Genomic DNA, 144,179 nt, shown 5'->3' on the forward strand with positions numbered 1-144,179 from the left:
GATATGGAACCACTCAACATCATACATATTTCATTTGGAAGCAGCGAGTGTATTGTCTCTTCAAGATATGCTCATTTTCAACTCCTAAGAAACTTAGACTGCCAAAGCTTGAAATCGTCATGTATGTATTTCACAAGCTCTGAATGCGGTTTCTGGCAAATGGGCATACCCCTGATAGATTATCGGCCCACCATCAAACCTTTTCCTTTTGGATGAAATTTGACTGTTGACTTTCAAGAAATGCACAGTTTGAAAAACTTTGTTTCTGAATGCGGGAAAGGGTAAAGGTTTTATAAAGCCTATATCTAAAGCTCCTAATGGAGAAGATGGCTACCTTTTGAATGTATGATATGGAACCACTCAACATCATACATATTTCATTTGGAAGCAGCTAGTGTATTCTCTTTTCAAGATATGCTCATTTTCAACTCCTAAGAAATTAAGAGTGCCAAAGCTTGAAATCGACATGTATGTATTTCACAAGCTCTGAATGCGGTTTCTGGCAAATGGGCATACCCCCGATAGATTATCGGCCCACCATCAAACCTTTTCCTTTTGGATGAAATTTGAGTGTTGACTTTCAAGAAATGCACAGTTTGAAAAACTTTGTTTCTGAATGCGGGAAAAGGTAAAGGTTTTATAATGCCTATATCTAAAGCTCCTAAAAGAGCAGATGGCTACCTTTTGAAAAAATGATATTGAACCACTCACCATCATACATATTTCATTTGGAAGCAGCTAGTGTATTCTCTCTTCAAGATATGCTCATTTTCAACTCCTAAGAAACTTGGACTGCCAAAGCTTGAAATCGTCATGTATGTATTTCACAAGCTCTGAATGCGGTTTCTGGCAAATAGGCATACCCCTGATAGAGTATCGGCCCACCATCAAACCTTTTCCTTTTGGATGAAATTTGAGTGTTGACTTTCAAGAAATGCACAGTTTGAAAAACTTCGTTTCTGAATGCGGGAACAGTTAAAGGTTTTATAAAGCCTATATCTAAAGATCCTAAAGGAGCAGATGGCTACCTTTGGAAGATATGATATGGAACCACTCAACATCATACATATTTCATTTGGAAGCAGCGAGTGTATTCTCTCTTCAAGATATGCTCATTTTCAACTCCTAAGAAACTTAGACTGCCAAAGCTTGAAATCGTCATGCATGTATTTCACAAGCTCTGAATGCGGTTTCTGGCAAATGGGCATACCCCTGATAGAGTATCGGCCCACCATCAAACCTTTTCCTTTTGGATGAAATTTGAGTGTTGACTTTCAAGAAATGCACAGTTTGAAAAACTTTGTTTCTGAATGCGGGAAAGGGTAAAGGTTTTATAAAGCCTATATCTAAAGCTCCTAAAGGAGAAGATGGCTACCTTTTGAATGTATGATATGGAACCACTCACCATCATACATATTTCATTTGGAAGCAGCTAGTGTATTCTCTTTTCAAGATATGCTCATTTTCAACTCCTAAGAAATTAAGAGTGCCAAAGCTTGAAATCGACATGTATGTATTTCACAAGCTCTGAATGCGGTTTCTGGCAAATGGGCATACCCCCGATAGATTATCGGCCCACCATCAAACCTTTTCCTTTTGGATGAAATTTGAGTGTTGACTTTCAAGAAATGCACAGTTTGAAAAACTTCGTTTCTGAATGCGGGAAAAGGTAAAGGTTTTATAATGCCTATATCTAAAGCTCCTAAAAGAGCAGATGGCTACCTTTTGAAAAAATGATATGGAACCACTCACCATCATACATATTTCATTTGGAAGCAGCGAGTGTATTCTCTCTTCAAGATATGCTCATTTTCAACTCCTAAGAAACTTAGACTGCCAAAGCTTGAAATCGTCATGTATGTATTTGACAAGCTCTGAATGCGGTTTCTGGCAAATGGGCATACCCCTGATAGATTATCGGCCCACCATCAAACCTTTTCCTTTTGGATGAAATTTGAGTGTTGACTTTCAAGAAATGCACAGTTTGAAAAACTTTGTTTCTGAATGCGGGAAAGGGTAAAGGTTTTATAAAGCCTATATCTAAAGCTCCTAAAGAAGAAGATGGCTACCTTTTGAATGTATGATATGGAACCACTCACCATCATACATATTTCATTTGGAAGCAGCTAGTGTATTCTCTCTTCAAGATAGGCTCATTTTCAACTCCTAAGAAATTAAGAGTGCCAAAGCTTGAAATCGACATGTATGTATTTCACAAGCTCTGAATGCGGTTTCTGGCAAATGGGCATACCCCCGATAGATTATCGGCCCACCATCAAACCTTTTCCTTTTGGATGAAATTTGAGTGTTGACTTTCAAGAAATGCACAGTTTGAAAAACTTTGTTTCTGAATGCGGGAAAAGGTAAAGGTTTTATAATGCCTATATCTAACGATCCTTAAGGAGGAGATGGCTATGTTTGGAATATATGATATGGAACCACTCACCATCATACATATTTCATTTGGAAGCAGCTAGTGTATTCTCTCTTCAAGATATGCTCATTTTCAACTCCTAAGAAACTTAGACTGCCAAAGCTTGAAATCGTCGTGTATGTATTTAACAAGCTCTGAATGCGGTTTCTGGCAAATGGGCATACCCCTGAAAGATTATCGGCCCACCATCAAACCTTTTCCTTTTGGATGAAATTTGAGTGTTGACTTTCAAGAAATGCACAGTTTGAAAAACTTTGTTTCTGAATGCGGGAAAAGGTAAAGGTTTTATAATGCCTATATCTAAAGCTCCTAAAAGAGCAGATGGCTACCTTTTGAAAAAATGATATGGAACCACTCACCATCATACATATTTCATTTGGAAGCAGCTAGTGTATTCTCTCTTCAAGATATGCTCATTTTCAACTCCTAAGAAACTTAGACTGCCAAAGCTTGAAATCGTCGTGTATGTATTTAACAAGCTCTGGAAGCGGTTTCTGGCAAATAGGCATACCCCTGATAGAGTATCGGCCCACCATCAAACCTTTTCCTTTTGGATGATATTTGAGTGTTGACTTTCAAGAAATGCACAGTTTGAAAAACTTCGTTTCTGAATGCGGGAACAGTTAAAGGTTTTATAAAGCCTATATCTAAAGATCCTAAAGGAGCAGATGGCTACCTTTGGAAGATATGATATGGAACCACTCACCATCATACATATTTCATTTGGAAGCAGCTAGTGTGTTCTCTCTTCAAGATATGCTCATTTTCAACTATTAAGAAACTTAGAGTGCCAAAGCTTGAAATCGTCATATATGTATTTCACAAGCTCTGAATGCGGTTTCTGGCAAATAGGCATACCCCTGATAGAGTATTGGCCCACCATCAAACCTTTTCCTTTTGGATGAAATTTGAGTGTTGACTTTCACGAAATGCACAGTTTGAAAAACTTTGTTTCTGAATGCGCGAAAAGTTAAAGGTTTTATAAAGCTCCTAAAGGAGCAGATGGCTACCTTTTGAATATATGATCTGGAACCACTCACCATCATACATATTTCATTTGGAAGCAGCTAGTGTATTCTCTCTTCAAGATATGCTCTTTTTCAACTCCTAAAAAATTAGATTGCCAAAGCTTGAAATCGTCATATATGTATTTCACAAGCTCTGAATGCGGTCTCTGGCAAATGGGCATACCCCTGATAGATTATCGGCCCACCATCAAACCATTTCCTTTTGGATGAAATTTGAGTGTTGACTTTCAAGAAATGCACATTTTGAAAAACTTTGTTTCTGAATGCGGGAAAAGTTAAAGTTTTTATAAGGCCTATATCTAAAGCTCCTAAAGGAGCACATGGCTACCTTTGGGATATATGATATGGAACCACTCACCATCATACATATTTCATTTGGAAGCAGCTAGTGTATTCTCTTTTCAAGATATGCTCATTTTCAACTCCTAAGAAATTTAGAGTGCCAAAGCTTGAAATCGACATGTATGTATTTCAGAAGCTCTGAATGCGGTTTCTGGCAAATGGGCATACCCCTGATAGATTATCGGCCCACCATCAAACCTTTTCCTTTTGGATGAAATTTGAGTGTTGACTTTCAAGAAATGCACAGTTTGAAAAACTTTGTTTCTGAATGCGGGAAAAGGTAAAGGTTTTATAATGCCTATATCTAACGATCCTTAAGGAGGAGATGGCTACCTTTGGAATATATGATATGGAACCGCTCACCATCATACATATTTCATTTGGAAGCAGCTAGTGTATTCTCTCTTCAAGATATGCTAATTTTCAACTCCTAAGAAACTTAGACTGCCAAAGCTTGAAATCGTCGTGTATGTATTTAACAAGCTCTGAATGCGGTTTCTGGCAAATGGGCATACCCCTGATAGATTATCGGCCCACCACCAAACATTTTCCTTTTGGATGAAATTTGAGTGTTGACTTTCAAGAAATGCACAGTTTGAAAAACTTTGTTTCTGAATGCGGGAAAAGGTAAAGGTTTTATAATGCCTATATCTAAAGCTCCTAAAAGAGCAGATGGCTACCTTTTGAAAAAATGATATGGAACCACTCACCATCATACATATTTCATTTGGAAGCAGCTAGTGTATTCTCTCTTCAAGATATGCTAATTTTCAACTCCTAAGAAACTTAGAGTGCCAAAGCTTGAAATCGACATATATGTATTTCACAAGCTCTGAATGCGGTTTCTGGCAAATGGGCATACCCCTGATAGATTATCGGCCCACCCTCAAACCTTTTCATTTTGAATGAAATTTGAGAATTGACTTTCAAGAAATGCACAGTTAGAAAATCTTTGTTTCTGAATGCGGGAAAAGTTAAAGGTTTTATAAAGCTCCTAAAGGAGCAGATGGCTACCTTTTGAATATATGATATGGAACCACTCACCATCATACATATTTCATTTGGAAGCAGCTAGTGTATTCTCTCTTCAAGATATGCTCATTTTCAACTCCTAAAAAATTAGACTGCCAAAGCTTGAAATCGTCATATATGTATTTCACAAGCTCTGAATGCGGTCTCTGGCAAATGGGCATACCCCTGATAGATTATCGGCCCACCATCAAACCATTTCCTTTTGGATGAAATTTGAGTGTTGACTTTCAAGAAATGCACAGTTTGAAACACTTTGTTTCTGAATGCGGGAAAAGTTAAAGTTTTTATAAGGCCTATATCTAAAGCTCCTAAAGGAGCACATGGCTACCTTTGGGATATATGATATGGAACCACTCACCATCATACATATTTCATTTGGAAGCAGCTAGTGTATTCTCTTTTCAAGATATGCTCATTTTCAACTCCTAAGAAATTTAGAGTGCCAAAGCTTGAAATCGACATGCATGTATTTCAGAAGCTCTGAATGCGGTTTCTGGCAAATGGGCATACCCCTGATAGATTATCGGCCCACCATCAAACCTTTTCCTTTTGGATGAAATTTGAGTGTTGACTTTCAAGAAATGCACAGTTTGAAAAACTTTGTTTCTGAATGCGGGAAAAGGTAAAGGTTTTATAATGCCTATATCTAACGATCCTTAAGGAGGAGATGGCTACCTTTGGAATATATGATATGGAACCGCTCACCATCATACATATTTCATTTGGAAGCAGCTAGTGTATTCTCTCTTCAAGATATGCTAATTTTCAACTCCTAAGAAACTTAGACTGCCAAAGCTTGAAATCGTCGTGTATGTATTTAACAAGCTCTGAATGCGGTTTCTGGCAAATGGGCATACCCCTGATAGATTATCGGCCCACCACCAAACATTTTCCTTTTGGATGAAATTTGAGTGTTGACTTTCAAGAAATGCACAGTTTGAAAAACTTTGTTTCTGAATGCGGGAAAAGGTAAAGGTTTTATAATGCCTATATCTAAAGCTCCTAAAAGAGCAGATGGCTACCTTTTGAAAAAATGATATGGAACCACTCACCATCATACATATTTCATTTGGAAGCAGCTAGTGTATTCTCTCTTCAAGATATGCTCTTTTTCACCAACTATGAAACTTAGAGTGCCAATGCTTGAAATCGTCATTTTGGGGATTTCACAAGCTCTGAATGCGGTTTCTGGCAAATGGGCATACACCTGATAGATTTTCGCCCCACCATCAAACCTTTTGGTTTTGGATGAAATGTGAGTTTTGACTTTCAAGAAATGCACAGTTTGAAAAACTTTGTTTCTGAATGCGGGAAAAGGTAAAGGTTTTATAATGCCTATATCTAACGATCCTTAAGGAGGAGATGGCTACCTTTGGAATATATGATATGGAACCGCTCACCATCATACATATTTCATTTGGAAGCAGCTAGTGTATTCTCTCTTCAAGATATGCTAATTTTCACCAACTATGAAATTTAGAGTGCCAAAGCTTGAAATCGTCATTTTGGGGATTTCACAAGCTCTGAATGCGGTTTCTGGCAAATGGGCATACACCTGATAGATTTTCTCCCCACCATCAAACCTTTTGGTTTTGGATGAAATGTGAGTTTTGACTTTCAAGAAATGCGCACTCTGAAAAACTTTGTTTCTGAATTCGGGAAAAGTTAAAGTTTTTATAAGGCCTATATCTAAAGCTCCTAAAGGAGCACAGGGCTACCTTTGGGATATATGATATGGAACCACTCACCATCATACATATTTCATTTGGAAGCAGCTAGTGTATTCTCTCTTCAAGATATGCTCTTTTTCACCAACTATGAAACTTAGAGTGCCAAAGCTTGAAATCGTCATTTTGGGGATTTCACAAGCTCTGAATGCGGTTTCTGGCAAATGGGCATACACCTGATAGATTTTCGCCCCACCATCAAAACTTTTGGTTTTGGATGAAATGTGAGTTTTGACTTTCAAGAAATGCGCGCTCTGAAAAACTTTGTTTCTGAATGCGGGAAAAGGTAAAGTTTTTATAAGGCCTATATCTAAAGATCCTAAAGGAGCAGATGGCTACCTTTGGAATATATGATATGGAACCGCTCACCATCATACATATTTCATTTGGAAGCAGCTAGTGTATTCTCTCTTCAAGATATGCTAATTTTCAACTCCTAAGAAACTTAGAGTGCCAAAGCTTGAAATCGACATATATGTATTTCAGAAGCTCTGAATGCGGTTTCTGGCAAATGGGCATACCCCTGATAGATTATCGGCCCACCCTCAAACCTTTTCATTTTGAATGAAATTTGAGAATTGACTTTCAAGAAATGCACAGTTAGAAAATCTTTGTTTCTGAATGCGGGAAAAGTTAAAGGTTTTATAAAGCTCCTAAAGGAGCAGATGGCTACCTTTTGAATATATGATTTGGAACCACTCACCATCATACATATTTCATTTGGAAGCAGCTAGTGTATTCTCTCTTCAAGATATGCTCATTTTCAACTCCTAAAAAATTAGACTGCCAAAGCTTGAAATCGTCATATATGTATTTCACAAGCTCTGAATGCGGTCTCTGGCAAATGGGCATACCCCTGATAGATTATCGGCCCACCATCAAACCTTTTCATTTTGAATGAAATTTGAGAATTGACTTTCAAGAAATGCACAGTTTGAACAACTTTGTTTCTGAATGCGGGAAAAGTTAAAGGTTTTATAAAGCTCCTAAAGGAGCAGATGGCTACCTTTTGAATATATGATATGGAACCACTCACCATCATACATATTTCATTTGGAAGCAGCTAGTGTATTCTCTCTTCAAGATATGCTCATTTTCAACTCCTAAAAAATTAGACTGCCAAAGCTTGAAATCGTCATATATGTATTTCACAAGCTCTGAATGCGGTCTCTGGCAAATGGGCATACCCCTGATAGATTATCGGCCCACCATCAAACCATTTCCTTTTGGATGAAATTTGAGTGTTGACTTTCAAGAAATGCACAGTTTGAAAAACGTTGTTTCTGAATGCGGGAAAAGTTAAAGTTTTTATAAGGCCTATATCTAAAGCTCCTAAAGGAGCACATGGCTACCTTTGGGATATATGATATGGAACCACTCACCATCATACATATTTCATTTGGAAGCAGCTAGTGTATTCTCTTTTCAAGATATGCTCATTTTCAACTCCTAAGAAATTTAGAGTGCCAAAGCTTGAAATCGACATGTATGTATTTCAGAAGCTCTGAATGCGGTTTCTGGCAAATGGGCATACCCCTGATAGATTATCGGCCCACCATCAAACCTTTTCCTTTTGGATGAAATTTGAGTGTTGACTTTCAAGAAATGCACAGTTTGAAAAACTTTGTTTCTGAATGCGGGAAAAGGTAAAGGTTTTATAATGCCTATATCTAACGATCCTTAAGGAGGAGATGGCTACCTTTGGAATATATGATATGGAACCGCTCACCATCATACATATTTCATTTGGAAGCAGCTAGTGTATTCTCTCTTCAAGATATGCTAATTTTCAACTCCTAAGAAACTTAGACTGCCAAAGCTTGAAATCGTCGTGTATGTATTTAACAAGCTCTGAATGCGGTTTCTGGCAAATGGGCATACCCCTGATAGATTATCGGCCCACCACCAAACATTTTCCTTTTGGATGAAATTTGAGTGTTGACTTTCAAGAAATGCACAGTTTGAAAAACTTTGTTTCTGAATGCGGGAAAAGGTAAAGCTTTTATAATGCCTATATCTAAAGCTCCTAAAAGAGCAGATGGCTACCTTTTGAAAAAATGATATGGAACCACTCACCATCATACATATTTCATTTGGAAGCAGCTAGTGTATTCTCTCTTCAAGATATGCTCTTTTTCACCAACTATGAAACTTAGAGTGCCAATGCTTGAAATCGTCATTTTGGGGATTTCACAAGCTCTGAATGCGGTTTCTGGCAAATGGGCATACACCTGATAGATTTTCGCCCCACCATCAAACCTTTTGGTTTTGGATGAAATGTGAGTTTTGACTTTCAAGAAATGCACAGTTTGAAAAACTTTGTTTCTGAATGCGGGAAAAGGTAAAGGTTTTATAATGCCTATATCTAACGATCCTTAAGGAGGAGATGGCTACCTTTGGAATATATGATATGGAACCGCTCACCATCATACATATTTCATTTGGAAGCAGCTAGTGTATTCTCTCTTCAAGATATGCTAATTTTCACCAACTATGAAACTTAGAGTGCCAAAGCTTGAAATCGTCATTTTGGGGATTTCACAAGCTCTGAATGCGGTTTCTGGCAAATGGGCATACACCTGATAGATTTTCGCCCCACCATCAAACCTTTTGGTTTTGGATGAAATGTGAGTTTTGACTTTCAAGAAATGCGCACTCTGAAAAACTTTGTTTCTGAATGCGGGAAAAGTTAAAGTTTTTATAAGGCCTATATCTAAAGCTCTTAAAGGAGCACATGGCTACCTTTGGGTTATATGATATGGAACCTCTCACCATCATACATATTTCATTTGGAAGCAGCTAGTGTATTCTCTCTTCAAGATATGCTCTTTTTCACCAACTATGAAACTTAGAGTGCCAATGCTTGAAATCGTCATTTTGGGGATTTCACAAGCTCTGAATGCGGTTTCTGGCAAATGGGCATACACCTGATAGATTTTCGCCCCACCATCAAACCTTTTGGTTTTGGATGAAATGTGAGTTTTGACTTTCAAGAAATGCACAGTTTGAAAAACTTTGTTTCTGAATGCGGGAAAAGGTAAAGGTTTTATAATGCCTATATCTAACGATCCTTAAGGAGGAGATGGCTACCTTTGGAATATATGATATGGAACCGCTCACCATCATACATATTTCATTTGGAAGCAGCTAGTGTATTCTCTCTTCAAGATATGCTCTTTTTCACCAACTATGAAACTTAGAGTGCCAAAGCTTGAAATCGTCTTTTTGGGGATTTCACAAGCTCTGAATGCGGTTTCTGGCAAATGGGCATACACCTGATAGATTTTCGCCCCACCATCAAACCTTTTGGTTTTGGATGAAATGTGAGTTTTGACTTTCAAGAAATGTGCACTCTGAAAAACTTTGTTTCTGAATGCGGGAAAAGTTAAAGTTTTTATAAGGCCTATATCTAAAGCTCCTAAAGGAGCACATGGCTACCTTTGGGATATATGATATGGAACCACTCACCATCATACATATTTCATTTGGAAGCAGCTAGTGTATTCTCTCTTCAAGATATGCTCTTTTTCACCAACTATCAAACTTAGAGTGCCAAAGCTTGAAATCGTCATTTTGGGGATTTCACAAGCTCTGAATGCGGTTTCTGGCAAATGGGCATACACCTGATAGATTTTCGCCCCACCATCAAATCTTTTGGTTTTGGATGAAATGTGAGTTTTGACTTTCAAGAAATGCGCACTCTGAAAAACATTGTTTCTGAATGCGGGAAAAGTTAAAGTTTTTATAAGGCCTATATCTAAAGCTCCTAAAGGAGCACATGGCTACCTTTGGGATATATGATATGGAACCACTCACCATCATACATATTTCATTTGGAAGCAGCTAGTGTATTCTCTCTTCAAGATATGCTCTTTTTCACCAACTATGAAACTTAGAGTGCCAAAGCTTGAAATCGTCATTTTGGGGATTTCACAAGCTCTGAATGCGGTTTCTGGCAAATGGGCATACACCTGATAGATTTTCGCCGCACCATCAAACCTTTTGGTTTTGGATGAAATGTGAGTTTTGACTTTCAAGAAATGCGCACTCTGAAAAACTTTGTTTCTGAATCCGTGAAAAGTTAAAGTTTTTATAAGGCCTATATCTAAAGCTCCTAAAGGAGCAAATGGCTACCTTTGGGATATATGATATGGAACCACTCACCATCATACATATTTCATTTGGAAGCAGCTAGTGTATTCTCTCTTCAAGATATGCTCTTTTTCACCAACTATGAAACTTAGAGTGCCAAAGCTTGAAATCGTCATTTTGGGGATTTCACAAGCTCTGAATGCGGTTTCTGGCAAATGGGCATACACCTGATAGATTTTCGCCCCACCATCAAACCTTTTGGTTTTGGATGAAATGTGAGTTTTGACTTTCAAGAAATGCGCGCTCTGAAAAACTTTGTTTCTGAATGCGGGAAAAGTTAAAGTTTTTATGAGGCCTATATCTATAGCTCCTAAAGGAGCACATGGCTACCTTTGGGATATATGATATGGAACCACTCACCATCATACATATTTCATTTGGAAGCAGCTAGTGTATTCTCTCTTCAAGATATGCTCTTTTTCACCAACTATGAAACTTAGAGTGCCAAAGCTTGAAATCGTCATTTTGGGGATTTCACAAGCTCTGAATGCGGTTTCTGGCAAATGGGCATACACCTGATAGATTTTCGCCCCACCATCAAACCTTTTGGTTTTGGATGAAATGTGAGTTTTGACTTTCAAGAAATGCGCACTCTGAAAAACTTTGTTTCTGAATGCGGGAAAAGTTAAAGTTTTTATAAGGCCTATATCTAAAGCTCCTAAAGGAGAACATGGCTACCTTTGGGATATATGATATGGAACCACTCACCATCATACATATTTCATTTGGAAGCAGCTAGTGTATTCTCTCTTCAAGATATGCTCTTTTTCACCAACTATGAAACTTAGAGCGCCAAAGCTTGAAATCGTCATTTTGGGGATTTCACAAGCTCTGAATGCGGTTTCTGGCAAATGGGCATACACCTGATAGATTTTCGCCCCACCATCAAACCTTTTGGTTTTGCATGAAATGTGAGTTTTGACTTTCAAGAAATGTGCACTCTGAAAAACTTTGTTTCTGAATGCGGGAAAAGTTAAAGTTTTTATAAGGCCTATATCTAAAGCTCCTAAAGGAGCACATGGCTACCTTTGGGATATATGATATGGAACCACTCACCATCATACATATTTCATTTGGAAGCAGCTAGTGTATTCTCTCTTCAAGATATGCTCTTTTTCACCAACTATGAAACTTAGAGTGCCAAAGCTTGAAATCGTCATTTTGGGGATTTCACAAGCTCTGAATGCGGTTTCTGGCAAATGGGCATACACCTGATAGATTTTCGCCCCACCATCAAACCTTTTGGTTTTGGATGAAATGTGAGTTTTGACTTTCAAGAAATGCGCACTCTGAAAAACTTTGTTTCTGAATGCGGTAAAAGTTAAAGTTTTTATAAGGCCTATATCGAAAGCTCCTAAAGGAGCACATGGCTACCTTTGGGATATATGATATGGAACCACTCACCATCATACATATTTCATTTGGAAGCAGCTAGTGTATTCTCTCTTCAAGATATGCTCTTTTTCACCAACTATGAAACTTAGAGTGCCAAAGCTTGAAATCGTCATTTTGGGGATTTCACAAGCTCTGAATGCGGTTTCTGGCAAATGGGCATACACCTGATAGATTTTCGCCCCACCATCAAACCTTTTGGTTTTGGATGAAATGTGAGTTTTGACTTTCAAGAAATGCGCACTCTGAAAAACGTTGTTTCTGAATGCGGGAAAAGTTAAAGTTTTTATAAGGCCTATATCTAAAGCTCCTAAAGGAGAACATGGCTACCTTTGGGATTTATGATATGGAACCACTCACCATCATACATATTTCATTTGGAAGAAGCTAGTGTATTCTCTCTTCAAGATATGCTCTTTTTCACCAACTATGAAACTTAGCGTGCCAAAGCTTGAAATCGTCATTTTGGGGATTTCACAAGCTCTGAATGCGGTTTCTGGCAAATGGGCATACACCTGATAGATTTTCGCCCCACCATCAAACCTTTTGGTTTTGGATGAAATGTGAGTTTTGACTTTCAAGAAATGCGCACTCTGAAAAACTTTGTTTCTGAATGCGGGAAAAGTTAAAGTTTTTATGAGGCCTATATCTATAGCTCCTAAAGGAGCACATGGCTACCTTTGGGATATATGATATGGAACCAGTCACCATCATACATATTTCATTTGGAAGCAGCTAGTGTATTCTCTCTTCAAGATATGCTCTTTTTCACCAACTATGAAACTTAGAGTGCCAAAGCTTGAAATCGTCATTTTGGGGATTTCACAAGCTCTGAATGCGGTTTCTGGCAAATGGGCATACACCTGATAGATTTTCGCCCCACCATCAAACCTTTTGGTTTTGGATGAAATGTGAGTTTTGACTTTCAAGAAATGCGCACTCTGAAAAACTTTGTTTCTGAATGCGGGAAAAGTTAAAGTTTTTATAAGGCCTATATCTAAAGCTCCTAAAGGAGAACATGGCTACCTTTGGGATATATGATATGGAACCACTCACCATCATACATATTTCATTTGGAAGCAGCTAGTGTATTCTCTCTTCAAGATATGCTCTTTTTCACCAACTATGAAACTTAGAGTGCCAAAGCTTGAAATCGTCATTTTGGGGATTTCACAAGCTCTGAATGCGGTTTCTGGCAAATGGGCATACACCTGATAGATTTTCGCCCCACCATCAAACCTTTTGGTTTTGGATGAAATGTGAGTTTTGACTTTCAAGAAATGCACAGTTTGAAAAACTTTGTTTCTGAATGCGGGAAAAGGTAAAGGTTTTATAATGCCTATATCTAACGATCCTTAAGGAGGAGATGGCTACCTTTGGAATATATGATATGGAACCGCTCACCATCATACATATTTCATTTGGAAGCAGCTAGTGTATTCTCTCTTCAAGATATGCTAATTTTCACCAACTATGAAACTTAGAGTGCCAAAGCTTGAAATCGTCATTTTGGGGATTTCACAAGCTCTGAATGCGGTTTCTGGCAAATGGGCATACACCTGATAGATTTTCGCCCCACCATCAAACCTTTTGGTTTTGGATGAAATGTGAGTTTTGACTTTCAAGAAATGCGCACTCTGAAAAACTTTGTTTCTGAATGCGGGAAAAGTTAAAGTTTTTATAAGGCCTATATCTAAAGCTCTTAAAGGAGCACATGGCTACCTTTGGGTTATATGATATGGAACCTCTCACCATCATACATATTTCATTTGGAAGCAGCTAGTGTATTCTCTCTTCAAGATATGCTCTTTTTCACCAACTATGAAACTTAGAGTGCCAATGCTTGAAATCATCATTTTGGGGATTTCACAAGCTCTGAATGCGGTTTCTGGCAAATGGGCATACACCTGATAGATTTTCGCCCCACCATCAAACCTTTTGGTTTTGGATGAAATGTGAGTTTTGACTTTCAAGAAATGCACAGTTTGAAAAACTTTGTTTCTGAATGCGGGAAAAGGTAAAGGTTTTATAATGCCTATATCTAACGATCCTTAAGGAGGAGATGGCTACCTTTGGAATATATGATATGGAACCGCTCACCATCATACATATTTCATTTGGAAGCAGCTAGTGTATTCTCTCTTCAAGATATGCTAATTTTCACCAACTATGAAACTTAGAGTGCCAAAGCTTGAAATCGTCATTTTGGGGATTTCACAAGCTCTGAATGCGGTTTCTGGCAAATGGGCATACACCTGATAGATTTTCGCCCCACCATCAAACCTTTTGGTTTTGGATGAAATGTGAGTTTTGACTTTCAAGAAATGCGCACTCTGAAAAACTTTGTTTCTGAATGCGGGAAAAGTTAACGTTTTTATAAGGCCTATATCTAAAGCTCTTAAAGGAGCACATGGCTACCTTTGGGTTATATGATATGGAACCTCTCACCATCATACATATTTCATTTGGAAGCAGCTAGTGTATTCTCTCTTCAAGATATGCTCTTTTTCACCAACTATGAAACTTAGAGTGCCAAAGCTTGAAATCGTCTTTTTGGGGATTTCACAAGCTCTGAATGCGGTTTCTGGCAAATGGGCATACACCTGATAGATTTTCGCCCCACCATCAAACCTTTTGGTTTTGGATGAAATGTGAGTTTTGACTTTCAAGAAATGTGCACTCTGAAAAACTTTGTTTCTGAATGCGGGAAAAGTTAAAGTTTTTATAAGGCCTATATCTAAAGCTCCTAAAGGAGCACATGGCTACCTTTGGGATATATGATATGGAACCACTCACCATCATACATATTTCATTTGGAAGCAGCTAGTGTATTCTCTCTTCAAGATATGCTCTTTTTCACCAACTATGAAACTTAGAGTGCCAAAGCTTGAAATCGTCATTTTGGGGATTTCACAAGCTCTGAATGCGGTTTCTGGCAAATGGGCATACACCTGATAGATTTTCGCCCCACCATCAAATCTTTTGGTTTTGGATGAAATGTGAGTTTTGACTTTCAAGAAATGCGCACTCTGAAAAACATTGTTTCTGAATGCGGGAAAAGTTAAAGTTTTTATAAGGCCTATATCTAAAGCTCCTAAAGGAGCACATGGCTACCTTTGGGATATATGATATGGAACCACTCACCATCATACATATTTCATTTGGAAGCAGCTAGTGTATTCTCTCTTCAAGATATGCTCTTTTTCACCAACTATGAAACTTAGAGTGCCAAAGCTTGAAATCGTCATTTTGGGGATTTCACAAGCTCTGAATGCGGTTTCTGGCAAATGGGCATACACCTGATAGATTTTCGCCCCACCATCAAACCTTTTGGTTTTGGATGAAATGTGAGTTTTGACTTTCAAGAAATGCGCACTCTGAAAAACTTTGTTTCTGAATCCGTGAAAAGTTAAAGTTTTTATAAGGCCTATATCTAAAGCTCCTAAAGGAGCAAATGGCTACCTTTGGGATATATGATATGGAACCACTCACCATCATACATATTTCATTTGGAAGCAGCTAGTGTATTCTCTCTTCAAGATATGCTCTTTTTCACCAACTATGAAACTTAGAGTGCCAAAGCTTGAAATCGTCATTTTGGGGATTTCACAAGCTCTGAATGCGGTTTCTGGCAAATGGGCATACACCTGATAGATTTTCGCCCCACCATCAAACCTTTTGGTTTTGGATGAAATGTGAGTTTTGACTTTCAAGAAATGCGCGCTCTGAAAAACTTTGTTTCTGAATGCGGGAAAAGTTAAAGTTTTTATAAGGCCTATATCTAAAGCTCCTAAAGGAGAACATGGCTACCTTTGGGATATATGATATGGAACAACTCACCATCATACATATTTCATTTGGAAGCAGCTAGTGTATTCTCTCTTCAAGATATGCTCTTTTTCACCAACTATGAAACTTAGAGCGCCAAAGCTTGAAATCGTCATTTTGGGGATTTCACAAGCTCTGAATGCGGTTTCTGGCAAATGGGCATACACCTGATAGATTTTCGCCCCACCATCAAACCTTTTGGTTTTGCATGAAATGTGAGTTTTGACTTTCAAGAAATGTGCACTCTGAAAAACTTTGTTTCTGAATGCGGGAAAAGTTAAAGTTTTTATAAGGCCTATATCTAAAGCTCCTAAAGGAGCACATGGCTACCTTTGGGATATATGATATGGAACCACTCACCATCATACATATTTCATTTGGAAGCAGCTAGTGTATTCTCTCTTCAAGATATGCTCTTTTTCACCAACTATGAAACTTAGAGTGCCAAAGCTTGAAATCGTCATTTTGGGGATTTCACAAGCTCTGAATGCGGTTTCTGGCAAATGGGCATACACCTGATAGATTTTCGCCCCACCATCAAACCTTTTGGTTTTGGATGAAATGTGAGTTTTGACTTTCAAGAAATGCGCACTCTGAAAAACTTTGTTTCTGAATGCGGGAAAAGTTAAAGTTTTTATAAGGCCTATATCTAAAGCTCCTAAAGGAGCACATGGCTACCTTTGGGATATATGATATGGAACCACTCACCATCATACATATTTCATTTGGAAGCAGCTAGTGTATTCTCTCTTCAAGATATGCTCTTTTTCACCAACTATGAAACTTAGAGTGCCAAAGCTTGAAATCGTCATTTTGGGGATTTCACAAGCTCTGAATGCGGTTTCTGGCAAATGGGCATACACCTGATAGATTTTCGCCCCACCATCAAACCTTTTGGTTTTGGATGAAATGTGAGTTTTGACTTTCAAGAAATGCGCACTCTGAAAAACTTTGTTTCTGAATGCGGGAAAAGTTAAAGTTTTTATAAGGCCTATATCTAAAGCTCCTAAAGGAGCAAATGGCTACCTTTGGGATATATGATATGGAACCACTCACCATCATACATATTTCATTTGGAAGCAGCTAGTGTATTCTCTCTTCAAGATATGCTCTTTTTCACCAACTATGAAACTTAGAGTGCCAAAGCTTGAAATCGTCATTTTGGGGATTTCACAAGCTCTGAATGCGGTTTCTGGCAAATGGGCATACACCTGATAGATTTTCGCCCCACCATCAAACCTTTTGGTTTTGGATGAAATGTGAGTTTTGACTTTCAAGAAATGCGCACTCTGAAAAACTTTGTTTCTGAATGCGGGAAAAGTTAAAGTTTTTATAAGGCCTATATCTAAAGCTCCTAAAGGAGCAAATGGCTACCTTTGGGATATATGATATGGAACCACTCACCATCATACATATTTCATTTGGAAGCAGCTAGTGTATTCTCTCTTCAAGATATGCTCTTTTTCACCAACTATGAAACTTAGAGTGCCAAAGCTTGAAATCGTCATTTTGGGGATTTCACAAGCTCTGAATGCGGTTTCTGGCAAATGGGCATACACCTGATAGATTTTCGCCCCACCATCAAACCTTTTGGTTTTGGATGAAATGTGAGTTTTGACTTTCAAGAAATGCGCACTCTGAAAAACTTTGTTTCTGAATGCGGGAAAAGTTAAAGTTTTTATAAGGCCTATATCTAAAGCTCCTAAAGGAGCAAATGGCTACCTTTGGGATATATGATATGGAACCACTCACCATCATACATATTTCATTTGGAAGCAGCTAGTGTATTCTCTCTTCAAGATATGCTCTTTTTCACCAACTATGAAACTTAGAGTGCCAAAGCTTGAAATCGTCATTTTGGGGATTTCACAAGCTCTGAATGCGGTTTCTGGCAAATGGGCATACACCTGATAGATTTTCGCCCCACCATCAAACCTTTTGGTTTTGGATGAAATGTGAGTTTTGACTTTCAAGAAATGCGCACTCTGAAAAACGTTGTTTCTGAATGCGGGAAAAGTTAAAGTTTTTATAAGGCCTATATCTAAAGCTCCTAAAGGAGAACATGGCTACCTTTGGGATATATGATATGGAACCACTCACCATCATACATATTTCATTTGGAAGAAGCTAGTGTATTCTCTCTTCAAGATATGCTCTTTTTCACCAACTATGAAACTTAGCGTGCCAAAGCTTGAAATCGTCATTTTGGGGATTTCACAAGCTCTGAATGCGGTTTCTGGCAAATGGGCATACACCTGATAGATTTTCGCCCCACCATCAAACCTTTTGGTTTTGGATGAAATGTGAGTTTTGACTTTCAAGAAATGCGCGCTCTGAAAAACTTTGTTTCTGAATGCGGGAAAAGTTAAAGTTTTTATGAGGCCTATATCTATAGCTCCTAAAGGAGCACATGGCTACCTTTGGGATATATGATATGGAACCAGTCACCATCATACATATTTCATTTGGAAGCAGCTAGTGTATTCTCTCTTCAAGATATGCTCTTTTTCACCAACTATGAAACTTAGAGTGCCAAAGCTTGAAATCGTCATTTTGGGGATTTCACAAGCTCTGAATGCGGTTTCTGGCAAATGGGCATACACCTGATAGATTTTCGCCCCACCATCAAACCTTTTGGTTTTGGATGAAATGTGAGTTTTGACTTTCAAGAAATGCGCACTCTGAAAAACTTTGTTTCTGAATGCGGGAAAAGTTAAAGTTTTTATAAGGCCTATATCTAAAGCTCCTAAAGGAGAACATGGCTACCTTTGGGATATATGATATGGAACCACTCACCATCATACATATTTCATTTGGAAGCAGCTAGTGTATTCTCTCTTCAAGATATGCTCTTTTTCACCAACTATGAAACTTAGCGTGCCAAAGCTTGAAATCGTCATTTTGGGGATTTCACAAGCTCTGAATGCGGTTTCTGGCAAATGGGCATACACCTGATAGGTTTTCGCCCCACCATCAAACCTTTTGTTTTTGGATGAAATTTGAGTTTTGACTTTCAAGAAATGCGCGCTCTGAAAAACTTTGTTTCTGAATGCGGGAAAAGTTAAAGTTTTTATAAGGCCTATATCTAAAGCTCCTAAAGGAGCACATGGCTACCTTTGGGATATATGATATGGAACCACTCACCATCATACATATTTCATTTGGAAGCAGCTAGTGTATTCTCTCTTCAAGATATGCTCTTTTTCACCAACTATGAAACTTAGAGCGCCAAAGCTTGAAATCGTCATTTTGGGGATTTCACAAGCTCTGAATGCGGTTTCTGGCAAATGGGCATACACCTGATAGATTTTCGCCCCACCATCAAACCTTTTGGTTTTGCATGAAATGTGAGTTTTGACTTTCAAGAAATGTGCACTCTGAAAAACTTTGTTTCTGAATGCGGGAAAAGTTAAAGTTTTTATAAGGCCTATATCTAAAGCTCCTTAAGGAGCACATGGCTACCTTTGGGATATATGATATGGAACCACTCACCATCATACATATTTCATTTGGAAGCAGCTAGTGTATTCTCTCTTCAAGATATGCTCTTTTTCACCAACTATGAAACTTAGAGTGCCAAAGCTTGAAATCGTCATTTTGGGGATTTCACAAGCTCTGAATGCGGTTTCTGGCAAATGGGCATACACCTGATAGATTTTCGCCCCACCATCAAACCTTTTGGTTTTGGATGAAATGTGAGTTTTGACTTTCAAGAAATGCGCACTCTGAAAAACTTTGTTTCTGAATGCGGGAAAAGTTAAAGTTTTTATAAGGCCTATATCTAAAGCTCCTAAAGGAGCAAATGGCTACCTTTGGGATATATGATATGGAACCACTCACCATCATACATATTTCATTTGGAAGCAGCTAGTGTATTCTCTCTTCAAGATATACTCTTTTTCACCAACTATGAAACTTAGAGTGCCAAAGCTTGAAATCGTCATTTTGGGGATTTCACAAGCTCTGAATGCGGTTTCTGGCAAATGGGCATACACCTGATAGATTTTCGCCCCACCATCAAACCTTTTGGTTTTGGATGAAATGTGAGTTTTGACTTTCAAGAAATGCGCACTCTGAAAAACGTTGTTTCTGAATGCGGGAAAAGTTAAAGTTTTTATAAGGCCTATATCTAAAGCTCCTAAAGGAGAACATGGCTACCTTTGGGATATATGATATGGAACCACTCACCATCATACATATTTCATTTGGAAGAAGCTAGTGTATTCTCTCTTCAAGATATGCTCTTTTTCACCAACTATGAAACTTAGAGTGCCAAAGCTTGAAATCGTCATTTTGGGGATTTCACAAGCTCTGAATGCGGTTTCTGGCAAATGGGCATACACCTGATAGATTTTCGCCCCACCATCAAACCTTTTGGTTTTGGATGAAATGTGAGTTTTGACTTTCAAGAAATGCGCGCTCTGAAAAACTTTGTTTCTGAATGCGGGAAAAGTTAAAGTTTTTATGAGGCCTATATCTATAGCTCCTAAAGGAGCACATGGCTACCTTTGGGATATATGATATGGAACCAGTCACCATCATACATATTTCATTTGGAAGCAGCTAGTGTATTCTCTCTTCAAGATATGCTCTTTTTCACCAACTATGAAACTTAGAGTGCCAAAGCTTGAAATCGTCATTTTGGGGATTTCACAAGCTCTGAATGCAGTTTCTGGCAAATGGGCATACACCTGATAGATTTTCGCCCCACCATCAAACCTTTTGGTTTTGGATGAAATGTGAGTTTTGACTTTCAAGAAATGCGCACTCTGAAAAACTTTGTTTCTGATTGCGGGAAAAGTTAAAGTTTTTATAAGGCCTATATCTAAAGCTCCTAAAGGAGAACATGGCTACCTTTGGGATATATGATATGGAACCACTCACCATCATACATATTTCATTTGGAAGCAGCTAGTGTATTCTCTCTTCAAGATATGCTCTTTTTCACCAACTATGAAACTTAGCGTGCCAAAGCTTGAAATCGTCATTTTGGGGATTTCACAAGCTCTGAATGCGGTTTCTGGCAAATGGGCATACACCTGATAGGTTTTCGCCCCACCATCAAACCTTTTGTTTTTGGATGAAATTTGAGTTTTGACTTTCAAGAAATGCGCGCTCTGAAAAACTTTGTTTCTGAATGCGGGAAAAGTTAAAGTTTTTATAAGGCCTATATCTAAAGCTCCTAAAGGAGCACATGGCTACCTTTGGGATATATGATATGGAACCACTCACCATCATACATATTTCATTTGGAAGCAGCTAGTGTATTCTCTCTTCAAGATATGCTCTTTTTCACCAACTATGAAACTTAGAGCGCCAAAGCTTGAAATCGTCATTTTGGGGATTTCACAAGCTCTGAATGCGGTTTCTGGCAAATGGGCATACACCTGATAGATTTTCGCCCCACCATCAAACCTTTTGGTTTTGGATGAAATGTGAGTTTTGACTTTCAAGAAATGCGCGCTCTGAAAAACTTTGTTTCTGAATGCGGGAAAAGTTAAAGTTTTTATGAGGCCTATATCTATAGCTCCTAAAGGAGCACATGGCTACCTTTGGGATATATGATATGGAACCAGTCACCATCATACATATTTCATTTGGAAGCAGCTAGTGTATTCTCTCTTCAAGATATGCTCTTTTTCACCAACTATGAAACTTAGAGTGCCAAAGCTTGAAATCGTCATTTTGGGGATTTCACAAGCTCTGAATGCAGTTTCTGGCAAATGGGCATACACCTGATAGATTTTCGCCCCACCATCAAACCTTTTGGTTTTGGATGAAATGTGAGTTTTGACTTTCAAGAAATGCGCACTCTGAAAAACTTTGTTTCTGATTGCGGGAAAAGTTAAAGTTTTTATAAGGCCTATATCTAAAGCTCCTAAAGGAGAACATGGCTACCTTTGGGATATATGATATGGAACCACTCACCATCATACATATTTCATTTGGAAGCAGCTAGTGTATTCTCTCTTCAAGATATGCTCTTTTTCACCAACTATGAAACTTAGCGTGCCAAAGCTTGAAATCGTCATTTTGGGGATTTCACAAGCTCTGAATGCGGTTTCTGGCAAATGGGCATACACCTGATAGGTTTTCGCCCCACCATCAAACCTTTTGTTTTTGGATGAAATTTGAGTTTTGACTTTCAAGAAATGCGCGCTCTGAAAAACTTTGTTTCTGAATGCGGGAAAAGTTAAAGTTTTTATAAGGCCTATATCTAAAGCTCCTAAAGGAGCACATGGCTACCTTTGGGATATATGATATGGAACCACTCACCATCATACATATTTCATTTGGAAGCAGCTAGTGTATTCTCTCTTCAAGATAAGCTCTTTTTCACCAACTATGAAACTTAGAGCGGCAAAGCTTGAAATCGTCATTTTGGGGATTTCACAAGCTCTGAATGCGGTTTCTGGCAAATGGGCATACACCTGATAGATTTTCGCCCCACCATCAAATCTTTTGGTTTTGGATGAAATGTGAGTTTTGACTTTCAAGAAATGCGCACTCTGAAAAACATTGTTTCTGAATGCGGGAAAAGTTAAAGTTTTTATAAGGCCTATATCTAAAGCTCCTAAAGGAGCACATGGCTACCTTTGGGATATATGATATGGAACCACTCACCATCATACATATTTCATTTGGAAGCAGCTAGTGTATTCTCTCTTCAAGATATGCTCTTTTTCACCAACTATGAAACTTAGAGTGCCAAAGCTTGAAATCGTCATTTTGGGGATTTCACAAGCTCTGAATGCGGTTTCTGGCAAATGGGCATACACCTGATAGATTTTCGCCCCACCATCAAACCTTTTGGTTTTGGATGAAATGTGAGTTTTGACTTTCAAGAAATGCGCACTCTGAAAAACTTTGTTTCTGAATCCGTGAAAAGTTAAAGTTTTCATAAGGCCTATATCTAAAGCTCCTAAAGGAGAACATGGCTACCTTTGGGATATATGATATGGAACCACTCACCATCATACATATTTCATTTGGAAGCAGCTAGTGTATTCTCTCTTCAAGATATGCTCTTTTTCACCAACTATGAAACTTAGAGCGCCAAAGCTTGAAATCGTCATTTTGGGGATTTCACAAGCTCTGAATGCGGTTTCTGGCAAATGGGCATACACCTGATAGATTTTCGCCCCACCATCAAACCTTTTGGTTTTGCATGAAATGTGAGTTTTGACTTTCAAGAAATGTGCACTCTGAAAAACTTTGTTTCTCAATGCGGGAAAAGTTAAAGTTTTTATAAGGCCTATATCTAAAGCTCCTTAAGGAGCACATGGCTACCTTTGGGATATATGATATGGAACCACTCACCATCATACATATTTCATTTGGAAGCAGCTAGTGTATTCTCTCTTCAAGATATGCTCTTTTTCACCAACTATGAAACTTAGAGTGCCAAAGCTTGAAATCGTCATTTTGGGGATTTCACAAGCTCTGAATGCGGTTTCTGGCAAATGGGCATACACCTGATAGATTTTCGCCCCACCATCAAACCTTTTGGTTTTGGATGAAATGTGAGTTTTGACTTTCAAGAAATGCGCACTCTGAAAAACTTTGTTTCTGAATCCGTGAAAAGTTAAAGTTTTCATAAGGCCTATATCTAAAGCTCCTAAAGGAGAACATGGCTACCTTTGGGATATATGATATGGAACCACTCACCATCATACATATTTCATTTGGAAGCAGCTAGTGTATTCTCTCTTCAAGATATGCTCTTTTTCACCAACTATGAAACTTAGAGCGCCAAAGCTTGAAATCGTCATTTTGGGGATTTCACAAGCTCTGAATGCGGTTTCTGGCAAATGGGCATACACCTGATAGATTTTCGCCCCACCATCAAACCTTTTGGTTTTGCATGAAATGTGAGTTTTGACTTTCAAGAAATGTGCACTCTGAAAAACTTTGTTTCTGAATGCGGGAAAAGTTAAAGTTTTTATAAGGCCTATATCTAAAGCTCCTAAAGGAGCACATGGCTACCTTTGGGATATATGATATGGAACCACTCACCATCATACATATTTCATTTGGAAGCAGCTAGTGTATTCTCTCTTCAAGATATGCTCTTTTTCACCAACTATGAAACTTAGAGTGCCAAAGCTTGAAATCGTCATTTTGGGGATTTCACAAGCTCTGAATGCGGTTTCTGGCAAATGGGCATACACCTGATAGATTTTCGCCCCACCATCAAACCTTTTGGTTTTGGATGAAATGTGAGTTTTGACTTTCAAGAAATGCGCACTCTGAAAAACTTTGTTTCTGAATGCGGGAAAAGTTAAAGTTTTTATAAGGCCTATATCTAAAGCTCCTAAAGGAGCAAATGGCTACCTTTGGAATATATGATATGGAACCACTCACCATCATACATATTTCATCTGGAAGCAGCTAGTGTATTCTCTCTTCAAGATATGCTCTTTTTCACCAACTATGAAACTTAGAGTGCCAAAGCTTGAAATCGTCATTTTGGGGATTTCACAAGCTCTGAATGCGGTTTCTGGCAAATGGGCATACACCTGATAGATTTTCGCCCCACCATCAAACCTTTTGGTTTTGGATGAAATGTGAGTTTTGACTTTCAAGAAATGCGCACTCTGAAAAACTTTGTTTCTGAATGCGGGAAAAGTTAAAGTTTTTATAAGGCCTATATCTAAAGCTCCTAAAGGAGCAAATGGCTACCTTTGGGATATATGATATGGAACCACTCACCATCATACATATTTCATTTGGAAGCAGCTAGTGTATTCTCTCTTCAAGATATGATCTTTTTCACCAACTATGAAACTTAGAGCGCCAAAGCTTGAAATCGTCATTTTGGGGATTTCACAAGCTCTGAATGCGGTTTCTGGCAAATGGGCATACACCTGATAGATTTTCGCCCCACCATCAAACCTTTTGGTTTTGCATGAAATGTGAGTTTTGACTTTCAAGAAATGTGCACTCTGAAAAACTTTGTTTCTGAATGCGGGAAAAGTAAAAGTTTTTATAAGGCCTATATCTAAAGCTCCTAAAGGAGCACATGGCTACCTTTGGGATATATGATATGGAACCACTCACCATCATACATATTTCATTTGGAAGCAGCTAGTGTATTCTCTCTTCAAGATATGCTCTTTTTCACCAACTATGAAACTTAGAGTGCCAAAGCTTGAAATCGTCATTTTGGGGATTTCACAAGCTCTGAATGCGGTTTCTGGCAAATGGGCATACACCTGATAGATTTTCGCCCCACCATCAAACCTTTTGGTTTTGGATGAAATGTGAGTTTTGACTTTCAAGAAATGCGCACTCTGAAAAACTTTGTTTCTGAATGCGGGAAAAGTTAAAGTTTTTATAAGGCCTATATCTAAAGCTCCTAAAGGAGCAAATGGCTACCTTTGGAATATATGATATGGAACCACTCACCATCATACATATTTCATTTGGAAGCAGCTAGTGTATTCTCTCTTCAAGATATGCTCTTTTTCACCAACTATGAAACTTAGAGTGCCAAAGCTTGAAATCGTCATTTTGGGGATTTCACAAGCTCTGAATGCGGTTTCTGGCAAATGGGCATACACCTGATAGATTTTCGCCCCACCATCAAACCTTTTGGTTTTGGATGAAATGTGAGTTTTGACTTTCAAGAAATGCGCACTCTGAAAAACTTTGTTTCTGAATGCGGGAAAAGTTAAAGTTTTTATAAGGCCTATATCTAAAGCTCCTAAAGGAGCAAATGGCTACCTTTGGGATATATGATATGGAACCACTCACCATCATACATATTTCATTTGGAAGCAGCTAGTGTATTCTCTCTTCAAGATATGCTCTTTTTCACCAACTATGAAACTTAGAGTGCCAAAGCTTGAAATCGTCATTTTGGGGATTTCACAAGCTCTGAATGCGGTTTCTGGCAAATGGGCATACACCTGATAGATTTTCGCCCCACCATCAAACCTTTTGGTTTTGGATGAAATGTGAGTTTTGACTTTCAAGAAATGCGCACTCTGAAAAACGTTGTTTCTGAATGCCGGAAAAGTTTAAGTTTTTATAAGGCCTATATCTAAAGCTCCTAAAGGAGAACATGGCTACCTTTGGGATATATGATATGGAACCACTCACCATCATACATATTTCATTTGGAAGAAGCTAGTGTATTCTCTCTTCAAGATATGCTCTTTTTCACCAACTATGAAACTTAGCGTGCCAAAGCTTGAAATCGTCATTTTGGGGATTTCACAAGCTCTGAATGCGGTTTCTGGCAAATGGGCATACACCTGATAGATTTTCGCCCCACCATCAAACCTTTTGGTTTTGGATGAAATGTGAGTTTTGACTTTCAAGAAATGCGCGCTCTGAAAAACTTTGTTTCTGAATGCGGGAAAAGTTAAAGTTTTTATGAGGCCTATATCTATAGCTCCTAAAGGAGCACATGGCTACCTTTGGGATATATGATATGGAACCAGTCACCATCATACATATTTCATTTGGAAGCAGGTAGTGTATTCTCTCTTCAAGATATGCTCTTTTTCACCAACTATGAAACTTAGAGTGCCAAAGCTTGAAATCGTCATTTTGGGGATTTCACAAGCTCTGAATGCGGTTTCTGGCAAATGGGCATACACCTGATAGATTTTCGCCCCACCATCAAACCTTTTGGTTTTGGATGAAATGTGAGTTTTGACTTTCAAGAAATGCGCACTCTGAAAAACTTTGTTTCTGAATGCGGGAAAAGTTAAAGTTTTTATAAGGCCTATATCTAAAGCTCCTAAAGGAGAACATGGCTACCTTTGGGATATATGATATGGAACCACTCACCATCATACATATTTCATTTGGAAGCAGCTAGTGTATTCTCTCTTCAAGATATGCTCTTTTTCACCAACTATGAAACTTAGAGTGCCAAAGCTTGAAATCGTCATTTTGGGTATTTCACAAGCTCTGAATGCGGTTTCTGGCAAATGGGCATACACCTGATAGATTTTCGCCCCACCATCAAACCTTTTGGTTTTGGATGAAATGTGAGTTTTGACTTTCAAGAAATGCACAGTTTGAAAAACTTTGTTTCTGAATGCGGGAAAAGGTAAAGGTTTTATAATGCCTATATCTAACGATCCTTAAGGAGGAGATGGCTACCTTTGGAATATATGATATGGAACCGCTCACCATCATACATATTTCATTTTGAAGCAGCTAGTGTATTCTCTCTTCAAGATATGCAAATTTTCACCAACTATGAAACTTAGAGTGCCAAAGCTTGAAATCGTCATTTTGGGGATTTCACAAGCTCTGAATGCGGTTTCTGGCAAATGGGCATACACCTGATAGATTTTCGCCCCACCATGAAACCTTTTGGTTTCGGATGAAATGTGAGTTTTGACTTTCAAGAAATGCACAGTTTGAAAAACTTTGTTTCTGAATGCGGGAAAAGGTAAAGGTTTTATAATGCCTATATCTAACGATCCTTAAGGAGGAGATGGCTACCTTTGGAATATATGATATGGAACCGCTCACCATCATACATATTTCATTTGGAAGCAGCTAGTGTATTCTCTCTTCAAGATATGCTAATTTTCACCAACTATGAAACTTAGAGTGCCAAAGCTTGAAATCGTCATTTTGGGGATTTCACAAGCTCTGAATGCGGTTTCTGGCAAATGGGCATACACCTGATAGATTTTCGCCCCACCATCAAACCTTTTGGTTTTGGATGAAATGTGAGTTTTGACTTTCAAGAAATGCGCACTCTGAAAAACTTTGTTTCTGAATGCGGGAAAAGTTAAAGTTTTTATAAGGCCTATATCTAAAGCTCTTAAAGGAGCACATGGCTACCTTTGGGTTATATGATATGGAACCTCTCACCATCATACATATTTCATTTGGAAGCAGCTAGTGTATTCTCTCTTCAAGATATGCTCTTTTTCACCAACTATGAAACTTAGATGCCAAAGCTTGAAATCGTCATTTTGGGGATTTCACAAGCTCTGAATGCGGTTTCTGGCAAATGGGCATACACCTGATAGATTTTCGCCCCACCATCAAACCTTTTGGTTTTGGATGAAATGTGAGTTTTGACTTTCAAGAAATGCACAGTTTGAAAAACTTTGTTTCTGAATGCGGGAAAAGGTAAAGGTTTTATAATGCCTATATCTAACGATCCTTAAGGAGGAGATGGCTACCTTTGGAATATATGATATGGAACCACTCACCATCATACATATTTCATTTGGAAGCAGCTAGTGTATTCTCTCTTCAGGATATGCTAATTTTCACCAACTATGAAACTTAGAGTGCCAAAGCTTGAAATCGTCATTTTGGGGATTTCACAAGCTCTGAATGCGGTTTCTGGCAAATGGGCATACACCTGATAGATTTTCGCCCCACCATCAAACCTTTTGGTTTTGGATGAAATGTGAGTTTTGACTTTCAAGAAATGCGCACTCTGAAAAACTTTGTTTCTGAATGCGGGAAAAGTTAAAGTTTTTATAAGGCCTATATCTAAAGCTCCTAAAGGAGCACATGGCTACCTTTGGGATATATGATATGGAACCACTCACCATCATACATATTTCATTTGGAAGCAGCTAGTGTATTCTCTCTTCAAGATATGCTCTTTTTCACCAACTATGAAACTTAGAGTGCCAAAGCTTGAAATCGTCATTTTGGGGATTTCACAAGCTCTGAATGCGGTTTCTGGCAAATGGGCATACACCTGATAGATTTTCGCCCCACCATCAAACCTTTTGGTTTTGGATGAAATGTGAGTTTTGACTTTCAAGAAATGCGCACTCTGAAAAACTTTGTTTCTGAATCCGTGAAAAGTTAAAGTTTTTATAAGGCCTATATCTAAAGCTCCTAAAGGAGCAAATGGCTACCTTTGGGATATATGATATGGAACCACTCACCATCATACATATTTCATTTGGAAGCAGCTAGTGTATTCTCTCTTCAAGATATGCTCTTTTTCACCAACTATGAAACTTAGAGTGCCAAAGCTTGAAATCGTCATTTTGGGGATTTCACAAGCTCTGAATGCGGTTTCTGGCAAATGGGCATACACCTGATAGATTTTCGCCCCACCATCAAACCTTTTGGTTTTGGATGAAATGTGAGTTTTGACTTTCAAGAAATGCGCACTCTGAAAAACTTTGTTTCTGAATGCGGGAAAAGTTAAAGTTTTCATAAGGCCTATATCTAAAGCTCCTAAAGGAGAACATGGCTACCTTTGGGATATATGATATGGAACCACTCACCATCATACATATTTCATTTGGAAGCAGCTAGTGTATTCTCTCTTCAAGATATGCTCTTTTTCACCAACTATGAAACTTAGAGCGCCAAAGCTTGAAATCGTCATTTTGGGGATTTCACAAGCTCTGAATGCGGTTTCTGGCAAATGGGCATACACCTGATAGATTTTCGCCCCACCATCAAACCTTTTGGTTTTGCATGAAATGTGAGTTTTGACTTTCAAGAAATGTGCACTCTGAAAAACTTTGTTTCTGAATGCGGGAAAAGTTAAAGTTTTTATAAGGCCTATATCTAAAGCTCCTAAAGGAGCACATGGCTACCTTTGGGATATATGATATGGAACCACTCACCATCATACATATTTCATTTGGAAGCAGCGAGTGTATTCTCTCTTCAAGATATGCTCTTTTTCACCAACTATGAAACTTAGAGTGCCAAAGCTTGAAATCGTCATTTTGGGGATTTCACAAGCTCTGAATGCGGTTTCTGGCAAATGGGCATACACCTGATAGATTTTCGCCCCACCATCAAACCTTTTGGTTTTGGATGAAATGTGAGTTTTGACTTTCAAGAAATGCGCACTCTGAAAAACTTTGTTTCTGAATGCGGGAAAAGTTAAAGTTTTTATAAGGCCTATATCTAAAGCTCCTAAAGGAGCACATGGCTACCTTTGGGATATATGATATGGAACCACTCACCATCATACATATTTCATTTGGAAGCAGCTAGTGTATTCTCTCTTCAAGATATGCTAATTTTCACCAACTATGAAACTTAGAGTGCCAAAGCTTGAAATCGTCATTTTGGGGATTTCACAAGCTCTGAATGCGGTTTCTGGCAAATGGGCATACACCTGATAGATTTTCGCCCCACCATCAAACCTTTTGGTTTTGGATGAAATGTGAGTTTTGACTTTCAAGAAATGCGCACTCTGAAAAACTTTGTTTCTGAATGCGGGAAAAGTTAAAGTTTTTATAAGGCCTATATCTAAAGCTCCTAAAGGAGCACATGGCTACCTTTGGGATATATGATATGGAACCACTCACCATCATACATATTTCATTTGGAAGCAGCTAGTGTATTCTCTCTTCAAGATATGCTCTTTTTCACCAACTATGAAACTTAGAGTGCCAAAGCTTGAAATCGTCATTTTGGGGATTTCACAAGCTCTGAATGCGGTTTCTGGCAAATGGGCATACACCTGATAGATTTTCGCCCCACCATCAAACCTTTTGGTTTTGGATGAAATGTGAGTTTTGACTTTCAAGAAATGCGCACTCTGAAAAACTTTGTTTCTGAATCCGTGAAAAGTTAAAGTTTTTATAAGGCCTATATCTAAAGCTCCTAAAGGAGCAAATGGCTACCTTTGGGATATATGATATGGAACCACTCACCATCATACATATTTCATTTGGAAGCAGCTAGTGTATTCTCTCTTCAAGATATGCTCTTTTTCACCAACTATGAAACTTAGAGTGCCAAAGCTTGAAATCGTCATTTTGGGGATTTCACAAGCTCTGAATGCGGTTTCTGGCAAATGGGCATACACCTGATAGATTTTCGCCCCACCATCAAACCTTTTGGTTTTGGATGAAATGTGAGTTTTGACTTTCAAGAAATGCGCACTCTGAAAAACTTTGTTTCTGAATGCGGGAAAAGTTAAAGTTTTCATAAGGCCTATATCTAAAGCTCCTAAAGGAGAACATGGCTACCTTTGGGATATATGATATGGAACCACTCACCATCATACATATTTCATTTGGAAGCAGCTAGTGTATTCTCTCTTCAAGATATGCTCTTTTTCACCAACTATGAAACTTAGAGCGCCAAAGCTTGAAATCGTCATTTTGGGGATTTCACAAGCTCTGAATGCGGTTTCTGGCAAATGGGCATACACCTGATAGATTTTCGCCCCACCATCAAACCTTTTGGTTTTGCATGAAATGTGAGTTTTGACTTTCAAGAAATGTGCACTCTGAAAAACTTTGTTTCTGAATGCGGGAAAAGTTAAAGTTTTTATAAGGCCTATATCTAAAGCTCCTAAAGGAGCACATGGCTACCTTTGGGATATATGATATGGAACCACTCACCATCATACATATTTCATTTGGAAGCAGCGAGTGTATTCTCTCTTCAAGATATGCTCTTTTTCACCAACTATGAAACTTAGAGTGCCAAAGCTTGAAATCGTCATTTTGGGGATTTCACAAGCTCTGAATGCGGTTTCTGGCAAATGGGCATACACCTGATAGATTTTCGCCCCACCATCAAACCTTTTGGTTTTGGATGAAATGTGAGTTTTGACTTTCAAGAAATGCGCACTCTGAAAAACTTTGTTTCTGAATGCGGGAAAAGTTAAAGTTTTTATAAGGCCTATATCTAAAGCTCCTAAAGGAGCACATGGCTACCTTTGGGATATATGATATGGAACCACTCACCATCATACATATTTCATTTGGAAGCAGCTAGTGTATTCTCTCTTCAAGATATGCTCTTTTTCACCAACTATGAAACTTAGAGTGCCAAAGCTTGAAATCGTCATTTTGGGGATTTCACAAGCTCTGAATGCGGTTTCTGGCAAATGGGCATACACCTGATAGATTTTCGCCCCACCATCAAATCTTTTGGTTTTGGATGAAATGTGAGTTTTGACTTTCAAGAAATGCGCACTCTGAAAAACATTGTTTCTGAATGCGGGAAAAGTTAAAGTTTTTATAAGGCCTATATCTAAAGCTCCTAAAGGAGCACATGGCTACCTTTGGGATATATGATATGGAACCACTCACCATCATACATATTTCATTTGGAAGCAGCTAGTGTATTCTCTCTTCAAGATATGCTCTTTTTCACCAACTATGAAACTTAGAGTGCCAAAGCTTGAAATCGTCATTTTGGGGATTTCACAAGCTCTGAATGCGGTTTCTGGCAAATGGGCATACACCTGATAGATTTTCGCCCCACCATCAAACCTTTTGGTTTTGGATGAAATGTGAGTTTTGACTTTCAAGAAATGCGCACTCTGAAAAACTTTGTTTCTGAATCCGTGAAAAGTTAAAGTTTTTATAAGGCCTATATCTAAAGCTCCTAAAGGAGCAAATGGCTACCTTTGGGATATATGATATGGAACCACTCACCATCATACATATTTCATTTGGAAGCAGCTAGTGTATTCTCTCTTCAAGATATGCTCTTTTTCACCAACTATGAAACTTAGAGTGCCAAAGCTTGAAATCGTCATTTTGGGGATTTCACAAGCTCTGAATGCGGTTTCTGGCAAATGGGCATACACCTGATAGATTTTCGCCCCACCATCAAACCTTTTGGTTTTGGATGAAATGTGAGTTTTGACTTTCAAGAAATGCGCACTCTGAAAAACTTTGTTTCTGAATGCGGGAAAAGTTAAAGTTTTTATAAGATCTATATCTAAAGCTCCTAAAGGAGAACATGGCTACCTTTGGGATATATGATATGGAACCACTCACCATCATACATATTTCATTTGGAAGCAGCTAGTGTATTCTCTCTTCAAGATATGCTCTTTTTCACCAACTATGAAACTTAGAGCGCCAAAGCTTGAAATCGTCATTTTGGGGATTTCACAAGCTCTGAATGCGGTTTCTGGCAAATGGGCATACACCTGATAGATTTTCGCCCCACCATCAAACCTTTTGGTTTTGCATGAAATGTGAGTTTTGACTTTCAAGAAATGTGCACTCTGAAAAACTTTGTTTCTGAATGCGGGAAAAGTTAAAGTTTTTATAAGGCCTATATCTAAAGCTCCTAAAGGAGCACATGGCTACCTTTGGGATATATGATATGGAACCACTCACCATCATACATATTTCATTTGGAAGCAGCTAGTGTATTCTCTCTTCAAGATATGCTCTTTTTCACCAACTATGAAACTTAGAGTGCCAAAGCTTGAAATCGTCATTTTGGGGATTTCACAAGCTCTGAATGCGGTTTCTGGCAAATGGGCATACACCTGATAGATTTTCGCCCCACCATCAAACCTTTTGGTTTTGGATGAAATGTGAGTTTTGACTTTCAAGAAATGCGCACTCTGAAAAACTTTGTTTCTGAATGCGGGAAAAGTTAAAGTTTTTATAAGGCCTATATCTAAAGCTCCTAAAGGAGCACATGGCTACCTTTGGGATATATGATATGGAACCACTCACCATCATACATATTTCATTTGGAAGCAGCTAGTGTATTCTCTCTTCAAGATATGCTCTTTTTCACCAACTATGAAACTTTGATGCCAAAGCTTGAAATCGTCATTTTGGGGATTTCACAAGCTCTGAATGCGGTTTCTGGCAAATGGGCATACACCTGATAGATTTTCGCCCCACCATCAAACCTTTTGGTTTTGGATGAAATGTGAGTTTTGACTTTCAAGAAATGCGCACTCTGAAAAACTTTGTTTCTGAATGCGGGAAAAGTTAAAGTTTTTATAAGGCCTATATCTAAAGCTCCTAAAGGAGCAAATGGCTACCTTTGGGATATATGATATGGAACCACTCACCATCATACATATTTCATTTGGAAGCAGCTAGTGTATTCTCTCTTCAAGATATGCTCTTTTTCACCAACTATGAAACTTAGAGTGCCAAAGCTTGAAATCGTCATTTTGGGGATTTCACAAGCTCTGAATGCGGTTTCTGGCAAATGGGCATACACCTGATAGATTTTCGCCCCACCATCAAACCTTTTGGTTTTGGATGAAATGTGAGTTTTGACTTTCAAGAAATGTGCACTCTGAAAAACGTTGTTTCTGAATGCGGGAAAAGTTAAAGTTTTTATAAGGCCTATATCTAAAGCTCCTAAAGGAGAACATGGCTACCTTTGGGATATATGATATGGAACCACTCACCATCATACATATTTCATTTGGAAGAAGCTAGTGTATTCTCTCTTCAAGATATGCTCTTTTTCACCAACTATGAAACTTAGCGTGCCAAAGCTTGAAATCGTCATTTTGGGGATTTCACAAGCTCTGAATGCGGTTTCTGGCAAATGGGCATACACCTGATAGATTTTCGCCCCACCATCAAACCTTTTGGTTTTGGATGAAATGTGAGTTTTGACTTTCAAGAAATGCGCGCTCTGAAAAACTTTGTTTCTGAATGCGGGAAAAGTTAAAGTTTTTATGAGGCCTATATCTATAGCTCCTAAAGGAGCACATGGCTACCTTTGGGATATATGATATGGAACCAGTCACCATCATACATATTTCATTTGGAAGCAGCTAGTGTATTCTCTCTTCAAGATATGCTCTTTTTCACCAACTATGAAACTTAGCGTGCCAAAGCTTGAAATCGTCATTTTGGGGATTTCACAAGCTCTGAATGCGGTTTCTGGCAAATGGGCATACACCTGATAGATTTTCGCCCCACCATCAAACCTTTTGGTTTTGGATGAAATGTGAGTTTTGACTTTCAAGAAATGTGCACTCTGAAAAACTTTGTTTCTGAATGCGGGAAAAGTTAAAGTTTTTATAAGGCCTATATCTAAAGCTCCTAAAGGAGCACATGGCTACCTTTGGGATATATGATATGGAACCACTCACCATCATACATATTTCATTTGGAAGAAGCTAGTGTATTCTCTCTTCAAGATATGCTCTTTTTCACCAACTATGAAACTTAGCGTGCCAAAGCTTGAAATCGTCATTTTGGGGATTTCACAAGCTCTGAATGCGGTTTCTGGCAAATGGGCATACACCTGATAGATTTTCGCCCCACCATCAAACCTTTTGGTTTTGGATGAAATGTGAGTTTTGACTTTCAAGAAATGCGCGCTCTGAAAAACTTTGTTTCTGAATGCGGGAAAAGTTAAAGTTTTTATGAGGCCTATATCTATAGCTCCTAAAGGAGCACATGGCTACCTTTGGGATATATGATATGGAACCAGTCACCATCATACATATTTCATTTGGAAGCAGCTAGTGTATTCTCTCTTCAAGATATGCTCTTTTTCACCAACTATGAAACTTAGCGTGCCAAAGCTTGAAATCGTCATTTTGGGGATTTCACAAGCTCTGAATGCGGTTTCTGGCAAATGGGCATACACCTGATAGGTTTTCGCCCCACCATCAAACCTTTTGTTTTTGGATGAAATTTGAGTTTTGACTTTCAAGAAATGCGCGCTCTGAAAAACTTTGTTTCTGAATGCGGGAAAAGTTAAAGTTTTTATAAGGCCTATATCTAAAGCTCCTAAAGGAGCACATGGCTACCTTTGGGATATATGATATGGAACCACTCACCATCATACATATTTCATTTGGAAGCAGCTAGTGTATTCTCTCTTCAAGATATGCTCTTTTTCACCAACTATGAAACTTAGATGCCAAAGCTTGAAATCGTCATTTTGGGGATTTCACAAGCTCTGAATGCGGTTTCTGGCAAATGGGCATACACCTGATAGATTTTCGCCCCACCATCAAACCTTTTGGTTTTGGATGAAATGTGAGTTTTGACTTTCAAGAAATGCGCACTCTGAAAAACTTTGTTTCTGAATGCGGGAAAAGTTAAAGTTTTTATAAGGCCTATATCTAAAGCTCCTAAAGGAGCAAATGGCTACCTTTGGGATATATGATATGGAACCACTCACCATCATACATATTTCATTTGGAAGCAGCTAGTGTATTCTCTCTTCAAGATATGCTCTTTTTCACCAACTATGAAACTTAGAGTGCCAAAGCTTGAAATCGTCATTTTGGGGATTTCACAAGCTCTGAATGCGGTTTCTGGCAAATGGGCATACACCTGATAGATTTTCGCCCCACCATCAAACCTTTTGGTTTTGGATGAAATGTGAGTTTTGACTTTCAAGAAATGCGCACTCTGAAAAACGTTGTTTCTGAATGCGGGAAAAGTTAAAGTTTTTATAAGGCCTATATCTAAAGCTCCTAAAGGAGAACATGGCTACCTTTGGGATATATGATATGGAACCACTCACCATCATACATATTTCATTTGGAAGAAGCTAGTGTATTCTCTCTTCAAGATATGCTCTTTTTCACCAACTATGAAACTTAGCGTGCCAAAGCTTGAAATCGTCATTTTGGGGATTTCACAAGCTCTGAATGCGGTTTCTGGCAAATGGGCATACACCTGATAGATTTTCGCCCCACCATCAAACCTTTTGGTTTTGGATGAAATGTGAGTTTTGACTTTCAAGAAATGCGCGCTCTGAAAAACTTTGTTTCTGAATGCGGGAAAAGTTAAAGTTTTTATGAGGCCTATATCTATAGCTCCTAAAGGAGCCCATGGCTACCTTTGGGATATATGATATGGAACCACTCACCATCATACATATTTCATTTGGAAGCAGCTAGTGTATTCTCTCTTCAAGATATGCTCTTTTTCACCAACTATGAAACTTAGCGTGCCAAAGCTTGAAATCGTCATTTTGGGGATTTCACAAGCTCTGAATGCGGTTTCTGGCAAATGGGCATACACCTGATAGGTTTTCGCCCCACCATCAAACCTTTTGTTTTTGGATGAAATTTGAGTTTTGACTTTCAAGAAATGCGCGCTCTGAAAAACTTTGTTTCTGAATGCGGGAAAAGTTAAAGTTTTTATAAGGCCTATATCTAAAGCTCCTAAAGGAGCACATGGCTACCTTTGGGATATATGATATGGAACCACTCACCATCATACATATTTCATTTGGAAGCAGCTAGTGTATTCTCTCTTCAAGATATGCTCTTTTTCACCAACTATGAAACTTAGAGCGCCAAAGCTTGAAATCGTCATTTTGGGGATTTCACAAGCTCTGAATGCGGTTTCTGGCAAATGGGCATACACCTGATAGATTTTCGCCCCACCATCAAACCTTTTGGTTTTGCATGAAATGTGAGTTTTGACTTTCAAGAAATGTGCACTCTGAAAAACTTTGTTTCTGAATGCGGGAAAAGTTAAAGTTTTTATAAGGCCTATATCTAAAGCTCCTAAAGGAGCACATGGCTACCTTTGGGATATATGATATGGAACCACTCACCATCATACATATTTCATTTGGGAGCAGCTAGTGTATTCTCTCTTCAAGATATGCTCTTTTTCACCAACTATGAAACTTAGAGTGCCAAAGCTTGAAATCGTCATTTTGGGGATTTCACAAGCTCTGAATGCGGTTTCTGGCAAATGGGCATACACCTGATAGATTTTCGCCCCACCATCAAACCTTTTGGTTTTGGATGAAATGTGAGTTTTGACTTTCAAGAAATGCGCACTCTGAAAAACTTTGTTTCTGAATGCGGGAAAAGTTAAAGTTTTTATAAGGCCTATATCTAAAGCTCTTAAAGGAGCACATGGCTACCTTTGGGTTATATGATATGGAACCTCTCACCATCATACATATTTCATTTGGAAGCAGCTAGTGTATTCTCTCTTCAAGATATGCTCTTTTTCACCAACTATGAAACTTAGAGTGCCAAAGCTTGAAATCGTCTTTTTGGGGATTTCACAAGCTCTGAATGCGGTTTCTGGCAAATGGGCATACACCTGATAGATTTTCGCCCCACCATCAAACCTTTTGGTTTTGGATGAAATGTGAGTTTTGACTTTCAAGAAATGTGCACTCTGAAAAACTTTGTTTCTGAATGCGGGAAAAGTTAAAGTTTTTATAAGGCCTATATCTAAAGCTCCTAAAGGAGCACATGGCTACCTTTGGGATATATGATATGGAACCACTCACCATCATACATATTTCATTTGGAAGCAGCTAGTGTATTCTCTCTTCAAGATATGCTCTTTTTCACCAACTATGAAACTTAGAGTGCCAAAGCTTGAAATCGTCATTTTGGGGATTTCACAAGCTCTGAATGCGGTTTCTGGCAAATGGGCATACACCTGATAGATTTTCGCCCCACCATCAAACCTTTTGGTTTTGGATGAAATGTGAGTTTTGACTTTCAAGAAATGCGCACTCTGAAAAACTTTGTTTCTGAATGCGGGAAAAGTTAAAGTTTTTATAAGATCTATATCTAAAGCTCCTAAAGGAGAACATGGCTACCTTTGGGATATATGATATGGAACCACTCACCATCATACATATTTCATTTGGAAGCAGCTAGTGTATTCTCTCTTCAAGATATGCTCTTTTTCACCAACTATGAAACTTAGAGCGCCAAAGCTTGAAATCGTCATTTTGGGGATTTCACAAGCTCTGAATGCGGTTTCTGGCAAATGGGCATACACCTGATAGATTTTCGCCCCACCATCAAACCTTTTGGTTTTGCATGAAATGTGAGTTTTGACTTTCAAGAAATGTGCACTCTGAAAAACTTTGTTTCTGAATGCGGGAAAAGTTAAAGTTTTTATAAGGCCTATATCTAAAGCTCCTAAAGGAGCACATGGCTACCTTTGGGATATATGATATGGAACCACTCACCATCATACATATTTCATTTGGAAGCAGCTAGTGTATTCTCTCTTCAAGATATGCTCTTTTTCACCAACTATGAAACTTAGAGTGCCAAAGCTTGAAATCGTCATTTTGGGGATTTCACAAGCTCTGAATGCGGTTTCTGGCAAATGGGCATACACCTGATAGATTTTCGCCCCACCATCAAACCTTTTGGTTTTGGATGAAATGTGAGTTTTGACTTTCAAGAAATGCGCACTCTGAAAAACTTTGTTTCTGAATGCGGGAAAAGTTAAAGTTTTTATAAGGCCTATATCTAAAGCTCCTAAAGGAGCACATGGCTACCTTTGGGATATATGATATGGAACCACTCACCATCATACATATTTCATTTGGAAGCAGCTAGTGTATTCTCTCTTCAAGATATGCTCTTTTTCACCAACTATGAAACTTTGATGCCAAAGCTTGAAATCGTCATTTTGGGGATTTCACAAGCTCTGAATGCGGTTTCTGGCAAATGGGCATACACCTGATAGATTTTCGCCCCACCATCAAACCTTTTGGTTTTGGATGAAATGTGAGTTTTGACTTTCAAGAAATGCGCACTCTGAAAAACTTTGTTTCTGAATGCGGGAAAAGTTAAAGTTTTTATAAGGCCTATATCTAAAGCTCCTAAAGGAGCAAATGGCTACCTTTGGGATATATGATATGGAACCACTCACCATCATACATATTTCATTTGGAAGCAGCTAGTGTATTCTCTCTTCAAGATATGCTCTTTTTCACCAACTATGAAACTTAGAGTGCCAAAGCTTGAAATCGTCATTTTGGGGATTTCACAAGCTCTGAATGCGGTTTCTGGCAAATGGGCATACACCTGATAGATTTTCGCCCCACCATCAAACCTTTTGGTTTTGGATGAAATGTGAGTTTTGACTTTCAAGAAATGCGCACTCTGAAAAACGTTGTTTCTGAATGCGGGAAAAGTTAAAGTTTTTATAAGGCCTATATCTAAAGCTCCTAAAGGAGAACATGGCTACCTTTGGGATATATGATATGGAACCACTCACCATCATACATATTTCATTTGGAAGAAGCTAGTGTATTCTCTCTTCAAGATATGCTCTTTTTCACCAACTATGAAACTTAGCGTGCCAAAGCTTGAAATCGTCATTTTGGGGATTTCACAAGCTCTGAATGCGGTTTCTGGCAAATGGGCATACACCTGATAGATTTTCGCCCCACCATCAAACCTTTTGGTTTTGGATGAAATGTGAGTTTTGACTTTCAAGAAATGCGCGCTCTGAAAAACTTTGTTTCTGAATGCGGGAAAAGTTAAAGTTTTTATGAGGCCTATATCTATAGCTCCTAAAGGAGCACATGGCTACCTTTGGGATATATGATATGGAACCAGTCACCATCATACATATTTCATTTGGAAGCAGCTAGTGTATTCTCTCTTCAAGATATGCTCTTTTTCACCAACTATGAAACTTAGCGTGCCAAAGCTTGAAATCGTCATTTTGGGGATTTCACAAGCTCTGAATGCGGTTTCTGGCAAATGGGCATACACCTGATAGGTTTTCGCCCCACCATCAAACCTTTTGTTTTTGGATGAAATTTGAGTTTTGACTTTCAAGAAATGCGCGCTCTGAAAAACTTTGTTTCTGAATGCGGGAAAAGTTAAAGTTTTTATAAGGCCTATATCTAAAGCTCCTAAAGGAGCACATGGCTACCTTTGGGATATATGATATGGAACCACTCACCATCATACATATTTCATTTGGAAGCAGCTAGTGTATTCTCTCTTCAAGATATGCTCTTTTTCACCAACTATGAAACTTAGATGCCAAAGCTTGAAATCGTCATTTTGGGGATTTCACAAGCTCTGAATGCGGTTTCTGGCAAATGGGCATACACCTGATAGATTTTCGCCCCACCATCAAACCTTTTGGTTTTGGATGAAATGTGAGTTTTGACTTTCAAGAAATGCGCACTCTGAAAAACTTTGTTTCTGAATGCGGGAAAAGTTAAAGTTTTTATAAGGCCTATATCTAAAGCTCCTAAAGGAGCAAATGGCTACCTTTGGGATATATGATATGGAACCACTCACCATCATACATATTTCATTTGGAAGCAGCTAGTGTATTCTCTCTTCAAGATATGCTCTTTTTCACCAACTATGAAACTTAGAGTGCCAAAGCTTGAAATCGTCATTTTGGGGATTTCACAAGCTCTGAATGCGGTTTCTGGCAAATGGGCATACACCTGATAGATTTTCGCCCCACCATCAAACCTTTTGGTTTTGGATGAAATGTGAGTTTTGACTTTCAAGAAATGCGCACTCTGAAAAACGTTGTTTCTGAATGCGGGAAAAGTTAAAGTTTTTATAAGGCCTATATCTAAAGCTCCTAAAGGAGAACATGGCTACCTTTGGGATATATGATATGGAACCACTCACCATCATACATATTTCATTTGGAAGAAGCTAGTGTATTCTCTCTTCAAGATATGCTCTTTTTCACCAACTATGAAACTTAGCGTGCCAAAGCTTGAAATCGTCATTTTGGGGATTTCACAAGCTCTGAATGCGGTTTCTGGCAAATGGGCATACACCTGATAGATTTTCGCCCCACCATCAAACCTTTTGGTTTTGGATGAAATGTGAGTTTTGACTTTCAAGAAATGCGCGCTCTGAAAAACTTTGTTTCTGAATGCGGGAAAAGTTAAAGTTTTTATGAGGCCTATATCTATAGCTCCTAAAGGAGCACATGGCTACCTTTGGGATATATGATATGGAACCACTCACCATCATACATATTTCATTTGGAAGCAGCTAGTGTATTCTCTCTTCAAGATATGCTCTTTTTCACCAACTATGAAACTTAGCGTGCCAAAGCTTGAAATCGTCATTTTGGGGATTTCACAAGCTCTGAATGCGGTTTCTGGCAAATGGGCATACACCTGATAGGTTTTCGCCCCACCATCAAACCTTTTGTTTTTGGATGAAATTTGAGTTTTGACTTTCAAGAAATGCGCGCTCTGAAAAACTTTGTTTCTGAATGCGGGAAAAGTTAAAGTTTTTATAAGGCCTATATCTAAAGCTCCTAAAGGAGCACATGGCTACCTTTGGGATATATGATATGGAACCACTCACCATCATACATATTTCATTTGGAAGCAGCTAGTGTATTCTCTCTTCAAGATATGCTCTTTTTCACCAACTATGAAACTTAGAGCGCCAAAGCTTGAAATCGTCATTTTGGGGATTTCACAAGCTCTGAATGCGGTTTCTGGCAAATGGGCATACACCTGATAGATTTTCGCCCCACCATCAAACCTTTTGGTTTTGCATGAAATGTGAGTTTTGACTTTCAAGAAATGTGCACTCTGAAAAACTTTGTTTCTGAATGCGGGAAAAGTTAAAGTTTTTATAAGGCCTATATCTAAAGCTCCTAAAGGAGCACATGGCTACCTTTGGGATATATGATATGGAACCACTCACCATCATACATATTTCATTTGGGAGCAGCTAGTGTATTCTCTCTTCAAGATATGCTCTTTTTCACCAACTATGAAACTTAGAGTGCCAAAGCTTGAAATCGTCATTTTGGGGATTTCACAAGCTCTGAATGCGGTTTCTGGCAAATGGGCATACACCTGATAGATTTTCGCCCCACCATCAAACCTTTTGGTTTTGGATGAAATGTGAGTTTTGACTTTCAAGAAATGCGCACTCTGAAAAACTTTGTTTCTGAATGCGGGAAAAGTTAAAGTTTTTATAAGGCCTATATCTAAAGCTCTTAAAGGAGCACATGGCTACCTTTGGGTTATATGATATGGAACCTCTCACCATCATACATATTTCATTTGGAAGCAGCTAGTGTATTCTCTCTTCAAGATATGCTCTTTTTCACCAACTATGAAACTTAGAGTGCCAAAGCTTGAAATCGTCTTTTTGGGGATTTCACAAGCTCTGAATGCGGTTTCTGGCAAATGGGCATACACCTGATAGATTTTCGCCCCACCATCAAACCTTTTGGTTTTGGATGAAATGTGAGTTTTGACTTTCAAGAAATGTGCACTCTGAAAAACTTTGTTTCTGAATGCGGGAAAAGTTAAAGTTTTTATAAGGCCTATATCTAAAGCTCCTAAAGGAGCACATGGCTACCTTTGGGATATATGATATGGAACCACTCACCATCATACATATTTCATTTGGAAGCAGCTAGTGTATTCTCTCTTCAAGATATGCTCTTTTTCACCAACTATGAAACTTAGAGTGCCAAAGCTTGAAATCGTCATTTTGGGGATTTCACAAGCTCTGAATGCGGTTTCTGGCAAATGGGCATACACCTGATAGATTTTCGCCCCACCATCAAACCTTTTGGTTTTGGATGAAATGTGAGTTTTGACTTTCAAGAAATGCGCACTCTGAAAAACTTTGTTTCTGAATCCGTGAAAAGTTAAAGTTTTTATAAGGCCTATATCTAAAGCTCCTAAAGGAGCAAATGGCTACCTTTGGGATATATGATATGGAACCACTCACCATCATACATATTTCATTTGGAAGCAGCTAGTGTATTCTCTCTTCAAGATATGCTCTTTTTCACCAACTATGAAACTTAGCGTGCCAAAGCTTGAAATCGTCATTTTGGGGATTTCACAAGCTCTGAATGCGGTTTCTGGCAAATGGGCATACACCTGATAGATTTTCGCCCCACCATCAAACCTTTTGGTTTTGGATGAAATGTGAGTTATGACTTTCAAGAAATGCGCACTCTGAAAAACTTTGTTTCTGAATGCGGGAAAAGTTAAAGTTTTCATAAGGCCTATATCTAAAGCTCCTAAAGGAGAACATGGCTACCTTTGGGATATATGATATGGAACCACTCACCATCATACATATTTCATTTGGAAGCAGCTAGTGTATTCTCTCTTCAAGATATGCTCTTTTTCACCAACTATGAAACTTAGAGCGCCAAAGCTTGAAATCGTCATTTTGGGGATTTCACAAGCTCTGAATGCGGTTTCTGGCAAATGGGCATACACCTGATAGATTTTCGCCCCACCATCAAACCTTTTGGTTTTGCATGAAATGTGAGTTTTGACTTTCAAGAAATGTGCACTCTGAAAAACTTTGTTTCTGAATGCGGGAAAAGTTAAAGTTTTTATAAGGCCTATATCTAAAGCTCCTAAAGGAGCACATGGCTACCTTTGGGATATATGATATGGAACCACTCACCATCATACATATTTCATTTGGAAGCAGCTAGTGTATTCTCTCTTCAAGATATGCTCTTTTTCACCAACTATGAAACTTAGAGTGCCAAAGCTTGAAATCGTCATTTTGGGGATTTCACAAGCTCTGAATGCGGTTTCTGGCAAATGGGCATACACCTGATTGATTTTCGCCCCACCATCAAACCTTTTGGTTTTGGATGAAATGTGAGTTTTGACTTTCAAGAAATGCGCACTCTGAAAAACTTTGTTTCTGAATGCGGGAAAAGTTAAAGTTTTTATAAGGCCTATATCTAAAGCTCCTAAAGGAGCAAATGGCTACCTTTGGGATATATGATATGGAACCACTCACCATCATACATATTTCATTTGGAAGCAGCTAGTGTATTCTCTCTTCAAGATATGCTCTTTTTCACCAACTATGAAACTTAGAGTGCCAAAGCTTGAAATCGTCATTTTGGGGATTTCACAAGCTCTGAATGCGGTTTCTGGCAAATGGGCATACACCTGATAGATTTTCGCCCCACCATCAAACCTTTTGGTTTTGGATGAAATGTGAGTTTTACTTTCAAGAAATGCGCACTCTGAAAAACTTTGTTTCTGAATGCGGGAAAAGTTAAAGTTTTTATAAGGCCTATATCTAAAGCTCCTAAAGGAGCAAATGGCTACCTTTGGGATATATGATATGGAACCACTCACCATCATACATATTTCATTTGGAAGCAGCTAGTGTATTCTCTCTTCAAGATATGCTCTTTTTCACCAACTATGAAACTTAGCGTGCCAAAGCTTGAAATCGTCATTTTGGGGATTTCACAAGCTCTGAATGCGGTTTCTGGCAAATGGGCATACACCTGATAGATTTTCGCCCCACCATCAAACCTTTTGGTTTTGGATGAAATGTGAGTTTTGACTTTCAAGAAATGCGCGCTCTGAAAAACTTTGTTTCTGAATGCGGGAAAAGTTAAAGTTTTTATGAGGCCTATATCTATAGCTCCTAAAGGAGCACATGGCTACCTTTGGGATATATGATATGGAACCAGTCACCATCATACATATTTCATTTGGAAGCAGCTAGTGTATTCTCTCTTCAAGATATGCTCTTTTTCACCAACTATGAAACTTAGAGTGCCAAAGCTTGAAATCGTCATTTTGGGGATTTCACAAGCTCTGAATGCGGTTTCTGGCAAATGGGCATACACCTGATAGATTTTCGCCCGACCATCAAACCTTTTGGTTTTGGATGAAATGTGAGTTTTGACTTTCAAGAAATGCGCACTCTGAAAAACTTTGTTTCTGAATGCGGGAAAAGTTAAAGTTTTTATAAGGCCTATATCTAAAGCTCCTAAAGGAGAACATGGCTACCTTTGGGATATATGATATGGAACCACTCACCATCATACATATTTCATTTGGAAGCAGCTAGTGTATTCTCTCTTCAAGATATGCTCTTTTTCACCAACTATGAAACTTAGCGTGCCAAAGCTTGAAATCGTCATTTTGGGGATTTCACAAGCTCTGAATGCGGTTTCTGGCAAATGGGCATACACCTGATAGGTTTTCGCCCCACCATCAAACCTTTTGTTTTTGGATGAAATGTGAGTTTTGACTTTCAAGAAATGCGCGCTCTGAAAAACTTTGTTTCTGAATGCGGGAAAAGTTAAAGTTTTTATAAGGCCTATATCTAAAGCTCCTAAAGGAGCACATGGCTACCTTTGGGATATATGATATGGAACCACTCACCATCATACATATTTCATTTGGAAGCAGCTAGTGTATTCTCTCTTCAAGATATGCTCTTTTTCACCAACTATGAAACTTAGAGCGCCAAAGCTTGAAATCGTCATTTTGGGGATTTCACAAGCTCTGAATGCGGTTTCTGGCAAATGGGCATACACCTGATAGATTTTCGCCCCACCATCAAACCTTTTGGTTTTGCATGAAATGTGAGTTTTGACTTTCAAGAAATGTGCACTCTGAAAAACTTTGTTTCTGAATGCGGGAAAAGTTAAAGTTTTTATAAGGCCTATATCTAAAGCTCCTAAAGGAGCACATGGCTACCTTTGGGATATATGATATGGAACCACTCACCATCATACATATTTCATTTGGAAGCAGCTAGTGTATTCTCTCTTCAAGATATGCTCTTTTTCACCAACTATGAAACTTAGAGTGCCAAAGCTTGAAATCGTCATTTTGGGGATTTCACAAGCTCTGAATGCGGTTTCTGGCAAATGGGCATACACCTGATAGATTTTCGCCCCACCATCAAACCTTTTGGTTTTGGATGAAATGTGAGTTTTGACTTTCAAGAAATGCGCACTCTGAAAAACTTTGTTTCTGAATGCGGGAAAAGTTAAAGTTTTTATAAGGCCTATATCTAAAGCTCCTAAAGGAGCACATGGCTACCTTTGGGATATATGATATGGAACCACTCACCATCATACATATTTCATTTGAAAGCAGCTAGTGTATTCTCTCTTCAAGATATGCTCTTTTTCACCAACTATGAAACTTAGAGTGCCAAAGCTTGAAATCGTCATTTTGGGGATTTCACAAGCTCTGAATGCGGTTTCTGGCAAATGGGCATACACCTGATAGATTTTCGCCCCACCATCAAACCTTTTGGTTTTGGATGAAATGTGAGTTTTGACTTTCAAGAAATGCGCACTCTGAAAAACGTTGTTTCTGACTGCGGGAAAAGTTAAAGTTTTTATAAGGCCTATATCTAAAGCTCCTAAAGGAGAACATGGCTACCTTTGGGATATATGATATGGAACCACTCACCATCATACATATTTCATTTGGAAGAAGCTAGTGTATTCTCTCTTCAAGATATGCTCTTTTTCACCAACTATGAAACTTAGCGTGCCAAAGCTTGAAATCGTCATTTTGGGGATTTCACAAGCTCTGAATGCGGTTTCTGGCAAATGGGCATACACCTGATAGATTTTCGCCCCACCATCAAACCTTTTGTTTTTGGATGAAATTTGAGTTTTGACTTTCAAGAAATGCGCACTCTGAAAAACTTTGTTTCTGAATGCGGGAAAAGTTTAAGTTTTTATAAGGCCTATATCTAAAGCTCCTAAAGGAGCACATGGCTGCCTTTGGGATATATGATATGGAACCACTCACCATCATACATATTTCATTTGGAAGCAGCTAGTGTATTCTCTCTTCAAGATATGCTCTTTTTCACCAACTATGAAACTTAGAGTGCCAAAGCTTGAAATCGTCATTTTGGGGATTTCACAAGCTCTGAATGCGGTTTCTGGCAAATGGGCATACACCTGATAGATTTTCGCCCCACCATCAAATCTTTTGGTTTTGGATGAAATGTGAGTTTTGACTTTCAAGAAATGCGCACTCTGAAAAACATTGTTTCTGAATGCGGGAAAAGTTAAAGTTTTTATAAGGCCTATATCTAAAGCTCCTAAAGGAGCACATGGCTACCTTTGGGATATATGATATGGAACCACTCACCATCATACATATTTCATTTGGAAGCAGCTAGTGTATTCTCTCTTCAAGATATGCTCTTTTTCACCAACTATGAAACTTAGAGTGCCAAAGCTTGAAATCGTCATTTTGGGGATTTCACAAGCTCTGAATGCAGTTTCTGGCAAATGGGCATACACCTGATAGATTTTCGCCCCACCATCAAACCTTTTGGTTTTGGATGAAATGTGAGTTTTGACTTTCAAGAAATGCGCACTCTGAAAAACTTTGTTTCTGAATCCGTGAAAAGTTAAAGTTTTTATAAGGCCTATATCTAAAGCTCCTAAAGGAGCAAATGGCTACCTTTGGGATATATGATATGGAACCACTCACCATCATACATATTTCATTTGGAAGCAGCTAGTGTATTCTCTCTTCAAGATATGCTCTTTTTCACCAACTATGAAACTTAGAGTGCCAAAGCTTGAAATCGTCATTTTGGGGATTTCACAAGCTCTGAATGCGGTTTCTGGCAAATGGGCATACACCTGATAGATTTTCGCCCCACCATCAAACCTTTTGGTTTTGGATGAAATGTGAGTTTTGACTTTCAAGAAATGCGCGCTCTGAAAAACTTTGTTTCTGAATGCGGGAAAAGTTAAAGTTTTTATGAGGCCTATATCTATAGCTCCTAAAGGAGCACATGGCAACCTTTGGGATATATGATATGGAACCAGTCACCATCATACATATTTCATTTGGAAGCAGCTAGTGTATTCTCTCTTCAAGATATGCTCTTTTTCACCAACTATGAAACTTAGAGTGCCAAAGCTTGAAATCGTCATTTTGGGGATTTCACAAGCTCTGAATGCGGTTTCTGGCAAATGGGCATACACCTGATAGATTTTCGCCCCACCATCAAACCTTTTGGTTTTGGATGAAATGTGAGTTTTGACTTTCAAGAAATGCGCACTCTGAAAAACTTTGTTTCTGAATGCGGGAAAAGTTAAAGTTTTTATGAGGCCTATATCTAAAGCTCCTAAAGGAGAACATGGCTACCTTTGGGATATATGATATGGAACCACTCACCATCATACATATTTCATTTGGAAGCAGCTAGTGTATTCTCTCTTCAAGATATGCTCTTTTTCACCAACTATGAAACTTAGCGTGCCAAAGCTTGAAATCGTCATTTTGGGGATTTCACAAGCTCTGAATGCGGTTTCTGGCAAATGGGCATACCCCTGATAGATTATCGGCCCAACATCAAACCTTTTCCTTTTGGATGAAATTTGAGTGTTGACTTTCAAGAAATGCACAGTTTGAAAAACTTTGTTTCTGAATGCGGGAAAAGGTAAAGGTTTTATAATGCCTATATCTAACGATCCTTAAGGAGGAGATGGCTACCTTTTGAATATATGATATGGAACCACTCACCATCATACATATTTCATTTGGAAGCAGCTAGTGTATTCTCTCTTCAAGATATGCTAATTTTCAACTCCTAAGAAACTTAGACTGCCAAAGCTTGAAATCGTCATGTATGTATTTCACAAGCTCTGAATGCGGTTTCTGGCAAATGGGCATACACCTGATAGATTTTCGCCCCACCATCAAACCTTTTGGTTTTGGATGAAATGTGAGTTTTGACTTTCAAGAAATGCGCACTCTGAAAAACTTTGTTTCTGAATGCGGGAAAAGTTAAAGTTTTTATAAGGCCTATATCTAAAGCTCCTAAAGGAGCACATGGCTACCTTTGGGATATATGATATGGAACCACTCACCATCATACATATTTCATTTGAAAGCAGCTAGTGTATTCTCTCTTCAAGATATGCTCTTTTTCACCAACTATGAAACTTAGAGTGCCAAAGCTTGAAATCGTCATTTTGGGGATTTCACAAGCTCTGAATGCGGTTTCTGGCAAATGGGCATACACCTGATAGATTTTCGCCCCACCATCAAACCTTTTGGTTTTGGATGAAATGTGAGTTTTGACTTTCAAGAAATGCGCACTCTGAAAAACGTTGTTTCTGACTGCGGGAAAAGTTAAAGTTTTTATAAGGCCTATATCTAAAGCTCCTAAAGGAGAACATGGCTACCTTTGGGATATATGATATGGAACCACTCACCATCATACATATTTCATTTGGAAGAAGCTAGTGTATTCTCTCTTCAAGATATGCTCTTTTTCACCAACTATGAAACTTAGCGTGCCAAAGCTTGAAATCGTCATTTTGGGGATTTCACAAGCTCTGAATGCGGTTTCTGGCAAATGGGCATACACCTGATAGATTTTCGCCCCACCATCAAACCTTTTGTTTTTGGATGAAATTTGAGTTTTGACTTTCAAGAAATGCGCACTCTGAAAAACTTTGTTTCTGAATGCGGGAAAAGTTTAAGTTTTTATAAGGCCTATATCTAAAGCTCCTAAAGGAGCACATGGCTGCCTTTGGGATATATGATATGGAACCACTCACCATCATACATATTTCATTTGGAAGCAGCTAGTGTATTCTCTCTTCAAGATATGCTCTTTTTCACCAACTATGAAACTTAGAGTGCCAAAGCTTGAAATCGTCATTTTGGGGATTTCACAAGCTCTGAATGCGGTTTCTGGCAAATGGGCATACACCTGATAGATTTTCGCCCCACCATCAAATCTTTTGGTTTTGGATGAAATGTGAGTTTTGACTTTCAAGAAATGCGCACTCTGAAAAACATTGTTTCTGAATGCGGGAAAAGTTAAAGTTTTTATAAGGCCTATATCTAAAGCTCCTAAAGGAGCACATGGCTACCTTTGGGATATATGATATGGAACCACTCACCATCATACATATTTCATTTGGAAGCAGCTAGTGTATTCTCTCTTCAAGATATGCTCTTTTTCACCAACTATGAAACTTAGAGTGCCAAAGCTTGAAATCGTCATTTTGGGGATTTCACAAGCTCTGAATGCAGTTTCTGGCAAATGGGCATACACCTGATAGATTTTCGCCCCACCATCAAACCTTTTGGTTTTGGATGAAATGTGAGTTTTGACTTTCAAGAAATGCGCACTCTGAAAAACTTTGTTTCTGAATCCGTGAAAAGTTAAAGTTTTTATAAGGCCTATATCTAAAGCTCCTAAAGGAGCAAATGGCTACCTTTGGGATATATGATATGGAACCACTCACCATCATACATATTTCATTTGGAAGCAGCTAGTGTATTCTCTCTTCAAGATATGCTCTTTTTCACCAACTATGAAACTTAGAGTGCCAAAGCTTGAAATCGTCATTTTGGGGATTTCACAAGCTCTGAATGCGGTTTCTGGCAAATGGGCATACACCTGATAGATTTTCGCCCCACCATCAAACCTTTTGGTTTTGGATGAAATGTGAGTTTTGACTTTCAAGAAATGCGCGCTCTGAAAAACTTTGTTTCTGAATGCGGGAAAAGTTAAAGTTTTTATGAGGCCTATATCTATAGCTCCTAAAGGAGCACATGGCAACCTTTGGGATATATGATATGGAACCAGTCACCATCATACATATTTCATTTGGAAGCAGCTAGTGTATTCTCTCTTCAAGATATGCTCTTTTTCACCAACTATGAAACTTAGAGTGCCAAAGCTTGAAATCGTCATTTTGGGGATTTCACAAGCTCTGAATGCGGTTTCTGGCAAATGGGCATACACCTGATAGATTTTCGCCCCACCATCAAACCTTTTGGTTTTGGATGAAATGTGAGTTTTGACTTTCAAGAAATGCGCACTCTGAAAAACTTTGTTTCTGAATGCGGGAAAAGTTAAAGTTTTTATGAGGCCTATATCTAAAGCTCCTAAAGGAGAACATGGCTACCTTTGGGATATATGATATGGAACCACTCACCATCATACATATTTCATTTGGAAGCAGCTAGTGTATTCTCTCTTCAAGATATGCTCTTTTTCACCAACTATGAAACTTAGCGTGCCAAAGCTTGAAATCGTCATTTTGGGGATTTCACAAGCTCTGAATGCGGTTTCTGGCAAATGGGCATACCCCTGATAGATTATCGGCCCAACATCAAACCTTTTCCTTTTGGATGAAATTTGAGTGTTGACTTTCAAGAAATGCACAGTTTGAAAAACTTTGTTTCTGAATGCGGGAAAAGGTAAAGGTTTTATAATGCCTATATCTAACGATCCTTAAGGAGGAGATGGCTACCTTTTGAATATATGATATGGAACCACTCACCATCATACATATTTCATTTGGAAGCAGCTAGTGTATTCTCTCTTCAAGATATGCTAATTTTCAACTCCTAAGAAACTTAGACTGCCAAAGCTTGAAATCGTCATGTATGTATTTCACAAGCTCTGAATGCGGTTTCTGGCAAATGGGCATACCCCTGATAGATTATCGGCCCACCATCAAACCTTTTCCTTTTGGATGAAATTTGAGTGTTGACTTTCAAGAAATGCACAGTTTGAAAAACTTTGTTTCTGAATGCGGGAAAAGTTAAAGGTTTTATAAAGCCTATATCTAAAGCTCCTAAAGGAGAAGATGTCTACCTTTTGAATATATGATATGGAACCACTCACCATCATACATATTTCATTTGGAAGCAGCTAGTGTGTTCTCTCTTCAAGATATGCTCATTTTCAACTATTAAGAAACTTAGAGTGCCAAAGCTTGAAATCGTCATATATGTATTTCACAAGCTCTGAATGTGGTTTCTGGCAAATAGGCATACCCCTGATAGAGCATCGGCCCACCATCAAACCTTTTCCTTTTAGATGGAATTTGAGTGTTGACTTTCACGAAATGCACAGTTTGAAAAACTTTGTTTCTGAATGCGGGAAAAGTTAAAGGTTTTTTAAAGCCTATATCTAAAGCTCCTAAAGGAGCAGATGGCTACCTTTGGGATATATGATATGGAACCACTCACCATCATACATATTTCATTTGGAAGCAGCTAGTGTATTCTCTCTTCAAGATATGCTCTTTTTCACCAACTATGAACTTAGAGTGCCAAAGCTTGAAATCGTCATTTTGGGGATTTCACAAGCTCTGAATGCGGTTTCTGGCAAATGGGCATACAACTGATAGATTTTCGCCCCACCATCAAACCTTTTGGTTTTGGATGAAATGTGAGTTTTGACTTTCAAGAAATGCGCACTCTGAAAAACTTTGTTTCTGAATGCGGGAAAAGTTAAAGTTTTTATAAGGCCTATATCTAAAGCTCCTAAAGGAGCACATGGCTACCTTTGGGATATATGATATGGAACCACTCACCATCATACATATTTCATTTGGAAGAGCTAGTGTATTCTCTCTTCAAGATATGCTCTTTTTCACCAACTATGAAACTTAGAGTGCCAAAGCTTGAAATCGTCATTTTGGGGATTTCACAAGCTCTGAATGCGGTTTCTGGCAAATGGGCATACACCTGATAGATTTTCGCCCCACCATCAAACCTTTTGGTTTTGAATGAAATGTGAGTTTTGACTTTCAAGAAATGCGCACTCTGAAAAACTTTGTTTCTGAATGCGGGAAAAGTTAAAGTTTTTATAAGGCCTATATCTAAAGCTCCTAAAGGAGCACATGGCTACCTTTGGGATATATGATATGGAACCACTCACCATCATACATATTTCATTTGGGAGCAGCTAGTGTATTCTCTCTTCAAGATATGCTCTTTTTCACCAACTATGAAACTTAGAGTGCCAAAGCTTGAAATCGTCATTTTGGGGATTTCACAAGCTCTGAATGCGGTTTCTGGCAAATGGGCATACACCTGATAGATTTTCGCCCCACCATCAAACCTTTTGGTTTTGGCTGAAATGTGAGTTTTGACTTTCAAGAAATGCGCACTCTGAAAAACTTTGTTTCAGAATGCGGTAAAAGTTCAAGTTTTTATAAGGCCTATATCTAAAGCTCCTAAAGGAGCACATGGCTACCTTTGGGATATATGATATGGAACCAATCACCGTCATACATATTTAATTTGGAAGCAGCTAGTGTATTCTCTCTTCAAGATATGCTCTTTTTCACCAACTATGAAACTTAGAGTGCCAAAGCTTGAAATCGTCATTTTGGGGATTTCACAAGCTCTGAATGTGGTTTCTGGCAAATGGGCATACACCTGATAGATTTTCGCCCCACCATCAAACCTTTTGGTTTTGGATGAAATTTGAGTTTTGACTTTCAAGAAATGCGCACTCTGAAAAACTTTGTTTCTGAATGCGGGAATAGTTAAAGTTTTTATAAGGCCTATATCTAAAGCTCCTAAAGGAGCACATGGCTACCTTTGGTATATGTGATATGGAACCACTCACCATCATACATATTTCATTTGGGAGCAGCTAGTGTATTCTCTCTTCAAGATATGCTCTTTTTCACCAACTATGAAACTTAGAGCGCCAAAGCTTGAAATCGTCATTTTGGGGATTTCACAAGCTCTGAATGCGGTTTCTGGCAAATGGGCATACACCTGATAGATTTTCGCCCCACCATCAAACCTTTTGGTTTTGGATGAAATGTGAGTTTTGACTTTCAAGAAATGCGCACTCTGAAAAACTTTGTTTCTGAATGCGGGAAAAGTTAAAGTTTTTATAAGGCCTATATCTAAAGCTCCTAAAGGAGCACATGGCTACCTTTGGTATATGTGATATGGAACCACTCACCATCATACATATTTCATTTGGGAGCAGCTAGTGTATTCTCTCTTCAAGATATGCTCTTTTTCACCAACTATGAAACTTAGCGTGCCAAAGCTTGAAATCGTCATTTTGGGGATTTCACAAGCTCTGAATGCGGTTTCTGGCAAATGGGCATACCCCTGATAGATTATCGGCCCAACATCAAACCTTTTCCTTTTGGATGAAATTTGAGTGTTGACTTTCAAGAAATGCACAGTTTGAAAAACTTTGTTTCTGAATGCGGGAAAAGGTAAAGGTTTTATAATGCCTATATCTAACGATCCTTAAGGAGGAGATGGCTACCTTTTGAATATATGATATGGAACCACTCACCATCATACATATTTCATTTGGGAGCAGCTAGTGTATTCTCTCTTCAAGATATGCTAATTTTCAACTCCTAAGAAACTTAGACTGCCAAAGCTTGAAATCGTCATGTATGTATTTCACAAGCTCTGAATGCGGTTTCTGGCAAATGGGCATACACCTGATAGATTTTCGCCCCACCATCAAACCTTTTGGTTTTGGATGAAATGTGAGTTTTGACTTTCAAGAAATGCGCACTCTGAAAAACTTTGTTTCTGAATGCGGGAAAAGTTAAAGTTTTTATAAGGCCTATATCTAAAGCTCCTAAAGGAGCACATGGCTACCTTTGGTATATGTGATATGGAACCACTCACCATCATACATATTTCATTTGGGAGCAGCTAGTGTATTCTCTCTTCAAGATATGCTCTTTTTCACCAACTATGAAACTTAGAGTGCCAAAGCTTGAAATCGTCATTTTGGGGATTTCAAAAGCTCTGAATGCGGTTTCTGGCAAATGGGCATACACCTGATAGATTTTCGCCCCACCATCAAACCTTTTGGTTTTGGCTGAAATGTGAGTTTTGACTTTCAAGAAATGCGCACTCTGAAAAACTTTGTTTCAGAATGCGGTAAAAGTTCAAGTTTTTATAAGGCCTATATCTAAAGCTCCTAAAGGAGCACATGGCTACCTTTGGGATATATGATATGGAACCAATCACCGTCATACATATTTAATTTGGAAGCAGCTAGTGTATTCTCTCTTCAAGATATGCTCTTTTTCACCAACTATGAAACTTAGAGTGCCAAAGCTTGAAATCGTCATTTTGGGGATTTCACAAGCTCTGAATGTGGTTTCTGGCAAATGGGCATACACCTGATAGATTTTCGCCCCACCATCAAACCTTTTGGTTTTGGATGAAATTTGAGTTTTGACTTTCAAGAAATGCGCACTCTGAAAAACTTTGTTTCTGAATGCGGGAAAAGTTAAAGTTTTTATAAGGCCTATATCTAAAGCTCCTAAAGGAGCACATGGCTACCTTTGGTATATGTGATATGGAACCACTCACCATCATACATATTTCATTTGGGAGCAGCTAGTGTATTCTCTCTTCAAGATATGCTCTTTTTCACCAACTATGAAACTTAGAGCGCCAAAGCTTGAAATCATCATTTTGGGGATTTCACAAGCTCTGAATGCGGTTTCTGGCAAATGGGCATACACCTGAAAGATTTTCGCCCCACCATCAAACCTTTTGGTTTTGGCTGAAATGTGAGTTTTGACTTTCAAGAAATGCGCACTCTGAAAAATTTTGCTTCTGAATGCGGGAAAAGTTAAAGTTTTCATAAGGCCTATATCTAAAGCTCCTAAAGGAGCACATGGCTACCTTTGGGATATATGATATGGAACCACTCACCATCATACATATTTCATTTGGGAGCAGCTAGTGTATTCTCTCTTCAAGATATGCTCTTTTTCACCAACTATGAAACTTAGAGTGCCAAAGCTTGAAATCGTCATTTTGGGGATTTCACAAGCTCTGAATGCGGTTTCTGGCAAATGGGCATACACCTGATAGATTTTCGCCCCACCATCAAACCTTTTGGTTTTGGATGAAATGTGAGTTTTGACTTTCAAGAAATGCGCACTCTGAAAAACTTTGTTTCTGAATGCGGGAAAAGTTAAAGTTTTTATAAGGCCTATATCTAAAGCTCCTAAAGGAGCACATGGCTACCTTTGGTATATGTGATATGGAACCACTCACCATCATACATATTTCATTTGGGAGCAGCTAGTGTATTCTCTCTTCAAGATATGCTCTTTTTCACCAACTATGAAACTTAGAGCGCCAAAGCTTGAAATCGTCATTTTGGGGATTTCACAAGCTCTGAATGCGGTTTCTGGCAAATGGGCATACACCTGATAGATTTTCGCCCCACCATCAAACCGTTTGGTTTTGGCTGAAATGTGAGTTTTGACTTTCAAGAAATGCGCACTCTGAAAAATTTTGCTTCTGAATGCGGGAAATGTTAAAGTTTTCATAAGGCCTATATCTAAAGCTCCTAAAGGAGCACATGGCTACCTTTGGGATATATGATATGGAACCACTCACCATCATACATATTTCATTTGGGAGCAGCTAGTGTATTCTCTCTTCAAGATATGCTCTTTTTCACCAACTATGAAACTTAGAGTGCCAAAGCTTGAAATCGTCATTTTGGGGATTTCACAAGCTCTGAATGCGGTTTCTGGCAAATGGGCATACACCTGATAGATTTTCGCCCCACCATCAAACCGTTTGGTTTTGGCTGAAATGTGAGTTTTGACTTTCAAGAAATGCGCACTCTGAAAAATTTTGCTTCTGAATGCGGGAAATGTTAAAGTTTTCATAAGGCCTATATCTAAAGCTCCTAAAGGAGCACATGGCTACCTTTGGGATATATGATATGGAACCACTCACCATCATACATATTTCATTTGGGAGCAGCTAGTGTATTCTCTCTTCAAGATATGCTCTTTTTCACCAACTATGAAACTTAGAGTGCCAAAGCTTGAAATCGTCATTTTGGGGATTTCACAAGCTCTGAATGCGGTTTCTGGCAAATGGGCATACACCTGATAGATTTTCGCCCCACCATCAAACCGTTTGGTTTTGGCTGAAATGTGAGTTTTGACTTTCAAGAAATGCGCACTCTGAAAAATTTTGCTTCTGAATGCGGGAAATGTTAAAGTTTTAATAAGGCCTATATCTAAAGCTCCTAAAGGAGCACATGGCTACCTTTGGGATATATGATATGGAACCACTCACCATCATACATATTTCATTTGGGAGCAGCTAGTGTATTCTCTCTTCAAGATATGCTCTTTTTCACCAACTATGAAACTTAGAGTGCCAAAGCTTGAAATCGTCATTTTGGGGATTTCACAAGCTCTGAATGCGGTTTCTGGCAAATGGGCATACACCTGATAGATTTTCGCCCCACCATCAAACCTTTTGGTTTTGGATGAAATGTGAGTTTTGACTTTCAAGAAATGCGCACTCTGAAAAACTTTGTTTCTGAATGCGGGAAAAGTTAAAGTTTTTATAAGGCCTATATCTAAAGCTCCTAAAGGAGCACATGGCTACCTTTGGGATATATGATATGGAACCACTCACCATCATACATATTTCATTTGGGAGCAGCTAGTGTATTCTCTCTTCAAGATATGCTCATTTTCACCAACTATGTAACTTAGAGTGCCAAAGCTTGTAATCGACTTTTTGGGGATTTCACAAGCTGTGAATGCGGTTTCTGGCAAATGGGCATACACCTGATATATTTTCGCCCCACCATCAAACCTTTTGGTTTTGGATGAAATGTGAGTTTTGACTTTCAAGAAATGCGCACTCTGAAAAACTTTGTTTCTGAATGCGGGAAAAGTTAAAGTTTTTATAAGGCCTATATCTAAAGCTCCTAAAGGAGCACATGGCTACCTTTGGGATATACGATATGGAACCACTCACCATCATACATATTTCATTTGGGAGCAGCTAGTGTATTCTCTCTTCAAGATATGCTCTTTTTCACCAACTATGAAACTTAGAGCGCCAAAGCTTGAAATCGTCATTTTGGGGATTTCACAAGCTCTGAATGCGGTTTCTGGCAAATGGGCATACACCTGATAGATTTTCGCCCCACCATCAAACCTTTTGGTTTTGGATGAAATGTGAGTTTTGACTTTCAAGAAATGCGCACTCTGAAAAACTTTGTTTCTGAATGCGGGAAAAGTTAAAGTTTTTATAAGGCCTATATCTAAAGCTCCTAAAGGAGCACATGGCTACCTTTGGGATATATGATATGGAACCACTCACCATCATACATATTTCATTTGGAAGCAGCTAGTGTATTCTCTCTTCAAGATATGCTCTTTTTCACCAACTATGAAACTTAGAGTGCCAAAGCTTGAAATCGTCATTTTGGGGATTTCACAAGCTCTGAATGCGGTTTCTGGCAAATGGGCATACACCTGATAGATTTTCGCCCCACCATCAAACCTTTTGGTTTTGGATGAAATGTGAGTTTTGACTTTCAAGAAATGCGCACTCTGAAAAACTTTGTTTCTGAATGCGGGAAAAGTTAAAGTTTTCATAAGGCCTATATCTAAAGCTCCAAAAGGAGCACATGGCTACCTTTGGGATATATGATATGGAACCACTCACCATCATACATATTTCATTTGGGAGCAGCTAGTGAATTCTCTCTTCAAGATATGCTCTTTTTCACCAACTATGAAACTTAGAGCGCCAAAGCTTGAAATCGTCATGTTGGGGATTTCACAAGCTCTGAATGCGGTTTCTGGCAAATGGACATACACCTGATAGATATTCGCCCCACCATCAAACCTTTTGGTTTTGGATGAAATGTGAGTTTTGACTTTCAAGAAATGCGCACTCTGAAAAACTTTGTTTCTGAATGCGGGAAAAGTTAAAGTTTTTATAAGGCCTATATCTAAAGCTCCTAAAGGAGCACATGGCTACCTTTGGGATATATGATATGGAACCACTCACCATCATACATATTTCATTTGGGAGCAGCTAGTGTATTCTCTCTTCAAGATATGCTCTTTTTCACCAACTATGAAACTTAGAGTGCCAAAGCTTGAAATCGTCATTTTGGGGATTTCACAAGCTCTGAATGCGGTTTCTGGCAAATGGGCATACACCTGATAGATTTTCGCCCCACCATCAAACCTTTTGGTTTTGGATGAAATGTGAGTTTTGACTTTCAAGAAATGCGCACTCTGAAAAACTTTTTGTCTGAATGCGGGAAAAGTTAAAGTTTTTATAAGGCCTATATCTAAAGCTCCTAAAGGAGCACATGGCTACCTTTGGGATATACGATATGGAACCACTCACCATCATACATATTTCATTTGGGAGCAGCTAGTGTATTCTCTCTTCAAGATATGCTCTTTTTCACCATCTATGAAACTTAGAGCGCCAAAGCTTGAAATCGTCATTTTGGGGATTTCACAAGCTCTGAATGCGGTTTCTGGCAAATGGGCATACACCTGATAGATTTTCGCCCCACCATCAAACCTTTTGGTTTTGGATGAAATGTGAGTTTTGACTTTCAAGAAATGCGCACTCTGAAAAACTTTGTTTCTGAATGCGGGAAAAGTTAAAGTTTTCATAAGGCCTATATCTAAAGCTCCAAAAGGAGCACATGACTACCTTTGGGATATATGATATGGAACCACTCACCATCATACATATTTCATTTGGAAGCAGCTAGTGTATTCTCTCTTCAAGATATGCTCTTTTTCACCAACTATGAAACCTAGAGTGCCAAAGCTTGAAATCGTCATTTTGGGGATTTCACAAGCTCTGAATGCGGTTTCTGGCAAATGGGCATACACCTGATAGATTTTCGCCCCACCATCAAACCTTTTGGTTTTGGATGAAATGTGAGTTTTGACTTTCAAGAAATGCGCACTCTGAAAAACTTTTTGTCTGAATGCGGGAAAAGTTAAAGTTTTTATAAGGCCTATATCTAAAGCTCCTAAAGGAGCACATGGCTACCTTTGGGATATACGATATGGAACCACTCACCATCATACATATTTCATTTGGGAGCAGCTAGTGTATTCTCTCTTCAAGATATGCTCTTTTTCACCATCTATGAAACTTAGAGCGCCAAAGCTTGAAATCGTCATTTTGGGGATTTCACAAGCTCTGAATGCGGTTTCTGGCAAATGGGCATACACCTGATAGATTTTCGCCCCACCATCAAACCTTTTGGTTTTGGATGAAATGTGAGTTTTGACTTTCAAGAAATGCGCACTCTGAAAAACTTTGTTTCTGAATGCGGGAAAAGTTAAAGTTTTCATAAGGCCTATATCTAAAGCTCCAAAAGGAGCACATGGCTACCTTTGGGATATATGATATGGAACCACTCACCATCATACATATTTCATTTGGAAGCAGCTAGTGTATTCTCTCTTCAAGATATGCTCTTTTTCACCAACTATGAAACCTAGAGTGCCAAAGCTTTAAATCGTCATTTTGGGGATTTCACAAGCTCTGAATGCGGTTTCTGGCAAATGGGCATACACCTGATAGATTTTCGCCCCACCATCAAACCTTTTGGTTTTGGATGAAATGTGAGTTTTGACTTTCAAGAAATGCGCACTCTGAAAAACTTTGTTTCTGAATGCGGGAAAAGTTAAAATTTTTATAAGGCCTATATCTAAAGCTCCTAAAGGAGCACATGGCTACCTTTGGGATATATGATATGGAACCACTCACCATCATACATATTTCATTTGGGAGCAGCTAGTGTATTCTCTCTTCAAGATATGCTCTTTTTCACCAACTATGAAACTTAGAGCGCCAAAGCTTGAAATCGTCATTTTGGGGATTTCACAAGCTCTGAATGCGGTTTCTGGCAAATGGGCATACACCTGATAGATTTTCGCCCCACCATCAAACCTTTTGGTTTTGGATGAAATGTGAGTTTTGACTTTCAAGAAATGCGCACTCTGAAAAACTTTGTTTCTGAATGCGGGAAAAGTTAAAATTTTTATAAGGCCTATATCTAAAGCTCCAAAAGGAGCACATGGCTACCTTTGGGATATATGATATGGAACCACTCACCATCATACATATTTCATTTGGGAGCAGCTAGTGTATTCTCTCTTCAAGATATGCTCATTTTCACCAACTATGTAACTTAGAGTGCCAAAGCTTGTAATCGACTTTTTGGGGATTTCACAAGCTGTGAATGCGGTTTCTGGCAAATGGGCATACACCTGATATATTTTCGCCCCACCATCAAACCTTTTGGTTTTGGATGAAATGTGAGTTTTGACTTTCAAGAAATGCGCACTCTGAAAAACTTTGTTTCTGAATGCGGGAAAAGTTAAAGTTTTTATAAGGCCTATATCTAAAGCTCCTAAAGGAGCACATGGCTACCTTTGGGATATACGATATGGAACCACTCACCATCATACATATTTCATTTGGGAGCAGCTAGTGTATTCTCTCTTCAAGATATGCTCTTTTTCACCAACTATGAAACTTAGAGCGCCAAAGCTTGAAATCGTCATTTTGGGGATTTCACAAGCTCTGAATGCGGTTTCTGGCAAATGGGCATACACCTGATAGATTTTCGCCCCACCATCAAACCTTTTGGTTTTGGATGAAATGTGAGTTTTGACTTTCAAGAAATGCGCACTCTGAAAAACTTTGTTTCTGAATGCGGGAAAAGTTAAAGTTTTTATAAGGCCTATATCTAAAGCTCCTAAAGGAGCACATGGCTACCTTTGGGATATATGATATGGAACCACTCACCATCATACATATTTCATTTGGAAGCAGCTAGTGTATTCTCTCTTCAAGATATGCTCTTTTTCACCAACTATGAAACTTAGAGTGCCAAAGCTTGAAATCGTCATTTTGGGGATTTCACAAGCTCTGAATGCGGTTTCTGGCAAATGGGCATACACCTGATAGATTTTCGCCCCACCATCAAACCTTTTGGTTTTGGATGAAATGTGAGTTTTGACTTTCAAGAAATGCGCACTCTGAAAAACTTTGTTTCTGAATGCGGGAAAAGTTAAAGTTTTCATAAGGCCTATATCTAAAGCTCCAAAAGGAGCACATGGCTACCTTTGGGATATATGATATGGAACCACTCACCATCATACATATTTCATTTGGGAGCAGCTAGTGAATTCTCTCTTCAAGATATGCTCTTTTTCACCAACTATGAAACTTAGAGCGCCAAAGCTTGAAATCGTCATGTTGGGGATTTCACAAGCTCTGAATGCGGTTTCTGGCAAATGGACATACACCTGATAGATATTCGCCCCACCATCAAACCTTTTGGTTTTGGATGAAATGTGAGTTTTGACTTTCAAGAAATGCGCACTCTGAAAAACTTTGTTTCTGAATGCGGGAAAAGTTAAAGTTTTTATAAGGCCTATATCTAAAGCTCCTAAAGGAGCACATGGCTACCTTTGGGATATATGATATGGAACCACTCACCATCATACATATTTCATTTGGGAGCAGCTAGTGTATTCTCTCTTCAAGATATGCTCTTTTTCACCAACTATGAAACTTAGAGTGCCAAAGCTTGAAATCGTCATTTTGGGGATTTCACAAGCTCTGAATGCGGTTTCTGGCAAATGGGCATACACCTGATAGATTTTCGCCCCACCATCAAACCTTTTGGTTTTGGATGAAATGTGAGTTTTGACTTTCAAGAAATGCGCACTCTGAAAAACTTTTTGTCTGAATGCGGGAAAAGTTAAAGTTTTTATAAGGCCTATATCTAAAGCTCCTAAAGGAGCACATGGCTACCTTTGGGATATACGATATGGAACCACTCACCATCATACATATTTCATTTGGGAGCAGCTAGTGTATTCTCTCTTCAAGATATGCTCTTTTTCACCATCTATGAAACTTAGAGCGCCAAAGCTTGAAATCGTCATTTTGGGGATTTCACAAGCTCTGAATGCGGTTTCTGGCAAATGGGCATACACCTGATAGATTTTCGCCCCACCATCAAACCTTTTGGTTTTGGATGAAATGTGAGTTTTGACTTTCAAGAAATGCGCACTCTGAAAAACTTTGTTTCTGAATGCGGGAAAAGTTAAAGTTTTCATAAGGCCTATATCTAAAGCTCCAAAAGGAGCACATGACTACCTTTGGGATATATGATATGGAACCACTCACCATCATACATATTTCATTTGGAAGCAGCTAGTGTATTCTCTCTTCAAGATATGCTCTTTTTCACCAACTATGAAACCTAGAGTGCCAAAGCTTGAAATCGTCATTTTGGGGATTTCACAAGCTCTGAATGCGGTTTCTGGCAAATGGGCATACACCTGATAGATTTTCGCCCCACCATCAAACCTTTTGGTTTTGGATGAAATGTGAGTTTTGACTTTCAAGAAATGCGCACTCTGAAAAACTTTTTGTCTGAATGCGGGAAAAGTTAAAGTTTTTATAAGGCCTATATCTAAAGCTCCTAAAGGAGCACATGGCTACCTTTGGGATATACGATATGGAACCACTCACCATCATACATATTTCATTTGGGAGCAGCTAGTGTATTCTCTCTTCAAGATATGCTCTTTTTCACCATCTATGAAACTTAGAGCGCCAAAGCTTGAAATCGTCATTTTGGGGATTTCACAAGCTCTGAATGCGGTTTCTGGCAAATGGGCATACACCTGATAGATTTTCGCCCCACCATCAAACCTTTTGGTTTTGGATGAAATGTGAGTTTTGACTTTCAAGAAATGCGCACTCTGAAAAACTTTGTTTCTGAATGCGGGAAAAGTTAAAGTTTTCATAAGGCCTATATCTAAAGCTCCAAAAGGAGCACATGGCTACCTTTGGGATATATGATATGGAACCACTCACCATCATACATATTTCATTTGGAAGCAGCTAGTGTATTCTCTCTTCAAGATATGCTCTTTTTCACCAACTATGAAACCTAGAGTGCCAAAGCTTTAAATCGTCATTTTGGGGATTTCACAAGCTCTGAATGCGGTTTCTGGCAAATGGGCATACACCTGATAGATTTTCGCCCCACCATCAAACCTTTTGGTTTTGGATGAAATGTGAGTTTTGACTTTCAAGAAATGCGCACTCTGAAAAACTTTGTTTCTGAATGCGGGAAAAGTTAAAATTTTTATAAGGCCTATATCTAAAGCTCCTAAAGGAGCACATGGCTACCTTTGGGATATATGATATGGAACCACTCACCATCATACATATTTCATTTGGGAGCAGCTAGTGTATTCTCTCTTCAAGATATGCTCTTTTTCACCACCTATGAAACTTAGAGTGCCAAAGCTTGAAATCGTCATTTTGGGGATTTCACAAGCTCTGAATGCGGTTTCTGGCAAATGGACATACACCTGATAGATTTTCGCCCCACCATCAAACCTTTTGGTTTTGGATGAAATGTGAGTTTTGACTTTCAAGAAATGCGCACTCTGAAAAACTTTGTTTCTGAATGCGGGAAAAGTTAAAATTTTTATAAGGCCTATATCTAAAGCTCCTAAAGGAGCACATGGCTACCTTTGGGATATATGATATGGAACCACTCACCATCATACATATTTCATTTGGGAGCAGCTAGTGTATTCTCTCTTCAAGATATGCTCTTTTTCACCAACTATGAAACTTAGAGTGCCAAAGCTTGAAATCGTCATTTTGGGGATTTCACAAGCTCTGAATGCGGTTTCTGGCAAATGGGCATACACCTGATAGATTTTCGCCCCACCATCAAACCTTTTGGTTTTGGATGAAATGTGAGTTTTGACTTTCAAGAAATGCGCACTCTGAAAAACTTTGTTTCTGAATGCGGGAAAAGTTAAAGTTTTCATAAGGCCTATATCTAAAGCTCCAAAAGGAGCACATGGCTACCTTTGGGATATATGATATGGAACCACTCACCATCATACATATTTCATTTGGGAGCAGCTAGTGAATTCTCTCTTCAAGATATGCTCTTTTTCACCAACTATGAAACTTAGAGCGCCAAAGCTTGAAATCGTCATTTTGGGGATTTCACAAGCTCTGAATGCGGTTTCTGGCAAATGGACATACACCTGATAGATATTCGCCCCACCATCAAACCTTTTGGTTTTGGATGAAATGTGAGTTTTGACTTTCAAGAAATGCGCACTCTGAAAAACTTTGTTTCTGAATGCGGGAAAAGTTAAAGTTTTTATAAGGCCTATATCTAAAGCTCCTAAAGGAGCACATGGCTACCTTTGGGATATATGATATGGAACCACTCACCATCATACATATTTCATTTGGAAGCAGCTAGTGTATTCTCTCTTCAAGATATGCTCTTTTTCACCAACTATGAAACTTAGAGTGCCAAAGCTTGAAATCGTCATTTTGGGGATTTCACAAGCTCTGAATGCGGTTTCTGGCAAATGGGCATACACCTGATAGATTTTCGCCCCACCATCAAACCTTTTGGTTTTGGATGAAATGTGAGTTTTGACTTTCAAGAAATGCGCACTCTGAAAAACTTTGTTTCTGAATGCGGGAAAAGTTAAAATTTTTATAAGGCCTATATCTAAAGCTCCTAAAGGAGCACATGGCTACCTTTGGGATATATGATATGGAACCACTCACCATCATACATATTTCATTTGGGAGCAGCTAGTGTATTCTCTCTTCAAGATATGCTCTTTTTCACCACCTATGAAACTTAGAGTGCCAAAGCTTGAAATCGTCATTTTGGGGATTTCACAAGCTCTGAATGCGGTTTCTGGCAAATGGACATACACCTGATAGATTTTCGCCCCACCATCAAACCTTTTGGTTTTGGATGAAATGTGAGTTTTGACTTTCAAGAAATGCGCACTCTGAAAAACTTTGTTTCTGAATGCGGGAAAAGTTAAAATTTTTATAAGGCCTATATCTAAAGCTCCTAAAGGAGCACATGGCTACCTTTGGGATATATGATATGGAACCACTCACCATCATACATATTTCATTTGGGAGCAGCTAGTGTATTCTCTCTTCAAGATATGCTCTTTTTCACCAACTATGAAACTTAGAGTGCCAAAGCTTGAAATCGTCATTTTGGGGATTTCACAAGCTCTGAATGCGGTTTCTGGCAAATGGGCATACACCTGATAGATTTTCGCCCCACCATCAAACCTTTTGGTTTTGGATGAAATGTGAGTTTTGACTTTCAAGAAATGCGCACTCTGAAAAACTTTGTTTCTGAATGCGGGAAAAGTTAAAGTTTTCATAAGGCCTATATCTAAAGCTCCAAAAGGAGCACATGGCTACCTTTGGGATATATGATATGGAACCACTCACCATCATACATATTTCATTTGGGAGCAGCTAGTGAATTCTCTCTTCAAGATATGCTCTTTTTCACCAACTATGAAACTTAGAGCGCCAAAGCTTGAAATCGTCATTTTGGGGATTTCACAAGCTCTGAATGCGGTTTCTGGCAAATGGACATACACCTGATAGATATTCGCCCCACCATCAAACCTTTTGGTTTTGGATGAAATGTGAGTTTTGACTTTCAAGAAATGCGCACTCTGAAAAACTTTGTTTCTGAATGCGGGAAAAGTTAAAGTTTTTATAAGGCCTATATCTAAAGCTCCTAAAGGAGCACATGGCTACCTTTGGGATATATGATATGGAACCACTCACCATCATACATATTTCATTTGGAAGCAGCTAGTGTATTCTCTCTTCAAGATATGCTCTTTTTCACCAACTATGAAACTTAGAGTGCCAAAGCTTGAAATCGTCATTTTGGGGATTTCACAAGCTCTGAATGCGGTTTCTGGCAAATGGGCATACACCTGATAGATTTTCGCCCCACCATCAAACCTTTTGGTTTTGGATGAAATGTGAGTTTTGACTTTCAAGAAATGCGCACTCTGAAAAACTTTGTTTCTGAATGCGGGAAAAGTTAAAGTTTTCATAAGGCCTATATCTAAAGCTCCAAAAGGAGCACATGGCTACCTTTGGGATATATGATATGGAACCACTCACCATCATACATATTTCATTTGGGAGCAGCTAGTGAATTCTCTCTTCAAGATATGCTCTTTTTCACCAACTATGAAACTTAGAGCGCCAAAGCTTGAAATCGTCATGTTGGGGATTTCACAAGCTCTGAATGCGGTTTCTGGCAAATGGACATACACCTGATAGATATTCGCCCCACCATCAAACCTTTTGGTTTTGGATGAAATGTGAGTTTTGACTTTCAAGAAATGCGCACTCTGAAAAACTTTGTTTCTGAATGCGGGAAAAGTTAAAGTTTTTATAAGGCCTATATCTAAAGCTCCTAAAGGAGCACATGGCTACCTTTGGGATATATGATATGGAACCACTCACCATCATACATATTTCATTTGGGAGCAGCTAGTGTATTCTCTCTTCAAGATATGCTCTTTTTCACCAACTATGAAACTTAGAGTGCCAAAGCTTGAAATCGTCATTTTGGGGATTTCACAAGCTCTGAATGCGGTTTCTGGCAAATGGGCATACACCTGATAGATTTTCGCCCCACCATCAAACCTTTTGGTTTTGGATGAAATGTGAGTTTTGACTTTCAAGAAATGCGCACTCTGAAAAACTTTTTGTCTGAATGCGGGAAAAGTTAAAGTTTTTATAAGGCCTATATCTAAAGCTCCTAAAGGAGCACATGGCTACCTTTGGGATATACGATATGGAACCACTCACCATCATACATATTTCATTTGGGAGCAGCTAGTGTATTCTCTCTTCAAGATATGCTCTTTTTCACCATCTATGAAACTTAGAGCGCCAAAGCTTGAAATCGTCATTTTGGGGATTTCACAAGCTCTGAATGCGGTTTCTGGCAAATGGGCATACACCTGATAGATTTTCGCCCCACCATCAAACCTTTTGGTTTTGGATGAAATGTGAGTTTTGACTTTCAAGAAATGCGCACTCTGAAAAACTTTGTTTCTGAATGCGGGAAAAGTTAAAGTTTTCATAAGGCCTATATCTAAAGCTCCAAAAGGAGCACATGACTACCTTTGGGATATATGATATGGAACCACTCACCATCATACATATTTCATTTGGAAGCAGCTAGTGTATTCTCTCTTCAAGATATGCTCTTTTTCACCAACTATGAAACCTAGAGTGCCAAAGCTTGAAATCGTCATTTTGGGGATTTCACAAGCTCTGAATGCGGTTTCTGGCAAATGGGCATACACCTGATAGATTTTCGCCCCACCATCAAACCTTTTGGTTTTGGATGAAATGTGAGTTTTGACTTTCAAGAAATGCGCACTCTGAAAAACTTTTTGTCTGAATGCGGGAAAAGTTAAAGTTTTTATAAGGCCTATATCTAAAGCTCCTAAAGGAGCACATGGCTACCTTTGGGATATACGATATGGAACCACTCACCATCATACATATTTCATTTGGGAGCAGCTAGTGTATTCTCTCTTCAAGATATGCTCTTTTTCACCATCTATGAAACTTAGAGCGCCAAAGCTTGAAATCGTCATTTTGGGGATTTCACAAGCTCTGAATGCGGTTTCTGGCAAATGGGCATACACCTGATAGATTTTCGCCCCACCATCAAACCTTTTGGTTTTGGATGAAATGTGAGTTTTGACTTTCAAGAAATGCGCACTCTGAAAAACTTTGTTTCTGAATGCGGGAAAAGTTAAAGTTTTCATAAGGCCTATATCTAAAGCTCCAAAAGGAGCACATGGCTACCTTTGGGATATATGATATGGAACCACTCACCATCATACATATTTCATTTGGAAGCAGCTAGTGTATTCTCTCTTCAAGATATGCTCTTTTTCACCAACTATGAAACCTAGAGTGCCAAAGCTTTAAATCGTCATTTTGGGGATTTCACAAGCTCTGAATGCGGTTTCTGGCAAATGGGCATACACCTGATAGATTTTCGCCCCACCATCAAACCTTTTGGTTTTGGATGAAATGTGAGTTTTGACTTTCAAGAAATGCGCACTCTGAAAAACTTTGTTTCTGAATGCGGGAAAAGTTAAAATTTTTATAAGGCCTATATCTAAAGCTCCTAAAGGAGCACATGGCTACCTTTGGGATATATGATATGGAACCACTCACCATCATACATATTTCATTTGGGAGCAGCTAGTGTATTCTCTCTTCAAGATATGCTCTTTTTCACCACCTATGAAACTTAGAGTGCCAAAGCTTGAAATCGTCATTTTGGGGATTTCACAAGCTCTGAATGCGGTTTCTGGCAAATGGACATACACCTGATAGATTTTCGCCCCACCATCAAACCTTTTGGTTTTGGATGAAATGTGAGTTTTGACTTTCAAGAAATGCGCACTCTGAAAAACTTTGTTTCTGAATGCGGGAAAAGTTAAAATTTTTATAAGGCCTATATCTAAAGCTCCTAAAGGAGCACATGGCTACCTTTGGGATATATGATATGGAACCACTCACCATCATACATATTTCATTTGGGAGCAGCTAGTGTATTCTCTCTTCAAGATATGCTCTTTTTCACCAACTATGAAACTTAGAGCGCCAAAGCTTGAAATCGTCATTTTGGGGATTTCACAAGCTCTGAATGCGGTTTCTGGCAAATGGGCATACACCTGATAGATTTTCGCCCCACCATCAAACCTTTTGGTTTTGGATGAAATGTGAGTTTTGACTTTCAAGAAATGCGCACTCTGAAAAACTTTGTTTCTGAATGCGGGAAAAGTTAAAATTTTTATAAGGCCTATATCTAAAGCTCCAAAAGGAGCACATGGCTACCTTTGGGATATATGATATGGAACCACTCACCATCATACATATTTCATTTGGGAGCAGCTCGTGTATTCTCTCTTCAAGATATGCTCTTTTTCACCAACTATGAAACTTAGAGCGCCAAAGCTTGAAATCGTCATGTTGGGGATTTCACAAGCTCTGAATGCGGTTTCTGGCAAATGGGCATACACCTGATAGATTTTCGCCCCACCATCAAACCTTTTGGTTTTGGATGAAATGTGAGTTTTGACTTTCAAGAAATGCGCACTCTGAAAAACTTTGTTTCTGAATGCGGGAAAAGTTAAAGTTTTTATAAGGCCTATATCTAAAGCTCCTAAAGGAGCACATGGCTACCTTTGGGATATATGATATGGAACCACTCACCATCATACATATTTCATTTGGGAGCAGCTAGTGTATTCTCTCTTCAAGATATGCTCTTTTTCACCAACTATGAAACTTAGAGTGCCAAAGCTTGAAATCGTCATTTTGGGGATTTCACAAGCTCTGAATGCGGTTTCTGGCAAATGGGCATACACCTGATAGATTTTCGCCCCACCATCAAACCTTTTGGTTTTGGATGAAATGTGAGTTTTGACTTTCAAGAAATGCGCACTCTGAGAAACTTTGTTTCTGAATGCGGGAAAAGTTAAAGTTTTTTTAAGGCCTATATCTAAAGCTCCTAAAGGAGCACATGGCTACCTTTGGGATATATGATATGGAACCACTCACCATCATACATATTTCATTTGGGAGCAGCTAGTGTATTCTCTCTTCAAGATATGCTCTTTTTCACCAACTATGAAACCTAGAGTGCCAAAGCTTGAAATCGTCATTTTGGGGATTTCACAAGCTCTGAATGCGGTTTCTGGCAAATGGGCATACACCTAATAGATTTTCGCCCCACCATCAAACCTTTTGGTTTTGGATGAAATGGGAGTTTTGACTTTCAAGAAATGCGCACTCTGAAAAACTTTGTTTCTGAATGCGGGAAAAGTTAAAGTTTTCATAAGGCCTATATCTAAAGCTCCAAAAGGAGCACATGGCTTCCTTTGGGATATATGATATGGAACCACTCACCATCAAACATATTTCATTTGGAAGCAGCTAGTGTATTCTCTCTTCAAGATATGCTCTTTTTCACCAACTATGAAACTTAGAGTGCCAAAGCTTGAAATCGACTTTTTGGGGATTTCACAAGCTCTGAATGCGGTTTCTGGCAAATGGACATACACCTGATAGATTTTCGCCCCACCATCAAACCTTTTGGTTTTGGATGAAATGTGAGTTTTGACTTTCAAGAAATGCGCACTCTGAAAAACTTTGTTTCTGAATGCGGGAAAAGTTAAAATTTTCATAAGGTCTATATCTAAAGCTCCTAAAGGAGCACATGGCTACCTTTGGGATATATGATATGGAACCACTCACGATCATACATATTTCATTTGGGAGCAGCTAGTGTATTCTCTCTTCAAGATATGCTCTTTTTCACCAACTATGAAACTTAAACTGCCAAAGCTTGAAATCGTCATTTTGGGGATTTCACAAGCTCTGAATGCGGTTTCTGGCAAATGGGCATAAACCTAATAGATTTTCGCCCCACCATCAAACCTTTTGGTTTTGGATGAAATGTGAGTTTTGACTTTCAAAAAATGCGCACTCTGAAAAACTTTGTTTCTGAATGCGGGAAAAGTTAAAATTTTTATAAGGCCTATATCTAAAGCTCCTAAAGGAGCACATGGCTACCTTTGGGATATATGATATGGAACCACTCACCATCATACATATTTCATTTGGGAGCAGCTAGTGTATTCTCTCTTCAAGATATGCTCTTTTTCACCAACTATGAAACTTAGAGTGCCAAAGCTTGAAATCGTCATTTTGGGGATTTCACAAGCCCTGAATGCGGTTTCTGGCAAATGGGCATACACCTGATAGATTTTCGCCCCACCATCAAACCTTTTGGTTTTGGATGAAATGTGAGTTTTGACTTTCAAGAAATGCGCACTCTGAAAAACTTTGTTTCTGAATGCGGGAAAAGTTAAAGTTTTTATAAGGCCTATATCTAAAGCTCCTAAAGGAGCACATGGCTACCTTTGGGATATATGATATGGAACCACTCACCATCATACATATTTCATTTGGGAGCAGCTAGTGTATTCTCTCTTCAAGATATGCTCTTTTTCACCAACTATGAAACTTAGAGTGCCAAAGCTTGAAATCGTCATTTTGGGGATTTCACAAGCTCTGAATGCGGTTTCTGGCAAATGGGCATAAACCTAATAGATTTTCGCCCCACCATCAAACCTTTTGGTTTTGGATGAAATGTGAGTTTTGACTTTCAAGAAATGCGCACTCTGAAAAACTTTGTTTCTGAATGCGGGAAAAGTAAAAATTTTCATAAGGCCTATATGTAAAGCTCCTAAAGGAGCACATGGCTACCTTTGGGATATATGATATGGAACCACTCACCATCATACATATTTCATTTGGGAGCAGCTAGTGTATTCTCTCTTCAAGATATGCTCTTTTTCACCAACTATGAAACTTAGAGTGCCAAAGCTTGAAATCGACTTTTTGGGGATTTCACAAGCTCTGAATGCGGTTTCTGGCAAATGGGCATACACCTGATAGATTTTCGCCCCACCATCAAACCTTTTGGTTTTGGATGAAATGTGAGTTTTGACTTTCAAGAAATGCGCACTCTGAAAAACTTTGTTTCTGAATGCGGGAAAAGTTAAAGTTTTTTTAAGGCCTATAACTAAAGCTCCTAAAGGAGCACATGGCTACCTTTGGGATATATGATATGGAACCACTCACCATCATACATATTTCATTTGGGAGCAGCTAGTGTATTCTCTCTTCAAGATATGCTCTTTTTCACCAACTATGAAACCTAGAGTGCCAAAGCTTGAAATCGTCATTTTGGGGATTTCACAAGCTCTGAATGCGGTTTCTGGCAAATGGGCATACACCTGATAGATTTTCGCCCCACCATCAAACCTTTTGGTTTTGGATGAAATGTGAGTTTTGACTTTCAAGAAATGCGCACTCTGAAAAACTTTGTTTCTGAATGCGGGAAAAGTAAAAATTTTTATAAGGCCTATATCTAAAGCTCCTAAAGGAGCACATGGCTACCTTTGGGATATATGATATGGAACCACTCACCATCATACATATTTCATTTGGGAGCAGCTAGTGTATTCTCTCTTCAAGATATGCTCTTTTTCACCAACTATGAAACTTAGAGTGCCAAAGCTTGAAATCGTCATTTTGGGGATTTCACAAGCTCTGAATGCGGTTTCTGGCAAATGGGCATAAACCTAATAGATTTTCGCCCCACCATCAAACCTTTTGGTTTTGGATGAAATGTGAGTTTTGACTTTCAAGAAATGCGCACTCTGAAAAACTTTGTTTCTGAATGCGGGAAAAGTTAAAATTTTCATAAGGTCTATATCTAAAGCTCCTAAAGGAGCACATGGCTACCTTTGGGATATATGATATGGAACCACTCACGATCATACATATTTCATTTGGGAGCAGCTAGTGTATTCTCTCTTCAAGATATGCTCTTTTTCACCAACTATGAAACTTAAACTGCCAAAGCTTGAAATCGTCATTTTGGGGATTTCACAAGCTCTGAATGCGGTTTCTGGCAAATGGGCATACACCTGATAGATTTTCGCCCCACCATCAAACCTTTTGGTTTTGGATGAAATGTGAGTTTTGACTTTCAAGAAATGCGCACTCTGAAAAACTTTGTTTCTGAATGCGGGAAAAGTTAAAGTTTTTATAAGGCCTATATCTAAAGCTCCTAAAGGAGCACATGGCTACCTTTGGGATATATGATATGGAACCACTCACCATCATACATATTTCATTTGGGAGCAGCTAGTGTATTCTCTCTTCAAGATATGCTCTTTTTCACCAACTATGAAACTTAGAGTGCCAAAGCTTGAAATCGTCATTTTGGGGATTTCACAAGCTCTGAATGCGGTTTCTGGCAAATGGGCATACACCTGATAGATTTTCGCCCCACCATCAAACCTTTTGGTTTTGGATGAAATGTGAGTTTTGACTTTCAAGAAATGCGCACTCTGAGAAACTTTGTTTCTGAATGCGGGAAAAGTTAAAGTTTTTTTAAGGCCTATATCTAAAGCTCCTAAAGGAGCACATGGCTACCTTTGGGATATATGATATGGAACCACTCACCATCATACATATTTCATTTGGGAGCAGCTAGTGTATTCTCTCTTCAAGATATGCTCTTTTTCACCAACTATGAAACCTAGAGTGCCAAAGCTTGAAATCGTCATTTTGGGGATTTCACAAGCTCTGAATGCGGTTTCTGGCAAATGGGCATACACCTAATAGATTTTCGCCCCACCATCAAACCTTTTGGTTTTGGATGAAATGGGAGTTTTGACTTTCAAGAAATGCGCACTCTGAAAAACTTTGTTTCTGAATGCGGGAAAAGTTAAAGTTTTCATAAGGCCTATATCTAAAGCTCCAAAAGGAGCACATGGCTTCCTTTGGGATATATGATATGGAACCACTCACCATCAAACATATTTCATTTGGAAGCAGCTAGTGTATTCTCTCTTCAAGATATGCTCTTTTTCACCAACTATGAAACTTAGAGTGCCAAAGCTTGAAATCGACTTTTTGGGGATTTCACAAGCTCTGAATGCGGTTTCTGGCAAATGGACATACACCTGATAGATTTTCGCCCCACCATCAAACCTTTTGGTTTTGGATGAAATGTGAGTTTTGACTTTCAAGAAATGCGCACTCTGAAAAACTTTGTTTCTGAATGCGGGAAAAGTAAAAATTTTCATAAGGTCTATATCTAAAGCTCCTAAAGGAGCACATGGCTACCTTTGGGATATATGATATGGAACCACTCACGATCATACATATTTCATTTGGGAGCAGCTAGTGTATTCTCTCTTCAAGATATGCTCTTTTTCACCAACTATGAAACTTAAACTGCCAAAGCTTGAAATCGTCATTTTGGGGATTTCACAAGCTCTGAATGCGGTTTCTGGCAAATGGGCATAAACCTAATAGATTTTCGCCCCACCATCAAACCTTTTGCTTTTGGATGAAATGTGAGTTTTGACTTTCAAAAAATGCGCACTCTGAAAAACTTTGTTTCTGAATGCGGGAAAAGTTAAAATTTTTATAAGGCCTATATCTAAAGCTCCTAAAGGAGCACATGGCTACCTTTGGGATATATGATATGGAACCACTCACCATCATACATATTTCATTTGGGAGCAGCTAGTGTATTCTCTCTTCAAGATATGCTCTTTTTCACCAACTATGAAACTTAGAGTGCCAAAGCTTGAAATCGTCATTTTGGGGATTTCACAAGCCCTGAATGCGGTTTCTGGCAAATGGGCATACACCTGATAGATTTTCGCCCCACCATCAAACCTTTTGGTTTTGGATGAAATGTGAGTTTTGACTTTCAAGAAATGCGCACTCTGAAAAACTTTGTTTCTGAATGCGGGAAAAGTTAAAGTTTTTATAAGGCCTATATCTAAAGCTCCTAAAGGAGCACATGGCTACCTTTGGGATATATGATATGGAACCACTCACCATCATACATATTTCATTTGGGAGCAGCTAGTGTATTCTCTCTTCAAGATATGCTCTTTTTCACCAACTATGAAACTTAGAGTGCCAAAGCTTGAAATCGTCATTTTGGGGATTTCACAAGCTCTGAATGCGGTTTCTGGCAAATGGGCATAAACCTAATAGATTTTCGCCCCACCATCAAACCTTTTGGTTTTGGATGAAATGTGAGTTTTGACTTTCAAGAAATGCGCACTCTGAAAAACTTTGTTTCTGAATGCGGGAAAAGTAAAAATTTTCATAAGGCCTATATGTAAAGCTCCTAAAGGAGCACATGGCTACCTTTGGGATATATGATATGGAACCACTCACCATCATACATATTTCATTTGGGAGCAGCTAGTGTATTCTCTCTTCAAGATATGCTCTTTTTCACCAACTATGAAACTTAGAGTGCCAAAGCTTGAAATCGACTTTTTGGGGATTTCACAAGCTCTGAATGCGGTTTCTGGCAAATGGGCATACACCTGATAGATTTTCGCCCCACCATCAAACCTTTTGGTTTTGGATGAAATGTGAGTTTTGACTTTCAAGAAATGCGCACTCTGAAAAACTTTGTTTCTGAATGCGGGAAAAGTTAAAGTTTTTTTAAGGCCTATAACTAAAGCTCCTAAAGGAGCACATGGCTACCTTTGGGATATATGATATGGAACCACTCACCATCATACATATTTCATTTGGGAGCAGCTAGTGTATTCTCTCTTCAAGATATGCTCTTTTTCACCAACTATGAAACCTAGAGTGCCAAAGCTTGAAATCGTCATTTTGGGGATTTCACAAGCTCTGAATGCGGTTTCTGGCAAATGGGCATACACCTGATAGATTTTCGCCCCACCATCAAACCTTTTGGTTTTGGATGAAATGTGAGTTTTGACTTTCAAGAAATGCGCACTCTGAAAAACTTTGTTTCTGAATGCGGGAAAAGTAAAAATTTTTATAAGGCCTATATCTAAAGCTCCTAAAGGAGCACATGGCTACCTTTGGGATATATGATATGGAACCACTCACCATCATACATATTTCATTTGGGAGCAGCTAGTGTATTCTCTCTTCAAGATATGCTCTTTTTCACCAACTATGAAACTTAGAGTGCCAAAGCTTGAAATCGTCATTTTGGGGATTTCACAAGCTCTGAATGCGGTTTCTGGCAAATGGGCATAAACCTAATAGATTTTCGCCCCACCATCAAACCTTTTGGTTTTGGATGAAATGTGAGTTTTGACTTTCAAGAAATGCGCACTCTGAAAAACTTTGTTTCTGAATGCGGGAAAAGTTAAAATTTTCATAAGGTCTATATCTAAAGCTCCTAAAGGAGCACATGGCTACCTTTGGGATATATGATATGGAACCACTCACGATCATACATATTTCATTTGGGAGCAGCTAGTGTATTCTCTCTTCAAGATATGCTCTTTTTCACCAACTATGAAACTTAAACTGCCAAAGCTTGAAATCGTCATTTTGGGGATTTCACAAGCTCTGAATGCGGTTTCTGGCAAATGGGCATAAACCTAATAGATTTTCGCCCCACCATCAAACCTTTTGGTTTTGGATGAAATGTGAGTTTTGACTTTCAAAAAATGCGCACTCTGAAAAACTTTGTTTCTGAATGCGGGAAAAGTTAAAATTTTTATAAGGCCTATATCTAAAGCTCCTAAAGGAGCACATGGCTACCTTTGGGATATATGATATGGAACCACTCACCATCATACATATTTCATTTGGGAGCAGCTAGTGTATTCTCTCTTCAAGATATGCTCTTTTTCACCAACTATGAAACTTAGAGTGCCAAAGCTTGAAATCGTCATTTTGGGGATTTCACAAGCCCTGAATGCGGTTTCTGGCAAATGGGCATACACCTGATAGATTTTCGCCCCACCATCAAACCTTTTGGTTTTGGATGAAATGTGAGTTTTGACTTTCAAGAAATGCGCACTCTGAAAAACTTTGTTTCTGAATGCGGGAAAAGTTAAAGTTTTTATAAGGCCTATATCTAAAGCTCCTAAAGGAGCACATGGCTACCTTTGGGATATATGATATGGAACCACTCACCATCATACATATTTCATTTGGGAGCAGCTAGTGTATTCTCTCTTCAAGATATGCTCTTTTTCACCAACTATGAAACTTAGAGTGCCAAAGCTTGAAATCGTCATTTTGGGGATTTCACAAGCTCTGAATGCGGTTTCTGGCAAATGGGCATAAACCTAATAGATTTTCGCCCCACCATCAAACCTTTTGGTTTTGGATGAAATGTGAGTTTTGACTTTCAAGAAATGCGCACTCTGAAAAACTTTGTTTCTGAATGCGGGAAAAGTAAAAATTTTCATAAGGCCTTTATGTAAAGCTCCTAAAGGAGCACATGGCTACCTTTGGGATATATGATATGGAACCACTCACCATCATACATATTTCATTTGGGAGCAGCTAGTGTATTCTCTCTTCAAGATATGCTCTTTTTCACCAACTATGAAACTTAGAGTGCCAAAGCTTGAAATCGACTTTTTGGGGATTTCACAAGCTCTGAATGCGGTTTCTGGCAAATGGGCATACACCTGATAGATTTTCGCCCCACCATCAAACCTTTTGGTTTTGGATGAAATGTGAGTTTTGACTTTCAAGAAATGCGCACTCTGAAAAACTTTGTTTCTGAATGCGGGAAAAGTTAAAGTTTTTTTAAGGCCTATAACTAAAGCTCCTAAAGGAGCACATGGCTACCTTTGGGATATATGATATGGAACCACTCACCATCATACATATTTCATTTGGGAGCAGCTAGTGTATTCTCTCTTCAAGATATGCTCTTTTTCACCAACTATGAAACCTAGAGTGCCAAAGCTTGAAATCGTCATTTTGGGGATTTCACAAGCTCTGAATGCGGTTTCTGGCAAATGGGCATACACCTGATAGATTTTCGCCCCACCATCAAACCTTTTGGTTTTGGATGAAATGTGAGTTTTGACTTTCAAGAAATGCGCACTCTGAAAAACTTTGTTTCTGAATGCGGGAAAAGTAAAAATTTTTATAAGGCCTATATCTAAAGCTCCTAAAGGAGCACATGGCTACCTTTGGGATATATGATATGGAACCACTCACCATCATACATATTTCATTTGGGAGCAGCTAGTGTATTCTCTCTTCAAGATATGCTCTTTTTCACCAACTATGAAACTTAGAGTGCCAAAGCTTGAAATCGTCATTTTGGGGATTTCACAAGCTCTGAATGCGGTTTCTGGCAAATGGGCATAAACCTAATAGATTTTCGCCCCACCATCAAACCTTTTGGTTTTGGATGAAATGTGAGTTTTGACTTTCAAGAAATGCGCACTCTGAAAAACTTTGTTTCTGAATGCGGGAAAAGTAAAAATTTTCATAAGGCCTATATGTAAAGCTCCTAAAGGAGCACATGGCTACCTTTGGGATATATGATATGGAACCACTCACCATCATACATATTTCATTTGGGAGCAGCTAGTGTATTCTCTCTTCAAGATATGCTCTTTTTCACCAACTATGAAACTTAGAGCGCCAAAGCTTGAAATCGTCATTTTGGGGATTTCACAAGCTCTGAATGCGGTTTCTGGCAAATGGGCATACACCTGATAGATTTTCGCCCCACCATCAAACCTTTTGGTTTTGGATGAAATGGGAGTTTTGACTTTCAAGAAATGCGCACTCTGAAAAACTTTGTTTCTGAATGCGGGAAAAGTTAAAGTTTTCATAAAGCCTATATCTAAAGCTCCAAAAGGAGCATATGGCTACCTTTGGGATATATGATATGGAACCACTCACCATCATACATATTTCATTTGGAAGCAGCTAGTGTATTCTCTCTTCAAGATATGCTCTTTTTCACCAACTATGAATCTTAGAGTGCCAAAGCTTGAAATCGACTTTTTGGGGATTTCACAAGCTCTGAATGCGGTTTCTGGCAAATGGACATACACCTGATAGATTTTCGCCCCACCATCAAACCTTTTGGTTTTGGATGAAATGTGAGTTTTGACTTTCAAGAAATGCGCACTCTGAAAAACTTTGTTTCTGAATGCGGGAAAAGTTAGAATTTTCATAAGGCCTATATCTAAAGCTCCTAAAGGAGCACATGGCTACCTTTGGGATATATGATATGGAACCACTCACGATCATACATATTTCATTTGGGAGCAGCTAGTGTATTCTCTCTTCAAGATATGCTCTTTTTCACCAACTATGAAACTTAGAGCGCCAAAGCTTGAAATCGTCATTTTGGGGATTTCACAAGCTCTGAATGCGGTTTCTGGCAAATGGGCATACACCTGATAGATTTTCGCCCCACCATCAAACCTTTTGGTTTTGGATGAAATGGGAGTTTTGACTTTCAAGAAATGCGCACTCTGAAAAACTTTGTTTCTGAATGCGGGAAAAGTTAAAGTTTTCATAAGGCCTATATCTAAAGCTCCAAAAGGAGCATATGGCTACCTTTGGGATATATGATATGGAACCACTCACCATCATACATATTTCATTTGGAAGAAGCTAGTGTATTCTCTCTTCAAGATATGCTCTTTTTCACCAACTATGAAACTTAGAGTGCCAAAGCTTGAAATCGACTTTTTGGGGATTTCACAAGCTCTGAATGCGGTTTCTGGCAAATGGACATACACCTGATAGATTTTCGCCCCACCATCAAACCTTTTGGTTTTGGATGAAATGTGAGTTTTGACTTTCAAGAAATGCGCACTCTGAAAAACTTTGTTTCTGAATGCGGGAAAAGTTAAAATTTTTATAAGGCCTATATCTAAAGCTCCTAAAGGAGCACATGGCTACCTTTGGGATATATGATATGGAACCACTCACGATCATACATATTTCATTTGGGAGCAGCTAATGTATTCTCTCTTCAAGATATGCTCTTTTTCACCAACTATGAAACTTAGAGCGCCAAAGCTTGAAATCGTCATTTTGGGGATTTCACAAGCTCTGAATGCGGTTTCTGGCAAATGGGCATTCACCTGATAGATTTTCGCCCCACCATCAAACCTTTTGGTTTTGGATGAAATGGGAGTTTTGACTTTCAAGAAATGCGCACTCTGAAAAACTTTGTTTCTGAATGCGGGAAAAGTTAAAGTTTTCATAAGGCCTATATCTAAAGCTCCAAAAGGAGCATATGGCTACCTTTGGGATATATGATATGGAACCACTCACCATCATACATATTTCATTTGGAAGCAGCTAGTGTATTCTCTCTTCAAGATATGCTCTTTTTCACCAACTATGAATCTTAGAGTGCCAAAGCTTGAAATCGACTTTTTGGGGATTTCACAAGCTCTGAATGCGGTTTCTGGCAAATGGACATACACCTGATAGATTTTCGCCCCACCATCAAACCTTTTGGTTTTGGATGAAATGTGAGTTTTGACTTTCAAGAAATGCGCACTCTGAAAAACTTTGTTTCTGAATGCGGGAAAAGTTAAAATTTTCATAAGGCCTATATCTAAAGCTCCTAAAGGAGCACATGGCTACCTTTGGGATATATGATATGGAACCACTCACGATCATACATATTTCATTTGGGAGCAGCTAGTGTATTCTCTCTTCAAGATATGCTCTTTTTCACCAACTATGAAACTTAGAGTGCCAAAGCTTGAAATCGTCATTTTGGGGATTTCACAAGCTCTGAATGCGGTTTCTGGCAAATGGGCATAAACCTAATAGATTTTCGCCCCGCCATCAAACCTTTTGGTTTTGGATGAAATGTGAGTTTTGACTTTCAAGAAATGCGCACTCTGAAAAACTTTGTTTCTGAATGCGGGAAAAGTTAAAGTTTTCATAAGGCCTATATCTAAAGCTCCAAAAGGAGCACATGGCTACCTTTGGGATATATGATATGGAACCACTCACCATCATACATATTTCATTTGGAAGCAGCTAGTGTATTCTCTCTTCAAGATATGCTCTTTTTCACCAACTATGAAACTTAGAGTGCCAAAGCTTGAAATCGACTTTTTGGGGATTTCACAAGCTCTGAATGCTGTTTCTGGCAAATGGACATACACCTGATAGATTTTCGCCCCACCATCAAACCTTTTGGTTTTGGATGAAATGTGAGTTTTGACTTTCAAAAAATGCGCACTCTGAAAAACTTTGTTTCTGAATGCGGGAAAAGTTAAAATTTTTATAAGGCCTATATCTAAAGCTCCTAAAGGAGCACATGGCTACCTTTGGGATATATGATATGGAACCACTCACCATCATACATATTTCATTTGGGAGCAGCTAGTGTATTCTCTCTTCAAGATATGCTCTTTTTCACCAACTATGAAACTTAGAGTGCCAAAGCTTGAAATCGTCATTTTGGGGATTTCACAAGCTCTGAATGCGGTTTCTGGCAAATGGGCATACACCTGATAGATTTTCGCCCCACCATCAAACCTTTTGGTTTTGGATGAAATGTGAGTTTTGACTTTCAAGAAATGCGTACTCTGAAAAACTTTGTTTCTGAATGCGGGAAAAGTTAAAGTTTTTATAAGGCCTATATCTAAAGCTCCTAAAGGAGCACATGGCTACCTTTGGGATATATGATATGGAACCACTCACCATCATACATATTTCATTTGGAAGCAGCTAGTATATTCTCTCTTCAAGATATGCTCTTTTTCACCAACTATGAAACTTAGAGTGCCAAAGCTTGAAATCGTCATTTTGGGGATTTCACAAGCTCTGAATGCGGTTTCTGGCAAATGGGCATACACCTGATAGATTTTCGCCCCACCATCAAACCTTTTGGTTTTGGATGAAATGTGAGTTTTGACTTTCAAGAAATGCGCACTCTGAAAAACTTTGTTTCTGAATGCGGGAAAAGTTAAAGTTTTTATGAGGCCTATATCTAAAGCTCCTAAAGGAGCAGATGGCTACCTTTTGAATATATGATATGGAACCACTCACCATCATACATATTTCATTTGGAAGCAGCTAGTGTATTCACTCTTGAAGATATGCTCATATTCAACTCCTAAGAAACTTAGAGTGCCAAAGATTGAAATCGTCATATATGTATTTCACAAGCTCTGAATGCGGTTTCTGGCAAATGGGCATACACCTGATAGATTTTCGCCCCACCATCAAACCTTTTGGTTTTGGATGAAACGTGAGTTTTGACTTTCAAGAAATGCGCACTCTGAAAAACTTTGTTTCTGAATGCCGGAAAAGTTAAAGTTTTTATAAGGCCTATATCTAAAGCTCCTAAAGGAGCACATGGCTACCTTTGGGATATATGATATGGAACCACTCACCATCATACATATTTCATTTGGGAGCAGCTAGTGTATTCTCTCTTCAAGATATGCTCTTTTTCACCAACTATGAAACTTAGAGTGCCAAAGCTTGAAATCGACATTTTGGGGATTTCACAAGCTCTGAATGCGGTTTCTGGCAAATGGGCATACACCTGATAGATTTTCGCCCCACCATCAAACCTTTTGGTTTTGGATGAAATGTGAGTTTTGACTTTCAAGAAATGCGCACTCTGAAAAACTTTGTTTCTGAATGCGGGAAAAGTTAAAGTTTTTTTAAGGCCTATATCTAAAGCTCCTAAAGGAGCACATGGCTACCTTTGGGATATATGATATGGAACCACTCACCATCATACATATTTCATTTGGGAGCAGCTAGTGTATTCTCTCTTCAAGATATGCTCTTTTTCACCAACTATGAAACTTAGAGTGCCAAAGCTTGAAATCGTCATTTTGGGGATTTCACAAGCTCTGAATGCGGTTTCTGGCAAATGGGCATACACCTGATAGATTTTCGCCCCACCATCAAACCTTTTGGTTTTGGATGAAATGTGAGTTTTGACTTTCAAGAAATGCGCACTCTGAAAAACTTTGTTTCTGAATGCGGGAAAAGTTAAAGTTGTTATAAGGCCTATATCTAAAGCTCCTGAAGGAGCACATGGCTACCTTTGGGATATATGATAGGGAACCACTCACCATCATACATATTTCATTTGGGAGCAGCTAGTGTATTCTCTCTTCAAGATATGCTCTTTTTCACCAACTATGAAACTTAGAGTGCCAAAGCTTGAAATCGTCATTTTGGGGATTTCACAAGCTCTGAATGCGGTTTCTGGCAAATGGGCATAAACCTAATAGATTTTCGCCCCGCCATCAAACCTTTTGGTTTTGGATGAAATGTGAGTTTTGACTTTCAAGAAATGCGCACTCTGAAAAACTTTGTTTCTGAATGCGGGAAAAGTTAAAGTTTTCATAAGGCCTATATCTAAAGCTCCAAAAGGAGCACATGGCTACCTTTGGGATATATGATATGGAACCACTCACCATCATACATATTTCATTTGGAAGCAGCTAGTGTATTCTCTCTTCAAGATATGCTCTTTTTCACCAACTATGAAACTTAGAGTGCCAAAGCTTGAAATCGACTTTTTGGGGATTTCACAAGCTCTGAATGCTGTTTCTGGCAAATGGACATACACCTGATAGATTTTCGCCCCACCATCAAACCTTTTGGTTTTGGATGAAATGTGAGTTTTGACTTTCAAAAAATGCGCACTCTGAAAAACTTTGTTTCTGAATGCGGGAAAAGTTAAAATTTTTATAAGGCCTATATCTAAAGCTCCTAAAGGAGCACATGGCTACCTTTGGGATATATGATATGGAACCACTCACCATCATACATATTTCATTTGGGAGCAGCTAGTGTATTCTCTCTTCAAGATATGCTCTTTTTCACCAACTATGAAACTTAGAGTGCCAAAGCTTGAAATCGTCATTTTGGGGATTTCACAAGCTCTGAATGCGGTTTCTGGCAAATGGGCATACACCTGATAGATTTTCGCCCCACCATCAAACCTTTTGGTTTTGGATGAAATGTGAGTTTTGACTTTCAAGAAATGCGTACTCTGAAAAACTTTGTTTCTGAATGCGCGAAAAGTTAAAGTTTTTATAAGGCCTATATCTAAAGCTCCTAAAGGAGCACATGGCTACCTTTGGGATATATGATATGGAACCACTCACCATCATACATATTTCATTTGGAAGCAGCTAGTATATTCTCTCTTCAAGATATGCTCTTTTTCACCAACTATGAAACTTAGAGTGCCAAAGCTTGAAATCGTCATTTTGGGGATTTCACAAGCTCTGAATGCGGTTTCTGGCAAATGGGCATACACCTGATAGATTTTCGCCCCACCATCAAACCTTTTGGTTTTGGATGAAATGTGAGTTTTGACTTTCAAGAAATGCGCACTCTGAAAAACTTTGTTTCTGAATGCGGGAAAAGTTAAAGTTTTTATGAGGCCTATATCTAAAGCTCCTAAAGGAGCAGATGGCTACCTTTTGAATATATGATATGGAACCACTCACCATCATACATATTTCATTTGGAAGCAGCTAGTGTATTCACTCTTGAAGATATGCTCATATTCAACTCCTAAGAAACTTAGAGTGCCAAAGATTGAAATCGTCATATATGTATTTCACAAGCTCTGAATGCGGTTTCTGGCAAATGGGCATACACCTGATAGATTTTCGCCCCACCATCAAACCTTTTGGTTTTGGATGAAACGTGAGTTTTGACTTTCAAGAAATGCGCACTCTGAAAAACTTTGTTTCTGAATGCCGGAAAAGTTAAAGTTTTTATAAGGCCTATATCTAAAGCTCCTAAAGGAGCACATGGCTACCTTTGGGATATATGATATGGAACCACTCACCATCATACATATTTCATTTGGGAGCAGCTAGTGTATTCTCTCTTCAAGATATGCTCTTTTTCACCAACTATGAAACTTAGAGTGCCAAAGCTTGAAATCGACATTTTGGGGATTTCACAAGCTCTGAATGCGGTTTCTGGCAAATGGGCATACACCTGATAGATTTTCGCCCCACCATCAAACCTTTTGGTTTTGGATGAAATGTGAGTTTTGACTTTCAAGAAATGCGCACTCTGAAAAACTTTGTTTCTGAATGCGGGAAAAGTTAAAGTTTTTTTAAGGCCTATATCTAAAGCTCCTAAAGGAGCACATGGCTACCTTTGGGATATATGATATGGAACCACTCACCATCATACATATTTCATTTGGGAGCAGCTAGTGTATTCTCTCTTCAAGATATGCTCTTTTTCACCAACTATGAAACTTAGAGTGCCAAAGCTTGAAATCGTCATTTTGGGGATTTCACAAGCTCTGAATGCGGTTTCTGGCAAATTGGCATACACCTGATAGATTTTCGCCCCACCATCAAACCTTTTGGTTTTGGATGAAATGTGAGTTTTGACTTTCAAGAAATGCGTACTCTGAAAAACTTTGTTTCTGAATGCGGGAAAAGTTAAAGTTTTTATAAGGCCTATATCTAAAGCTCCTAAAGGAGCACATGGCTACCTTTGGGATATATGATATGGAACCACTCACCATCATACATATTTCATTTGGAAGCAGCTAGTATATTCTCTCTTCAAGATATGCTCTTTTTCACCAACTATGAATCTTAGAGTGCCAAAGCTTGAAATCGTCATTTTGGGGATTTCACAAGCTCTGAATGCGGTTTCTGGCAAATTGGCATACACCTGATAGATTTTCGCCCCACCATCAAACCTTTTGGTTTTGGATGAAATGTGACTTTTGACTTTCAAGAAATGCGTACTCTGAAAAACTTTGTTTCTGAATGCGGGAAAAGTTAAAGTTTTTATAAGGCCTATATCTAAAGCTCCTAAAGGAGCACATCGCTACCTTTGGGATATATGATATGGAACCACTCACCATCATACATATTTCATTTGGAAGCAGCTAGTATATTCTCTCTTCAAGATATGCTCTTTTTCACCAACTATGAAACTTAGAGTGCCAAAGCTTGAAATCGTCATTTTGGGGATTTCACAAGCTCTGAATGCGGTTTCTGGCAAATGGGCATACACCTGATAGATTTTCGCCCCACCATCAAACCTTTTGGTTTTGGATGAAATGTGAGTTTTGACTTTCAAGAAATGCGTACTCTGAAAAACTTTGTTTCTGAATGCGGGAAAAGTTAAAGTTTTTATGAGGCCTATATCTAAAGCTCCTAAAGGAGCAGATGGCTACCTTTTGAATATATGATATGGAACCACTCACCATCATACACATTTCATTTGGAAGCAGCTAGTGTATTCACTCTTGAAGATATGCTCATATTCAACTCCTAAGAAACTTAGAGTGCCAAAGATTGAAAACGTCATATATGTATTTCACAAGCTCTGAATGCGGTTTCTGGCAAATGGGCATACACCTGATAGATTTTCGCCCCACCATCAAACCTTTTGGTTTTGGATGAAATGTGAGTTTTGACTTTCAAGAAATGCGCACTCTGAAAAACTTTGTTTCTGAATGCGGGAAAAGTTAAAGTTTTTATAAGGCCTATATCTAAAGCTCCTAAAGGAGCACATGGCTACCTTTGGGATATATGATATGGAACCACTCACCATCATACATATTTCATTTGGGAGCAGCTAGTGTATTCTCTCTTCCAAATATGCTCTTTTTCACCAACTATGAAACTTAGAGTGCCAAAGCTTGAAATCGTCATTTTGGGGATTTCACAAGCTCTGAATGCGGTTTCTGGCAAATGGGCATACACCTGATAGATTTTCGCCCCACCATCAAACCTTTTGGTTTTGGATGAAATGTGAGTTTTGACTTTCAAGAAATGCGCACTCTGAAAAACTTTGTTTCTGAATGCGGGAAAAGTTAAAGTTTTTATGAGGCCTATATCTAAAGCTCCTAAAGGAGCACATGGCTACCTTTGGGATATATGATATGGAACCACTCACCATCATACATATTTCATTTGGGAGCAGCTAGTGTATTCTCTCTTCAAGATATGCTCTTTTTCACCAACTATGAAACTTAGAGTGCCAAAGCTTGAAATCGTCATTTTGGGGATTTCACAAGCTCTGAATGCGGTTTCTGCCAAATTGGCATACACCTGATAGATTTTCGCCCCACCATCAAACCTTTTGGTTTTGGATGAAATGTGAGTTTTGACTTTCAAGAAATGCGTACTCTGAAAAACTTTGTTTCTGAATGCGGGAAAAGTTAAAGTTTTTATAAGGCCTATATCTAAAGCTCCTAAAGGAGCACATGGCTACCTTTGGGATATATGATATGGAACCACTCAGCATCATACATATTTCATTTGGAAGCAGCTAGTATATTCTCTCTTCAAGATATGCTCTTTTTCACCAACTATGAAACTTAGAGTGCCAAAGCTTGAAATCGTCATTTTGGGGATTTCACAAGCTCTGAATGCGGTTTCTGGCAAATGGGCATACACCTGATAGATTTTCGCCCCACCATCAAACCTTTTGGTTTTGGATGAAATGTGAGTTTTGACTTTCAAGAAATGCGCACTCTGAAAAACTTTGTTTCTGAATGCGGGAAAAGTTAAAGTTTTTATGAGGCCAATATCTAAAGCTCCTAAAGGAGCAGATGGCTACCTTTTGAATATATGATATGGAACCACTCACCATCATACATATTTCATTTGGAAGCAGCTAGTGTATTCACTCTTGAAGATATGCTCATATTCAACTCCTAAGAAACTTAGAGTGCCAAAGATTGAAATCGTCATATATGTATTTCACAAGCACTGAATGCGGTTTCTGGCAAATGGGCATACACCTGATAGATTTTCGCCCCACCATCAAACCTTTTGGTTTTGGATGAAATGTGAGTTTTGACTTTCAAGAAATGCGCATTCTGAAAAACTTTGTTTCTGAATGCGGGAAAAGTTAAAGTTTTTATAAGGCCTATATCTAAAGCTCCTAAAGGAGCACATGGCTACCTTTGGGATATATGATATGGAACCACTCACCATCATACATATTTCATTTGGAAGCAGCTAGTGTATTCTCTCTTCACGATATGCTCTTTTTCACCAACTATGAAACTTAGAGTGCCAAAGCTTGAAATCGTCATTTTGGGGATTTCACAAGCTCTGAAAGCGGTTTCTGGCAAATTGGCATACACCTGATAGATTTTCGCCCCACCATCAAACCTTTTGGTTTTGGATGAAATGTGAGTATTGACTTTCAAGAAATGCGCAATCTGAAAAACTTTGTTTCTGAATGCGGGAAAAGTTAAAGTTTTTATAAGGCCTATATCTAAAGCTCCTAAAGGAGCACATGGCTACCTTTGGGATATATGATATGGAACCACTCACCATCATACATATTTCATTTGGAAGCAGCTAGTATATTCTCTCTTCAAGATATGCTCTTTTTCACCAACTATGAAACTTAGAGTGCCAAAGCTTGAAATCGTCATTTTGGGGATTTCACAAGCTCTGAATGCGGTTTCTGGCAAATGGGCATACACCTGATAGATTTTCGCCCCACCATCAAACCTTTTGGTTTTGGATGAAATGTGAGTTTTGACTTTCAAGAAATGCGCACTCTGAAAAACTTTGTTTCTGAATGCGGGAAAAGTTAAAGTTTTTATGAGGCCTATATCTAAAGCTCCTAAAGGAGCAGATGGCTACCTTTTGAATATATGATATGGAACCACTCACCATCATACATATTTCATTTGGAAGCAGCTAGTGTATTCACTCTTGAAGATATGTTCATATTCAACTCCTAAGAAACTTAGAGTGCCAAAGCTTGAAATCGTCATTTTGGGGATTTCACAAGCTCTGAATGCGGTTTCTGGCAAATGGGCATAAACCTAATAGATTTTCGCCCCACCATCAAACCTTTTGGTTTTGGATGAAATGTGAGTTTTTACTTTCAAGAAATGCGCACTCTGAAAAACTTTGTTTCTGAATGCGGGAAAAGTAAAAATTTTTATAAGGCCTATATGTAAAGCTCCTAAAGGAGCACATGGCTACCTTTGGGATATATGATATGGAACCACTCACCATCATACATATTTCATTTGGGAGCAGCTAGTGTATTCTCTCTTCAAGATATGCTCTTTTTCACCAACTATGAAACTTAGAGCGCCAAAGCTTGAAATCGTCATTTTGGGGATTTCACAAGCTCTGAATGCGGTTTCTGGCAAATGGGCATACACCTGATAGGTTCTTCGCCCCACCATCAAACCTTTTGGTTTTGGATGAAATGGGAGTTTTGACTTTCAAGAAATGCGCACTCTGAAAAACTTTGTTTCTGAATGCGGGAAAAGTTAAAGTTTTCATAAGGCCTATATCTAAAGCTCCAAAAGGAGCACATGGCTACCTTTGGGATATATGATATGGAACCACTCACCATCATACATATTTCATTTGGAAGCAGCTAGTGTATTCACTCTTGAAGATATGCTCATATTCAACTCCTAAGAAACTTAGAGTGCCAAAGATTGAAATCGTCATATATGTATTTCACAAGCTCTGAATGCGGTTTCTGGCAAATGGGCATACACCTGATAGATTTTCGCCCCACCATCAAACCTTTTGGTTTTGGATGAAATGTGAGTTTTGACTTTCAAGAAATGCGCATTCTGAAAAACTTTGTTTCTGAATGCGGGAAAAGTTAAAGTTTTTATAAGGCCTATATCTAAAGCTCCTAAAGGAGCACATGGCTACCTTTGGGATATATGATATGGAACCACTCACCATCATACATATTTCATTTGGAAGCAGCTAGTATATTCTCTCTTCAAGATTTGCTCTTTTTCACCAACTATGAAACTTAGAGTGCCAAAGCTTGAAATCGTCATTTTGGGGATTTCACAAGCTCTGAATGCGGTTTCTGGCAAATGGGCATACACCTGATAGATTTTCGCCCCACCATCAAACCTTTTGGTTTTGGATGAAATGTGAGTTTTGACTTTCAAGAAATGCGCACTCTGAAAAACTTTGTTTCTGAATGCGGGAAAAGTTAAAGTTTTTATGAGGCCTATATCTAAAGCTCCTAAAGGAGCAGATGGCTACCTTTTGAATATATGATATGGAACCACTCACCATCATACATATTTCATTTGGAAGCAGCTAGTGTATTCACTCTTGAAGATATGCTCATATTCAACTCCTAAGAAACTTAGAGTGCCAAAGATTGAAATCGTCATATATGTATTTCACAAGCTCTGAATGCGGTTTCTGGCAAATGGGCATACACCTGATAGATTTTCGCCCCACCATCAAACCTTTTGGTTTTGGAAAAAATGTGAGTTTTGACTTTCAAGAAATGCGCATTCTGAAAAACTTTGTTTGTGAATGCGGGAAAAGTTAAAGTTTTTATAAGGCCTATATCTAAAGCTCCTAAAGGAGCACATGGCTACCTTTGGGATATATGATATGGAACCACTCAGCATCATACATATTTCATTTGGAAGCAGCTAGTGTATTCTCTCTTCACGATATGCTCTTTTTCACCAACTATGAAACTTAGAGTGCCAAAGCTTGAAATCGTCATTTTGGGGATTTCACAAGCTCTGAATGCGGTTTCTGGCAAATTGGCATACACCTGATAGATTTTCGCCCCACCATCAAACCTTTTGGTTTTGGATGAAATGTGAGTTTTGACTTTCAAGAAATGCGCACTCTGAAAAACTTTGTTTCTGAATGCGGGAAAAGTTAAAGTTTTTATAAGGCCTATATCTAAAGCTCCTAAAGGAGCACATGGCTACCTTTGGGATATATGATATGGAACCACTCACCATCATACATATTTCATTTGGGAGCAGCTAGTGTATTCTCTCTTCAAGATATGCTCTTTTTCACCAACTATGAAACTTAGAGTGCCAAAACTTGAAATCGTCATTTTGGGGATTTCACAAGCTCTGAATGCGGTTTCTGGCAAATGGGCATACACCTGATAGATTTTCGCCCCACCATCAAACCTTTTGGTTTTGGATGAAATGTGAGTTTTGACTTTCAAGAAATGCGCACTCTGAAAAACTTTGTTTCTGAATGCGGGAAAAGTTAAAGGTTTTATAAGGCCTATATCTAAAGCTCCTAAAGGAGCACATGGCTACCTTTTGAATATATGATATGGAACCACTCACCATCATACATATTTCATTTGGAAGCAGCAAGTATATTCTCTCTTCAAGATATGCTCTTTTTCACCAACTCTGAAACTTAGAGTGCCAAAGCTTGAAATCGTCATTTTGGGGATTTCACAAGCTCTGAATGCGGTTTCTGGCAAATGGGCATACACCTGATAGATTTTCGCCCCACCATCAAACCTTTTGGTTTTGGATGAAATGTGAGTTTTGACTTTCAAGAAATGCGCATTCTGAAAAACTTTGTTTCTGAATGCGGGAAAAGTTAAAGTTTTTATAAGGCCTATATCTAAAGCTCCTAAAGGAGCACATGGCTACCTTTGGGATATATGATATGGAACCACTCACCATCATACATATTTCATTTGGAAGCAGCTAGTGTATTCTCTCTTCACGATATGCTCTTTTTCACCAACTATGAAACTTAGAGTGCCAAAGCTTGAAATCGTCATTTTGGGGATTTCACAAGCTCTGAATGCGGTTTCTGGCAAATTGGCATACACCTGATAGATTTTCGCCCCACCATCAAACCTTTTGGTTTTGGATGAAATGTGAGTTTTGACTTTCAAGAAATGCGCACTCTGAAAAACTTTGTTTCTGAATGCGGGAAAAGTTAAAGTTTTTATAAGGCCTATATCTAAAGCTCCTAAAGGAGCACATGGCTACCTTTGGGATATATGATATGGAACCACTCACCATCATACATATTTCATTTGGAAGCAGCTAGTGTATTCACTCTTGAAGATATGCTTATATTCAACTCCTAAGAAACTTAGAGTGCCAAAGATTGAAATCGTCATATATGTATTTCACAAGCTCTGAATGCGGTTTCTGGCAAATGTGCATACACCTGATAGATTTTCGCCCCACCATCAAACCTTTTGGTTTTGGATGAAATGTGAGTTTTGACTTTCAAGAAATGCGCATTCTGAAAAACTTTGTTTCTGAATGCGGGAAAAGTTAAAGTTTTTATAAGGCCTATATCTAAAGCTCCTAAAGGAGCACATGGCTACCTTTGGGATATATGATATGGAACCACTCACCATCATACATATTTCATTTGGAAGCAGCAAGTATATTCTCTCTTCAAGATATGCTCTTTTTCACCAACTCTGAAACTTAGAGTGCCAAAGCTTGAAATCGTCATTTTGGGGATTTCACAAGCTCTGAATGCGGTTTCTGGCAAATGGGCATACACCTGATAGATTTTCGCCCCACCATCAAACCTTTTGGTTTTGGATGAAATGTGAGTTTTGACTTTCAAGAAATGCGCATTCTGAAAAACTTTGTTTCTGAATGCGGGAAAAGTTAAAGTTTTTATAAGGCCTATATCTAAAGCTCCTAAAGGAGCACATGGCTACCTTTGGGATATATGATATGGAACCACTCACCATCATACATATTTCATTTGGAAGCAGCTAGTGTATTCTCTCTTCACGATATGCTCTTTTTCACCAACTATGAAACTTAGAGTGCCAAAGCTTGAAATCGTCATTTTGGGGATTTCACAAGCTCTGAATGCGGTTTCTGGCAAATTGGCATACACCTGATAGATTTTCGCCCCACCATCAAACCTTTTGGTTTTGGATGAAATGTGAGTTTTGACTTTCAAGAAATGCGCACTCTGAAAAACTTTGTTTCTGAATGCGGGAAAAGTTAAAGTTTTTATAAGGCCTATATCTAAAGCTCCTAAAGGAGCACATGGCTACCTTTGGGATATATGATATGGAACCACTCACCATCATACATATTTCATTTGGAAGCAGCTAGTGTATTCACTCTTGAAGATATGCTTATATTCAACTCCTAAGAAACTTAGAGTGCCAAAGATTGAAATCGTCATATATGTATTTCACAAGCTCTGAATGCGGTTTCTGGCAAATGTGCATACACCTGATAGATTTTCGCCCCACCATCAAACCTTTTGGTTTTGGATGAAATGTGAGTTTTGACTTTCAAGAAATGCGCATTCTGAAAAACTTTGTTTCTGAATGCGGGAAAAGTTAAAGTTTTTATAAGGCCTATATCTAAAGCTCCTAAAGGAGCACATGGCTACCTTTGGGATATATGATATGGAACCACTCACCATCATACATATTTCATTTGGAAGCAGCTAGTGTATTCTCTCTTCACGATATGCTCTTTTTCACCAACTATGAAACTTAGAGTGCCAAAGCTTGAAATCGTCATTTTGGGGATTTCACAAGCTCTGAATGCGGTTTCTGGCAAATTGGCATACACCTGATAGATTTTCGCCCCACCATCAAACCTTTTGGTTTTGGATGAAATGTGAGTTTTGACTTTCAAGAAATGCGCACTCTGAAAAACTTTGTTTCTGAATGCAGGAAAAGTTAAAGTTTCTATAAGGCCTATATCTAAAGCTCCTAAAGGAGCACATGGCTACCTTTGGGATATATGATATGGAACCACTCACCATCATACATATTTCATTTGGAAGCAGCTAGTGTATTCTCTCTTCAAGATATGCTCTTTTTCACCAACTATGAAACTTAGAGTGCCAAAGCTTGAAATCGTCATTTTGGGGATTTCACAAGCTCTGAATGCGGTTTCTGGCAAATGGGCATACACCTGATAGATTTTCGCCCCACCATCAAACCTTTTGGTTTTGGATGAAATGTGAGTTTTGACTTTCAAGAAATGCGCACTCTGAAAAACTTTGTTTCTGAATGCGGGAAAAGTTAAAGTTTTTATGAGGCCTATATCTAAAGCTCCTAAAGGAGCAGATGGCTACCTTTTGAATATATGATATGGAACCACTCACCATCATACATATTTCATTTGGAAGCAGCTAGTGTATTCACTCTTCAAGATATGCTCATATTCAACTCCTAAGAAACTTAGAGTGCCAAAGATTGAAATCGTCATATATGTATTTCACAAGCTCTGAATGCGGTTTCTGGCAAATGGGCATACACCTGATAGATTTTCGCCCCACCATCAAACCTTTTGGTTTTGGATGAAATGTGAGTTTTGACTTTCAAGAAATGCGCATTCTGAAAAACTTTGTTTCTGAATGCGGGAAAAGTTAAAGTTTTTATAAGGCCTATATCTAAAGCTCCTAAAGGAGCACATGGCTACCTTTGGGATATATGATATGGAACCACTCACCATCATACATATTTCATTTGGAAGCAGCTAGTTTATTCTCTCTTCACGATATGCTCTTTTTCACCAACTATGAAACTTAGAGTGCCAAAGCTTGAAATCGTCATTTTGGGGATTTCACAAGCTCTGAATGCGGTTTCTGGCAAATTGGCATACACCTGATAGATTTTCGCCCCACCATCAAACCTTTTGGTTTTGGATGAAATGTGAGTTTTGACTTTCAAGAAATGCGCACTCTGAAAAACTTTGTTTCTGAATGCGGGAAAAGTTAAAGTTTTTATAAGGCCTATATCTAAAGCTCCTAAAGGAGCACATGGCTACCTTTGGGATATATGATATGGAACCACTCACCATCATACATATTTCATTTGGAAGCAGCTAGTGTATTCTCTCTTCAAGATATGCTCTTTTTCACCAACTAGGAAACTTAGTGTGCCAAAACTTGAAATCGTCATTTTGGGGATTTCACAAGCTCTGAATGCGGTTTCTGGCAAATGGGCATACACCTGATAGATTTTCGCCCCACCATGAAACCTTTTGGTTTCGGATGAAATGTGAGTTTTGACTTTCAAGAAATGCGCATTCTGAAAAACTTTGTTTCTGAATGCGGGAAAAGTTAAAGTTTTTATAAGGCCTATATCTAAAGCTCCTAAAGGAGCACATGGCTACCTTTGGGATATATGATATGGAACCACTCACCATCATACATATTTCATTTGGAAGCAGCTAGTGTATTCACTCTTGAAGATATGCTCATATTCAACTCCTAAGAAACTTAGAGTGCCAAAGCTTGAAATCGTCATTTTGGGGATTTCACAAGCTCTGAATGCGGTTTCTGGCAAATGGGCATTCACCTGATAGATTTTCGCCCCACCATCAAACCTTTTGGTTTTGGATGAAATGTGAGTTTTGACTTTCAAGAAATGCGCACTCTGAAAAACTTTGTTTCTGAATGCGGGAAAAGTTAAAGTTTTTATGAGGCCTATATCTAAAGCTCCTAAAGGAGCACATGGCTACCTTTTGAATATATGATATGGAACCACTCACCATCATACATATTTCATTTGGAAGCAGCTAGTGTATTCACTCTTGAAGATATGCTCATATTCAACTCCTAAGAAACTTAGAGTGCCAAAGATTGAAATCGTCATATATGTATTTCACAAGCTCTGAATGCGGTTTCTGGCAAATGGGCATACACCTGATAGATTTTCGCCCCACCATCAAACCATTTGGTTTTGGATGAAATGTGAGTTTTGACTTTCAAGAAATGCGCACTCTGAAAAACTTTGTTTCTGAATGCGGGAAAAGTTAAAGTTTTTATAAGGCCTATATCTAAAGCTCCTAAAGGAGCACATGGCTACCTTTGGGATATATGATATGGAACCACTCACCATCATACATATTTCATTTGGGAGCAGCTAGTGTATTCTCTCTTCAAGATATGCTCTTTTTCACCAACTATGAAACTTAGAGTGCCAAAACTTGAAATCGTCATTTTGGGGATTTCACAAGCTCTGAATGCGGTTTCTGGCAAATGGGCATACACCTGATAGATTTTCGCCCCACCATCAAACCTTTTGGTTTTGGATGAAATGTGAGTTTTGACTTTCAAGAAATGCGCACTCTGAAAAACTTTGTTTCTGGATGCGGGAAAAGTTAAAGTTTTTATAAGGCCTATATCTAAAGCTCCTAAAGGAGCACATGGCTACCTTTGGGATATATGATATGGAACCACTCACCATCATACATATTTCATTTGGAAGCAGCTAGTGTATTCTCTCTTCAAGATATGCTCTTTTTCACCAACTATGAAACTTAGAGTGCCAAAGCTTGAAATCGTCATTTTGGGGATTTCACAAGCTCTGAATGCGGTTTCTGGCAAATGGGCATACACCTGATAGATTTTCGCCCCACCATCAAACCTTTTGGTTTTGGATGAAATGTGAGTTTTGACTTTCAAGAAATGCGCACTCTGAAAAACTTTGTTTCTGAATGCGGGAAAAGTCAAAGTTTTTATGAGGCCTATATCTAAAGCTCCTAAAGGAGCAGATAGCTACCTTTTGAATATATGATATGGAACCACTCACCATCATACATATTTCATTTGGAAGCAGCTAGTGTATTCTCTCTTCACGATATGCTCTTTTTCACCAACTATGAAACTTAGAGTGCCAAAGCTTGAAATCGTCATTTTGGGGATTTCACAAGCTCTGAATGCGGTTTCTGGCAAATTGGCATACACCTGATAGATTTTCGCCCCACCATCAAACCTTTTGGTTTTGGATGAAATGTGAGTTTTGACTTTCAAGAAATGCGCACTCTGAAAAACTTTGTTTCTGAATGCGGGAAAAGTTAAAGTTTTTATAAGGCCTATATCTAAAGCTCCTAAAGGAGCACATGGCTACCTTTGGGATATATGATATGGAACCACTCACCATCATACATATTTCATTTGGGAGCAGCTAGTGTATTCTCTCTTCAAGATATGCTCTTTTTCACCAACTATGAAACTTAGAGTGCCAAAACTTGAAATCGTCATTTTGGGGATTTCACAAGCTCTGAATGCGGTTTCTGGCAAATGGGCATACACCTGATAGATTTTCGCCCCACCATCAAACCTTTTGGTTTTGGATGAAATGTGAGTTTTGACTTTCAAGAAATGCGCACTCTGAAAAACTTTGTTTCTGAATGCGGGAAAAGTTAAAGTTTTTATAAGGCCTATATCTAAAGCTCCTAAAGGAGCACATGGCTACCTTTGGGATATATGATATGGAACCACTCACCATCATACATATTTCATTTGGAAGCAGCTAGTGTATTCACTCTTGAAGATATGCTCATATTCAACTCCTAAGAAACTTAGAGTGCCAAAGATTGAAATCGTCATATATGTATTTCACAAGCTCTGAATGCGGTTTCTGGCAAATGGGCATACACCTGATAGATTTTCGCCCCACCATCAAACCTTTTGGTTTTGGATGAAATGTGAGTTTTGACTTTCAAGAAATGCGCACTCTGAAAAACTTTGTTTCTGAATGCGGGAAAAGTTAAAGTTTTTATGAGGCCTATATCTAAAGCTCCTAAAGGAGCAGATGGCTACCTTTTGAATATATGATATGGAACCACTCACCATCATACATATTTCATTTGGAAGCAGCTAGTGTATTCTCTCTTCACGATATGCTCTTTTTCACCAACTATGAAACTTAGAGTGCCAAAGCTTGAAATCGTCATTTTGGGGATTTCACAAGCTCTGAATGCGGTTTCTGGCAAATTGGCATACACCTGATAGATTTTCGCCCCACCATCAAACCTTTTGGTTTTGGATGAAATGTGAGTTTTGACTTTCAAGAAATGCGCACTCTGAAAAACTTTGTTTCTGAATGCGGGAAAAGTTAAAGTTTTTATAAGGCCTATATCTAAAGCTCCTAAAGGAGCACATGGCTACCTTTGGGATATATGATATGGAACCACTCACCATCATACATATTTCATTTGGGAGCAGCTAGTGTATTCTCTCTTCAAGATATGCTCTTTTTCACCAACTATGAAACTTAGAGTGCCAAAACTTGAAATCGTCATTTTGGGGATTTCACAAGCTCTGAATGCGGTTTCTGGCAAATGGGAATACACCTGATAGATTTTCGCCCCACCATCAAACCTTTTGGTTTTGGATGAAATGTGAGTTTTGACTTTCAAGAAATGCGCACTCTGAAAAACTTTGTTTCTGAATGCGGGAAAAGTTAAAGTTTTTATAAGGCCTATATCTAAAGCTCCTAAAGGAGCACATGGCTACCTTTGGGATATATGATATGGAACCACTCACCATCATACATATTTCATTTGGAAGCAGCTAGTGTATTCTCTCTTCAAGATATGCTCTTTTTCACCAACTATGAAACTTAGAGTGCCAAAGCTTGAAATCGTCATTTTGTGGATTTCACAAACTCTGAATGCGGTTTCTGGCAAATGGGCATACACGTGACAGATTTTCGCCCCACCATCAAACCTTTTGGTTTTGGATGAAATGTGAGTTTTGACTTTCAAGAAATGCGCACTCTGAAAAACTTTGTTTCTGAATGCGGGAAAAGTTAAAGTTTTTATAAGGCCTATATCTAAAGCTCCTAAAGGAGCACATGGCTACCTTTGGGATATATGATATGGAACCACTCACCATCTGACATATTTCATTTGGGAGCAGCTAGTGTATTCTCTCTTCAAGATATGCTCTTTTTCACCAACTATGAAACTTAGAGTGCCAAAGCTTGAAATCGTCATTTTGGGGATTTCACAAGCTCTGAATGCGGTTTCTGGCAAATGGGCATACACCTGATAGATTTTCGCCCCACCATCAAACCTTTTGGTTTTGGATGAAATGTGAGTTTTGACTTTCAAGAAATGCGCATTCTGAAAAACTTTGTTTCTGAATGCGGGAAAAGTTAAAGTTTTTATAAGGCCTATATCTAAAGCTCCTAAAGGAGCACATGGCTACCTTTGGGATATATGATATGGAACCACTCACCATCATACATATTTCATTTGGAAGCAGCTAGTGTATTCTCTCTTCACGATATGCTCTTTTTCACCAACTATGAAACTTAGAGTGCCAAAGCTTGAAATCGTCATTTTGGGGATTTCACAAGCTCTGAATGCGGTTTCTGGCAAATTGTCATACACCTGATAGATTTTCGCCCCACCATCAAACCTTTTGGTTTTGGATGAAATGTGAGTTTTGACTTTCAAGAAATGCGCACTCTGAAAAACTTTTTTTCTGAATGCGGGAAAAGTTAAAGTTTTTATAAGGCCTATATCTAAAGCTCCTAAAGGAGCACATGGCTACCTTTGGGATCTATGATATGGAACCACTCACCATCATACATATTTCATTTGGAAGCAGCTAGTATATTCTCTCTTCAAGATATGCTCTTTTTCACCAACTATGAAACTTAGAGTGCCAAAGCTTGAAATCGTCATTTTGGGGATTTCACAAGCTCTGAATGCGGTTTCTGGCAAATGGGCATACACCTGATAGATTTTCGCCCCACCATCAAACCTTATGGTTTTGGATGAAATGTGAGTTTTGACTTTCAAGAAATGCGCACTCTGAAAAACTTTGTTTCTGAATGCGGGAAAAGTTAAAGTTTTTATGAGGCCTATATCTAAAGCTCCTAAAGGAGCAGATGGCTACCTTTTGAATATATGATATGGAACCACTCACCATCATACATATTTCATTTGGAAGCAGCTAGTGTATTCACTCTTGAAGATATGCTCATATTCAACTCCTAAGAAACTTAGAGTGCCAAAGATTGAAATCGTCATATATGTATTTCACAAGCTCTGAATGCGGTTTCTGGCAAATGGGCATACACCTGATAGATTTTCGCCCCACCATCAAACCTTTTGGTTTTGGATGAAATGTGAGTTTTGACTTTCAAGAAATGCGCATTCTGAAAAACTTTGTTTCTGAATGCGGGAAAAGTTAAAGTTTTTATAAGGCCTATATCTAAAGCTCCTAAAGGAGCACATGGCTACCTTTTGAATATATGATATGGAACCACTCACCATCATACATATTTCATTTGGAAGCAGCTAGTGTATTCACTCTTGAAGATATGCTCATATTCAACTCCTAAGAAACTTAGAGTGCCAAAGATTGAAATCGTCATATATGTATTTCACAAGCTCTGAATGCGGTTTCTGGCAAATGGGCATACACCTGATAGATTTTCGCCCCACCATCAAACCATTTGGTTTTGGATGAAATGTGAGTTTTGACTTTCAAGAAATGCGCACTCTGAAAAACTTTGTTTCTGAATGCGGGAAAAGTTAAAGTTTTTATAAGGCCTATATCTAAAGCTCCTAAAGGAGCACATGGCTACCTTTGGGATATATGATATGGAACCACTCACAATCATACATATTTCATTTGGAAGCAGCTAGTGTATTCTCTCTTCACGATATGCTCTTTTTCACCAACTATGAAACTTAGAGTGCCAAAGCTTGAAATCGTCATTTTGGGGATTTCACAAGCTCTGAATGCGGTTTCTGGCAAATGGGCATACACCTGATAGATTTTCGCCCCACCATCAATCCTTTTGGTTTTGGATGAAATGTGAGTTTTGACTTTCAAGAAATGCGCACTCTGAAAAACTTTGTTTCTGAATGCGGGAAAAGTTAAAGTTTTTATGAGGCCAATATCTAAAGCTCCTAAAGGAGCACATGGCTACCTTTGGGATATATGATATGGAACCACTCACCATCATACATATTTCATTTGGGAGCAGCTAGTGTATTCTCTCTTCAAGATATGCTCTTTTTCACCAACTATGAAACTTAGAGTGCCAAAGCTTGAAATCGTCATTTTGGGGATTTCACAAGCTCTGAATGCGGTTTCTGGCAAATGGGCATACACCTGATAGATTTTCGCCCCACCATCAAACCTTTTGGTTTTGGATGAAATGTGAGTTTTGACTTTCAAGAAATGCGCACTCTGAAAAACTTTGTTTCTGAATGCGGGAAAAGTTAAAGTTTTCATAAGGCCTATATCTAAAGCTCCTAAAGGAGCACATGGCTACCTTTGGGATATATGATATGGAACCACTCACCGTCATACATATTTCATTTGGGAGCAGCTAGTGTATTCTCTCTTCAAGATATGCTCATTTTCACCAACTATGAAACTTAGAGTGCCAAAGCTTGAAATCGACTTTTTGGGGATTTCACAAGCTCTGAATGCGGTTTCTGGTAAATGGGCATACACCTGATAGATTTTCGCCCCACCATCAAACCTTTTGGTTTTGGATGAAATGTGAGTTTTGACTTTCAAGAAATGCGCACTCTGAAAAACTTTGTTTCTGAATGCGGGAAAAGTTAAAGTTTTTATAAGGCCTATATCTAAAGCTCCTAAAGGAGCAGATGGCTACCTTTGGGATATATGATATGGAACCACTCACCATCATACATATTTCATTTGGAAGCAGCTAGTTTATTCTCTCTTCACGATATGCTCTTTTTCACCAACTATGAAACTTAGAGTGCCAAAGCTTGAAATCGTCATTTTGGGGATTTCACAAGCTCTGAATGCGGTTTCTGGCAAATTGGCATACACCTGATAGATTTTCGCCCCACCATCAAACCTTTTGGTTTTGGATGAAATGTGAGTTTTGACTTTCAAGAAATGCGCACTCTGAAAAACTTTGTTTCTGAATGCGGGAAAAGTTAAAGTTTTTATAAGGCCTATATCTAAAGCTCCTAAAGGAGCAGATGGCTACCTTTGGGATATATGATATGGAACCACTCACCATCATACATATTTCATTTGGAAGCAGCAAGTATATTCTCTCTTCAAGATATGCTCTTTTTCACCAACTCTGAAACTTAGAGTGCCAAAGCTTGAAATCGTCATTTTGGGGATTTCACAAGCTCTGAATGCGGTTTCTGGCAAATGGGCATACACCTGATAGATTTTCGCCCCACCATCAAACCTTTTGGTTTTGGATGAAATGTGAGTTTTGACTTTCAAGAAATGCGCACTCTGAAAAACTTTGTTTCTGAATGCGGGAAAAGTTAAAGTTTTTATAAGGCCTATATCTAAAGCTCCTAAAGGAGCACATGGCTACCTTTGGGATATATGATATGGAACCACTCACCATCATACATATTTCATTTGGAAGCAGCTAGTGTATTCACTCTTGAAGATATGCTTATATTCAACTCCTAAGAAACTTAGAGTGCCAAAGATTGAAATCGTCATATATGTATTTCACAAGCTCTGAATGCGGTTTCTGGCAAATGGGCATACACCTGATAGATTTTCGCCCCACCATCAAACCTTTTGGTTTTGGATGAAATGTGAGTTTTGACTTTCAAGAAATGCGCATTCTGAAAAACTTTGTTTCTGAATGCGGGAAAAGTTAAAGTTTTTATAAGTCCTATATCTAAAGCTCCTAAAGGAGCACATGGCTACCTTTGGGATATATGATATGGAACCACTCACCATCATACATATTTCATTTGGAAGCAGCTAGTGTATTCTCTCTTCACGATATGCTCTTTTTCACCAACTATGAAACTTAGAGTGCCAAAGCTTGAAATCGTCATTTTGGGGATTTCACAAGCTCTGAATGCGGTTTCTGGCAAATTGGCATACACCTGATAGATTTTCGCCCCACCATCAAACCTTTTGGTTTTGGATGAAATGTGAGTTTTGACTTTCAAGAAATGCGCACTCTGAAAAACTTTGTTTCTGAATGCAGGAAAAGTTAAAGTTTCTATAAGGCCTATATCTAAAGCTCCTAAAGGAGCACATGGCAACCTTTGGGATATATGATATGGAACCACTCACCATCATACATATTTCATTTGGAAGCAGCTAGTGTATTCTCTCTTCAAGATATGCTCTTTTTCACCAACTATGAAACTTAGAGTGCCAAAGCTTGAAATCGTCATTTTGGGGATTTCACAAGCTCTGAATGCGGTTTCTGGCAAATGGGCATACACCTGATAGATTTTCGCCCCACCATCAAACCTTTTGGTTTTGGATGAAATGTGAGTTTTGACTTTCAAGAAATGCGCACTCTGAAAAACTTTGTTTCTGAATGCGGGAAAAGTTAAAGTTTTTATGAGGCCTATATCTAAAGCTCCTAAAGGAGCAGATGGCTACCTTTTGAATATATGATATGGAACCACTCACCATCATACATATTTCATTTGGAAGCAGCTAGTGTATTCACTCTTCAAGATATGCTCATATTCAACTCCTAAGAAACTTAGAGTGCCAAAGATTGAAATCGTCATATATGTATTTCACAAGCTCTGAATGCGGTTTCTGGCAAATGGGCATACACCTGATAGATTTTCGCCCCACCATCAAACCTTTTGGTTTTGGATGAAATGTGAGTTTTGACTTTCAAGAAATGCGCATTCTGAAAAACTTTGTTTCTGAATGCGGGAAAAGTTAAAGTTTTTATAAGGCCTATATCTAAAGCTCCTAAAGGAGCACATGGCTACCTTTGGGATATATGATATGGAACCACTCACCATCATACATATTTCATTTGGAAGCAGCTAGTTTATTCTCTCTTCACGATATGCTCTTTTTCACCAACTATGAAACTTAGAGTGCCAAAGCTTGAAATCGTCATTTTGGGGATTTCACAAGCTCTGAATGCGGTTTCTGGCAAATTGGCATACACCTGATAGATTTTCGCCCCACCATCAAACCTTTTGGTTTTGGATGAAATGTGAGTTTTGACTTTCAAGAAATGCGCACTCTGAAAAACTTTGTTTCTGAATGCGGGAAAAGTTAAAGTTTTTATAAGGCCTATATCTAAAGCTCCTAAAGGAGCACATGGCTACCTTTGGGATATATGATATGGAACCACTCACCATCATACATATTTCATTTGGAAGCAGCTAGTGTATTCTCTCTTCAAGATATGCTCTTTTTCACCAACTAGGAAACTTAGTGTGCCAAAACTTGAAATCGTCATTTTGGGGATTTCACAAGCTCTGAATGCGGTTTCTGGCAAATGGGCATACACCTGATAGATTTTCGCCCCACCATGAAACCTTTTGGTTTCGGATGAAATGTGAGTTTTGACTTTCAAGAAATGCGCATTCTGAAAAACTTTGTTTCTGAATGCGGGAAAAGTTAAAGTTTTTATAAGGCCTATATCTAAAGCTCCTAAAGGAGCACATGGCTACCTTTGGGATATATGATATGGAACCACTCACCATCATACATATTTCATTTGGAAGCAGCTAGTGTATTCACTCTTGAAGATATGCTCATATTCAACTCCTAAGAAACTTAGAGTGCCAAAGCTTGAAATCGTCATTTTGGGGATTTCACAAGCTCTGAATGCGGTTTCTGGCAAATGGGCATTCACCTGATAGATTTTCGCCCCACCATCAAACCTTTTGGTTTTGGATGAAATGTGAGTTTTGACTTTCAAGAAATGCGCACTCTGAAAAACTTTGTTTCTGAATGCGGGAAAAGTTAAAGTTTTTATGAGGCCTATATCTAAAGCTCCTAAAGGAGCACATGGCTACCTTTTGAATATATGATATGGAACCACTCACCATCATACATATTTCATTTGGAAGCAGCTAGTGTATTCACTCTTGAAGATATGCTCATATTCAACTCCTAAGAAACTTAGAGTGCCAAAGATTGAAATCGTCATATATGTATTTCACAAGCTCTGAATGCGGTTTCTGGCAAATGGGCATACACCTGATAGATTTTCGCCCCACCATCAAACCATTTGGTTTTGGATGAAATGTGAGTTTTGACTTTCAAGAAATGCGCACTCTGAAAAACTTTGTTTCTGAATGCGGGAAAAGTTAAAGTTTTTATAAGGCCTATATCTAAAGCTCCTAAAGGAGCAGATGGCTACCTTTGGGATATATGATATGGAACCACTCACCATCATACATATTTCATTTGGGAGCAGCTAGTGTATTCTCTCTTCAAGATATGCTCTTTTTCACCAACTATGAAACTTAGAGTGCCAAAACTTGAAATCGTCATTTTGGGGATTTCACAAGCTCTGAATGCGGTTTCTGGCAAATGGGCATACACCTGATAGATTTTCGCCCCACCATCAAACCTTTTGGTTTTGGATGAAATGTGAGTTTTGACTTTCAAGAAATGCGCACTCTGAAAAACTTTGTTTCTGGATGCGGGAAAAGTTAAAGTTTTTATAAGGCCTATATCTAAAGCTTCTAAAGGAGCACATGGCTACCTTTGGGATATATGATATGGAACCACTCACCATCATACATATTTCATTTGGAAGCAGCTAGTGTATTCTCTCTTCAAGATATGCTCTTTTTCACCAACTATGAAACTTAGAGTGCCAAAGCTTGAAATCGTCATTTTGGGGATTTCACAAGCTCTGAATGCGGTTTCTGGCAAATGGGCATACACCTGATAGATTTTCGCCCCACCATCAAACCTTTTGGTTTTGGATGAAATGTGAGTTTTGACTTTCAAGAAATGCGCACTCTGAAAAACTTTGTTTCTGAATGCGGGAAAAGTTAAAGTTTTTATGAGGCCTATATCTAAAGCTCCTAAAGGAGCAGATGGCTACCTTTTGAATATATGATATGGAACCACTCACCATCATACATATTTCATTTGGAAGCAGCTAGTGTATTCACTCTTGAAGATATGCTCATATTCAACTCCTAAGAAACTTAGAGTGCCAAAGATTGAAATCGTCATATATGTATTTCACAAGCTCTGAATGCGGTTTCTGGCAAATGGGCATACACCTGATAGATTTTCGCCCCACCATCAAACCTTTTGGTTTTGGATGAAATGTGAGTTTTGACTTTCAAGAAATGCGCATTCTGAAAAACTTTGTTTCTGAATGCGGGAAAAGTTAAAGTTTTTATAAGGCCTATATCTAAAGCTCCTAAAGGAGCACATGGCTACCTTTTGAATATATGATATGGAACCACTCACCATCATACATATTTCATTTGGAAGCAGCTAGTGTATTCTCTCTTCACGATATGCTCTTTTTCACCAACTATGAAACTTAGAGTGCCAAAGCTTGAAATCGTCATTTTGGGGATTTCACAAGCTCTGAATGCGGTTTCTGGCAAATGGGCATACACCTGATAGATTTTCGCCCCACCATCAAACCTTTTGGTTTTGGATGAAATGTGAGTTTTGACTTTCAAGAAATGCGCACTCTGAAAAACTTTGTTTCTGAATGCGGGAAAAGTTAAAGTTTTTATGAGGCCTATATCTAAAGCTCCTAAAGGAGCAGATGGCTACCTTTTGAATATATGATATGGAACCACTCACCATCATACATATTTCATTTGGAAGCAGCTAGTGTATTCACTCTTGAAGATATGCTCATATTCAACTCCTAAGAAACTTAGAGTGCCAAAGATTGAAATCGTCATATATGTATTTCACAAGCTCTGAATGCGGTTTCTGGCAAATGGGCATACACCTGATAGATTTTCGCCCCACCATCAAACCTTTTGGTTTTGGATGAAATGTGAGTTTTGACTTTCAAGAAATGCGCATTCTGAAAAACTTTGTTTCTGAATGCGGGAAAAGTTAAAGTTTTTATAAGGCCTATATCTAAAGCTCCTAAAGGAGCACATGGCTACCTTTTGAATATATGATATGGAACCACTCACCATCATACATATTTCATTTGGAAGCAGCTAGTGTATTCTCTCTTCACGATATGCTCTTTTTCACCAACTATGAAACTTAGAGTGCCAAAGCTTGAAATCGTCATTTTGGGGATTTCACAAGCTCTGAATGCGGTTTCTGGCAAATTGGCATACACCTGATAGATTTTCGCCCCACCATCAAACCTTTTGGTTTTGGATGAAATGTGAGTTTTGACTTTCAAGAAATGCGCACTCTGAAAAACTTTGTTTCTGAATGCGGGAAAAGTTAAAGTTTTTATAAGGCCTATATCTAAAGCTCCTAAAGGAGCACATGGCTACCTTTGGGATATATGATATGGAACCACTCACCATCATACATATTTCATTTGGAAGCAGCTAGTGTATTCTCTCTTCAAGATATGCTCTTTTTCACCAACTATGAAACTTAGAGTGCCAAAGCTTGAAATCGTCATTTTGTGGATTTCACAAACTCTGAATGCGGTTTCTGGCAAATGGGCATACACGTGATAGATTTTCGCCCCACCATCAAACCTTTTGGTTTTGGATGAAATGTGAGTTTTGACTTTCAAGAAATGCGCACTCTGAAAAACTTTGTTTCTGAATGCGGGAAAAGTTAAAGGTTTTATAAGGCCTATATCTAAAGCTCCTAAAGGAGCAGATGGCTACCTTTTGAATATATGATATGGAACCACTCACCATCATACATATTTCATTTGGAAGCAGCTAGTATATTCTCTCTTCAAGATATGCTCTTTTTCACCAACTCTGAAACTTAGAGTGCCAAAGCTTGAAATCGTCATTTTGGGGATTTCACAAGCTCTGAATGCGGTTTCTGGCAAATGGGCATACACCTGATAGATTTTCGCCCCACCATCAAACCTTTTGGTTTTGGATGAAATGTGAGTTTTGACTTTCAAGAAATGCGCACTCTGAAAAACTTTGTTTCTGAATGCGGGAAAAGTTAAAGTTTTTATAAGGCCTATATCTAAAGCTCCTAAAGGAGCACATGTCTACCTTTGGGATATATGATATGGAACCACTCACCATCATACATATTTCATTTGGAAGCAGCTAGTGTATTCTCTCTTCACGATATGCTCTTTTTCACCAACTATGAAACTTAGAGTGCCAAAGCTTGAAATCGTCATTTTCGGGATTTCACAAGCTCTGAATGCGGTTTCTGGCAAATTGGCATACACCTGATAGATTTTCGCCCCACCATCAAACCTTTTGGTTTTGGATGAAATGTGAGTTTTGACTTTCAAGAAATGCGCACTCTGAAAAACTTTGTTTCTGAATGCGGGAAAAGTTAAAGTTTTTATAAGGCTTATATCTAAAGCTCCTAAAGGAGCAGATGGCTACCTTTGGGATATATGATATGGAACCACTCACCATCATACATATTTCATTTGGAAGCAGCTAGTATATTCTCTCTTCAAGATATGCTCTTTTTCACCAACTATGAAACTTAGAGTGCCAAAGCTTGAAATCGTCATTTTGGGGATTTCACAAGCTCTGAATGCGGTTTCTGGCAAATGGGCATACACCTGATAGATTTTCGCCCCACCATCAAACCTTTTGGTTTTGGATGAAATGTGAGTTTTGACTTTCAAGAAATGCGCACTCTGAAAAACTTTTTTTCTGAATGCGGGAAAAGTTAAAGGTTTTATAAGGCCTATATCTAAAGCTCCTAAAGGAGCTGATGGCAACCTTTTGAATATATGATATGGAACCACTCACCATCATACATATTTCATTTGGAAGCAGCTAGTGTATTCACTCTTGAAGATATGCTCATATTCAACTCCTAAGAAACTTAGAGTGCCAAAGATTGAAATCGTCATATATGTATTTCACAAGCTCTGAATGCGGTTTCTGGCAAATGGGCATTCACCTGATAGATTTTCGCCCCACCATCAAACCTTTTGGTTTTGGATGAAATGTGAGTTTTGACTTTCAAGAAATGCGCACTCTGAAAAACTTTGTTTCTGAATGCGGGAAAAGTTAAAGTTTTTATAAGGCCTATATCTAAAGCTCCTAAAGGAGCACATGGCTACCTTTGGGATATAGGATATGGAACCACTCACCATCATACATATTTCATTTGGAAGCAGCTAGTATATTCTCTCTTCAAGATATGCTCTTTTTCACCAACTATGAAACTTAGAGTGCCAAAGCTTGAAATCGTCATTTTGGGGATTTCACAAGCTCTGAATGCGGTTTCTGGCAAATGGGCATACACCTGATAGATTTTCGCCCCACCATCAAACCTTTTGGTTTTGGATGAAATGTGAGTTTTGACTTTCAAGAAATGCGCACTCTGAAAAACTTTGTTTCTGAATGCGGGAAAAGTTAAAGTTTTCATAAGGCCTATATCTAAAGCTCCTAAAGGAGCACATGGCTACCTTTGGGATATATGATATGGAACCACTCACCGTCATACATATTTCATTTGGGAGCAGCTAGTGTATTCTCCCTTCAAGATATGCTCATTTTCACCAACTATGAAACTTAGAGTGCCAAAGCTTGAAATCGACTTTTTGCGGATTTCACAAGCTCTGAATGCGGTTTCTGGCAAATGGGCATACACCTGATAGATTTTCGCCCCACCATCAAACCTTTTGGTTTTGGATGAAATGTGAGTTTTGACTTTCAAGAAATGCGCACTCTGAAAAACTTTGTTTCTGAATGCGGGAAAAGTTAAAGTTTTTATAAGGCCTATATCTAAAGCTCCTAAAGGAGCACATGGCTACCTTTGGGATATATGATATGGAACCACTCACCATCAGACATATTTCATTTGGGAGCAGCTAGTGTATTCTCTCTTCAAGATATACTCTTTTTCACCAACTATGAAACTTAGAGTGCCAAAGCTTGAAATCGTCATTTTGGGGATTTCACAAGCTCTGAATGCGGTTTCTGGCAAATGGGCATACACCTGATAGATTTTCGCCCCACCATCAAACCTTTTGGTTTTGGATGAATTGTGAGTTTTGACTTTCAAGAAATGCGCATTCTGAAAAACTTTGTTTCTGAATGCGGGAAAAGTTAAAGTTTTTATAAGGCCTATATCTAAAGCTCCTAAAGGAGCACATGGCTACCTTTGGGATATATGATATGGAACCACTCACCATCATACATATTTCATTTGGAAGCAGCTAGTGTATTCTCTCTTCACGATATGCTCTTTTTCACCAACTATGAAACTTAGAGTGCCAAAGCTTGAAATCGTCATTTTGGGGATTTCACAAGCTCTGAATGCGGTTTCTGGCAAATTGGCATACACCTGATAGATTTTCGCCCCACCATCAAACCTTTTGGTTTTGGATGAAATGTGAGTTTTGACTTTCAAGAAATGCGCACTCTGAAAAACTTTGTTTCTGAATGCGGGAAAAGTTAAAGTTTTTATAAGGCCTATATCTAAAGCTCCTAAAGGAGCAGATGGCTACCTTTGGGATATATGATATGGAACCACTCACCATCATACATATTTCATTTGGAAGCAGCTAGTATATTCTCTCTTCAAGATATGCTCTTTTTCACCAACTATGAAACTTAGAGTGCCAAAGCTTGAAATCGTCATTTTGGGGATTTCACAAGCTCTGAATGCGGTTTCTGGCAAATGGGCATACACCTGATAGATTTTCGCCCCACCATCAAACCTTTTGGTTTTGGATGAAATGTGAGTTTTGACTTTCAAGAAATGCGCACTCTGAAAAACTTTTTTTCTGAATGCGGGAAAAGTTAAAGGTTTTATAAGGCCTATATCTAAAGCTCCTAAAGGAGCAGATGGCTACCTTTTGAATATATGATATGGAACCACTCACCATCATACATATTTCATTTGGAAGCAGCTAGTGTATTCACTCTTGAAGATATGCTCATATTCAACTCCTAAGAAACTTAGAGTGCCAAAGATTGAAATCGTCATATATGTATTTCACAAGCTCTGAATGCGGTTTCTGGCAAATGGGCATACACCTGATAGATTTTCGCCCCACCATCAAACCTTTTGGTTTTGGATGAAATGTGAGTTTTGACTTTCAAGAAATGCGCACTCTGAAAAACTTTATTTCTGAATGCGGGAAAAGTTAAAGTTTTTATAAGGCCTATATCTAAAGCTCCTAAAGGAGCACATGGCTACCTTTGGGATATATGATATGGAACCACTCACCATCATACATATTTCATTTGGAAGCAGCTAGTATATTCTCTCTTCAAGATATGCTCTTTTTCACCAACTATGAAACTTAGAGTGCCAAAGCTTGAAATCGTCATTTTGGGGATTTCACAAGCTCTGAATGCGGTTTCTGGCAAATGGGCATACACCTGATAGATTTTCGCCCCACCATCAAACCTTTTGGTTTTGGATGAAATGTGAGTTTTGACTTTCAAGAAATGCGCACTCTGAAAAACTTTGTTTCTGAATGCGGGAAAAGTTAAAGTTTTTATAAGGCCTATATCTAAAGCTCCTAAAGGAGCAGATGGCTACCTTTGGGATATATGATATGGAACCACTCACCATCATACATATTTCATTTGGAAGCAGCTAGTATATTCTCTCTTCAAGATATGCTCTTTTTCACCAACTATGAAACTTAGAGTGCCAAAGCTTGAAATCGTCATTTTGGGGATTTCACAAGCTCTGAATGCGGTTTCTGGCAAATGGGCATACACCTGATAGATTTTCGCCCAACCATCAAACCTTTTGGTTTTGGATGAAATGTGAGTTTTGACTTTCAAGAAATGCGCACTCTGAAAAACTTTGTTTCTGAATGCGGGAAAAGTTAAAGTTTTCATAAGGCCTATATCTAAAGCTCCTAAAGGAGCACATGGCTACCTTTGGGATATATGATATGGAACCACTCACCGTCATACATATTTCATTTGGGAGCAGCTAGTGTATTCTCTCTTCAAGAAATGCTCTTTTTCACCAACTATGAAACTTAGAGTGCCAAAGATTGAAATCGTCATATATGTATTTCACAAGCTCTGAATGCGGTTTCTGGCAAATGGGCATACACCTGATAGATTTTCGCCCCACCATCAAACCTTTTGGTTTTGGATGAAATGTGAGTTTTGACTTTCAAGAAATGCGCATTCTGAAAAACTTTGTTTCTGAATGCGGGAAAAGTTAAAGTTTTTATAAGGCCTATATCTAAAGCTCCTAAAGGAGCACATGGCTACCTTTGGGATACATGAGATGGAACCACTCACCATCATACATATTTCATTTGGAAGCAGCTAGTGTATTCTCTCTTCACGATATGCTCTTTTTCACCAACTATGAAACTTAGAGTGCCAAAGCTTGAAATCGTCATTTTGGGGATTTCACAAGCTCTGAATGCGGTTTCTGGCAAATGGGCATACACCTGATAGATTTTCGCCCCACCATCAAACCTTTTGGTTTTGGATGAAATGTGAGTTTTGACTTTCAAGAAATGCGCACTCTGAAAAACTTTGTTTCTGAATGCGGGAAAAGTTAAAGTTTTTATAAGGCCTATATCTAAAGCTCCTAAAGGAGCACATGGCTACCTTTGGGATATATGATATGGAACCACTCACCATCATACATATTTCATTTGGAAGCAGCTAGTGTATTCACTCTTGAAGATATGCTTATATTCAACTCCTAAGAAACTTAGAGTGCCAAAGATTGAAATCGTCATATATGTATTTCACAAGCTCTGAATGCGGTTTCTGGCAAATGGGCATACACCTGATAGATTTTCGCCCCACCATCAAACCTTTTGGTTTTGGATGAAATGTGAGTTTTGACTTTCAAGAAATGCGCATTCTGAAAAACTTTGTTTCTGAATGCGGGAAAAGTTAAAGTTTTTATGAGGCCTATATCTAAAGCTCCTAAAGGAGCAGATGGCTACCTTTTGAATATATGATATGGAACCACTCACCATCATACATATTTCATTTGGAAGCAGCTAGTGTATTCACTCTTGAAGATATGCTCATATTCAACTCCTAAGAAACTTAGAGTGCCAAAGATTGAAATCGTCATATATGTATTTCACAAGCTCTGAATGCGGTTTCTGGCAAATGGGCATACACCTGATAGATTTTCGCCCCACCATCAAACCTTTTGGTTTTGGATGAAATGTGAGTTTTGACTTTCAAGAAATGCGCATTCTGAAAAACTTTGTTTCTGAATGCGGGAAAAGTTAAAGTTTTTATAAGGCCTATATCTAAAGCTCCTAAAGGAGCACATGGCTACCTTTGGGATATATGATATGGAACCACTCACCATCATACATATTTCATTTGGAAGCAGCTAGTGTATTCTCTCTTCACGATATGCTCTTTTTCACCAACTATGAAACTTAGTGTGCCAAAACTTGAAATCGTCATTTTGGGGATTTCACAAGCTCTGAATGCGGTTTCTGGCAAATTGGCATACACCTGATAGATTTTCGCCCCACCATCAAACCTTTTGGTTTTGGATGAAATGTGAGTTTTGACTTTCAAGAAATGCGCACTCTGAAAAACTTTGTTTCTGAATGCGGGAAAAGTTAAAGTTTTTATAAGGCCTATATCTAAAGCTCCTAAAGGAGCACATGGCTACCTTTGGGATATATGATATGGAACCACTCACCATCATACATATTTCATTTGGAAGCAGCTAGTGTATTCTCTCTTCAAGATATGCTCTTTTTCACCAACTATGAAACTTAGAGTGCCAAAGCTTGAAATCGTCATTTTGGGGATTTCACAAGCTCTGAATGCGGTTTCTGGCAAATGGGCATACACCTGATAGATTTTCGCCCCACCATCAAACCTTTTGGTTTTGGATGAAATGTGAATTTTGACTTTCAAGAAATGCGCTCTCTGAAAAACTTTGTTTCTGAATGCGGGAAAAGTTAAAGTTTTTATGAGGCCTATATCTAAAGCTCCTAAAGGAGCAGATGGCTACCTTTTGAATATATGATATGGAACCACTCACCATCATACATATTTCATTTTGAAGCAGCTAGTGTATTCACTCTTGAAGATATGCTCATATTCAACTCCTAAGAAACTTAGAGTGCCAAAGATTGAAATCGTCATATATGTATTTCACAAGCTCTGAATGCGGTTTCTGGCAAATGGGCATACACCTGATAGATTTTCGCCCCACCATCAAACCTTTTGGTTTTGGATGAAATGTGAGTTTTGACTTTCAAGAAATGCGCATTCTGAAAAACTTTGTTTCTGAATGCGGGAAAAGTTAAAGTTTTTATAAGGCCTATATCTAAAGCTCCTAAAGGAGCACATGGCTACCTTTGGGATATATGATATGGAACCACTCACCATCATACATATTTCATTTGGAAGCAGCTAGTGTATTCTCTCTTCACGATATGCTCTTTTTCACCAACTATGAAACTTAGAGTGCCAAAGCTTGAAATCGTCATTTTGGGGATTTCACAAGCTCTGAAAGCGGTTTCTGGCAAATTGGCATACACCTGATAGATTTTCGCCCCACCATCAAACCTTTTGGTTTTGGATGAAATGTGAGTTTTGACTTTCAAGAAATGTGCACTCTGAAAAACTTTGTTTCTGAATGCGGGAAAAGTTAAAGTTTTTATGAGGCCTATATCTAAAGCTCCGAAAGGAGCACATGGCGACCTTTTGAATATATGATATGGAACCACTCACCATCCATCCATCCATCCATCCATTATCTGAACCCGCTTATCCTGATCAGGGTTGCAGGGGGGCTGGAGCCTATCCCAGCATACATTGGGCGAAAGGCAGGAATACACCCTGGACAGGTCGCCAGTCTATCTCAGGGCACACACACCATTCACTCACACACTCATACCTACGGGCAATTTAGAATCTCCAATCAGCCTAACGTGCATGTCTTTGGACTGTGGGAGGAAACCGGAGTACCCGGAGGAAACCCACGCAGACACGGGGAGAACATGCAAACTCCGCACAGAGAGGCCCCGGCCGACGGGGATTCGAACCCAGGACCTCCTTGCTGTGAGGCGGCAGTGCTACCCACTGCACCATCCGTGCCGCCGGAACCACTCACCATCATACATATTTCATTTGGAAGCAGCTAGTGTATTCACTCTTGAAGATATGCTCATATTCAACTCCTAAGAAACTTAGAGTGCCAAAGATTGAAATTGTCATATATGTATTTCACAAGCTCTGAATGCGGTTTCTGGCAAATGGGCATACACCTGATAGATTTTCGCCCCACCATCAAACCTTTTGGTTTTGGATGAAATGTGAGTTTTGACTTTCAAGAAATGCGCATTCTGAAAAACTTTGTTTCTGAATGCGGGAAAAGTTAAAGTTTTTATAAGGCCTATATCTAAAGCTCCTAAAGGAGCACATGGCTACCTTTTGAATATATGATATGGAACCACTCACCATCATACATATTTCATTTGGGAGCAGCTAGTATATTCTCTCTTCAAGATATGCTCTTTTTCACCAACTATGAAACTTAGTGTGCCAAAACTTGAAATCGTCATTTTGGGGATTTCACAAGCTCTGAATGCGGTTTCTGGCAAATGGGCATACACCTGATAGATTTTCGCCCCACCATCAAACCTTTTGGTTTTGGATGAAATGTGAGTTTTAACTTTCAAGAAATGCGCACTCTGAAAAACTTTGTTTCTGAATGCGGGAAAAGTTAAAGTTTTTATAAGGCCTATATCTAAAGCTCCTAAAGGAGCACATGGCTACCTTTGGGATATATTATATGGAACCACTCACCATCATACATATTTCATTTGGAAGCAGCTAGTGTATTCTCTCTTCAAGATATGCTCTTTTTCACCAACTATGAAACTTAGAGTGCCAAAGCTTGAAATCGTCATTTTGGGGATTTCACAAGCTCTGAATGCGGTTTCTGGCAAATGGGCATACACCTGATAGATTTTCGCCCCACCATCAAACCTTTTGGTTTTGGATGAAATGTGAGTTTTGACTTTCAAGAAATGCGCATTCTGAAAAACTTTGTTTCTGAATGCGGGAAAAGTTAAAGTTTTTATAAGGCCTATATCTAAAGCTCCTAAAGGAGCACATGGCTACCTTTGGGATATATGATATGGAACCACTCACCATCATACATATTTCATTTGGAAGCAGCTAGTGTATTCTCTCTTCACGATATGCTCTTTTTCACCAACTATGAAACTTAGAGTGCCAAAGCTTGAAATCGTCATTTTGGGGATTTCACAAGCTCTGAATGCGGTTTCTGGCAAATTGGCATACACCTGATAGATTTTCGCCCCACCATCAAACCTTTTGGTTTTGGATGAAATGTGAGTTTTGACTTTCAAGAAATGTGCACTCTGAAAAACTTTGTTTCTGAATGCGGGAAAAGTTAAAGTTTTTATAAGGCCTATATCTAAAGCTCCTAAAGGAGCACATGGCTACCTTTGGGATATATGATATGGAACCACTCACCATCATACATATTTCATTTGGAAGCAGCTAGTATTTTCTCTCTTCAAGATATGCTCTTTTTCACCAACTATGAAACTTAGAGTTCCAACGCTTGAAATCGTCATTTTGGGGATTTCACAAGCTCTGAATGAGGTTTCTGGCAAATGGGCATACACCTGATAGATTTTCGCCCCACCATCAAACCTTTTGGTTTTGGATGAAATGTGAGTTTTGACTTTAAAGAAATGCGCACTCTGAAAAACTTTGTTTCTGAATGCGGGAAAAGTTAAAGTTTTTATGAGGCCTATATCTAAAGCTCCTAAAGGAGCACATGGCTACCTTTTGAATATATGATATGGAACCACTCACCATCATACATATTTCATTTGGAAGCAGCTAGTGTATTCACTCTTGAAGATATGCTCATATTCAACTCCTAAGAAACTTAGAGTGCCAAAGATTGAAATCGTCATATATGTATTTCACAAGCTCTGAATGCGGTTTCTGGCAAATGGGCATACACCTGATAGATTTTCGCCCCACCATCAAACCATTTGGTTTTGGATGAAATGTGAGTTTTGACTTTCAAGAAATGCGCACTCTGAAAAACTTTGTTTCTGAATGCGGGAAAAGTTAAAGTTTTTATAAGGCCTATATCTAAAGCTCCTAAAGGAGCACATGGCTACCTTTGGGATATATGATATGGAACCACTCACCATCATACATATTTCATTTGGGAGCAGCTAGTGTATTCTCTCTTCAAGATATGCTCTTTTTCACCATCTATGAAACTTAGAGTGCCAAAACTTGAAATCGTCATTTTGGGGATTTCACAAGCTCTGAATGCGGTTTCTGGCAAATGGGCATACACCTGATAGATTTTCGCCCCACCATCAAACCTTTTGGTTTTGGATGAAATGTGAGTTTTGACTTTCAAGAAATGCGCATTCTGAAAAACTTTGTTTCTGAATGCGGGAAAAGTTAAAGTTTTTATAAGGCCTATATCTAAAGCTCCTAAAGGAGCACATGGCTACCTTTGGGATATATGATATGGAACCACTCACCATCATACATATTTCATTTGGAAGCAGCTAGTGTATTCTCTCTTCACGATATGCTCTTTTTCACCAACTATGAAACTTAGAGTGCCAAAGCTTGAAATCGTCATTTTGGGGATTTCACAAGCTCTGAATGCGGTTTCTGGCAAACGGGCATACACCTGATAGATTTTCGCCCCACCATCAAACCTTATGGTTTTGGATGAAATGTGAGTTTTGACTTTCAAGAAATGCGCACTCTGAAAAACTTTGTTTCTGAATGCGGGAAAAGTTAAAGTTTTTATGAGGCCTATATCTAAAGCTCCTAAAGGAGCAGATGGCTACCTTTTGAATATATGATATGGAACCACTCACCATCATACATATTTCATTTGGAAGCAGCTAGTGTATTCACTCTTGAAGATATGCTCATATTCAACTCCTAAGAAACTTAGAGTGCCAAAGATTGAAATCGTCATATATGTATTTCACAAGCTCTGAATGCGGTTTCTGGCAAATGGGCATACACCTGATAGATTTTCGCCCCACCATCAAACCTTTTGGTTTTGGATGAAATGTGAGTTTTGACTTTCAAGAAATGCGCATTCTGAAAAACTTTGTTTCTGAATGCGGGAAAAGTTAAAGTTTTTATAAGGCCTATATCTAAAGCTCCTAAAGGAGCACATGGCTACCTTTGGGATATATGATATGGAACCACTCACCATCATACATATTTCATTTGGAAGCAGCTAGTGTATTCTCTCTTCAAGATATGCTCTTTTTCACCAACTATGAAACTTAGAGTGCCAAAGCTTGAAATCGTCATTTTGGGGATTTCACAAGCTCTGAATGCGGTTTCTGGCAAATGGGCATACACCTGATAGATTTTCGCCCCACCATCAAACCATTTGGTTTTGGATGAAATGTGAGTTTTGACTTTCAAGAAATGCGCACTCTGAAAAACTTTGTTTCTGAATGCGGGAAAAATTAAAGTTTTTATAAGGCCTATATCTAAAGCTCCTAAAGGAGCACATGGCTACCTTTGGGATATATGATATGGAACCACTCACCATCATACATATTTCATTTGGGAGCAGCTAGTGTATTCTCTCTTCAAGATATGCTCTTTTTCACCAACTATGAAACTTAGAGCGCCAAAGCTTGAAATCGTCATTTTGGGGATTTCACAAGCTCTGAATGCGGTTTCTGGCAAATGGGCATACACCTGATAGATTTTTGCACCACCATCAATCCTTTTGGTTTTGGATGAAATGTGAGTTTTGACTTTCAAGAAATGCGCACTCTGAAAAACTTTGTTTCTGAATGCGGGAAAAGTTAAAGTATTTATAAGGCCAATATCTAAAGCTCCTAAAGGAGCACATGGCTACCTTTGGGATATATGATATGGAACCACTCACCGTCATACATATTTCATTTGGGAGCAGCTAGTGTATTCTCTCTTCAAGATATGCTCTTTTTCACCAACTATGAAACTTAGAGTGCCAAAGCTTGAAATCGACTTTTTGGGGATTTCACAAGCTCTGAATGCGGTTTCTGGCAAATGGGCATACACCTGATAGATTTTCGCCCCACCATCAAACCTTTTGGTTTTGGATGAAATGTGAGTTTTGACTTTCAAGAAATGCGCACTCTGAAAAACTTTGTTTCTGAATGCGGGAAAAGTTAAAGTTTTCATAAGGCCTATATCTAAAGCTCCTAAAGGAGCACATGGCTACCTTTGGGATATATGATATGGAACCACTCACCGTCATACATATTTCATTTGGGAGCAGCTAGTGTATTCTCTCTTCAAGATATGCTCTTTTTCACCAACTATGAAACTTAGAGTGCCAAAGCTTGAAATCCTCATTTTGGGGATTTCACAAGCTCTGAATGCAGTTTCTGGCAAATGGGCATACACCTGATAGATTTTCGCCCCACCATCAAACCTTTTGGTTTTGGATGAAATGTGAGTTTTGACTTTCAAGAAATGCGCACTCTGAAAAACTTTGTTTCTGAATGCGGGAAAAGTTAAAGTTTTCATAAGGCCTATATCTAAAGCTCCTAAAGGAGCACATGGCTACCTTTGGGATATATGATATGGAACCACTCACCGTCATACATATTTCATTTGGGAGCAGCTAGTGTATTCTCTCTTCAAGATATGCTCATTTTCACCAACTATGAAACTTAGAGTGCCAAAGATTGAAATCGACTTTTTGGGGATTTCTCAAGCTCTGAATGCGGTTTCTGGCAAATGGGCATACACCTGATAGATTTTCGCCCCACCATCAAACCTTTTGGTTTTGGATGAAATGTGAGTTTTGACTTTCAAGAAATGCGCACTCTGAAAAACTTTGTTTCTGAATGCGGGAAAAGTTAAAGTTTTTATGAGGCCTATATCTAAAGCTCCTAAAGGAGCAGATGGCTACCTTTTGAATATATGATATGGAACCACTCACCATCATACATATTTCATTTGGAAGCAGCTAGTGTATTCACTCTTGAAGATATGCTCATATTCAACTCCTAAGAAACTTAGAGTGCCAAAGATAGAAATCGTCATATATGTATTTCACAAGCTCTGAATGCGGTTTCTGGCAAATGGGCATACACCTGATAGATTTTCGCCCCACCATCAAACCATTTGGTTTTGGATGAAATGTGAGTTTTGACTTTCAAGAAATGCGCACTCTGAAAAACTTTGTTTCTGAATGCGGGAAAAGTTAAAGTTTTTATAAGGCCTATATCTAAAGCTCCTAAAGGAGCACATGGCTACCTTTGGGATATATGATATGGAACCACTCACAATCATACATATTTCATTTGGAAGCAGCTAGTGTATTCTCTCTTCAAGATATGCTCTTTTTCACCAACTATGAAACTTAGAGTGCCAAAGCTTGAAATCGTCATTTTGTGGATTTCACAAGCTCTGAATGCGGTTTCTGGCAAATGGGCATACACCTGATAGATTTTCGCCCCACCATCAAACCTTTTGGTTTTGGATGAAATGTGAGTTTTTACTTTCAAGAAATGCGCACTCTGAAAAACTTTGTTTCTGAATGCGGGAAAAGTTTAAGGTTTTATAAGGCCTATATCTAAAGCTCCTAAAGGAGCAGATGGCTACCTTTTGAATATATGATATGGAACCACTCACCATCATACATATTTCATTTGGGAGCAGCTAGTGTATTCTCTCTTCAAGATATGCTCTTTTTCACCAACTATGAAACTTAGAGTGCCAAAGCTTGAAATCGTCATTTTGGGGATTTCACAAGCTCTGAATGCGGTTTCTGGCAAATGGGCATACACCTGATAGATTTTCGCCCCACCATCAAACCTTTTGGTTTTGGATGAAATGTGAGTTTTGACTTTCAAGAAATGCGCACTCTGAAAAACTTTGTTTCTGAATGCGGGAAAAGTTAAAGTTTTCATAAGGCCTATATCTAAAGCTCCTAAAGGAGCACATGGCTACCTTTGGGATATATGATATGGAACCACTCACCGTCATACATATTTCATTTGGGAGCAGCTAGTGTATTCTCTCTTCAAGATATGCTCATTTTCACCAACTATGAAACTTAGAGTGCCAAAGCTTGAAATCGACTTTTTGGGGATTTCACAAGCTCTGAATGCGGTTTCTGGCAAATGGGCATACACCTGATAGATTTTCGCCCCACCATCAAACCTTTTGGTTTTGGATGAAATGTGAGTTTTGACTTTCAAGAAATGCGCACTCTGAAAAACTTTGTTTCTGAATGCGGGAAAAGTTAAAGTTTTCATAAGGCCTATATCTAAAGCTCCTAAAGGAGCACATGGCTACCTTTGGGATATATGATATGGAACCACTCACCGTCATACATATTTCATTTGGGAGCAGCTAGTGTATTCTCTCTTCAAGATATGCTCTTTTTCACCAACTATGAAACTTAGAGTGCCAAAGCTTGAAATCGTCATTTTGGGGATTTCACAAGCTCTGAATGCGGTTTCTGGCAAATGGGCATACACCTGATAGATTTTCGCCCCACCATCAAACCTTTTGGTTTTGGATGAAATGTGAGTTTTGACTTTCAAGAAATGCGCACTCTGAAAAACTTTGTTTCTGAATGCGGGAAAAGTTAAAGTTTTCATAAGGCCTATATCTAAAGCTCCTAAAGGAGCACATGGCTACCTTTGGGATATATGATATGGAACCACTCACCGTCATACATATTTCATTTGGGAGCAGCTAGTGTATTCTCTCTTCAAGATATGCTCATTTTCACCAACTATGAAACTTAGAGTGCCAAAGCTTGAAATCGACTTTTTGGGGATTTCACAAGCTCTGAATGCGGTTTCTGTCAAATGGGCATACACCTGATAGATTTTCGCCCCACCATCAAACCTTTTGGTTTTGGATGAATTGTGAGTTTTGACTTTCAAGAAATGCGCACTCAGAAAAACTTTGTTTCTGAATGCGGGAAAAGTTAAAGTTTTTATAAGGCCTATATCTAAAGCTCCTAAAGGAGCACATGGCTACCTTTGGGATATATGATATGGAACCACTCACCATCATACATATTTCATTTGGAAGCAGCTAGTATATTCTCTCTTCAAGATATGCTCTTTTTCACCAACTATGAAACTTAGAGTGCCAAAGCTTGAAATCGTCATTTTGGGGATTTCACAAGCTCTGAATGCGGTTTCTGGCAAATGGGCATACACCTGATAGATTTTCGCCCCACCATCAAACCTTTTGGTTTTGGATGAAATGTGAGTTTTGACTTTCAAGAAATGCGCACTCTGAAAAACTTTGTTTCTGAATGCGGGAAAAGTTAAAGGTTTTATAAGGCCTATATCTAAAGCTCCTAAAGGAGCAGATGGCTACCTTTTGAATATATGATATGGAACCACTCACCATCATACATATTTCATTTGGAAGCAGCTAGTGTATTCACTCTTGAAGATATGCTCATATTCAACTCCTAAGAAACTTAGAGTGCCAAAGATTGAAATCGTCATATATGTATTTCACAAGCTCTGAATGCGGTTTCTGGCAAATGGGCATACACCTGATAGATTTTCGCCCCACCATCAAACCTTTTGGTTTTGGATGAAATGTGAGTTTTGACTTTCAAGAAATGCGCACTCTGAAAAACTTTGTTTCTGAATGCGGGAAAAGTTAAAGTTTTTATGAGGCCTATATCTAAAGCTCCTAAAGGAGCAGATGGCTACCTTTTGAATATATGATATGGAACCACTCACCATCATACATATTTCATTTGGAAGCAGCTAGTGTATTCACTCTTGAAGATATGCTCATATTCAACTCCTAAGAAACTTAGAGTGCCAAAACTTGAAATCGTCATTTTGGGGATTTCACAAGCTCTGAATGCGGTTTCTGGCAAATGGGCATACACCTGATAGATTTTCGCCCCACCATCAAACCTTTTGGTTTTGGATGAAATGTGAGTTTTGACTTTCAAGAAATGCGCACTCTGAAAAACTTTGTTTCTGAATGCGGGAAAAGTTAAAGTTTTTATAAGGCCTATATCTAAAGCTCCTAAAGGAGCACATGGCTACCTTTGGGATATATGATATGGAACCACTCACAATCATACATATTTCATTTGGAAGCAGCTAGTGTATTCTCTCTTCAAGATATGCTCTTTTTCACCAACTATGAAACTTAGAGTGCCAAAGCTTGAAATCGTCATTTTGGGGATTTCACAAGCTCTGAATGCGGTTTCTGGCAAATGGGCATACACCTGATAGATTTTCGCCCCACCATCAAACCGTTTGGTTTTGGAAGAAATGTGAGTTTTGACTTTCAAGAAATGAGCACTCTGAAAAACTTTGTTTCTGAATGCGGGAAAAGTTAAAGTTGTTATAAGGCCTATATCTAAAGCTCCTAAAGGAGCACATGGCTACCTTTGGGATATATGATATGGAACCACTCACCATCATACATATTTCATTTGGGAGCAGCTAGTGTATTCTCTCTTCAAGATATGCTCTTTTTCACCAACTATGAAACTTAGAGTGCCAAAGCTTGAAATCGTCATTTTGGGGATTTCACAAGCTCTGAATGCGGTTTCTGGCAAATGGGAATACACCTGATAGATTTTCGCCCCACCATCAAACCGTTTGGTTTTGGATGAAATGTGAGTTTTGACTTTCAAGAAATGCGCACTCTGAAAAACTTTGTTTCTGAATGCGGGAAAAGTTAAAGTTGTTATAAGGCCTATATCTAAAGCTCCTAAAGGAGCACATGGCTACCTTTGGGATATATGATATGGAACCACTCACATTCATACATATTTCATTTGGGAGCAGCTAGTGTATTCTCTCTTCAAGATATGCTCTTTTTCACCAACTATGAAACGTAGAGTGCCAAAGCTTGAAATCGTCATTTTGGGGATTTCACAAGCTCTGAATGCGGTTTCTGGCAAATGGGAATACACCTGATAGATTTTCGCCCCACCATCAAACCTTTTGGTTTTGGATGAAATGTGAGTTTTGTCTTTCAAGAAATGCGCACTATGAAAAACTTTGTTTCTGAATGCGGGAAAAGTTAAAGTTGTTATAAGGCCTATATCTAAAGCTCCTAAAGGAGCACATGGCTACCTTTGGGATATATGATATGGAACCACTCACCATCATACATATTTCATTTGGAAGCAGCTAGTGTATTCTCTCTTCAAGATATTCTCTTTTTCACCAACTATGAAACTTAGAGTGCCAAAGCTTGAAATCGTCATTTTGGGGATTTCACAAGCTCTGAATGCGGTTTCTGGCAAATGGGAATACACCTGATAGATTTTCGCCCCACCATCAAACCGTTTGGTTTTGGAAGAAATGTGAGTTTTGACTTTCAAGAAATGCGCACTCTGAAAAACTTTGTTTCTGAATGAGGGAAAAGTTAAAGTTGTTATAAGGCCTATATCTAAAGCTCCTAAAGGAGCACATGGCTACCTTTGGGATATATGATATGGAACCACTCACCATCATACATATTTCATTTGGGAGCAGCTAGTGTATTCTCTCTTCAAGATATGCTCTTTTTCACCAACTATGAAACTTAGAGTGCCAAAGCTTGAAATCCTCATTTTGGGGATTTCACAAGCTCTGAATGCGGTTTCTGGCAAATGGGCATACACCTGATAGATTTTCGCCCCACCATCAAACCTTTTGGTTTTGGATGAAATGTGAGTTTTGACTTTCAAGAAATGCGCACTCTGAAAAACTTTGTTTCTGAATGCGGGAAAAGTTAAAGTTGTTATAAGGCCTATATCTAAAGCTCCTGAAGGAGCACATGGCTACCTTTGGGATATATGATATGGAACCACTCACCATCATACATATTTCATTTGGAAGCACCTAGTGTATTCTCTCTTCAAGATGTGCTATTTTTCACCAACTATGAAACTTAGAGTGCCAAAGCTTGAAATCGTCATTTTGGGGATTTCACAAGCTCTGAATGCGGTTTCTGGCAAATGGGAATACACCTGATAGATTTTCGCCCCACCATCAAACCTTTTGGTTTTGGATGAAATGTGAGTTTTGACTTTCAAGAAATGCGCACTCTGAAAAACTTTGTTTCTGAATGCGGGAAAAGTTAAAGTTGTTATAAGGCCTATATCTAAAGCTCCTAAAGGAGCACATGGCTACCTTTGGGATATATGATATGGAACCACTCACCATCATACATATTTCATTTGGGAGCAGCTAGTGTATTCTCTCTTCAAGATATGCTCTTTTTCACCAACTATGAAACTTAGAGTGCCAAAGCTTGAAATCGTCATTTTGGGGATTTCACAATCTCTGAATGCGGTTTCTGGCAAATGGGCATACACCTGATAGATTTTCGCCCCACCATCAAACCGTTTGGTTTTGGAAGAAATGTGAGTTTTGACTTTCAAGAAATGAGCACTCTGAAAAACTTTGTTTCTGAATGCGGGAAAAGTTAAAGTTGTTATAAGGCCTATATCTAAAGCTCCTAAAGGAGCACATGGCTACCTTTGGGATATATGATATGGAACCACTCACCATCATACATATTTCATTTGGGAGCAGCTAGTGTATTCTCTCTTCAAGATATGCTCTTTTTCACCAACTATGAAACTTAGAGTGCCAAAGCTTGAAATCGTCATTTTGGGGATTTCACAAGCTCTGAATGCGGTTTCTGGCAAATGGGAATACACCTGATAGATTTTCGCCCCACCATCAAACCGTTTGGTTTTGGATGAAATGTGAGTTTTGACTTTCAAGAAATGCGCACTCTGAAAAACTTTGTTTCTGAATGCGGGAAAAGTTAAAGTTGTTATAAGGCCTATATCTAAAGCTCCTAAAGGAGCACATGGCTACCTTTGGGATATATGATATGGAACCACTCACATTCATACATATTTCATTTGGGAGCAGCTAGTGTATTCTCTCTTCAAGATATGCTCTTTTTCACCAACTATGAAACGTAGAGTGCCAAAGCTTGAAATCGTCATTTTGGGGATTTCACAAGCTCTGAATGCGGTTTCTGGCAAATGGGAATACACCTGATAGATTTTCGCCCCACCATCAAACCTTTTGGTTTTGGATGAAATGTGAGTTTTGTCTTTCAAGAAATGCGCACTATGAAAAACTTTGTTTCTGAATGCGGGAAAAGTTAAAGTTGTTATAAGGCCTATATCTAAAGCTCCTAAAGGAGCACATGGCTACCTTTGGGATATATGATATGGAACCACTCACCATCATACATATTTCATTTGGAAGCAGCTAGTGTATTCTCTCTTCAAGATATTCTCTTTTTCACCAACTATGAAACTTAGAGTGCCAAAGCTTGAAATCGTCATTTTGGGGATTTCACAAGCTCTGAATGCGGTTTCTGGCAAATGGGAATACACCTGATAGATTTTCGCCCCACCATCAAACCGTTTGGTTTTGGAAGAAATGTGAGTTTTGACTTTCAAGAAATGCGCACTCTGAAAAACTTTGTTTCTGAATGAGGGAAAAGTTAAAGTTGTTATAAGGCCTATATCTAAAGCTCCTAAAGGAGCACATGGCTACCTTTGGGATATATGATATGGAACCACTCACCATCATACATATTTCATTTGGGAGCAGCTAGTGTATTCTCTCTTCAAGATATGCTCTTTTTCACCAACTATGAAACTTAGAGTGCCAAAGCTTGAAATCCTCATTTTGGGGATTTCACAAGCTCTGAATGCGGTTTCTGGCAAATGGGCATACACCTGATAGATTTTCGCCCCACCATCAAACCTTTTGGTTTTGGATGAAATGTGAGTTTTGACTTTCAAGAAATGCGCACTCTGAAAAACTTTGTTTCTGAATGCGGGAAAAGTTAAAGTTGTTATAAGGCCTATATCTAAAGCTCCTGAAGGAGCACATGGCTACCTTTGGGATATATGATATGGAACCACTCACCATCATACATATTTCATTTGGAAGCACCTAGTGTATTCTCTCTTCAAGATGTGCTATTTTTCACCAACTATGAAACTTAGAGTGCCAAAGCTTGAAATCGTCATTTTGGGGATTTCACAAGCTCTGAATGCGGTTTCTGGCAAATGGGAATACACCTGATAGATTTTCGCCCCACCATCAAACCTTTTGGTTTTGGATGAAATGTGAGTTTTGACTTTCAAGAAATGCGCACTCTGAAAAACTTTGTTTCTGAATGCGGGAAAAGTTAAAGTTGTTATAAGGCCTATATCTAAAGCTCCTAAAGGAGCACATGGCTACCTTTGGGATATATGATATGGAACCACTCACCATCATACATATTTCATTTGGGAGCAGCTAGTGTATTCTCTCTTCAAGATATGCTCTTTTTCACCAACTATGAAACTTAGAGTGCCAAAGCTTGAAATCGTCATTTTGGGGATTTCACAATCTCTGAATGCGGTTTCTGGCAAATGGGCATACACCTGATAGATTTTCGCCCCACCATCAAAACTTTTGGTTTTGGGTGAAATGTGAGTTTTGACTTTCAAGAAATGTGCACTCTGAAAAACTTTGTTTCTGAATGCGGGAAAAGTTAAAGTTTTATAAGGCCTATATCTAAAGCTCCTAAAGGAGCACATGGCTACCTTTGGGATATATGATATGGAACCACTCACCATCATACATATTTCATTTGGAAGCAGCTAGTGTATTCTCTCTTCAAGATATGCTCTTTTTCACCAACTATGAAACTTAGAGTGCCAAAGCTTGAAATCGTCATTTTGGGGATTTCACAAGCTCTGAATGCGGTTTCTGGCAAATGGGCATACACCTGATAGATTTTTGCCCCACCATCAAACCTTTTGGTTTTGGATGAAATGTGAGTTTTGACTTTCAAGAAATGTGCACTCTGAAAAACTTTGTTTCTGAATGCGGGAAAAGTTAAAGTTTTTATAAGGCCTATATCTAAAGCTCCTAAAGGAGCACATGGCTACCTTTGGGATATATGATATGGAACCACTCACCATCATACATATTTCATTTGGAAGCAGCTAGTGTATTCTCTCTTCAAGATATGCTCTTTTTCACCAACTATGAAACTTAGAGTGCCAAAGCTTGAAATCGTCATTTTGGGGATTTCACAAGCTCTGAATGCGGTTTCTGGCAAATGGGAATACACCTGATAGATTTTCGCCCCACCATCAAACCTTTTGGTTTTGGATGAAATGTGAGTTTTGACTTTCAAGAAATGCGCACTCTGAAAAACTTTGTTTCTGAATGCGGGAAAAGTTAAAGTTGTTATAAGGCCTATATCTAAAGCTCCTAAAGGAGCACATGGCTACCTTTAGGATATATGATATGGAACCACTCACCATCATACATATTTCATTTGGGAGCAGCTAGTGTATTCTCTCTTCAAGATATGCTCTTTTTCACCAACTATGAAACTTAGAGTGCCAAAGCTTGAAATCGTCATTTTGGGGATTTCACAAGCTCTGAATGCGGTTTCTGGAAAAATGGGCATACACCTGATAGATTTTCGCCCCACCATCAAACCTTTTGGTTTTGGAAGAAATGTGAGTTTTGACTTTCAAGAAATGCGCACTCTGAAAAACTTTGTTTCTGAATGCGGGAAAAGTTAAAGTTTTTATAAGGCCTATATCTAAAGCTCCTAAAGGAGCACATGGCTACCTTTGGGATATATGATATGGAACCACTCACCATCATACATATTTCATTTGGAAGCAGCTAGTGTATTCTCTCTTCAAGATATGCTCTTTATCACCAACTATGAAACTTAGAGTGCCAAAGCTTGAAATCGTCATTTTGGGGATTTCACAAGCTCTGAATGCGGTTTCTGGCAAATGGGAATACACCTGATAGATTTTCGCCCCACCATCAAACCTTTTGGTTTTGGATGAAATGTGTGAGTTTTGACTTTCAAGAAATGCGCACTCTGAAAAACTTTGTTTCTGAATGCGGGAAAAGTTAAAGTTGTTATAAGGCCTATATCTAAAGCTCCTAAAGGAGCACATGGCTACCTTTGGGATATATGATATGGAACCACTCACCATCATACATATTTCATTTGGGAGCAGCTAGTGTATTCTCTCTTCAAGATATGCTCTTTTTCACCAACTATGAAACTTAGAGTGCCAAAGCTTGAAATCGTCATTTTGGGGATTTCACAAGCTCTGAATGCGGTTTCTGGCAAATGGGCATACACCTGATAGATTTTCGCCCCACCATCAAACCTTTTGGTTTTGGATGAAATGTGAGTTTTGACTTTCAAGAAATGCGCACTCTGAAAAACTTTGTTTCTGAATGCGGGAAAAGTTAAAGTTGTTATAAGGCCTATATCTAAAGCTCCTAAAGGAGCACATGGCTACCTTTGGGATATATGATATGGAACCACTCACCATCATACATATTTCATTTGGAAGCAGCTAGTGTATTCTCTCTTCAAGATATGCTATTTTTCACCAACTATGAAACTTAGAGTGCCAAAGCTTGAAATCGTCATTTTGGGGATTTCACAAGCTCTGAATGCGGTTTCTGGCAAATGGGCATACACCTGATAGATTTTCGCCCCACCATCAAACCTTTTGGTTTTGGATGAAATGTGAGTTTTGACTTTCAAGAAATGCGCACTCTGAAAAACTTTGTTTCTGAATGCGGGAAAAGTTAAAGTTGTTATAAGGCCTATATCTAAAGCTCCTAAAGGAGCACATGGCTACCTTTGGGATATATGATATGGAACCACTCACCATCATACATATTTCATTTGGAAGCAGCTAGTGTATTCTCTCTTCAAGATATGCTCTTTTTCACCAACTATGAAACTTAGAGTGCCAAAGCTTGAAATCGTCATTTTGGGGATTTCACAAGCTCTGAATGCGGTTTCTGGCAAATGGGAATACACCTGATAGATTTTCGCCCCACCATCAAACCTTTTGGTTTTGGATGAAATGTGAGTTTTGACTTTCAAGAAATGCGCACTCTGAAAAACTTTGTTTCTGAATGCGGGAAAAGTTAAAGTTGTTATAAGGCCTATATCTAAAGCTCCTAACGGAGCACATGGCTACCTTTGGGATATATGATATGGAACCACTCACCATCATACATATTTCATTTGGGAGCAGCTAGTGTATTCTCTCTTCAAGATATGCTCTTTTTCACCAACTATGAAACTAAGAGTGCCAAAGCTTGAAATCGTCATTTTGGGGATTTCACAAGCTCTGAATGCGGTTTCTGGCAAATGGGAATACACCTGATAGATTTTCGCCCCACCATCAAACCTTTTGGTTTTGGATGAAATGTGTGAGTTTTGACTTTCAAGAAATGCGCACTCTGAAAAACTTTGTTTCTGAATGCGGGAAAAGTTAAAGTTGTTATAAGGCCTATATCTAAAGCTCCTAAAGGAGCACATGGCTACCTTTGGGATATATGATATGGAACCACTCACCATCATACATATTTCATTTGGAAGCAGCTAGTGTATTCTCTCTTCAAGATATGCTCTTTTTCACCAACTATGAAACTTAGAGTGCCAAAGCTTGAAATCGTCATTTTGGGGATTTCACAAGCTCTGAATGCGGTTTCTGGCAAATGGGAATACACCTGATAGATTTTCGCCCCACCATCAAACCTTTTGGTTTTGGATGAAATGTGTGAGTTTTGACTTTCAAGAAATGCGCACTCTGAAAAACTTTGTTTCTGAATGCGGGAAAAGTTAAAGTTGTTATAAGGCCTATATCTAAAGCTCCTAAAGGAGCACATGGCTACCTTTGGGATATATGATATGGAACCACTCACCATCATACATATTTCATTTGGGAGCAGCTAGTGTATTCTCTCTTCAAGATATGCTCTTTTTCACCAACTATGAAACTTAGAGTGCCAAAGCTTGAAATCGTCATTTTGGGGATTTCACAAGCTCTGAATGCGGTTTCTGGCAAATGGGCATACACCTGATAGATTTTCGCCCCACCATCAAACCTTTTGGTTTTGGATGAAATGTGAGTTTTGACTTTCAAGAAATGCGCACTCTGAAAAACTTTGTTTCTGAATGCGGGAAAAGTTAAAGTTTTTATAAGGCCTATATCTAAAGCTCCTAAAGGAGCACATGGCTACCTTTGGGATATATGATATGGAACCACTCACCATCATACATATTTCATTTGGAAGCAGCTAGTGTATTCTCTCTTCAAGATATGCTATTTTTCACCAACTATGAAACTTAGAGTGCCAAAGCTTGAAATCGTCATTTTGGGGATTTCACAAGCTCTGAATGCGGTTTCTGGCAAATGGGCATACACCTGATAGATTTTCGCCCCACCATCAAACCTTTTGGTTTTGGATGAAATGTGAGTTTTGACTTTCAAGAAATGCGCACTCTGAAAAACTTTGTTTCTGAATGCGGGAAAAGTTAAAGTTGTTATAAGGCCTATATCTAAAGCTCCTAAAGGAGCACATGGCTACCTTTGGGATATATGATATGGAACCACTCACCATCATACATATTTCATTTGGGAGCAGCTAGTGTATTCTCTCTTCAAGATATGCTCTTTTTCACCAACTATGAAACTTAGAGTGCCAAAGCTTGAAATCCTCATTTTGGGGATTTCACAAGCTCTGAATGCGGTTTCTGGCAAATGGGCATACACCTGATAGATTTTTGCCCCACCATCAAACCTTTTGGTTTTGGATGAAATGTGAGTTTTGACTTTCAAGAAATGCGCACTCTGAAAAACTTTGTTTCTGAATGCGGGAAAAGTTAAAGTTTTTATAAGGCCTATATCTAAAGCTCTAAAGGAGCACATGGCTACCTTTGGGATATATGATATGGAACCACTCACCATCATACATATTTCATTTGGAAGCAGCTAGTGTATTCTCTCTTCAAGATATGCTCTTTTTCACCAACTATGAAACTTAGAGTGCCAAAGCTTGAAATCGTCATTTTGGGGATTTCACAAGCTCTGAATGCGGTTTCTGGCAAATGGGAATACACCTGATAGATTTTCGCCCCACCATCAAACCTTTTGGTTTTGGATGAAATGTGAGTTTTGACTTTCAAGAAATGCGCACTCTGAAAAACTTTGTTTCTGAATGCGGGAAAAGTTAAAGTTTTTATAAGGCCTATATCTAAAGCTCCTAAAGGAGCACATGGCTACCTTTGGGATATATGATATGGAACCACTCACCATCATACATATTTCATTTGGAAGCAGCTAGTGTATTCTCTCTTCAAGATATGCTCTTTTTCACCAACTATGAAACTTAGAGTGCCAAAGCTTGAAATCGTCATTTTGGGGATTTCACAAGCTCTGAATGCGGTTTCTGGCAAATGGGAATACACCTGATAGATTTTCGCCCCACCATCAAACCTTTTGGTTTTGGATGAAATGTGAGTTTTGACTTTCAAGAAATGCGCACTCTGAAAAACTTTGTTTCTGAATGCGGGAAAAGTTAAAGTTGTTATACGGCCTATATCTAAAGCTCCTAAAGGAGCACATGGCTACCTTTGGGATATATGATATGGAACCACTCACCATCATACATATTTCATTTGGGAGCAGCTAGTGTATTCTCTCTTCAAGATATGCTCTTTTTCACCAACTATGAAACTTAGAGTGCCAAAGCTTGAAATCGTCATTTTGGGGATTTCACAAGCTCTGAATGCGGTTTCTGGCAAATGGGCATACACCTGATAGATTTTCGCCCCACCATCAAACCTTTTGGTTTTGGATGAAATGTGAGTATTGACTTTCAAGAAATGCGCACTCTGAAAAACTTTGTTTCTGAATGCGGGAAAAGTTAAAGTTGTTATAAGGCCTATATCTAAAGCTCCTAAAGGAGCACATGGCTACCTTTGGGATATATGATATGGAACCACTCACCATCATACATATTTCATTTGGGAGCAGCTAGTGTATTCTCTCTTCAAGATATGCTCTTTTTCACCAACTATGAAACTTAGAGTGCCAAAGCTTGAAATCGTCATTTTGGGAATTTCACAAGCTCTGAATGCGGTTTCTGGCAAATGGGCATACACCTGATAGATTTTCGCCCCACCATCAAACCTTTTAGTTTTGGATGAAATGTGAGTTTTGACTTTCAAGAAATGCGCACTCTGAAAAACTTTGTTTCTGAATGCGGGAAAAGTTAAAGTTGTTATAAGGCCTATATCTAAAGCTCCTAAAGGAGCACATGGCTACCTTTGGGATATATGATATGGAACCACTCACCATCATACATATTTCATTTGGGAGCAGCTAGTGTATTCTCTCTTCAAGATATGCTCTTTTTCACCAACTATGAAACTTAGAGTGCCAAAGCTTGAAATCGTCATTTTGGGGATTTCACAAGCTCTGAATGCGGTTTCTGGCAAATGGGCATACACCTGATAGATTTTCGCCCCACCATCAAACCTTTTGGTTTTGGATGAAATGTGAGTTTTGACTTTCAAGAAATGCGCACTCTGAAAAACTTTGTTTCTGAATGCGGGAAAAGTTAAAGTTTTTATCAGGCCTATATCTAAAGCTCCTAAAGGAGCACATGGCTACCTTTGGGATATATGATATGGAACCACTCACCATCATACATATTTCATTTGGAAGCAGCTAGTGTATTCTCTCTTCAAGATATGCTCTTTTTCACCAACTATGAAACTTAGAGTGCCAAAGCTTGAAATCGTCATTTTGGGGATTTCACAAGCTCTGAATGCGGTTTCTGGCAAATGGGCATACACCTGATAGATTTTCGCCCCACCATCAAACCTTTTGGTTTTGGATGAAATGTGAGTTTTGACTTTCAAGAAATGCGCACTCTGAAAAACTTTGTTTCTGAATGCGGGAAAAGTTAAAGTTGTTATAAGGCCTATATCTAAAGCTCCTAAAGGAGCACATGGCTACCTTTGGGATATATGATATGGAACCACTCACCATCATACATATTTCATTTGGAAGCAGCTAGTGTATTCTCTCTTCAAGATATGCTCTTTTTCACCAACTATGAAACTTAGAGTGCCAAAGCTTGAAATCGTCATTTTGGGGATTTCACAAGCTCTGAATGCGGTTTCTGGCAAATGGGAATACACCTGATAGATTTTCGCCCCACCATCAAACCTTTTGGTTTTGGATGAAATGTGAGTTTTGACTTTCAAGAAATGCGCACTCTGAAAAACTTTGTTTCTGAATGCGGGAAAAGTTAAAGTTGTTATAAGGCCTATATCTAAAGCTCCTAAAGGAGCACATGGCTACCTTTGGGATATATGATATGGAACCACTCACCATCATACATATTTCATTTGGGAGCAGCTAGTGTATTCTCTCTTCAAGATATGCTCTTTTTCACCAACTATGAAACTTAGAGTGCCAAAGCTTGAAATCGTCATTTCGGGGATTTCACAAGCTCTGAATGTGGTTTCTGGCAAATGGGCATACACCTGATAGATTTTCGCCCCACCATCAAACCATCTGGTTTTGGATGAAATGTGAGTTTTGACTTTCAAGAAATGCGCACTCTGAAAAACTTTGTTTCTGAATGCGGGAAAAGTTAAAGTTGTTATAAGGCCTATATCTAAAGCTCCTAAAGGAGCACATGGCTACCTTTGGGATATATGATATGGAACCACTCACCATCATACATATTTCATTTGGAAGCAGCTAGTGTATTCTCTCTAGAAGATATGCTCTTTTTCACCAACTATGAAACTTAGAGTGCCAAAGCTTGAAATCGTCATTTTGGGGATTTCACAAGCTCTGAATGCGGTTTCTGGCAAATGGGAATACACCTGATAGATTTTCGCCCCACCATCAAACCTTTTGGTTTTGGATGAAATGTGAGTTTTGACTTTCAAGAAATGCGCACTCTGAAAAACTTTGTTTCTGAATGCGGGAAAAGTTAAAGTTGTTATAAGGCCTATATCTAAAGCTCCTAAAGGAGCACATGGCTACCTTTGGGATATATGATATGGAACCACTCACCATCATACATATTTCATTTGGAAGCAGCTAGTGTATTCTCTCTTCAAGATATGCTCTTTTTCACCAACTATGAAACTTAGAGTGCCAAAGCTTGAAATCGTCATTTTGGGGATTTCACAAGCTCTGAATGCGGTTTCTGGCAAATGGGCATACACCTGATAGATTTTCGCCCCACCATCAAACCTTCTGGTTTTGGATGAAATGTGAATTTTGACTTTCAAGAAATGCGCACTCTGAAAAACTTTGTTTCTGAATGCGGAAAAAGTTAAAGTTGTTATAAGGCCTATATCTAAAGCTCCTAAAGAAGCACATGGCTACCTTTGGGATATATGATATGGAACCACTCACCATCATACATATTTCATTTGGAAGCAGCTAGTGTATTCTCTCTTCAAGATATGCTCTTTTTCACCAACTATGAAACTTAGAGTGCCAAAGCTTGAAATCGTCATTTTGGGGATTTCACAAGCTCTGAATGCGGTTTCTGGCAAATGGGAATACACCTGATAGATTTTCGCCCCACCATCAAACCTTTTGGTTTTGGATGAAATGTGAGTTTTGACTTTCAAGAAATGCGCACTCTGAAAAACTTTGTTTCTGAATGCGGGAAAAGTTAAAGTTGTTATAAGGCCTATATCTAAAGCTCCTAAAGGAGCACATGGCTACCTTTGGGATATATGATATGGAACCACTCACCATCATACATATTTCATTTGGGAGCAGCTAGTGTATTCTCTCTTCAAGATATGCTCTTTTTCACCAACTATGAAACTTAGAGTGCCAAAGCTTGAAATCGTCATTTTGGGGATTTCACAAGCTCTGAATGCGGTTTCTGGCAAATGGGCATACACCTGATAGATTTTCGCCCCACCATCAAACCTTTTGGTTTTGGATGAAATGTGAGTTTTGACTTTCAAGAAATGCGCACTCTGAAAAACTTTGTTTCTGAATGCGGGAAAAGTTAAAGTTGTTATAAGGCCTATATCTAAAGCTCCTAAAGGAGCACATGGCTACCTTTGGGATATATGATATGGAACCACTCACCATCATACATATTTCATTTGGAAGCAGCTAGTGTATTCTCTCTTCAAGATATGCTATTTTTCACCAACTATGAAACTTAGAGTGCCAAAGCTTGAAATCGTCATTTTGGGGATTTCACAAGCTCTGAATGCGGTTTCTGGCAAATGGGAATACACCTGATAGATTTTCGCCCCACCATCAAACCTTTTGGTTTTGGATGAAATGTGAGTTTTGACTTTCAAGAAATGCGCACTCTGAAAAACTTTGTTTCTGAATGCGGGAAAAGTTAAAGTTGTTATAAGGCCTATATCTAAAGCTCCTAAAGGAGCACATGGCTACCTTTGGGATATATGATATGGAACCACTCACCATCATACATATTTCATTTGGAAGCAGCTAGTGTACTCTCTCTTCAAGATATGCTCTTTTTCACCAACTATGAAACTTAGAGTGCCAAAGCTTGAAATCGTCATTTTGGGGATTTCACAAGCTCTGAATGCGGTTTCTGGCAAATGGGCATACACCTGATAGATTTTCGCCCCACCATCAAACCTTTTGGTTTTGGAAGAAATGTGAGTTTTGACGTTCAAGAAATGCGCACTCTGAAAAACTTTGTTTCTGAATGCGGGAAAAGTTAAAGTTGTTATAAGGCCTATATCTAAAGCTCCTAAAGGAGCACATGGCTACCTTTGGGATATATGATATGGAACCACTCACCATCATACATATTTCATTTGGAAGCAGCTAGTGTATTCTCTCTTCAAGATATGCTCTTTTTCACCAACTATGAAACTTAGAGTGCCAAAGCTTGAAATCGTCATTTTGGGGATTTCACAAGCTCTGAATGCGGTTTCTGGCAAATGGGCATACACCTGATAGATTTTCGCCCCACCATCAAACCTTTTGGTTTTGGATGAAATGTGAGTTTTGACTTTCAAGAAATGCGCACTCTGAAAAACTTTGTTTCTGAATGCGGGAAAAGTTAAAGTTGTTATAAGGCCTATATCTAAAGCTCCTAAAGGAGCACATGGCTACCTTTGGGATATATGATATGGAACCACTCACCATCATACATATTTCATTTGGAAGCAGCTAGTGTATTCTCTCTTCAAGATATGCTCTTTTTCACCAACTATGAAACTTAGAGTGCCAAAGCTTGAAATCGTCATTTTGGGGATTTCACAAGCTCTGAATGCGGTTTCTGGCAAATGGGAATACACCTGATAGATTTTCGCCCCACCATCAAACCTTTTGGTTTTGGATGAAATGTGAGTTTTGACTTTCAAGAAATGCGCACTCTGAAAAACTTTGTTTCTGAATGCGGGAAAAGTTAAAGTTGTTATAAGGCCTATATCTAAAGCTCCTAAAGGAGCACATGGCTACTTTTGGGATATATGATATGGAACCACTCACCATCATACATATTTCATTTGGGAGCAGCTAGTGTATTCTCTCTTCAAGATATGCTCTTTTTCACCAACTATGAAACTTAGAGTGCCAAAGCTTGAAATCGTCATTTCGGGGATTTCACAAGCTCTGAATGTGGTTTCTGGCAAATGGGCATACACCTGATAGATTTTCGCCCCACCATCAAACCATCTGGTTTTGGATGAAATGTGAGTTTTGACTTTCAAGAAATGCGCACTCTGAAAAACTTTGTTTCTGAATGCGGGAAAAGTTAAAGTTGTTATAAGGCCTATATCTAAAGCTCCTAAAGGAGCACATGGCTACCTTTGGGATATATGATATGGAACCACTCACCATCATACATATTTCATTTGGAAGCAGCTAGTGTATTCTCTCTAGAAGATATGCTCTTTTTCACCAACTATGAAACTTAGAGTGCCAAAGCTTGAAATCGTCATTTTGGGGATTTCACAAGCTCTGAATGCGGTTTCTGGCAAATGGGAATACACCTGATAGATTTTCGCCCCACCATCAAACCTTTTGGTTTTGGATGAAATGTGAGTTTTGACTTTCAAGAAATGCGCACTCTGAAAAACTTTGTTTCTGAATGCGGGAAAAGTTAAAGTTGTTATAAGGCCTATATCTAAAGCTCCTAAAGGAGCACATGGCTACCTTTGGGATATATGATATGGAACCACTCACCATCATACATATTTCATTTGGAAGCAGCTAGTGTACTCTCTCTTCAAGATATGCTCTTTTTCACCAACTATGAAACTTAGAGTGCCAAAGCTTGAAATCCTCATTTTGGGGATTTCACAAGCTCTGAATGCGGTTTCTGGCAAATGGGCATACACCTGATAGATTTTCGCCCCACCATCAAACCTTTTGGTTTTGGATGAAATGTGAGTTTTGACTTTCAAGAAATGCGCACTCTGAAAAACTTTGTTTCTGAATGCGGGAAAAGTTAAAGTTGTTATAAGGCCTATATCTAAAGCTCCTAAAGGAGCACATGGCTACCTTTGGGATATATGATATGGAACCACTCACCATCATACATATTTCATTTGGGAGCAGCTAGTGTATTCTCTCTTCAAGATATGCTCTTTTTCACCAACTATGAAACTTAGAGTGCCAAAGCTTGAAATCGTCATTTTGGGGATTTCACAAGCTCTGAATGCGGTTTCTGGCAAATGGGCATACACCTGATAGATTTTCGCCCCACCATCAAACCATCTGGTTTTGGATGAAATGTGAGTTTTGACTTTCAAGAAATGCGCACTCTGAAAAACTTTGTTTCTGAATGCGGGAAAAGTTAAAGTTGTTATAAGGCCTATATCTAAAGCTCCTAAAGGAGCACATGGCTACCTTTGGGATATATGATATGGAACCACTCACCATCATACATATTTCATTTGGAAGCAGCTAGTGTATTCTCTCTAGAAGATATGCTCTTTTTCACCAACTATGAAACTTAGAGTGCCAAAGCTTGAAATCGTCATTTTGGGGATTTCACAAGCTCTGAATGCGGTTTCTGGCAAATGGGAATACACCTGATAGATTTTCGCCCCACCATCAAACCTTTTGGTTTTGGATGAAATGTGAGTTTTGACTTTCAAGAAATGCGCACTCTGAAAAACTTTGTTTCTGAATGCGGGAAAAGTTAAAGTTTTTATAAGGCCTATATCTAAAGCTCCTAAAGGAGCACATGGCTACCTTTGGGATATATGATATGGAACCACTCACCATCATACATATTTCATTTGGAAGCAGCTAGTGTACTCTCTCTTCAAGATATGCTCTTTTTCACCAACTATGAAACTTAGAGTGCCAAAGCTTGAAATCGTCATTTTGGGGATTTCACAAGCTCTGAATGCGGTTTCTGGCAAATGGGCATACACCTGATAGATTTTCGCCCCACCATCAAACCTTTTGGTTTTGGATGAAATGTGAGTTTTGACTTTCAAGAAATGCGCACTCTGAAAAACTTTGTTTCTGAATGCGGGAAAAGTTAAAGTTGTTATAAGGCCTATATCTAAAGCTCCTAAAGGAGCACATGGCTACCTTTGGGATATATGATATGGAACCACTCACCATCATACATATTTCATTTGGGAGCAGCTAGTGTATTCTCTCTTCAAGATATGCTCTTTTTCACCAACTATGAAACTTAGAGTGCCAAAGCTTGAAATCGTCATTTTGGGGATTTCACAAGCTCTGAATGCGGTTTCTGGCAAATGGGCATACACCTGATAGATTTTCGCCCCACCATCAAACCTTTTGGTTTTGGATGAAATGTGAGTTTTGACTTTCAAGAAATGCGCACTCTGAAAAACTTTGTTTCTGAATGCGGGAAAAGTTAAAGTTGTTATAAGGCCTATATCTAAAGCTCCTAAAGGAGCACATGGCTACCTTTGGGATATATGATATGGAACCACTCACCATCATACATATTTCATTTGGGAGCAGCTAGTGTATTCTCTCTTCAAGATATGCTCTTTTTCACCAACTATGAAACTTAGAGTGCCAAAGCTTGAAATCGTCATTTTGGGGATTTCACAAGCTCTGAATGCGGTTTCTGGCAAATGGGCATACACCTGATAGATTTTCGCCCCACCATCAAACCTTTTGGTTTTGGAAGAAATGTGAGTTTTGACTTTCAAGAAATGCGCACTCTGAAAAACTTTGTTTCTGAATGCGGGAAAAGTTAAAGTTGTTATAAGGCCTATATCTAAAGCTCCTAAAGGAGCACATGGCTACCTTTGGGATATATGATATGGAACCACTCACCATCATACATATTTCATTTGGAAGCAGCTAGTGTATTCTCTCTTCAAGATATGCTCTTTTTCACCAACTATGAAACTTAGAGTGCCAAAGCTTGAAATCGTCATTTTGGGGATTTCACAAGCTCTGAATGCGGTTTCTGGCAAATGGGCATACACCTGATGGATTTTCGCCCCACCATCAAACCTTTTGGTTTTGGATGAAATGTGAGTTTTGACTTTCAAGAAATGCGCACTCTGAAAAACTTTGTTTCTGAATGCGGGAAAAGTTAAAGTTGTTATAAGGCCTATATCTAAAGCTCTTAAAGGAGTACATGGCTACCTTTGGGATATATGATATGGAACCACTCACCATCATACATATTTCATTTGGGAGCAGCTAGTGTATTCTCTCTTCAAGATATGCTCTTTTTCACCAACTATGAAACTTAGAGTGCCAAAGCTTGAAATCGTCATTTTGGGGATTTCACAAGCTCTGAATGCGGTTTCTGGCAAATGGGCATACACCTGATAGATTTTCGCCCCACCATCAAACCTTTTGGTTTTGGATGAAATGTGAGTTTTGACTTTCAAGAAATGCGCACTCTGAAAAACTTTGTTTCTGAATGCGGGAAAAGTTAAAGTTTTTATAAGGCCTATATCTAAAGCTCCTAAAGGAGCACATGGCTACCTTTGGGATATATGATATGGAACCACTCACCATCATACATATTTCATTTGGAAGCAGCTAGTGTATTCTCTCTTCAAGATATGCTCTTTTTCACCAACTATGAAACTTAGAGTGCCAAAGCTTGAAATCGTCATTTTGGGGATTTCACAAGCTCTGAATGCGGTTTCTGGCAAATGGGAATACACCTGATAGATTTTCGCCCCACCATCAAACCTTTTGGTTTTGGATGAAATGTGAGTTTTGACTTTCAAGAAATGCGCACTCTGAAAAACTTTGTTTCTGAATGCGGGAAAAGTTAAAGTTGTTATAAGGCCTATATCTAAAGCTCCTAAAGGAGCACATGGCTACCTTTGGGATATATGATATGGAACCACTCACCATCATACATATTTAATTTGGGAGCAGCTAGTGTATTCTCTCTTCAAGATATTCTCTTTTTCACCAACTATGAAACTTAGAGTGCCAAAGCCTGAAATCGTCATTTTGGGGATTTCACAAGCTCTGAATGCGGTTTCTGGCAAATGGGCATACACCTGATAGATTTTCGCCCCACCATCAAACCTTTTGGTTTTAGATGAAATGTGAGTTTTGACTTTCAAGAAATGCGCACTCTGAAAAACTTTGTTTCTGAATGCGGGAAAAGTTAAAGTTGTTATAAGGCCTATATCTAAAGCTCCTAAAGGAGCACATGGCTACCTTTGGGATATATGATATGGAACCACTCACCATCATACATATTTCATTTGGAAGCAGCTAGTGTATTCTCTCTAGAAGATATGCACTTTTTCACCAACTATGAAACTTAGAGTGCCAAAGCTTGAAATCGTCATTTTGGGGATTTCACAAGCTCTGAATGCGGTTTCTGGCAAATGGGAATACACCTGATAGATTTTCGCCCCACCATCAAACCTTTTGGTTTTGGATGAAATGTGAGTTTTGACTTTCAAGAAATGCGCACTCTGAAAAACTTTGTTTCTGAATGCGGGAAAAGTTAAAGTTGTTATAAGGCCTATATCTAAAGCTCCTAAAGGAGCACATGGCTACCTTTGGGATATATGATATGGAACCACTCACCATCATACATATTTCATTTGGGAGCAGCTAGTGTATTCTCTCTTCAAGATATGCTCTTTTTCACCAACTATGAAACTTAGAGTGCCAAAGCTTGAAATCGTCATTTTGGGGATTTCACAAGCTCTGAATGCGGTTTCTGGCAAATGGGCATACACCTGATAGATTTTCGCCCCACCATCAAACCTTCTGGTTTTGGATGAAATGTGAATTTTGACTTTCAAGAAATGCGCACTCTGAAAAACTTTGTTTCTGAATGCGGAAAAAGTTAAAGTTGTTATAAGGCCTATATCTAAAGCTCCTAAAGAAGCACATGGCTACCTTTGGGATATATGATATGGAACCACTCACCATCATACATATTTCATTTGGAAGCAGCTAGTGTATTCTCTCTTCAAGATATGCTCTTTTTCACCAACTATGAAACTTAGAGTGCCAAAGCTTGAAATCGTCATTTTGGGGATTTCACAAGCTCTGAATGCGGTTTCTGGCAAATGGGCATACACCTGATAGATTTTCGCCCCACCATCAAACCTTTTGGTTTTGGATGAAATGTGAGTTTTGACTTTCAAGAAATGCGCACTCTGAAAAACTTTGTTTCTGAATGCGGGAAAAGTTAAAGTTGTTATAAGGCCTATATCTAAAGCTCCTAAAGGAGCACATGGCTACCTTTGGGATATATGATATGGAACCACTCACCATCATACATATTTCATTTGGAAGCAGCTAGTGTATTCTCTCTTCAAGATATGCTATTTTTCACCAACTATGAAACTTAGAGTGCCAAAGCTTGAAATCGTCATTTTGGGGATTTCACAAGCTCTGAATGCGGTTTCTGGCAAATGGGAATACACCTGATAGATTTTCGCCCCACCATCAAACCTTTTGGTTTTGGATGAAATGTGAGTTTTGACTTTCAAGAAATGCGCACTCTGAAAAACTTTGTTTCTGAATGCGGGAAAAGTTAAAGTTGTTATAAGGCCTATATCTAAAGCTCCTAAATGAGCACATGGCTACCTTTGGGATATATGATATGGAACCACTCACCATCATACATATTTCATTTGGAAGCAGCTAGTGTACTCTCTCTTCAAGATATGCTCTTTTTCACCAACTATGAAACTTAGAGTGCCAAAGCTTGAAATCGTCATTTTGGGGATTTCACAAGCTCTGAATGCGGTTTCTGGCAAATGGGCATACACCTGATAGATTTTCGCCCCACCATCAAACCTTTTGGTTTTGGAAGAAATGTGAGTTTTGACGTTCAAGAAATGCGCACTCTGAAAAACTTTGTTTCTGAATGCGGGAAAAGTTAAAGTTGTTATAAGGCCTATATCTAAAGCTCCTAAAGGAGCACATGGCTACCTTTGGGATATATGATATGGAACCACTCACCATCATACATATTTCATTTGGAAGCAGCTAGTGTATTCTCTCTTCAAGATATGCTCTTTTTCACCAACTATGAAACTTAGAGTGCCAAAGCTTGAAATCGTCATTTTGGGGATTTCACAAGCTCTGAATGCGGTTTCTGGCAAATGGGAATACACCTGATAGATTTTCGCCCCACCATCAAACCTTTTGGTTTTGGATGAAATGTGAGTTTTGACTTTCAAGAAATGCGCACTCTGAAAAACTTTGTTTCTGAATGCGGGAAAAGTTAAAGTTGTTATAAGGCCTATATCTAAAGCTCCTAAAGGAGCACATGGCTACCTTTGGGATTTATGATATGGAACCACTCACCATCATACATATTTCATTTGGGAGCAGCTAGTGTATTCTCTCTTCAAGATATGCTCTTTTTCACCAACTATGAAACTTAGAGTGCCAAAGCTTGAAATCGTCATTTTGGGGATTTCACAAGCTCTGAATGCGGTTTCTGGCAAATGGGCATACACCTGATAGATTTTCGCCCCACCATCAAACCTTTTGGTTTTGGATGAAATGTGAGTTTTGACTTTCAAGAAATGCGCACTCTGAAAAACTTTGTTTCTGAATGCGGGAAAAGTTAAAGTTGTTATAAGGCCTATATCTAAAGCTCCTAAAAGAGCACATGGCTACCTTTGGGATATATGATATGGAACCACTCACCATCATACATATTTCATTTGGGAGCAGCTAGTGTATTCTCTCTTCAAGATATGCTCTTTTTCACCAACTATGAAACTTAGAGTGCCAAAGCTTGAAATCGTCATTTTGGGGATTTCACAAGCTCTGAATGCGGTTTCTGGCAAATGGGCATACACCTGATAGATTTTCGCCCCACCATCAAACCTTTTGGTTTTGGAAGAAATGTGAGTTTTGACTTTCAAGAAATGCGCACTCTGAAAAACTTTGTTTCTGAATGCGGGAAAAGTTAAAGTTGTTATAAGGCCTATATCTAAAGCTCCTAAAGGAGCACATGGCTACCTTTGGGATATATGATATGGAACCACTCACCATCATACATATTTCATTTGGAAGCAGCTAGTGTATTCTCTCTTCAAGATATGCTCTTTTTCACCAACTATGAAACTTAGAGTGCCAAAGCTTGAAATCGTCATTTTGGGGATTTCACAAGCTCTGAATGCGGTTTCTGGCAAATGGGCATACACCTGATAGATTTTCGCCCCACCATCAAACCTTTTGGTTTTGGATGAAATGTGAGTTTTGACTTTCAAGAAATGCGCACTCTGAAAAACTTTGTTTCTGAATGCGGGAAAAGTTAAAGTTGTTATAAGGCCTATATCTAAAGCTCTTAAAGGAGTACATGGCTACCTTTGGGATATATGATATGGAACCACTCACCATCATACATATTTCATTTGGGAGCAGCTAGTGTATTCTCTCTTCAAGATATGCTCTTTTTCACCAACTATGAAACTTAGAGTGCCAAAGCTTGAAATCGTCATTTTGGGGATTTCACAAGCTCTGAATGCGGTTTCTGGCAAATGGGCATACACCTGATAGATTTTCG

This window comes from Conger conger, chromosome 11 (assembly GCF_963514075.1).
Source record: "Conger conger chromosome 11, fConCon1.1, whole genome shotgun sequence".
In the NCBI taxonomy this organism is placed as follows: domain Eukaryota; kingdom Metazoa; phylum Chordata; class Actinopteri; order Anguilliformes; family Congridae; genus Conger; species Conger conger.